Source organism: Azolla caroliniana, unplaced genomic scaffold, assembly GCF_043228905.1.
Source record: "Azolla caroliniana isolate FFs.n. ecotype wild unplaced genomic scaffold, voAzoCaro1.0.p SCAF_16, whole genome shotgun sequence".
Classification (NCBI taxonomy): domain Eukaryota; kingdom Viridiplantae; phylum Streptophyta; class Polypodiopsida; order Salviniales; family Salviniaceae; genus Azolla; species Azolla caroliniana.
In genome coordinates this window covers 6699031-6843209 of record NW_028230451.1, presented here as the reverse complement: position 1 = coordinate 6843209, position 144179 = coordinate 6699031, and the positions used below count along the sequence as shown (strand labels likewise).

The window sequence follows — 144179 nt, the reverse complement described above, 5'->3', positions numbered from 1 at the left end:
GTCAGCGCCTCAACCCAAAACGTCTTGGGTAACTTTGCATGTGCTAGCATGCTCCGAACTCTCTCCATTATGGTCCGGTTCATCCTTTCGACCAGCCCGTTTAGTTCCGGCGTCTTCGTCACAGTAAACTCGAGCCGGATTCCCTTCAACCGGCAGTACTCCTCGAACTGCCCCCAGTATTCTCCTTCGTTATCTACTCAAACCGCCTTCAACTTCCAGTTGGTTTCTCTTTCCACTCTCACGTGGAGCTCCTTGAAGACAGATAGCATCTAATCCTTTGTCTTCAATGGTGAGACCCACAACTTCCAGTCGTGGTCATCTATGAACGTCACGAAGTACTGCGATCCGGCATGTGACTTCGTGTCCCCTTGACACACATCGATATGCACCAGCTCCAGTGGTGCATTCCGTCTCATCGATGGTCTTGACCGGAAGGAGGTTCGGTTTTGCTTGCCGGCCAAGAAATCGGTGCACTTCTCAAGTTGCACGTCCTTCACCAGAATGAGGTTGTCTTCGGCAAGCCTCTTCATCCCCTTCTCACTCATGTGACACAGTCTTTTCTGCCACAGCTCACCGGCAGTGTCGGATGATACATTCACGTCTTCCCGGCATATCCGGGCATTCATCAAGTACAATGTGTTGATCTTCCGAGCTCAAACCACTATCAAGCTTCCATTGTTGAACTTCATAACACTGTTCCAGATGCTACCCATGTAGCCTTCATCATCTAGCCGACCGGCTGATATCAGGTTCAGTTGAACCTCCAAAACATGTCGGACATCCTTCGGCAGCAATTTGCATCCGGTTGATATCGTCAATAACACTTCTCCTATGCTGATAATTCGGCATGTACCTTCATTCCCCATCAGGACACAACCATGATCGCCGATTGTGTAGGATGAAAAGCATTTCCGATCCGGTGTCAGGTGGAACGACGCTCTGGAATCAACAACCCACGTTGTCTCGTCGCCGACAAGGTTTAACTCATTCTCTTCAGTAATGAGCATCAGTTCTTCTTCATTTGTTGCGATTGCCGACATTCCCTTCCGATCCGGGCCTCTCCGGTCCGAACCGTTTCGGTCCAAACTCTTCTTCAAATCAGTAGTGCCGGTTTCTTTCTCCTTCCAGAAATGCTGGCCATTCTTCTGGAAGTGTCCCGGCTTCCCGCAATAGAAGCATGTGAGCTTCACCCTTGACTTCGACCTTGTCCCCAATTTGTCCCGGTTTTGGGGACTCCGATATCGGCCTCTTCCCCGGTTGTGGTCATCTTCCATGACCAAGGCCTTCAGATCGGTTCCAAACTTCCAGTCCTTCCGGCGAGCTTCTTCATCTAGCAAGCTTGATTTTACCCTTGCTAGGTACAACTGTTTTCCTTCCGGCCCGGTGTTTCCCAACGTGACAACTAACGTCTCCCAGCTATCCGGGAGGGAACCGAGCAGGAGCAATGCGAGTACGTCATCGGCGAGAGGTACTGCCAACGAGGTTTCTTGATGTATCAGCCACTAGAAGGCATTCATGTGCTCCGCCATACTAGAGTCATCCTGGTACCGGAGCCTCACTAGCTTCCGAAATACCGAAACTCGATTAACGGCATTCTTGTTCTGGAACATGATGCTGATCTTCTCCCAAAGTTCATGAGCCTTGCTCTCTTCATTGAAGTTGTTTTACATGCTCATGTCGATGAAGCACCGGATGTATGTGCATCACCTCCCACACTATGGCGTCAATCTTATCCAGTCTCTTGTCCCCGAACTGAACCAGCAACCAAAGATCTTTAACCACCAACTCTAATACCAGTTTGTGAGGAATAGCGTGGAATACTGCTCGGCCATGACCGAGTCTTGAATTACTTCGATAAGAGTGCAACACAAGAATGGGAATAGAAGTACACACAAAAGAGAGTACACAGTATGTTTACGTGGAAACCCCTGAATGGGAAAAACCACGAGAGCCCACAGACTCCAACTATCACAATGAAGAAAAGAGGGTACAATCAGAGACTTGGAGGCAACAACCTCGAGCTCTATTTCTTCCCTAATCGGCGGTTACAACAGAGTATTTCTCTGTATCTCACACTCTCTCTCAGTCGCTCCGCTCTGTACAACAATATATATCAACAACAATAACAACACACACATAAAGTGATTTCCCTAAGTCATATTTATACTTATATGAACTTAGGGTTATTTGCAAATATAGCCTCAATAGGCTTGCTCAAGACATATTTACAAATATGTCTCTCTTCCGGTTCTCATTGTGTCCTCTTCATTCATCACCGGGTCCCATCTAGAGAGACGGATTTCCCAACACTTGGAACAATTGTTGCAATGGGATGGTTGAGATTTGGTGAAAAGGAGATGGTGCACTGGTAGAACTATATTCTTTAAGGGAATACGCCTGGTTTCAATCCTTAGCAATGATGTTTTCTGCTGAAGGGCACCAAATTTCTCGCCTCCTCCAATCTATTCATGGGTTATGTAGCTCGAACCATGGCAAACCAAGGACAATTGGATGCTCGGGGCTAAGGATTATATTAAAGGAAACTACAATTCCTAAATCACCTAAGAGTATGTGTATTGGCTCAGACTCTTCGAATATCTTCCCGGAAGGTATGGGACGTCCATCAATCACTACTACAAAAACTGGGCAAGGAAGTGTGTGCAAGGATATTTTATGTTTTTGGGCAAAATCTCTATCCATGAAACAAGAACTGGCTCCGGTATCTAAGAGGGCTTGGATGTGAAGTTGGAAACTTGGTATCCTAACTTGTACTTGGGCTGAGAAGACTCTACTAACATGCTTGGATGAAATGGAACCTACATTAGGTTGTACAAAGCTAGGGTTGTCCAACCAAATGGCTCCTATTTTGGCCGGACTTATTCGTTTTGACTCCTCTTCTAATTGTCTTAGGACTTCAAACTTGTTGGACAAGGGTGGATTATTCATAATATTAGAATCATTAAGTGCTTCTAAAATGTTGGACTCATTTTTATTGTCATAGTGAATTTGATTTACCTGACGTCTCGGCCTACAGGAGCAATGAATGGCTATATGTCCTAGACCTCCGCAATATAAGCATAGACGGTTTGCTCAGAGTCGTTGCTTCTCTTCGTCCGACAATGGTCCTCGACATTGGGTCATATTGATCTCCATGGGTGTCGGCCTATCCATTGGGGTTGGGCTACCTGTTTGCCTTGGGGTTGGAGCAAGGTTATATGTTTGCCTTGGAGATGATTGCGTCGTTACTGATGCATAAGTTGGTGTGTATCTTGATCTTGTTATTTGTTGTTGTCTCTCACATCGACGCTCAAAAAGACGATTATCACACCGTATTGCTCGACTAATAGCTTCTGTAAGTGATTTTGGATCCTCGGGGAAGGTAAGAAGTAAGTCCTTCACATCACTACGAAGACCGGAACGAAATTGCTCCATTAGGGCTTGTTCATCCCAAGGAATATCGCTTGCGATGAGACGAAAATTAGTTGCATATGTTGAGTCTGGTTGATCACCTTGACGTAGTGTACGAATCTTGTTGATTGTCGTTCTTGCCCCATCTGTATCTCCGAAGCAAGCCTTAAATTCTTTGACAAACTCCTCGAAATTATGCAATAGAGGAGAATTTGTCTCTAGTAATGGAGCAAACCATGACAACATTATGCCAATCAATAGGGTGCCCACTAACCCGACTCGTGATGCATCTGTCGGATAACGCGTGGGATGCATTTGAATTACCAACCGCACTTGATTCAAGAAACCTTGGAAATGCGCCCTTGAACCATCAAATTTACCTGGGAGACTGATTTTGGGCTCCTTAATGTTAAGAAAACGTGAAGACGGCACTCGAGCTCTTCTTATGTGCACGGCAGATCGTGGTGTGCTGGATCGTTTGGTGCTCAAACACAAAAGGGAAGGGGGAAGGAGACTTACCTCTGTAGCAGCCAAAACTTCTTCTATTTCATTACACGCAGAGCTCTACTTGCTCTCGTATGTTTCTCTCTTCTGCTCTCACTCTCTGAGTTCTTCCTCTCTATCCTCACTCTCTCTCTCAGAGTTCTACTTCCTGTATATTTCTTACTTTTTACCTAAGTAATAAGTTACTTACATATGCAGCTAATTAGCTGCCTGTAGCTAATTAGCTGTCAGTCGCTAAATAGCTGTCAGTAGCTAATTAGTTGTTTCTCCTTTATGTTCACAAGTAGCTAAATAGCTACTATAGCTTATTTCCCAATAAGCATCACATACCATGTTGAGCTTGCTTCTCAACACTCCCCCTCAAGCTCAACTTGTCCTTTCTTGGGGTTATCTACAACTTCTTTTCCATGATGCTTTTCAGCCATCATATCAGTGTCTACAACTCCCATCATGTTCCGAAATTGTGTATGCTTTTCCACACTCAATCCCTTTGTGAGAATATCAGCAACCTGCTGATTTGTATTCACATACACCAGATCAACTTCTCCTTCAATCACTTTTTCTCTAACAAAGTGATAATGCACTTCAATGTGCTTTGTTCTTGCATGGAACACTGGGTTTTTTGCAAGCTGAATGTTGCTCATATTGTCACACCAGATTGTGACAGTACCATCTATATACTCTCCCCAATCAGCAAGGAATCTTCTGATCCATACCTCTTCACAAGTGGCTATGGCGGCTCCTCTGTACTCAGCTTCAGTACTAGACAATGCAACAATAGCTTGTTTCTTGCTACTCCATGAAATACCTGCACTTCCCAATGTAAACATATATCCACTTGTGGATCTTCTATCTGTTTGGCTTCCAGCCCAATCAGCATCTATATATCCTTCCATATTTATGTCCAAATCAGCCCTGTAAAACAATCCATAGTTCTGAGTAGCTTTTACATACCTCAGAATTCTTCTAATGCAGTCCAAATGCGGCTTTGTTGGCTGTTGCATAAATTGGCTGACTAATCCAACTGCATAACTCAAATCAGGTCTTGTTATGGTCAAATAAATAAGGCTGCCCACCATAGACCTGTACATGTTTACATCTTCTATTTTGGCTCCCAAATCAGCCCTCAATTTGCAGTTTTTATCTAATGGTACTCCAATAGGTTTGCATCCAAGCCTACCATACTTTTTCAACATAGTTGTTGCATATTGTCTTTGCAACACATATATACCACTTTCAGATCTGATGATTTCAATACCCAAAAAATATCTCAAATCTCCCAAATCTTTCATATGAAACTGCATTCCCAAATTTCTTTTCAGCTTACTTATTTCATCCATGGAATCACCTCCAATGATGAGATCATCAACATAAATCAGAATCACAACAATACAATCATCTTTCCTTTTAACATACAATGATGAATCAGCCTTTGACATTTTGAAGTCAAGTTTTTTCATATAATCTAAAAGTTCTCTGTGCCATGCTCTTGGTGCCTGTTTCAGTTCATAGAGAGCCTTTTTCAGCTTACATACATAATCTGGATGCTTCCTGTCGTCAAAACCTGATGGTTGACACATATACACTTCTTCTTCCAACTTACCATGTAAAAAGGCATTTTTTACATCCATATGATGAAGAAACCATCTTCTGGTTGCACCTACAGCCAATAATGTCCTCAATGTTGCCATCTTTGCAACCGGTGCAAATGTCTCATCATAATCAATTCCTTGCATTTGGGCATATCCCTTTGCAACCAATCTTGCTTTATGTCTACTTACATTCCCACTGGAATCATGCTTTGTCTTGTAGACCCATTTGCAACCTACCACATTTTTTTCTTTTGGTAACTTCACCAAATCCCATGTTTTGTTTTCAGCCAATGCATCAATCTCTTCTTGCATTGCATCCACCCATTTCTTCTCAGTTTTAGCCTCATCAAAGCTACTTGGATCAAGGATCTGTACCACCTTAGACCTATATGCATAATGCATAGCCATATATGTATCATAACCAAATCTTTCAACAATTTTTTTCTCTATCTGATCTTCTCAGTTTCTAATTTGCATCCTTCAATGCTTTTTCCATACCAGGGATTTTCAATCCTCTTATACCAAGAAGATCATCCAATGACATATTTGAATCCTCATCTTCCATGTTTTTAGACAAGTCATCCAACATTTCATACTCTGGCATTTTCTGTTTTCCTTTTCTATCATCACATTTTTTGTGTCCTCCACTTTTTCCACTTCAAGAATTCGAATCAGATTTACCATCTGAGCTTTTTGATGGTCCAGAACATTCTGTTGATGTTGGACTTTTTGTCCAACCTTGCTTCCATCTCTGTGGCAATCTTCTACATTTTCAGATTTGTCTCTGTATTCAATCTCATTGTCTTCATCAGTCTCTGGATTCTATTTTGGACTGTACCAGCTAGCTAACTCATCAAAGATTACATCCCTACTTGTCACAATCTTCTTTGTTACAAGGTTATAGCATCTATACCCTTTTTGTTCTTCTGAATAGCCAACAAAAATACATTTTTCTGCTTTTGGATCCTGCTTACTTCTTACTTCTGCAGGCACATGTACATATGCAAGGCATCCAAACACTTTTAAGTGTTCTAAACTAGGTTTCCTTCCATAGAAACACTCTTCAGGAGTTGCTTCATGTACTCCCGATGTTATACATCTATTTAGAATATAATTTGTTGTATTTACAGCTTCTGCCCAATAGTACAATGGCATATTCTTCTCTGTCATCAAAGCCCTTGCAATGTTCACCAATGTTCTATTTTTCCTCTTAGCAACTCCATTTTGTTGTGGAGTATATCTACATGTGAACTGTCTTCTTATTCCCTGATTGCATAGAAAATCAGAAAATTCATTGGAGAAATACTCTCCTCCTCCATCAGATCTTAAACATTTTATTCTTGTACCTGCCTACTTTTCTACCATGCATTTAAACTTACGAAAACATTCAAACACTTCACTTTTCTCTTTCATGAAGTACACCCATGTTTTCCTTGAGCAATCATCAATAAAAGTTACATAGAATCTGCAGCCACCGATAGATGCATTCTTAGTTGGTCCCCATACATCCACATGTACCAAATCCAACAAATTTTTACTTACATGTCTTTCATGAGGGAATGGCAACCTATTTTTCTTTCCATATTGACATGCTTCACATATCTTTCCCATTTCACAATTTTTCAGTTTTGGCAGTCCAGCCACTGCCTCTTTTCTCAACATATTCTTTAGGGTTTGCATACTTATGTGGCCAATCCTTTTATGCCACATTTCCACATCTGAGACTACACTCATTCCATTTGCAAACATAGCTGAAATCTGTCTAGGCATGTCAACATCCAAAATAAACATTCTTCCTTGTCGTTTTCCTTTTGCAATGAGCTTCCCATTCTTTTCTATATAGCATCCACTTTGCTTAAACTTTACTTGCATACCTTGCTCTACTATCTGTCCAACAGAAATCAGATTCTTAGCAAGATTTGGAACATGCATTACATTCAACATATACTTAGTCTTTCCTTTTTCTTCCCACAATGGGATATCTCCAACATGTTCTATTTGGTGAGTACTATTATCACCCATCTATACGTAGCCAAGAATCTCTAGTTCCCTTAACCTTTCAAACCAGTTTGCATGTCCAGTCATATGGTTAGATGCCCCCGAGTCTACATACCATGTAAACTCTTCATTACATTTCTGTGAGCTTTCAGCCACTGCTGCTATCTCATGTTGTACCACAAATGCACCATCTTTTTCACAATCTTCACTAGTTTGGGCATAGTTATTCTGCTATCTCTTTCCTCTTTGCTCATCATTTTGCTTCTTGTAACATTCAGCCTATGTGTGGCCTGGTTTTCCACAATACCAACAGCCATCATCATTTACATATGTTTGCTTACCTCTACCTTGGTTTCTCCCCCTGCCTCTGTTGTTGTTTCTTCCTCTAATGGTTTGTTGTCCTCTTCCTTGATAACCATTATTGTTGGTTCTTGCTGAGCCAAATCTTTCATGGCCTCTTCCTCGGCCTCTTCCAGCACTATTATATAGGGCTTGCCCCTCATTCTCAAGATTTCCTTTATTTACATCATCCATCTGATTCCTTTCTTCTACTACAAGCATTGAAACCAGATCTAGAAAACTTGGGATACTATCCCTTGTAAGCATATAGGTTTTAAAGCTTTTGTATTGAGGTCCTAAGCCTCTCAAGCATATTTCTACCTTATCATCATCTTCTATCTTTACATTGATAGAAGCAAGTGATTCACATATGCTCTTTATTTTCAAAGCATACTCATTTATTGACATCTTACCTTTTTCTAAGGTATTTAGCTCAGTCTTCAACTGTAGCTTTCTAGCTTTTGTGTTTACTGCAAACAGTTTTACCAAACTGTCCCAAGCTTCTTTTGGGAGCATAGCATCCTGTATGTGCCCAAGCATCGAATCTGAGATGCTAAGTGAGAACCAATGCATTACCTTCCTTGCCCCTTCATTCCAATCTTTGAATGCTTTAATCTGTGTTGTGGCATTTTATTCTGGGATCTCCGGAGCCTCTTCTAGGTCTCCTTCAATGTAATCCCAGTATCCTTTCCCCATCAGGAAATTTGTCATTCTAAATTTCCACGCCGGGAAATTGTTTTTATCTAGTTTCTCTGTAACTATTTGGCTTGCATTCTCTGCAGCCATTATCTCTTCCAAACTAGGGTTTCTACTACAATTACTTCAAAAAGTAACTTTCTGATTCAGATCAGCAAATAGAGAAATACCTTTCTCAGATCTATGCACTTCTGTACTCTTCTTTATGAGCAACTTGCTCTAATACCATGTTAAGAAAACTTAAAGAAGGCACTCGGGCTCTTCTTATGTGCGTGGCGGATCGTGGTGTGCTGGATCGTTTGGTGCTCAAACACAAAAGGGAAGGGGGGAGGAGACTTACCTCTGTAGCAGCCAAAACTTCTTCTATTTCATTACACGCAGAGCTCTACTTGCTCTCGTATGTTTCTCTCTTCTGCTCTCACTCTCTGAGTTCTTCCTCTCTATCCTCACTCTCTCTCTCAAAGTTCTACTTCTTGTATATTTCTTACTTTTTACCTAAGTAATAAGTTACTTACATATGCAACTAATTAGCTGCTTGTAGCTAATTAGCTGTCAGTCGTTAAATAACTGTCAGTAGCTAATTAGTTGTTTCTCCTATTGTAGGTTTTAGGGTTAACATTTATGTTGATTGGTGATAAGCATTGAGAGATTGATTATGACATTGATAGTGATGAAGATGGAAATGGTAATGGCGATAAGAATCATTGTGGGTGATAGCATGATGTGCATTGAGAAGCATTGCGGGGTGGGGGGTGGTGCCTAGAATGGCTCCACCCCCCTCCCAACGGGGTTCAACGTAAGGGGAGATAGAAGAGAGAGATTGAGAGAGAGAGAAATGTTCATTCCTTCATTCATTCCCCATAAGGGGTTAAATAGTACAAGAGGGGGTAGATACATAGGGGTGTAAGCCCCCTCGAGCATTCATATTGGACACTCACTCACACCTCCTCGTATCCATCCACATGCACACACGTGTGCATGTGTTCACATACGTATAGACTTACAATTACATTTATGCCCCCTACACATACACAACATCATGATAACATCCAACCCTCGCTCATCACACTTGACTCTCTGTACATCTCGTACGGGGTAACATCTCCTTTATGTTCACAAGTAGCTAAATAGCTACTATAGCTTATTTCCCAATAAGCATCACATACCATGTTGAGCTTGCTTCTCAACACTTAATACTTCCTTGACCTTCGATCCTTTGTTGTTGTAAAATTACAATTGTCGATTCTAATTGTTGCACCCGTCGCGTAAACTCTTCTTGTTGTTGTTGCTTCTCAACAGTAACCTTTTGTAGATCCCCAAGAAGACGTTGATTCTCTAATTCAAGAGATGCGAACTTAGATTTAATATTCTCCATTTCTGCAAAAAGGGTGAGATATTCTTCCGAGTTGATGGCAGCCATGTTTCGTGATGTTTATAGAGGAGGATAAGGGAGAGGGAGAGAGAGAGAGAGAGAATTCGAATCAAACTGTCAGAACCAAGAGAAAAGATAGAGTCGTAGAAGAAAGATGTAAAGAGATCACAAGAAGAGAGGAATGAAGTGATAAGAGAAGAATGAATGTATTAGTAAGATAGAATGAAGATGGATACAAGAAAGGTGACGAAATCTTAAGACTGGTGATTATTCAAATTGGTTTGAGAAGAATTGTATGTCCATATTTATAGGTTCCTATAGAATAATAGCCTAGTGATTTCTATAATGTTCTAGAATGTTCTAGACCTAGAATATTCTAAGATGTTCTAGGATATTCTAGAATGTTCCAGAGCATTTACAATAATCAATCTATAACAAGAAGTAGCTTTTATTATTTTATATAATCATATGCTATCCTAATGGTTAGGTTGTTGATTATGTATTACAAGGTCTTGGGTTCAAGCCCAAGTGAAGCCATGATTCCACGTTAACATCCACACAAACTGGTATCAGAGCCAACAACAAAAATTATGGAAGAGTTATTCGGAAGCATGTTCAAGCTCACAGGCTCCAACTACCTAGTGTGGAAGTCAAAGATTAGGGACATGCTCGTTGTTAAAGATCTTTGGTTTCCTGTACAGTTAAGGGGAAAAGGGTCGGATAAGATCAATGCAGTGACCTGGGAGGTGATGCACATGAAGACGACAGCATACATTCGGTGCTTCATCGATATGAGCCTATACAACAATGTCAACGAAGAAACTAAGGCCCATGTGCTCTGGGAGAAAATCGGCACCATGCTGGAGAGCAAGAACGTCGTAAATTGGGTTTCGGTATTTCGGAAGTTAGTGAGACTCCGGTACCAAGACGGATCCAACATGGAAGAGCACATGAATGCATTCCAAGGGCTGATAAACCAAACAACCTCATTGGGTGTACCTTTAGCCAACGAGGTACTTGCGTTGTTGTTGCTTGGTTCCCTCCCGGATAGTTGGGAGATGCTAGTTGTCACTTTGGGCAACACCGGGCCGAAAGGGAAACAGTTGTCCCTAGCAAGGGTAAACTCAAGCTTGCTGGATGAAGAAGCTCGTCGGAAGGACCAACAGTCTGGAACCGGTCCGAAGGCTTTGGTTATGGAAGATGACCACAACCGGGGAAGAGGCTGGAATCGAAGTCCCAAGAACCGGGACAAATCGAGGACGAGGTCGAAGTCAAGGGGGAGGCCCACTTGCTTTTATTGCAGAAAGTTGGGCCACTTCCAGAAGATTTGTTGACACTTCCGGAAGGAGAAAGGAACTGACAATGCCGACTCGAAAAAGGGTCCGGACCGGAGAAGTTCGGATCGGAAAGGAACGTCAGCGATCGCGACGAGCGAAGAAGAATTGTTGCTCATCACTGAGGAAAACGAGCTACATCTTGTCAGCGATGAAACGACGTGGGTGGTCGACTCTGACGCGTCGTTCCATCTAACCCCCGACCGGAAGTGCTTCTCATCCTATAGAGCCGGAGGTCATGGTTGTGTCCAGATGGGAAATGAAGGTGCTTGCCAAATTTTTGGCATAGGAGATGTGTGGTTGACAATGTCAACCGGGTGCAAGATAAAGAGTTTTTGCTAACGAAGATCCATATGGAGCAGAATGGTTCGGACATGTTGACCAAGGTGTTGTCAGCCGACACATTGGACGTGTGTCGGAGACGGATCAGAATGACGAGACATCCCATACCGGAGTGAAGGGGGAGATTGTTGGGAAACAGGTGCCCTCTGGATCAGCCGGATTAGACGAACCAAAGGAAGGAACCAAACTGGATGGGTCCGGAAGGTATCTAGATACCGGATCGGATGGATCCAGAAGGAGTTCGACCGGATCCGGTATGAACCAGCAAGTAGGAACATATTTGTAAATATGTTTAGACGTGACCGTTGAGGTCATATTTGTAAATAGCCTATAAGTTATATGAGTATAAATATAACTACGACAAATAGTGTTGTGCACAAGTTGTTATCATTATTGTTGTACACAGAGAGAGAGAGAGAGAGAGAGATACAAAAAGTTTTTTTGTTGTAACCGCCGGTTGGCAAAGACATAGCTCGAGGTCGTTGCCTCCGAGTGTCCCATTGTATCATTCTTCTCATAGTGATAGTTGGAGTTTGTGGGCTCCCGTGGTTTTTCCCTTTTAGGGTTTTCCACGTTAACATCTTGTGTTGTCTCATTTCTCTTTTTTGTTTCTTCCATTAAGTGATTGAGACTCAATTGTGGCCGAGCACTATTCCACACACCACCATCGTTGATCCCCTTTATGCTCGTCACTCGGCCCTTACACAACCACATTGCACGTCTCTCGTTTTGTCCTTCGGTGTGTACCCTTTCGGCAAGGTACACTTCTACCCCGACATCCACGTCGGTGCTCTCCGCTTCGGTGTCCTCCGTAGTGTCTGATATCGCCGCTTCGTTCCAAGGAACATCCCTTTGGTTCGACCAGCTTGCTTGGCCCCCAACATCCTCCGTCACGCCCCTTTCAATTCTTTCGGTGCCTTCCTCCGCTACGACCTTCATCCCCTCGCCACCACCCTCTGTTTCCTCGATCTTATGTTGATCCATGACGGGAACTCAACGCTCCTTATGCACAACGCTCGGCCACAACCGAGCTTAGAATCATACACAGAAAACAGGAAACGAAAAACACAACACAAAGGAGAGAAAAGGTACACAAGATGTTTACGTAGAAAACCCAGACTAAGGGAAAAACCACGGCAGCCCACAGGCTGCAAACTATCACTATGTTAGGAATGTACAAACAGTGAGTTCACGGAGGCAACGACCTCGTGCTCACGATCTTCGCCACAGGCGGCGGTTACAACAGAGGCAGCGACCTCTTTCTCTTTCTCTCTCTCTCTCTGTACACTGTTACGTGCTCTCTCTTCTTCTTACACAAACAAGAAAAGACAACAACAACTATATATCTAAAAGTTTGCCCTAAGTCATATTTATACTAATATGACTTTTCGGCTATTTACAAATATAGCCTCGATGGGCTCTCAGAAACATATTTACGAATATGTCTCTTTGTCCGGTGAGCATTCCTCACCGGGTCTGCACCATCCGGCTCTCCGTAGCCGGTTACTTCTCATCCGGTTCTCACCGGGTCTGCACCATCCGGCTCTCCGTAGCCGGGTACTCCTCATTCGGATCTCACCGGGTCTGCACCATCCGGCTCTCCGTAGCCAGGTGCTCCTCATCCGGATCTCACCGGGTCTGCACCATCCGGCTCTCCGTAGCCGGGTACTTCTCATCCGGTTCTCACCGGGTCTGCACCATCCGGCTCTCCGTAGCCGGGTACTCATCCGGATCTCACCGGGTCTGCACCATCCGGCTCTCTGTAGCCGGGTGCTCCTCATCCGGTTTCGGCCTCGGCCGAGTTTGTTTATCGGCACTGTTCTTCTCTCTTCCCATCCGGAGGGACCTGTCTCCCAACAATCCGCAACTGCCAAAGCCTCGGGATCAGGTATGGAGGATTCCTCTCGGTCTTTCGCTTCGCAGTCACCATCCCTGCTTGCTCCCTTCTTCACGTCCACCGGCTGCTCCGAACCCCGACTAGGCCGGCTTGACTTCTGTCCGCCTCGGTCATTCGGAACTCGACACCTTTGGCTCCTGTCCGAACCCGTCCTCGGCCAATCGGCCCCGATTGCCTCTTCACCCTGGTTCGACCTATCATGCGCATGTTGAGTTAGTTTTGGTCAAACGATCCATGTCCGGATCGTGTTCCATCCAAATGGGAATACCGACCAGATCGATTCTCGATTGGGCCCACTTCTGACTCTTCTCCCCTCGGCACCACCCCTTGCATCATCAACTTGTTCTTCCGCGGTTTCGTCATTGGCCTCCTTGTAGGCCACCTCCCTTCCGTGTACATTGGCATCGTGCGAGGTCTCCTCGCCGCTACCTTCCTTCTCTCCAGTCTCAAGTTGGCTCACGGGCCTAATTGTCGAAGTCTCCGGAATCGGTGTGCGGGGCTCTCCTCGTCCTCTACCTTTGTTGGCATCATGCTAGGTGTGGTCAGAGAGATAGATTAATGCATACATATAATATATTGTCTATTTATGGAGTTCTGAACGTTTATATAATGACCATAAATGTGAACAAATTCATGAACACATACTCTAGCTTATGAATGTGTAGAACCAAAAGATGGAAATGAATTATTGGCATGTGATAGAGACATCACATCAAGGTAATTTCTTATATTCATAATTTTTACTTCATATCCAAAGAATCAACATTCGTACTACATTGTGTACAATTTTTCAATACATATATATCTCATTATTAGTATATATCATTGTATACAAATGTTGAAAAGGAAACTGACATATAAAATACGTTTATGTGGAAGAAAGAGTGAGTGATGAACATGTCACCCCCAAAGTCTTTGATGACTTGGTTTTTATGCACGCACTCCATAATCTACCTATGACCTAGTTTTGAAACATGGCCTTAAAACATTTTCAAATGATTAAGAGACTAGATGTGAAAGACATGTATGCATATGCTATATACATGCATGATGCAAAATAGGATGTGATAAAGAAGAATAGAAATGTATGTGTAGATGTATACATCCTTTTGTATAGAAAGCTTCACCAATATGTTTGTAGAACACATAGAAAATCACATACGGGGATTGTTAATTTGTAAATTAATATTGACGAGCAAAGTGGAGATATAGGAAACATGTGTGGTTTACATATATTTACACCGTCATGACTCATGAGTATCCGTATGGTTAAAAACGTCTCATTATCCCTAGGGAATTTCGATTACATATCATTGTCTAGCCAATTATTAGGCCTTGTACCCCTTCTTATATATGTAGTATGCTATTGCATATCGTCCAAGTGGTACACCTTCACAAGATCACCCCAAGTCTCGTATGTGACAAACACATGTGGCAACCCATTCTCATAGCTTCCTCAATATTTTTCATTTCTCAAGTCATGGCATCGTGCAATTTTCATTCCTCTTAATCAATCATTGTGTCACAACTCATATTTAAATGCAAATCAACACGTAGGAGCCTCATATAATAGAAGCAATAGGGAACCTAAAACTTGTAAAAGTTAAAAGTTAAAACCATCTTAAATCATTTGGTTACATACAAGCCAAGTCATCAATGAATTATATGTACATATTATGGACCCACGTGCTACATATCTTAACCAAAGCAATGTGCGTCAATTAGTGGAGGAGTGCTACATAACTACATATGATGTGTGTGGGTGGGTGGGTGTGCGTGCGTGTGTGTGTGTGTGTGTGTGTGTGTGTGTGTGTGTGTGTGTGTGTGTGTGTGTTGGAGAACACCACATAACTATATATGCTACACTCATATGTTAGACAACACAATTAACAACTACATACGAAAAATGTGTTTGATGGATAAAATGAACACATCAGTGTGTACGAAAAGTGTGACGTGTGTTGTGACAACATATTGGCGCACAAAGAGAGAGAGAGAGAGAGAGAGAGAGAGAGAGAGAGTGTGTGTGTGTGTGTGTGTGTGTGTGTATGTTATTATGCACGTTGGATGGGTGCATCTATAGGATATAGTAGTCAATGGGGAGAGAGAGAGAGAGAGAGAGAGAGGAACAAGTGGATGGATAGGAAATAGAGTGATTGTTTGGGGTCAATGGGAAGAGATAGAGAGGGGGGAAATGGATGAGAGGATATAAATGAGTTAGGCCTAGTCAAAAGGTGGATAAGGTTGCTTGAATACAATATATAAAACATTCTTTTTCTATAAATAGACCCCTCATCCATTTCACTCTCCTTATAACTTTGCACTCATACAAAACACAATCCAATACACATACACTCAATCTCTCTCTCTCTCTCTCGCTCTCTCGCTCTCTCTCTCTCTACAAACAATCTATGGCCACCTCTTCCTTCAATGTCTCCATTAGGTGCCTTGAATTCCAACACAAGCATCACACAAATGAAGATCCATTTGGGCATAGTTCTGATCAGAGAAGTAAAAAGCACCCTAATTCATCTCTACTAAGCATGAGATCCAACCCCAAAGAAGACATCAAAATCGCCCACAATCATACCAACACCACCACCATGTCCACACTTACCTCCTCCATTCCTTCCTCCCTCTTCCTTCCACACTCCCCACTCACCCTTATCCAACACCTCATGTCAACGACCCAAGACGAAGATGAAGACGAGCCCATCGAAAGCTTGGAGCACAACAATATCATTGATCAAAATAATACAAGCATGGCTGCCTCCCCTGCCCCGCAACCCCTCCTCGGCCCACGATGCGAGTGGCCCCGCCCCAAATCTATCACTCCTAGTGACCACATAAACCCACCCCAGCATTCTCCCCTTTCAACCACAACCCCAGCCCAATTAGCCCCTAGATGTGCATGGCCTCGATCCAGATCCATACATTCGTCGCACATTAGCCCACCATCACTAGCTCCTGTAGATGGACCCAGGTGTGCCTGGCCTCGGGCCACACCTTCATTGTTGTTGTCATCCCCATCGTTGGCATCAGAAAATGGGCCAATGTGTACATGGCCTCGAGTCTCACATTCATCCACATCAATTGCACCGAAGTGTGCTTGGCCTAGAACAAGCTCAAAAGCCAAAGGAGAACATTATCCCTAGGTGTAACCCTATCCATATCTCACCAAATGGCCCCCTAGATTTGTCAATGTGTGCTTGGCCTAACCTCTAAAAGGCCAAAGGAAAACATTACAATTACATCAACATTGTGCATCCATCCCATCAATACTCTAGACAAACTTAAAACCTCTAAAGGACAAAGTTGACGAGATTCTAAAAAATTGACTAGAACACTTTCTCAAGGTGCCATATATTTGGGTTAGTACTGCGTCTCTTGATTGGCAACCTGCCAAGGAATGTGTGCTATGTTTAAAAGCATGCTTGAACCTCCAAATTATGTTTGAAATTCAAAACCATTACCCTCATTTCCCGACACACTCCTTATTTTGTACAAACCTTCAAATCCTAGATAAAATTTGTACAACGTCATCTTGCTTTGTCTTGCAAGAAAATCGGACATCCTTTATAATGGCCCTTCATGTCATTTTTATTGTGAGACTCTTTGAGTCAACTTTTTTACAAGCACTTGTGTCATTGTCATTTGTGTGAGCTATGTTTTGTAAACTTTTCATTTTGATATGATATGTTTGATTTAATTACCAACATGAAACTACTATGGGCAAGAACATTTTGATCAATTTTACAAGATTCCATAAGGTAGAGAATTGCAATCTCATGAAGAGTAGGGCAAACCTCAAGCAAGTAGTTGTTCTTCACTAATATATATCATATAGCATCCATGAACCATAACCAACATTGGATGCATTGGCAGATGCAAGGGGTTTGCATTTCTCCACATAGAAATGTCATTGTACTTTCACTCATTACATGCTCTTGTGAGTTTAGTATATGTGTGTCCACTCATACCTCCAAGTAGACAGTTGTGTGTGTGTGTGTGTGTGTGTGTGTACAAGTGGGTGTGTTGTCTACAAAAAGATTAGTACTAACACTAAGATATCATGATTAATAGTTGAAGTATCAAACTATACCTAACATTTCCACCAAAATGCGTAGACTACCTTTAAGAATTACAAGAAAGCCCATAATACTAATCACTAAATTGGCCTTAATCATAAGATTGTTATCAACATTATGTTGAACCCCAAAGAAAAATAATTCGTCTTAGTACCATTATTGATAGTCATATTTTTTTACTTTACCCATTAATACCAATTTCCAATGTGCAATAAAAGGTTAGGGTATCTTGCCAACATCTTCAGACAAAGTTAGGGTTTATCTGATACATTAACATTATCAAGTAGTTGTATAATCAAACGTTGAGAATATGATTTGTTATACTCTTGTTTTCCCTCAAAATTTCCACATACACTAACAGATTTTCGGTTAGATTTTCATCAATGCCACTCCAAATTTCATAATCATAGGTGGGTGATTGTGTATATTAGGTTTGAGCTCAATTACATGATCATAGAACTAATATATTCAGGCTAATACATGACAGTACATCCTTTTCAAAGATATATTAGAAAGCCACAATCTGCAAGTGTACCTCATTTTTCTCTCCTACTTTCCAGACTGTGGACCATAAGTAACCAAAGCTTCCATTTTAAACTTTCAAAACTTTTCTACTATCACATAATGATGATGATGATGACACATTTGCTCAGGGGTATATCAAGGAGTAAACATAATGAGTATAATTTGAATGAGACAAAAAATAAAGTAAATACAGATCAAATTCATGACAGTCATGCGTGGCATATTCGGGAAGCTTATTCAAAACCCAAACATGAAAAGAATTAAGGAATGGAATCAACGAACAAAACAGTGTTGCAAAAAGAATTTGCTCCTGCCTCCAGACATTTTGTCATTTGACTAACCACCATAGTTTTAAGGGAATGTGCGAGGAGACTCCTTCAATTAAGAACCTCTTAAACCTGGGAACCGATCAAGAATATGCTCTTCCATAAAATCGTGCCGAGTCAATATGCCAATAATTGGCAAGCCCTATGTGAGAAACACAACAATTGATTAGCATAAACTTTCCACTAAAAGCATCAAAGCAATGAAGGAATGTTTAATTGTAGAAACTATTCATGCTATCTTTGTAAGGAAATCTATTTTAAAGACATTGGAAGGAAAGATACAGCATCTTTAAATCTACGGCAACAAGGCTCATGATTCATAATACTTCAATCCTTAAAAGATCCAAGATATTAAAGAACTTACATGTTGGATCTTCTGCACAACACAGAGGTGTCGTAGGCCGAGATGCCGAAAAAGAGTAAATGTTTTGTTCAAGGACATCGAATCAACGACAGTATATGGTGATGTATTGGTGAATGGATGAAGATCCATAAACATTTTAAGCTCATCCTCGCTCAACATGATGTCATCAATGGTTACACCTTTGCCTGAACCCGGCTTGGCAAAATCAGAGGGACTAAAGAAATAATGCCCTCCATTCTCCAAGGTTGAACCTGGCTTGGCAAAATCGGAAGAACTGAAGAAATTATGTCCTCCATTCTCCAAGGTTTCACATGAAAGGAAGCCTCTCCCTTTCAGTAATACAAGCAAGTGTGACCTCAATATGAGACCATAAAGAATTGGGGTTTTGGTAGTTGGGTCATTGTCGATCACAGGAAACGCATTATGGCTAGTTCGTTTTAACACATCAACAACATTATCAACTGTTTCCATTGCATTTAAGGTAATAACTGGACTAGAGCAAACATCATATGCTGTCAGATGTTTCATGTATGGCTCAGGGTGTTCTTCAAGGAAAGGCAAACCTTTTATATGAACTATTTGATCATACACACTATGATTGAATATATCACCAATCGTTTTGGAAATGAGAAGAACGAGCATAATCAATGGAAGTATAAAAAGATTGTTCGTGAGTTCTATAAGGATAACACATAGTGAGACGGTCATCCTCATGGAGCCTCCTAGAAATGAGGCAGCACCAAGGATAGCATAGAGACCCTCATCAACCTGTAAAAGGTCACTACTACAAGACCTCATGGCCATGCCAGTAATTCTACCATATGTTGCTCCAATGATAATAACGGGTATGAAAAGACCTGATGGCACTGGAGTTCCATATGTAACTAGCGCCAGAACATAGCTCGACACCAAAAATATAGCCAATGACTTGTATTGGAATTCATTACTTGTGCCAACACTAAAGAGGTTCCTCACAACATCGTCGTTGATGTTGAAAAACAAGCTTGCTAGATCATTGTATTGTCCACTTGGGCACGTAAATTGTTTGAAGTTTCCCGAGCTTCCTGTCGTCGGACAATTTTCAGATCCCTCTGAAGGGCACTCAATACAAGCACCAAACCATGGCAACCCAATTACACATGAAGAAGTAATTAGTGATACCAATGCAGCATGTAAAATCTTTACACTTGGTCCGTGACTGCAAAGAAACAGTAAAGTGGGGCAGGTTACGATGGTGAGATAATACTCAAATTTTTGTAACATAACGTGAACTGAAATGTAGAGGGATGTGGTTCTAATGAATGTCCAAAAGATACACAAAAGAAATGGGACACAAACCTATTATGCCAAATAGAGTAGCTTTTCACAATCTTCCCATTGATATACGTAAATAGGCTTCCCAGTACTCCGCCAATAAAGCCCAAAATCACGACTGGTACAAGCTCGATAAGTGCGAAGGCGATGGAAATGGTCCCCACATTGTACATGATCAACCCACCACTCCCAAACAATCCACAACTATCATCTCCACAATAAGTAATAGCCGCTTGCAGTATAACAGCAACCAATGCAGTTGTGAAAAATGCCCTCCACAAAAGTGTGCTACGCCACCTGGTATCCACAAATTTCAAGCATTTAACACATCTTCTACTACACTACGATGATAGTCACGAACACAAATTTCAAACATTCAATGTTACGAGAAATACATGTCAAGCATTCCATGCATTATCTACTATGCTAAGACAATGGTGGGAATGTACACAATCTTAACAGTCATGGGGTCATTTAGACTAGAACCATGTTCAGCTACTGTCAACCTTGACAAGTATGATCTGAAGAACCATGTTAATTCTATGTTGTTTGCACTCTTTCCCATTTTCATCTAGAGCTCCCAGTTCTGTTGCAGCAAGAATAATCCATAGACGATCACCAATCATCCATAATCCATCAGGATGGCTATATGATCTGGATATAGCCCTATGGTTATTTGATATATAAAGTGCTAGTTACCCTATTGCACACACATGAATGGCTATTTAATCTGCACATAGATCAGGGTTAATTTCTCTGAACATACACAAACCAGGGTTAATTCTAAAGTTTTCGCACTCTCTTTCCCCATTTTCATCTAGAGCTCTCTATTCTTACAAGGGTCACTCATGGTCGACAGCTGAACATCTGTTGTCAATCTGAATGGTGATATGTTGTTGATGTAGTCCTAGAGATAATGGGTATATAAATTACTAACCCTATTGCACATACGCTTCTTGGTTATCACCATTACGATCTAGATCCCCCCACTCTCTTAATAATCCCTTAATCACCCTAGTAATTAAGTTCAATAAAGGTTTTTAAGATCCTTCAGTACTATTGGTCCAAACATATACAAGCATGAAGAAAAAACGCTATGTTGCTATGAATCCACTTTTACTGATGCAAATAAAACATGTGAAATTCTACGTTACCATGAAGCCACTTCCTCTAACGCAAACAAAACACCACCCACAGGTGCTCTAAAAGCAGCAGCAACTCCAGCAGCAGCTCCACATGTGACCAAATCACGTCTATCTCTATCATTTTTGAAGTAGCGTAGCCATCTCCATGTCACATAGTAGCGTTTAGAGCCACCTTGGGACAACAATGCCGCGATACATGCCCCAGTGTGAACCAATGGTCCTTCCTTTCCAACATACAAACCACCTGCCACAGAACCAATGCTCCCGAGCACCTGCATGATATCGACCATTCACGTTTTTTGGAGTTGGAGAAAGTCCAAAATAGTTTCCCTAAAAAGCTCCGAAATAGGTTCCCTAAAAAGGCCCCCCAGTATTTCCATTATTTCCCCAATCACTACTGCTTCCACCCCTGAAAGAGTAATTATAAATGTGCTATTTGCAGCAAATATTTTGTCACGTCATCCTTTGTTTCTTGATTATATGTGCTACTTGAACTGACGTTTTCTCCCTTTCAGGGGTTGACCATCGACATTTCTAGAAATCATGAAAACGTCAGGGAGAATCTGGGAAAACAAAGAGAAAAAAATCAAGGATTCCAGAGTTTTTCCATTGGTCTTTGTATCAATTCCAAGATTTTTTCTCTTATCTAGATGTAACTACCATATAATTACATGGTTACAGAACATTACAAATGAACTAGTGCAAAACAGAAGAACTCCAATTCTCGAATGTAGGTAAGACGAAATGGTAAGGAATACCTTGACAATAAGGGTATTTAGAGCCAATATGTTGGGTGCATCAATGCCATTCAGGTAAGCTTTCACTTCAGGAATTCCAGATCCAGCAGCAGCAGGACCAATATATGCACACAAGAGCGCTGATGACAACACCAATATAAGGTTGCTTCCAACTAAGATAGAAAAGGCCAACCCTATCCTGAAAATCAAGGTTTTGTCTTCTTCTTTTTCCTTATCTCACATAATGTTTTTTGCTTTTTTGTAATAACTTTAATAAAGCATCCTTATATGCCATCTAACCTCAAGACTGATCTGAGGTATTAGGTCACATTTTGCATTACGTTAAAAAATATGCAGTGTTTCAATCCCAAACATACAACTGACATTCAGATCGCTTTCTTATGAGTATGCAATTGACTACAATTAATAAAAACATATAGAAGATTAGAATCTTAATCTCCATCTAACCATGTATCCCAAACTATAGGTATTGAGATTAACACATATATCCAACAGCTTATTGGGCTACTCTAGCATAAATTAAACCCCATTAATGTAGCCTTCCGTTCTAGATTGCCTCCTGGTGTGAGGATGGGATAATAGGTACAGATTGACTATAGAACCATTGGATGGTTCTTTTTTTATGTAGATTTAACATTTGAATCACGCTCAAACACTTAGATGGAGATGCACATAGCTCTTGTGATATAAGTTTACCAATTCAAATATGCTCAATGCATGATAGATCATGATGCACATTGTTTCTTGCATATAATTCTTGGTTTTGATATATATTTACCATTTGAAACATGCTTAAACACGTGATGAATGAAGATAAAAGACAGAAGACACCACCTGTTATCTTGGATGAATTGATCCACTTTCGAGAGCTTGAATCCTGCAATGTTTTCAACGGCAAGATTGATAGAGAATCCTGTAATTCCGGTCAGCAATCCCACCAAGCATGCTAATGTCCATTTCAAAATGATGTATTGTAAGATCCCGCCTCTCGTCTGTGATCTCCAGTCTTGTTTGAAAATATCATTTGCCACTATTCTGAAAACGAAAAACAAGGAAAAAGAAAATGCATATACGTTATGAGAAATTTGATTACTAGAAAACTGATAATGAGAAAATGTATAAATAAATACCCAATTTGTTATGAGATGAACTCATTTTATATTTGTTTTTAATTTTCTTTTTCAATTCTTCTTCTGTTCCATTACTTTTTCTTCGTTTCTTTTGCTTCTATTTCATTTTTTCTGCATTTTCTTCAATGGATCCATGGTTTCTTCTTCTTCTTTACAATTTTCATGACAAAACAAATTTACCCCAAACATTTTTCAATGAACAAATAAAAATACCTATTTGTAAGGAGAGAAAGAAATTTATCTAAATCAGTTTAATGAGGAAAGGAAATTATCCCAAATAGTTTTACTGAGAAATGAGAAGAAGAAACTAAAAAAACATACTGCTATGATGATAACAATAAACCACTGTTACTATTTCTAATTACACAAGGACAAAATCATAGTATCAGGAACTTGGGCTTTTCTAAGCATAAGTTTCATTCTTCTTTCTTTACGTACTCATAATCAAGGCTCTCAACATGAGCATATTTAGCACCAATGATAGCAATCTGAGAGCTCGCTCTGCTCAGATTGATCTGTTCGATGCTCTTAGAAGAAGAAGAGAGAAGAAGAGGCAAAGTCTTCTCTGTGTAGTAGTCATCGCTATGGTTTGATTGTGTTTCTAGGAGGTTCGAATCTCCGTCCATCACAGCAAGGAAGCACGGAGGGCTTCAGGGGCCATAGATGAGCAGCTCTGAGAAGGGATAGGTTCAGAAGGGTGGGAAATGGAGAGTAAACTGAGTGTATGTTCGGAAATCCTGTTGTCTACCAGCTCCATTCAAGGAGGAAGAAGAAAAAAAACAAAGACACAAAATATGTACATTATGTGTGAAGGATTGAAAGAGAAAGAAAAGATTCAGAAGAGAGAGAGAGAGAGAGGGAGAGAGATTTGGGTAAGGCAAGGTTCACATGTAGCCCAAGGGTTATGTATGTATGTATGTATGTGTGTGTGTGTGTGTGTGTGTGTGTGTGTATGTGTGTGCATGTATGTATGTATGTATGTATGTATGTATGTATGTATGTATGTATGTATGTATGTATGTATGTATGTATGTGTATGTATGTGTGTGCATGTATGTATGTATGTATGTATGTATGTATGTATGTATGTGTATGTATGTGTATGTATGTGCGTGCATGTATGTATGTATGTATGTATGTATGTATGTATGTATGTATGTATGTATGTATGTATGTATGTATGTATGTATGTATGTATGTAATGTATGTATGTATGTATGTAATGTATGTATGTATGTATGTAATGTATGTAATGTATGTGGCCTTCTTTTTTCCGGGCCCTCAAACACACATTACTTGACTTGGCCATCCTTGTGAAAGATCTTCAACTGTCCATATGACGAAAACCCACACTCCAACCCCGTGGCACAAGAAGGAAACGCATTGAAGTACATAACACATGTATATATGTATGTGCATAGTCCTTTTCCGCCAATTGAATCCATCCGTTGATATGTGACAGAGTTGTGCTTAGATTTCCATATTGAGGGTGATGCTTACATTGTGGTAACAGATTTCCGTAAAGAGGCTAGATGTTTGGTATGGCAGTCATTGAATGGTTGCAAAAAAATGCAATGACAATTGTTGATCCAAGAGGAGGCCATGTTAATAGACATATATAAAGGAAGAACAACGTAGGAATGATTGATGTGGTGTCAAAGGGTTATAATACATTGCCTTTTCGAAAATAAATGTCTTCCAATGGCTAGTAATACATAGAGCATTACCAATTGGCCAATGGTTGCAACAATCAGCTGCACCGACCGCATGCATCTATTGTAGTTGTCAAATGGAGACATTGAAACATTGCTTGTGGGAATGTCATGTTGCACAGCAAGTTTGGAGACGAGTGTTCCAAGTTCTTGCCTGTATGTTTAGGGATTGCAATTTTTTGTGGGGTATGGTAGTATGGGCTACAATGGCACAAGTGATGTGGCCATATGAGGCATGCCCAAATGACACGATTATTAGAATTCAAAGAGGAATGATAATGGTGGTGCAACGAAGTCAAATGGAGGCTCCTTACATGGTAAAGACAATGCCAGAAGTATGGGAGCTACTATGCACCACCACAATGTGGTTTATTTGGACGCCTAGGTGTTCTAAGGTGTTTGGTAATACTACTGTTCATCTCGTGGAAAGTGTACGGAATGTCTGGATGGAGATGGTACATACCTTGAAAGGGCGGTATGAGGATATTAAAGGTGAGACAGATGTTGCAGTGTTGCAACGTCTCGAATTTATTGCCTATTGGAAGAAGGCCCCTTTTCTCACAGTACAAAATTCAAGACCTAAATGGTGCTTAGCACCACCAATCACATAACTTGGTTAAGGAGTGGTGGAGTGTTCATACTATTTATCCTTGAGGGATGGGACCTAAGGAAGAATGCACCAGATCAATGGTAGCTTGATGGGAGGTCAGTTTTTATTATAATAATTGTTCATAACTAATGAAAGGATATTTTTCCAGGAAAAAAAAAAAAAACATTGCCTTTTCGAAAAAAGTTTGGTGCAGAGCTAACATGTTGTCACTAGGTTTTACACCTATGCTCAATGTTATGTGGTGCAAACATGAAAGTAACTCATTGGTCGCAAAAACGGGAGTGGTAGCCAATGTGTTGGAGGGTGAAATGCTTTGTGGAACGAGGTCTAATGCGATGTTAACATTTGTAGTGACCAAGTGCCTAAAGAAAAGTGTGTTGGTAGGTATGGCTTCTACAATCTCACAAAAAAGGGGGGAGGGAGGGCAATTGATGTTGATATTTTATTGGCTACCATGTTGCTTTGAGGAATTTAAACCAAATGTGATATCAGTAGCTCATTAATGGAGCCTTATGAGGTAATGAAAAGGACCACAATGTTGATGCGGTAGTATTGGAATGCAAGAGGATAAGGGCGTTAGGTACTCGTGGATTTTGAGCATTAAACATGTTTTGATAGAAGGAGGTTTAAGGAAATGTGGAGGTGGTGACAATTTAATGGTTGTAGAACGTTAAGGGTAGATTGGTGTTATGTTGTCATTGGTCATAAAGAATAATAGAGTTCACGATGCATCCTATAAGTGATGACAACTAGTACGGGTTGAGGGTAAAATGTTTGACCAAAAAAAATGGAAACGAGCCAACAATTCTATATAAGCATGATAATAATAACAATAAGTTTTCCAATGGTTATGGAAGATACATTTATGGAGAACCTAATTTCCTGGTTAGACCAAGTTGTCTACACATGTAAGGTTAAAGTCAAACATATATTTTTTCTCATTGGATAAGGAACATACCCAATGCACACATTGTCTTTTATCTCTTAAAAGATGGAAAGAACCATTGACTTTGTCTTTACATAAAGCTACTACAATTGCAAAAATCATTTACCGTTCGGATTTGCATTCTACTTCATATCATCAACTTGAAGCTCATATATTCATCGAGGTAAGAAATCAAATACAACCTAGGTCACGAGTGACGTAACCTGTGAATGAGAATCGGACGCGTGGTGACACCAAGAAACTCATAAAGCGCATTATCTAGCATGTCACGAATGATGTAATATATTGCAACGCCCAATCATATACACACTTTTTATGATGAGATATGTAGCTTTTGTTAGCTCCATTTCTTGTTATCTCTAGCAATCGAAATTATTTTTGTCCATATCTAGAAATATTTATATATACAGAAGTTGATTATAGTCCTATTCTACATTTGCATTCTTCTCATAAGTGAATGTTGTTTGTTTTAAACAATTGCATTATTGGAAAGGAATTTGTACAAGGGGCGGTTCTCACCATCGAAATGCCACGAAATTCAAACATTATTTGTTATTATGTGACGTGGGGCCTACCCTTCTAAGATGAGCAACACTATGTTGGTGCAAAAACTTGTTGCTCTTTTAAACTCAATCAATGAGTGTGAAGCTTTTGAAATACATACTATATATTTCTCACAAATAGGACAATCTCAAACTTGAATGCAATGGGACGTCTGCTTAGCCACAATCAACATACATGGAAAACTAGAACATGTTATACGTTCTTTTGATAAGGTGGGACACATCACCATTATCATCGATTATCACATACTGGGGCATATTGAATATTAAATATTGTAGGTGTACTCTATGACAATGGGCTCGTATATTTGTTTCCCAAAAGGGTTCTATAATTAGTCGTTCACTATATATATTATAAATAAACAATTCCAATTTACATGCCAATGATGTCTATTGAAATATACGATCTTGTCAATATTTGAAGAGCAATTTATGGATCGAGAGGTAATACTCTAATATTTTGGTTTACTAGAACTTAATACGTCATGCACACAATATAAACATACAACTCATTCAATGTCTTAGATTGCCAACATTCTTCCATATAAGTTCTAACTAAAGATGACAAAAGCATCATCTTAGAAGGTTTGGTTCAAATATCACTATTTCGAAAACACTTGTAGCCAAACAATTTCATATTTTGATGAATAGAAGACAACTAATTGATTTCGTAAACAAGTATATGCAAATTTATTGTGTACATATTTTTTATTATCTCGCACAAGTTTGTTGCCTATCCATGGATTCATAATTCTTGAATATGACATTTCAATTTTCTGAATCCATGTGTTATTTGCTAAGGGACTCTTACAAGAGAATTTTACTTCTAATTATGCATGTCGTTCTTTTGCTTTGACACTTATCTGAGTTGTTGTTTCATGCTATATAGCGCCAATTACAAATCATCCTTCATTGATATGACTAATTTATATTCTACCAATGAATGTGAGCATAAGTTGGAATTCTTAAGCCTAGGTTATGACCTAGCAGTGTTAGTCCTTCACAATTATATTTTGAGATAAGACAAGGCAGAGCCAATGACTTCCACACAAACATTTAATATATGTCTACATAAACACGCTGGTCCTATCTTTCTTACAACTTAATGGCCACTTCATGTGCCAGGTTGCTAGGGCAATCTTTTTCAATGAAACTCACATTATTCTTTCTCAATATCTTCATCGTAGTAATCATTGTTTATGAAGGTCACATGATGTTGGTGGGTAGTCAATAGTTATAGCTTGTTGCATGTAAAGTCATTTTGCTCAATTTTTGTCAAATCAATCGTCTCTCTTTGTTTAATAAATATTTGCTCATGAATGTCGTATGATGTTTTATAGCTATTTTCTATAGATTATTGGTTGATCCTTTAACCCCTTCTATCATTTCTAGTTTTTACATAATTCCTTCTCCTTCTCTAATCACGTGGTGAATTTGTAAAATGATTGATGTTAATGAGCAAATCCATATATCATATTTTGTTGTTGTGTTTGTCTATCATAAGGGGTACGAGTTACAAATATGCCTCCAATGAGCATTGATTGACACGAAATTATATTCACATTATAACCACTTAGTGTTGGAATTTGTGCACATGAGAACAATACAAAGGTGTATGCATGCAATGAGTAATAATAACTTAAGCCAAAACTAATTTATCATGAAAACATATCCCCTAAATGAAGCCCTCACTTTTTTGGGATGTGATTTGCATGAGCATGGAGTACCGTCATGAATCATGATAACCAAGACACCAATACTCATGAATGAAGACATTTTCTTATCCCACAAATTCATTGGAGGGGCCGAATATTTGGTACTAAATGCTATTGTGCTCTTGCAATAATTTGAGGTTACTTCTTTCTCTTGCTTTACAATTAATCAAAGCACAAATCAGTGTAGCTGCTTGGTCCATTAGCTTTTGACATATTTCAATGAGGTCATAGGGGAACCACCATAAGAAAACCTACACGTCAACAAAAACATTTAAAAGTTATTACTGCAATAGATCAAATCATTGTGATATTTGGCTTTCTCTATGTTGCAATAGATTTTACATACGAGTGAGAAAATCTTTACATGTCAAAGATTTTTTATTATCGAAATGTTAAAATCTAACTGCAAGGGAATAATTACTCCATTGTGTGTAGATTTGTGCACCCACAATGTGAAAGAATGCTCTTGAACTTATTTTAAGTGTACAAGGAATGGGCACCGATCTAGATAAGGACTACCCATCCATCTAAGGATGATTAGTTGTACCAAAACTTAAGGTGGATTTCAGGCTTGTAAAAATGTTTGTCCAAATATCACTTGTGAACTTCGTATCATGATCATGAATCACTGTACCTATAATTACCCCTCTTATACCTGCAAGACATCTCTATGTGCAAATGATGACATTTCACCTCGTCGAGGTATTGTAAGTAAATGTATGAAAACCAATGATGTACAAGTGCATTTTCATCAAAATGAGGCTCCGTGTATATAAGCATAGCCATTTAGTAGGCTCTTAAGAAGATCCCTATGATTAAGTATGGATAATAAACATGGTATTCAATAATAAAGTTCAATTACTAATAGTGATGATTGCATCCTTTTGTGTTCACCACTTATCATTGGAAAAAACTAACAAATTGCTAACCCCGTTTTGCGACCAGAATTCAATAAGAACCTCCACAAAGTTTTCCTCTAGATTTGCATGCCCATGTGTACTTCCAAATATGTCAAATGATTTGCACATCAGTACCACAAGGGCAAAGCCTCCCCTTAGAGTTTTGTCGGCCTTCCCCCTCGTCCACACATAGTTCACCATCCTCCAGAATCCTACAAGCTGATTAGCCTGATTCTCCATCCCCAAGATTGCAAGCTGTTGCATAAATATTCCACAACATTATATAAGGTGTGCAATCCTGAGGATCCACCATTAATGCAAGGTTTGAAATATATTCCCCAAGGACTACATCAACTTGATGATGCCTACATGATGCAAGCAAACTTAAGAGAGGTGTGGATGTGGGTGGAAAAGGTACTATTTTCCTGATGAGATAATCTGCCTCATCTAGCCTTCCTACTCTACCAAGCATGTCAATCAAACAATTATAATGCTCCATCTTAGGTTTAATCCTATGGTCTTGGGTCATAGAACCGAAACATAAGAAACCTTCAAGGACTAGACCTCCATGGCTACACCCAGTTAGAACACTGACAAAAGTGACTTCATTTGGGGCAACCCCTTCCTTGTCCATTAAAGACAGCATATGAAGGGCTTCCTTTCCCTCACCACTTTGGGCATACACTGATATCATAGAGTTCCATGTATCCACTTTATGCTTCGGACTTTCATCAAATACCCTTTGTGCATCTCGCAACCTACCACATTTTCCATATACACTTATGAAGGAAGATGCCAATGCCACCTCTAGTTTTAATCCACTCTCTATAAAACACAAATAAAATTGCTTGCTTTTCTCCATTGCCATCTCCACCAAGCACGCATCCAATACACATATGAATGTCACTTCATCTGGCAGTACACCTTCATGTTGCATATTGTGAAAGATTTGCAATGCAAGCTTCGATTGGTCACCTTTCACATAGGCGCCTATTAACGCATTCCATGAGAATACATTGCCTTGAGGCATACATTCAAACACATTTGATGCATCCACCCATGCATGGCACTCTCCATACATGTTTACAAGGGCGTTTGCAACTGAAATATCAGTTTCATACATGCTTTGAACAAGGCAAGCATGTGTCTGCTTTCCCATTGGTAACGTTTCTTGCCTAGCATATGCACAAAGAATGATAAGAAAGCTGGCTTTATCTGGGACTAGTCCTTCTTGTTTCATTCGGTTCATAAGATTGTGGACGTTCATTGCATGTCCATTATGGGCATATGCCGCCATTATCGCATTCCACGAGATTAAATTTGGCATCATCACACACTCAAAAAGTTTATATGCCTCTTTCAAGCACCCATGCTTACCATACATGTGTAGCAATGATGTGGCTATGACCACATCTGCTGAGGAACCAGCTGAAATGATGAGACAATGAATACACTTTCCATGAAAGAGGGTGTTCAATGCTAGATCAGCACATGCGGAAATGACAGTAACAAAGGTGACATGATTAGGCAGTATACTTTCACATTGCATTCTTTTATACATGAAAAAAGCTTTGATCCCTTCACCACAGTGGGTATACATTGCAATTATTGTATTCCAAGAGAAGAGATTTCTCTCAGGCATTTGGTCGAAAGCAATTCTTGCATTGTCCTGTGAAGCTTTACATGATCCATACATATGAACAATCGCCGTCCCTAGTACAATATCTGAGACAAACACAGAGCATAAAATGCATGTGTGCACTCTCCGGCCTTCCATTGAGAACCCCTCAGAAGCACAAGCATCAAGAATGCTCATTAGTGTAATTTTGTTGGGTATCCATCCTTTGAGCAACAAGGAACTGTAGAGCTGTAGAGCCTCACTGCCCTCTTCATTATATACATATGCGGTAATGATAGCATTCCACGAGACAATATCCTTTTGATCCATCAATTCGAACATGTTTCTTGCATCTATCAAAATACCACATTTACCATACATATTTACAAGAGCATTTTCAATTGTTCTTTCCAAGGAAAACCCACTATCCATGACATACATGTGAATATATCGGCCTTCATCAAGGGATGACTTGTCGGCCGACACCGAAAGAAGAGTAATAAAGGTGACTTTGTCGGGTTTCATCCCCACAGACGACATTTGTTCAAACACAGAGAATGCCTTGTTTATTTCCCCGTATTGTGCATATGCCGAAATGATTGAATTCCATGAGACAATATCTCTTTGTGTTGACATCATTTCGAAACTACTGTGTGCTTCTTCCAACCTACCACACTTCCCATAGAAGCTAATAAGCGTATTTCCAATGAGGTTTTGTGTTTCCAGAGCATGCTCAATGATGCAAGAATGTAATGGCATGCCTTGATCTCTGTAATCACATGAAGAAAGAAGACAAATGAAGGAGAATTTGTCCGGAAGGACATCTTCAACGTGCATTTGTTGGAAAAATTCGAATGCATCATTTAATCGGCCATCTTTTGCATACGCTCTTATCAAGAAATTCCATGAAAACACATCCCGACCATGGCCAAATATATCTCGAAACAACCAGTAAGCTTCCCTAAGAGCTCCAAAATTACCGTAAAAGTAACCAAGACAATTGACCACATATATGTTCTTATCAAACCCATGCCTTATGATGTGATCATGTATAATTCTTCCATCTATCAATGAATCACAACATTTCTTGAGTATTTTAGAGTAAGAAGATGCACTTACTCTGATGGGTGCTTCTTTATCCTCCTCCTCCTCCTCCTCTTCTTCTTCTTCTTTTCCTTGTATAAGCTTCCATGAACACTCTCCACTGGCACTGACCAGAGCATGTTCTGCATTTTGGAGGCCAGAGAAGGGTCTTCTCATGTGAAGTGAACATGGTTTTGACATCTCTTCCCATCTCAGGGTAGGCCATAGCTCTCACCCACATCAACAGGGCTGAAAATGCAAGACCAAGAGGACAGCTTGGCTAGTGGATTCATCCAAACTATGTATATGGGCATTTCAGAGAAGAACCCCATTTATTTGATAGATGTAAAAGGTCTGGATTTGAAAGTGATTTTTGAGTGTCCACCGGACAAAGCTTGTGAACGGCCGCCAATAAGGCCGGATGGCCATGTTCTTGTCGCCAAACTATGCTTTTTATGGGCTAACACCTTATTGCCCGTGTCAATTAGGCCGCATATGGGCCCATTGTGATGATCGCCTTAGTCGATCCTGAGATCTATTCATTAAGATAATTTATTCAGCCCATGAGCCAAATAACTCTAGTTTGGTCACATAATTATGGTCTATCTCTCTACATAATAGGTAGCACCTCATTAAATGTGTCCCTTTAGTGAAGGAACTAAGGACATGGACATTAGATTGTAGACAATTTGCTTGGCCAGGTCATTGCTTGGACATGTATTGTTATGGTGTGTTCATAACTTTGTGGTTTATTTGCATATAAAGCATGGTTTGTTTATAAAGATTGGGATAGGTCCCTAATATACTCATGGTCTTAAGTTTTAACAATCCAATATACATCGTACATATTTGCACGTAGATCATCCTATGCCTGATGCTTGCAAAAAAGGACCATTGTCGTGCAATCAAATCCAAGTTTCCATCCCCAAAATATTTTCGTTGGAATGAGTCAACTAAAACATTTTGAAATTTCCACATTTCCCATTAAAATGGGGTTTCTCACTTTCCCCACCCTCATGACAAAATTTGTGTGTAATTAATTACTAAACGCTAACCAACAACTAGAATCAAGAGAGATGTGTGTTTAAGAGGGAGTTTTCACAAACCATTAACTAACTTCACATATAACATAGAGAGCTTTTAACCATTGCCTGAAAAATATTTGTCCCGAGGTTATCATTCAATCGTTAACAGATAGATTTTAAGGGGGAACAAATCAAGTTTGGGAAACTTCAATAAATAAATCAATATATATATAGATATAGATATAGATATATAGATATAGATATAGATATAGATATATATATATATATATTTGTGACAAATTTTTGGTTGCTTCTTACATATTTTCATGCTGGCAACCTCTAGAATTTGATCAATGTTTTAATGAACGAGGTAAACTTTTCTTGGAGCATTGTTTTATAAACTTAAAAATGTGCAGTTTTTTTAGAAAAGGTCAAAAATTGACACGCGGATGGATAATGCTAAAGAAGACTTAACTTTGTCTCTTTGCTTACCAACTCGTTTTGTTCCTTTATATATATATATAGATAGATAGATAGATAGATTTCAAGGATGTGCCCACCAATATAGAGAATCATCAATATAAACAATATATATCTCTATACATGCATGTCAATATGCACATTGATATGTGTGTGCATGTATATCTATATGTTTAGTTTGTTACGACTATGTGTGCAATTGTTGTCATACTATATCTTTGAAACTGGCATAATTGGTGAAAGAGGTTTCTAGCATTAAACTCAAATGAAAACTTTAGGTTGAGGGTAGGTAGGTTGGCGGGGACGACAATTCATTCACATGTCAATGATGTTCTTATTAAGGAATGATGTAGGTTGTCACCCATCATGAAAAGTAAAGACAAACTTTACCTTTTGTAACTGCTTGGCTACCTCAAAAGCCTTTGAACTTGATCATGTTTGCTTTGGTTTTGAGGATTTACTTGGCACACTTCATTCCTCATCACCTTGAAATTAGTTTACCTAGCATCCACACACGAGACAACTGGTTCTCTAAACCATATTTTTCGGTGCCAACTTGCCAATGGTTTGTGTGCCACATTTCTAGATCATCGTGAATGGTTTTATGCAACTCACGTAAAGCATGGGATATCATTGGGTCTCCACACACCCCCTAACTCCGAGCAAAACAGTTATGTAGCCGATATATATTTCCGTTGGCTAATGGTTGTGTGTTATACTTATGGGATATAACAAATGGGTGCATGCCACGAAAGACTAGAGTACATTTCTTGTGCCAATGATTTGTTGACACGTAGTCGGATCCATATGAGTGTCTAAACCTGGTCCAAGCATCAATGTAATGATACACAATGTATGTGTATGTGTTTGTGTACGTGTATGTGTACGTGTATGTATGTATGTATGTATGTATGTGGATGCGTGCTTGTATGTATGTATGTGTATGTGCGCATGCATGTATATGTATGTATGAATGAATGTATGTGGATGTGTGCATGTATGCATGTATGAATGAATGTATGTGGATGTGTGCATGTATGTATGCATGTGGATGTGTGCCTGTATGTATGTGTATGTGTGCATGCATGTATATGTATGTATGTAGTATGTATGTATGAATGAATGTATGTGGATGTGTGCCTGTATGTATGTATGTATGTATGTATGAATGTATGTATGTGTATGTGTGCATGCATGTATATGTATAACTGCCCATTTCTTCCCTTTCCCTGTGTTTTTTCTGCTAAGAACCATGGTGGTTTGCAGGCCTCTGAGAAGGTTCCTTGTGCACAGATCCATATTCACCTCTCAGACAGAGTTAATCCGACCATGGAATCACTCTCACCTTCTTCACAACACCACAAGACCACACCGTCTGTTGTCATATCCACCCATAGTAGCAGGAGGAACCCTGCCATGGAAACACACGTTTTTCCATAGCCATAGGATACTCCTCGATGAAGACGATGATGATAAAAGAACTAAGAATAATAACAACAAGTCATCACCATCACCATCATCAGGAGGAAGGAGCAACAGCACTGTAGAAGAGACCAAACGACTGTTGAAACTTGTGAAGATGGAAGATCTGAAGCAACATTTGCTTAGCACTGGCCGTGAATCTATGCCTTATGTGGATGTAATTAAGCTATGCAAAGACATGGGTTTTGCCACAACAGATGTCGGTGCGGATGCCGTCGCCAGAAGCTTGGATGATGCGGGTGTTATCTTCATATACCGCGGCAATGTCTTTCTTCGCCCAAATAAGGTGATAGTTGCTCCATGGCTGTGATCATATAATGAATTCTTCATATCTGACAGCCTCCATGATGGATTAGATCATGTTGGGTGTGTGTATATGTATGCATATATGTGTGTGTGTGTGCATGTATGTATATATATGTGTCCATGCATGTTCGTGTCGAATTGTGCACTTATTCATGCCAACATTTGCTACATACATGGATATATACATTCATATTCCATATTATATTGTTACATTCATAATGCATCAGGACATGCTGGAAGATCCACAATATATATATATATATATATATATATATATATATATATATATATATATATATGTATGTATGTATGTATGTATATGTATGTATGTATGTTTGCATTCATATACACCTAGATGCATATACATACATACAATCTATACATTCTTTTGTATGAGATCCAAGAAACTATCACATATCGTGATGTTGTTGTCTCAATGTGATGGACTAGGACATGTGCGAAGATCCCTGCAGGTATGTGTTTGTATGCCTTCACATACACCCACACTCACTCACATGCATAATATATACATCTAGAAAGGCTTACGTGAAGTTTTATGTTAACAACATACGCACAATCATAGCGACATATACATGCATGCATACTGTTTTTTTTTTTTTTTCCGGGAAAAATATCCTTTCATTAGTTATGAACAACATTACAAAAAATTTACCTACCATCAAGCTACCATTGATCTGGTGCATTCTTCCTTAGGTCCCATCCCTCAACACTCCACCACTCCTTAACCAAGTTATGTGATTGGTGGCGGGAACAACCATACTGGTGGCGCTAAGCACCATTTAGGTCTTGAATTTTGTATTGTGAGAAAAGGGGTCTTCTTCCAATAGACAATAAATTCGAGACGTTGCAACACTGCAACATCTGTCTCACCTTTAATATCCTCATACTGTCCTTTCAAGGTATGTACCATCTCCATCCAGACATTCCGTGTACTTTCAGTAGTAGACGTGGTTAACCAATACTGTTAACCAATACATTCAGTAGTAGACGTGGTTAGATACGAAAACACATCTCCTTTTCTGTTTTGTTACGTCGTTAACGGTTTGCATTTTGCAATATCTTTTGACTTGTATAATAATGGACAATCCGTTGCATTTTGCAGCTTGCAGGATTATTAGCTAATGCATTACCAATCTCATCAATCCCAGAATATGATCCGAGGAGGAAGGAATTCGAACAATTGGAGAAGGAGAAGGAAGAGATCGACAAAATCGCACACAAGAAAGCTCGGCATGTCATTTGGGGAGTGTTTGGGGGCTTAACATTTCAGTCACTATTGTTCTTCCGCCTCACATTTTGGGATCTTTCTTGGGATGTCATGGAACCCATCACATTCTTTGTAACATCCGCGGGTCTCATTGGAGGGCTCATGTTCTTCATTTTCACCCATAGGGAACCATCTTATCAAGACTTCATGCATACTATGTTCTCAAACAAGCAAAAAAAGTTGATGACTAAAAGAAACTTTAATTTGGAAAGGTTCAAGGAATTACAAGCAAAGTTATACACCCAAAGAGGAAGTGATGCCCCTTCTCTCTTACCATGAGACAACCTCACTGTGCATGAAAGAAAAGGGTATGATGTATGCATGTGCATTCCTCAAAGAAAAGAAGCATAATACTCGGCTTATTTGTTGGTGGCCCCCATACACTTCTACACAATAATGGCATGTTTCGTTACTTAGTGAAACTTATTAAGAAAAGAATCACACAAATAAATATGAATTAGTGATGTTGCAAGCAAGACACATATTTCCACATTGTTGTGATTCATGAATGTCTAAACTAACCAAGTCACTTAAGTTCATGATAAAGAAAGAAAAGCGGTAAAATTTTAATTGCATGAAGCTCATGATGGTCACATATATTTGTATTAACGAATAGTTAGAACCTCTCCATCGATTTGTCAATACATGAATTGCTCATGCAAATGATTGATTATGTATTTTGTTCATTTGTAAAGTGAAAACTTCAAAAAAAAACTTTGAAGCTCCAAAATTAATGTGGGGCAAGAGGGAGCATTGAACCGAGAGATGTTGTAATGCTATGGAAAAAATCAATGATGTGCAAATGTTATTGCATCCCCAAGCTCATAGTATAAGGGCTGAAATCCTAACCTTGATCTCTCCTTCACATAATGCGCGAAACCTTCAACTTTAGGTATTTGAAGAGGTCATCTTGCCTCGAGTTCTAGTTGGTGGGAGGAAACTCTGAGCTCGCCTATAGATTTGCGAGCACTATGGAGCATGTAGACGTTCATGCATTTCAACCACAATACTAACCCGTCCTCAAAGAAGTTTACGAAACAATGTTTGTAGTAGTAGGCCATCTTCGAGGGAAGAGGCTCCCTAGGTATGATCCAAGTCATCCTGTTCGAGGTACAAAACAACCACAGGATATTACAAAGCAATGTTTTGTTCCGTGTCACCATTTTGGCGAGGTGTAGAATTTCGGAAGGGTGGGAAGCCTCTCAAATGTCGAGCCCGTTGTTTATGTGAGTTGCATTATTCTTTCTAAACTTTGGGCGATCCGAAGTTCAGGAAGCCTTGGAAAGATCCGCAACATGGGGGTCCAAGATGGAGAGTTGTTTGAAGAAAGTGAGGGAAACACCTTCATTGCCAGTTGATGTGGATTCTTTGCGTCAATAACGAAAGGATGGCACACTTGCACACACATATTGACCCATACCTACATCATACATCATACATCATACATCATACATCATACATACATCACATACATACACTTTTACACAAACATCGACGTGTCTATTATGCAACAAGTCATAATAGGGTTGGTGAGGGAATCACAACCATAGACAGTGCATGCCACTTAGTTGGTGGTGCGTGCGATCTGCACTGTCCGATTTGGATAATAAAAAACGCACGACCAAAAAAGTTGTCCAGAGGTCGCCCAACTCTGATTCCTCAGTTGCCCAACCTACCTTATTGTCGAATATGGGTATATAATGACCGTATTCACATTGTCTGTCGAATATGGGTATATAATGACCGTATTCACATTGTCCCATTGGACACACTAGGTTTAGGCTATATATCTGTAAATAGTGGAAAGGGTAGTTGCCCTAACTCAGTTAGTATTTAAACTGACTCTTGTAACCTAGCTTGGAGGTTGTTCATTTTTTTGTAGATTGTGCTATTGTAACTCTTTGATAATAATACAGTTACATCTTGCTCACCCCCACCCACCTCCTCTGAAACCCAACTGAACCATGTCCACCCCATGTCCACCTCCACGGCCTTGGGCTGGGCCGTTCGTCCTTCATCATGAACTCATTACTCCACCGCCTCTCCTTCTTCCAATGAGCGGAAGCCTTGGCTGGTTATGAATGGAGGTCTGCTAGACAAAGAGGTCCTCGTTCCCATCGTCAATCAGGGAGATGATGCCATACCCTTTGGCGTTGTTGAACCACTTCACCTTGCGAAGTTTTTTAGGAGCATCACTAGCCATCACGAACTCGCTCGGTCCTCTCAGCTCCTCTCTCTCTCACGCTTTTACTCTCCAGAAGAAGAGGGGGGTTTAAGGCTTAGGGTTAGCTAAACCCTAGTAAGGCAACTACTGACAGAGGGCTCATAGCTGGGCGACTATTGTCAGGGTTGGGCGACCTCTGACAACTTTTTTTTTATCGTGCGTTGTTTTTAATCCAAATCGAACGGTGCAGATCGCACGCGCCTTCCGTCGAGTGTATTACTTACATACATACATACATACATACATACATACATACATATATATGTAAAACTCCTCTTCCCTTTAAGAAGAGTAAAAAACAGAGAGGAGTGAAAACAAGAGGAAGGAAGAGGAGATTGAGATGGTGGAACGATGGCAGGGTATGGTGAGAGGGGGAGTCATGGCATCTCTCATCTTTTGCCCCAACACAAGAGCCCTCAAGGTACACACACTTCACTCGTTCACTCTCTTCTTCCTCTTCTTCTTCTTCTTCTTCTTCTTGTTCAAATGTTCCTTCTGTTGGTGTTGATCTGAAAAGAACACGGGAATTCATTGGAATTAAAGCAATAGTTTTTACGATCTCTGAGCAACCAAAACAAGGATACTCTGTTTTCTCTTAACCGAACAATGCAAAATGTATGTTTCCAAAATGATCTCCTTGCTCTCTTTTTTCTTGAACGAAATTCTCCTTCTTTTCATTTCCACCTACTGGTTTTGATCGATAGCTCAATCATTTTGTTAGCTTATTAATGAAATTCAAATGATTTCATCTGTTTCGGAATGAAATTCATCTTTCTTCTTTCAACATTTTCTTCCTCTTTTTTTCTTTCTCTTTTCTTTTTTCTGAACGCAATTCTTGTTCTTTTCAATGCCTTCATACTATTTTGGATTGATAGTTTGATCACTTTGTTCATTTTTAATAAAATTCTAAGTATTTTCATTCATTCTGCATTTTCTTCCTCTTTTTTAAGAATGCCATTTGAATATTGTCTTCTTTTGTTTTGGAATGGAACTTGAATATACATACATACATACACACACACACACACACATATATATGTATGTATGTGAATGTATATGTATATGTACATTGTATGTGTGTATATCTGTTTTATTAATGTAACCACACATTAATAAAACATTTGGGTGGAAATTGTAGAAGCCTTCAAGCAATGCATTACTCTTCATGGGCGACTCAGCATCTGGAACTGGAGACCCAACTATTGAGAGGTTCTCTGATTTGGAGACTATAGTCGCTATACTACTCTCGAAGTTTGAGGACCGCCTTGTGAACACATGGGTTGTGGAAGCCCCCAGATTTAGTGGCCCTTTCGCATGCTATGATGCATTCTTGCCATCCATTTCCCCACGTGGAGATCCCTTATGCTACGATCCACAGAATCTTACGGCTTCACGAGCAATTGTTTCATTACTTCATGATTGCCTTGCAAAGGTACCGACTGCCTATGTCGAGAGTCATGTATCTATATGTGTCGAGAGTAATGTTCAGTGTTATTCATTTTCTCTATTTTGAGAGTCATTTGTCGATCTATGTTTGAGAGTAATATATACATGCATATGTTGTGTATGATCATTTTAGTGCAGGTGAAACAGAAGATTGAAAGCAAAGACAAGTTCTCTGAAGAAGAAGAAGAAGAAGAAGAAGAAACAAGAAAAGAAAGAGAAGAAGAAAAAGAACAAGGAATGCAGTCGATCCCTCCAACCTTGCTTTTCGGTTTTAGCAAAGGCGGGGTTGTGTTAAATCAGCTTCTTTCTGAGATCGCCTTTTTCGAAGAACAGAAGAACAGAGGAATATTAGACAAAAACACGGGAGAGCAACTTCGATCGAAGCTTTTGTTCCCGGGGTCGATCCCCGACCTTCTCGAAAGCATACATGAAGTGCATTATATCGACGTGGGTCTAAATCGCCCCGGGGCATATCTGACGGACCAGCACATTCTAGAGAAAGTAGTGAAATTTGCAGCATCGGGTCCGGGACTTCGCATTGTCTTCCATGGAACGCCTCGGCAATGGAAGGACCGGGATCGCCCGTGGATAGCCCAAGAAAAAGATACTTGCATCAGATTACTTTCTATGTTGGCAAAGACCGATGGTGATAAGGTTCGGATATTCGAAAAGCTCTACTTTGAAGGCGAGCCCCCGAGCTTAAGAATGCACTTCAAAATACTCGAGTGTTTTACTATGGATTGATAGGGTTGTGGTTTGTTTGTGCCTTTGGTGTTGTAAACTGTAGGTTAGGAGTTCAGTCTCTGTAACCCACCCCCCTCATTAGAAAATGTATATATGTATATGATGCTTGTGCAATGAACTTATGGAAGAAGGTCTGAATAAAACATGCTTATCACTAGGGCTCACAAAAAAAGTATTCTTTGTTTTTTCAACAAATCAAAACACATGCTAGGTGGGTTCGTTCGTCCCATTTTCTTAAAGTACGAACTGTTTTGTATTTATGTCTAGTAAAATGGGCAATGATTTTGTATGGTGATAAAAAGATGTTGTATTTCCCACTTCCATGCAAAATATTTTGTTTTAATGCTTATATATTCGATGTTGTACTACTTATTTACGTTCAAAACATTTTTCACATATAATTATATTCGACATTTGAATTAGTGTGTAGTGTGTACAGTGGGATTGAGTTTGTAGTTGTAATAGTATTTAGATCCCTAGAAGGGTTTAGAGTTAATTAGTTTGGTTTTTTTTTCAGGGTTGGGAGGATCCCGAAAGGATGTAGCTCAGTTGGTAAGGTTGCCCAATGGAAACCAAAAAGGTCATGGGTTCGACCCATCCTTACTTTGATTGGATAGTTTCATTCCAATCACAAATATCCACATTGAGTTGATATATCTCCAAACCGTAAAGCTCCAACCATAACTCTCCAAATGAATAGCTTAGCTTGTAGCATCATTTGAGAACATCAACCTTGTGCCTTTATCACATGAAACCATCAGGTAACGGGTTTATAAAAACCTACCCCTTATCGTAAAGCTCCAACCATAACTCTCCAAATGAATAGCTTAGCTTGTAGCATCAATTGAGAACACCAACTTGCCTTGATCACATGAAACCACTACGTAACAGGTTTATAAAAACCTACCCCATATCTTTATGACCTTTTCTTCCATCCACTTATGTTTGTCAATCAACAAGTGATAAGCATCATTTATTGATATCATAGTCAAATCTCCTATTTCCAACAGATGTCCAATCAAGCTCTTAAGTCAACCATATAAATCAAGAATCTTCATATGATGATAATAATCATTGCAACTTTTCCCTGATAAAAAGTTATTAACCTCTTGGAGTACGAAATGTTGATCTAGTTGTTCGAACGGCCATTGATCTTCTTTATGACACCAACAGGACATCCATGACTATTAACAAACCCAGTCTAGCGATCCGATTAAAACATCCTTGACTGCTAGCAAACCTAGTCTAGCGATCCGATTAAAACATCCTTGACTACTAGCAAACCTAGTCTAGCGATCTGATTAAAGCATCCTTGACTGTTAGCAAACCCAATCTAGTGATCCAATTAAACCATCCTTGACTGTTAGCAAACCTAGTCTAGCGATCCAATTAAAGCATCCTTGACTGTTAGCAAACCCAGTCTAGCGATCTGATTAAACCATCCTTGACTGTTAGCAAACCCAGTCTAGTGATCTGATTAAACCATCCTTGACTGTTAGCAAACCAATCCAGTGATATGATTGAACCATCCTTTAATTGTTAGCAAACCCAGTCTTGCGATCCGATTAAAACATCTTTACGTAGCCCAGCAAACCGATTAAAGCATCATTTTCTATTACCAAACCCAATCTAGCGATCGTTCGGATTAAATCGAAGGTTAAGAACTTATTTGAACTCCTTTTATCCCTATTATGTATGTATGCATGCCCTAAATTCATTCATTCATTGATTCATGTAGAGTGTAGCAGAGATTCATGGTCATCCATGGCCATGTCTTTCCTCCTCCTCCTCCTCTTCCTTCTTCTCCCTCATTTTGCAGACAAAGCCATGCACCTCTCCCACGCCTGCAGAATCCTTCCCTCCTCACCCCTTCGCCTTTCCCATACCTCGCCGTTCCAGCAATCCCCCAGTCCTTTTCTTCAGCTTCCCCGCCGTAGAAGCCTCAACTTGTTGCCTCTGCACGAGGAGAAGACAAAGAAGAAGAGCGATGGACACGGGAAAGGTCTTTCCATCAGCTACAGTGCCTTAATTGCTGATTCTCTCCTCGATCTCCTCGGAGGGAAAAGACAGTCAGAATCTGTAGATCCTTCTCTCTCTCGTCTGATATTGCCATATCTTCGCTTCCTTGTCCCTCCGGAGGTTCGGAAACAAGGGAAATCCTCATCGTTTGTCGATTCTTACCAGGTCTGTTTTCACCTGTCTTATTTTGTAGATTATTTTTTCCTTATCACGCATTTGATTGATTGATTGATTTGATACTTGATTCTCTCAGTTGTTTTCTTTGTCTTGTATTGACTTAAGCTTAGATTTCTTACATAAGCTAGTGAGTGCGGAAGAGATTAGTAGAGTTTTCTTGTTCTTATATTCTATAGAAGAGAAATATAGAGCTTTTTCTTGGTTCCTGATATTGAAAGAGATTTGTAGACGTTTCTTGTTCATTTGATTTCCGAAGATGTTTCATGTTGCTTAATTTCAGAAGAGATTTCTCGTTCCTTGATTTGTAGAGTTTTCTTGTTCATTTGAATGCAGAAAAATGTATAAGTATCTCTTGTTCATTTGATTTGGGAAGAGTTCCAAATCTTGCTCATTTTATCTGGAAGAGATTTATAGTACTCTTTCTTTCAGTGATTTCTAGAACAAATGTCTAGAGCTTTCTTGTTACGGTTTTCAGAAGATGTTTGTAGTGTTTTCTTGCTCTCTATTTCGGAAGAGATTGTAAATATTTCTTGCTCATTTGATTTCAGAAGAGATTTCAGAAGAGATTTCAAGAGATTTCTTCTCGAAAGAAAAATAAGGAACTTCTTGATCAACTGATCAATTGGCCTCCATCTGCGATTGCTGACTTAGCTAGGAAAGCAGTGGAATGGAACGGTGACAAGTCCGTAGTCTTGAATTCTCTCAGCGAGGCGACATATCTTGTATGTTAAAAGCTCTTTTTTCAATAATTCTATAATAGTAATACACACTAAGGTTCAAGAAGCATAGAACTAGGATAAAGAAAGCTCAGTTTGGACGATTATCAATATGTATGTGCATATATGGTAAGAACATCTCTTACAAAAATTAGAAGCTGAAGTAGTTATGCTGGAGTATAAAGTTTTGGTCACACATTTACCAGCACGGCTTTTTTGGGAGTGTAAATATTGTATTGGGTGAATGCAATGGACATCCCTGGGTGAGTAGTCAGACTCTGACAATGTAGTTTCCATGCTTTATAACAAAATGACTGTGGAAGTAAGAATTATCTGTAAAAAAATGACGATGGAAGTAAGAAACAAGCCATAATACAAAAGAAAAGTGAATGAGCCTTTAATGAACTGAGAGGACAAAGTACAATGGTATGAGCAATCTGTGAGAGTGTGAGAAGCTTTGTGATTGGGCTGCAGGAAACAGGCTCAAATGTGTATACAAAAGAGAGATCAGATTGCTGAAATCTTTGTGAGAAAATTAGTAGGAAATGCATACAGAAACAAATTGAGCATATATTTCATGGAGGCCATCTGATAGTATACAAATGATATATTACATGTTTCACCCCAGAGGAGGAGGGGAGTTCACACACTTGTGTTTGTGCTATCATCGATTAGTGGTGTGACTTGTGCATATACAAACAAACCAAATGCTCATGCAATGGAGGCTATTCAAGAGTTTATGAATACAGTTCATTGTGAAGGAAGCAGTGTTATAGGAGGTGCTTTTAGGGTTTGACTATCTTATTTTATCCTCTTATGTTGATCAATAAAGAAATACTGAAAGGGGTGCCAATCCAATAGGGCGTTGTCTTCCTTGTTCAGGACCAGTTTAAGTTCATGGATGTGAAATTATGTATTACTAAATTCAAACTTTTAAGGAGTTGTGTCTTTGTATATATGGGATATGCCTCTGCTGAAATTTTTAACTGATGTGGTGGTTCAACTTGTGGTATTCTGCCATCCGAAAATTCCATGGGCCAGTTTCAAGTGGAGTTAATGCTGTGCAGATAATTGGAAATTATCAGACTTACTATATAACATTCCTTTGTCTGTCAAAAACATCATTACATTCTTATTCGTTGGCCATACATTACCATATGAGATTTACCATTCCACTGATACACATCTTGACAATTGTTATGACTAAATAGCTAATGTCGTAATGAGCCTCATTTTAAGGAAACAAGTCATCTAAACGTAGGATACAGTAATCATGTAATCACAAAAATTCAATATTTGTGGAAATTTTGTTCAAGGAATGGCAACTTGCATCATGAATGAAATAATCATTGGTTGCATTTTTTATAAGCCTAAAATTGCTAGTTGCAATTGTCAAAGGATTTCAGACAAGATAAGGCTAGGTTAAAAGACAGGAGCTAGAACTCAAGAAAATTTATTTCACATGAGTCTTGTAGGTAACCTATTTAGTTGAAGTGGAAAAGAAACCTTTAAGAAAGTCAGGAGGCTGTAATCTTCTAAAATATTTACGGAAGCTAGAAATTTCTAGAATTTCTACGTATGTGTCAATACTAAATAAATGAAGTTTTAGTTGCAAAACTGTGTTTGTAAAATAAAAGGGAAGGTGAGGGAGAAGATTAGAGGACAGAACGTCAAAAGTGATGATTCCAATGGATGTTCACTCCCGTTAATCATAAGTATGCCATCCTGGACAAGGAGTTATCAATATGTATTGAACTTGTACTCAGTACAGGTGCCAGATGTGGAGGGATCAAATGAAAATCATTGCCAATTAACAAAGTATACTTATGGACACCGATTTAAACAGAAGGTTAGAACTTATGATCATTTCCCTTTAATCTACTTGCAGATAAACTTGTTACGCAAGTTTCTTAATGATCCCCTTGTATATGGGTTATCCAGGAACTGAATGCATATTTTGCCTTTCTTTTTGAGGCGATAGCTGAATTGGCACCATCTGTAGGCTTCAATGTATCATTGAATCGATTCGACTTGTTTCATGGTCACTTATTCTTAGCTCACGATACTGGGAGACTGGGCATTTTGTAAGAGTTGACCTTGTCCTTGAATTCCTCAATTACAATGTCTTACATGTTTGTACTAAAGATACATTGTATCTTCAGATTCCATGCAAGGGAATATCCAGCTTTTAACGAAGAGACATTTCCTGTGCATCTTGGCTATTGTCAAGTAGGTGAGGTTGCATGTGGCTATTGGTTCTCTTTAAATTAATCCAAGGGTTCGATGTGGCCTATTGTTTTGGTATTCTTCTTTTGGATGATAGATTATCATTTTTCATTATCACTCCTCGAAATCTGTATATTCTGGTATTTCCACAATCAGCACACTCACTACTTGAAATCTATATTTATTTAGTACTTGATTAAGATATCACCACTCCTAGACGTCTATGTTTCTGTGATACTAATATACAGAAACCATAGTAGTAATCTGGAGTTTTTTAAGCATGTAGTTTCTTGTAGAAGTGACAGTTTGTAGTTATCGCTAACAGTATTTTTGAAACTGAGATCAACATGATGTATCAGTCTCTACATGCTTGGGTAGAATTGTGCATGGTTGTAATGTGTTATGTACACGAACACTTGAAAATTGAAGATTATGGGGTTTCCTCATAACAGATATGCTTTTGCAAGAATGTTATAGAGATTGTGAAGTGGCTTTGTTACATATTCAGGTTCACCAGTGACTTATGATGATAGCATGAACTTTCGCAACATTTTATGGTTGGCCCCAATGCCTGACTGCTCCAGTAATGGCTCAAGGGAAGGGAGATGGCTTAGTTCTGGTATGAAACCTTTGATTTTTCCTTGTTTCTGATTCTTCAAAGGGAAAAAGACCTAAATATGATTATATATATCTGAAATTTTGGCAAGCAAATATAGGTTATTTTGGAAAGCATACATGTTGAATTTGTAACTTGAAATCTGCATAATATGTAAAACCTAAAATTTCATTTTTTAATGATTATATATCTATGTGTACATATATGTAAACATAATTAGGTGACTTGCTATGTCAAATACAGGATCTCTTATTGTCTTGGATGCCCATCCTGATGGAATAATCTATAGGGAACTTGTCCCAGAGTATGTTGATGTGGTACGAACTATATATGAAGGTACAATACACACAAACACACGCATTTTTCTTTTTGGAATTTACTTATGGTTTTATGCTTCATTCTAAGCTCTAAATGCATTGCTTTTCAGATGAATTTGGGGATGTGGTTGTTGATCTCAACTACTTTAGTACATCACACGATAATCCCGAAGATAGACTCTTTATCTGTTGAAGCAAACATTTGACCTCTGCTTTTTTCCTTTGAAAACCATTTGTTCACATTCTGAATATCAATGACTAAGCTCACATTAGAATCATTGAAGATAAAACTGACATGGACCAAAACACTTATCGTATCCATCCTCAAATTATGTAATATGGAAACCATTGATAATAACTGACATGGATGGATCCAGTATCTGGGAAAAGGCAATATAACTATTGCAATTTGAGCGAAAGCAGTGTAATAAGTCTCTGAAATCCACAATACCTTGTCATCCATTGTAAATCTTTCCAATATCATTAACATATCCTTACAAAAATGGTTGCCCAAACAAGTACCAGAATTCCTACAAATTAGTATTAAGATATTAAATTTGGGAAAGAGAATTCGAACGAGTCATCCCCACAGTATTAAGGGGACTGTCTAGAACAAACAAAGATGCAAGTTATTGTGTTAAATGCAGGTATTTGTTGGTGCCAAAGTAATGTAAACCTATATACCAAGCTAAAATGTACATGGGTATGTCATGTGATAAGAGTGTTGGGTATCAACGGAGAATATTGACTAGTCACGATCTTGCTAGCATTATTGTTAGCTAAGTAATAGTATGTGCCATTTAATCAATTTACATTACTTGAGCGGCATGTCCTTGAATTAAGATGGTAGTTCCAAATTAGTGGATAAAATCATGGGTACACTTAATCATAGATTGAATACATCAACATTTCATTAATTGATTATGCACATGGATGCATAATCGATGATGAAAGTCTATTTTCCATTTTACACTTGTAACAGACCAAACAAAAATAGCTAACAAAGGATAAACTTCTACTCATACCTATCCAAGTTCGGTAAACCCAAATTAGACCCGATGAGTAGCCAAAAGGATACCCACTATTGTTGTAAGAGCTCTAGATGATAACAGTATTGGGTGGATGCATTGAAATCTAAATGCAATGTACATTTTGCCTGCCCAACGATTCAAATGGATATTCTATGGAGGGGGCCAATATGTTCGGTTTTCATCACGTACCATGCAGGCTGCGAAGCCAAAAAGAAATACACATCGGCTTGATTGTTCGCAAAGCAAAGCAAACGACCTCCACTCAACTGATAAGGGTGGGGACAGGGCCGGACCAGACTGGACCGGACCCCAAATGGAGTTTCTGGGACCGACAGACTACAGTGCGTCTTGATCCTAGACTCGACTTTTCATCATCAGTGGGACATGGGGCTGAGATGAGTCTCCAAAGCTTGGGTTTTGGTTTCACACGAGAGAGAGACAGAAAGGTCTATTGTGTGTGTGTTTGTGTCTGAACTTGGGCTTGGGTTTTATTGCTTGTTGGGTTTCAGAATTAGGGTTTCTGTCTCCTGCTCCTGACCCTCTTACGGCCATTGAATCTCCATCTCTCTCTTCTCCGCATTTTTGGACTCTTTCCCCCCTCCATCTCTAACTTCCTTTTTGATATCCTCCTCCTCCGTGACTTTTTTTTTTTCTGGGTTCCAGAGATTGTTGAGACATGGTGAGAATCAGTGTGTTGAATGATGCGCTGAAGAATATGTATAACGCCGAGAAGCGTGGGAAACGCCAAGTCCTGATCAAACCTTCATCCAAAGTTATAATCAAGTTCCTCACAGTGATGCAAAAGTTCGGTAAGTGAAATGATCTACGCCTCAGTTGATAAACATGAATTATTATGTATGATCTGATAGAATCCATGCTATGAGATATATAAATATGTATTATGTATGCATGTATGAATGTATAGTATCTGTTTTTGTACGAATGTGTGTGTATATGCATGTGCCTATGTATGTATGAATGAAAATACGTGTGTATATATACATTTGTCTGTATATGCATGCCTGTATGGACACAGTTAGGTAATGTATTGCTCATATATACGTAGAAGCATGTCTATACTTCAATGCATCACTATATTAGGGAAGGATATTACGACAAATGTAACTGTAAATGGCAGATTGTTCTCTTTAGTAAAGCCAATATCTTTTGACTTGTTTTAGGATATATCGGGGAGTTTGAGCTGGTAGATGATCATCGTGCTGGTAAAATTGTTGTTGAGCTCAATGGTAGATTAAACAAATGTGGAGTTATTAGTCCTCGCTATGATGTTGGTGTTGGAGAGTTGGAAGCTTGGACGGCCCGACTTTTACCTTCAAGACAGGTCAGCATTCATAACTTGCTTAATTCTGTGTCTCAAAAGATAATGTTTGTTACGGAAAACACTGAAATGCCCTAAAGAGTATTTCTTTGCTTCCCCAAATGGCTCTTGGATTTTGTTACCTCCCCAAATGAGAGGGAGGCATGAATTGCCCATATCATAAGCTAGAGGTATTCTTAAGAAACGTCATAAAAGGAGACTTGATTTTGAAATTAAAAGGCCTTTTTTGATGTTTACCATAATGACTCAAAGGTTTTATAAAGTTTTTAGAGTATGCCTGATGTGATATTCTGGTAATGCTTGTAAATTTGATGGTGTTCTGGTAAATGCCCAACAATTTAGGGGTATGTTGGTGTTTTTCTCCAAAAGGAATGATCAATAATGCTTTAGCAGTGAGTGTGGACTCTAAATGATGATCAATGGCATTTAGAGCGACTGATAATGTTAGTAATAAATATCTTGGTAACAAACTCTACCCTATGGTTATTACAATAATTGTATTTGGGTTGATCACTTTTATTTACTTCAAAGGGTTTTAGTGGGTTTACAATATAGATTGCTTTCTTAGATTTTCTGATGATATGGTTTGCAGTTTGGCCACATTGTGCTAACAACATCTGCTGGAATTATGGATCATGATGAAGCTCGACGGAAGAATGTTGGTGGGAAAGTGTTAGGTTTCTTTTATTAAGCAACTCATGTTTGTCTTCAATACTTGTCACTCGAAAAGTGAGAGATTGAGTGAACAAGCACGGTCATCATTTGTGGAACTAAATATTTCATAGTTACTTGTCCAATCTCTACTTGTATTCATGAGTTTGAGTTTTGGCTTCAGTAACTTCCTAACTCTAGAAGGTAATTTATATCGTGATACCATATATGATGCCTATCATCACCCTATAAGGCATACTTGGTTCCTTCTGGTACTATGCAAAGTCATATCTTAACAAACAGCATTGAATGTTAAGTTATTGTCATATCTCACAGAATTATTATTCCATATTTTACCTTTCACTAAAAGGTTATTGTAAATGTAGCTTATCGTAGTGTAGGAATTCTCTGCTATAATACTGCTTCGGGGTATTTGCATTTAAATCAGTAAGTTCTAAAGAGGTTGTTTATCCAGGAAACTTAATAAGGGTATGAGCAGAAGTGAACCCAGGAATATGATCTCTTGAATTTGACACATTTAACCTAGAATGAGTCCCCATTCTGATATCAGTAAGTTGACGGAAAATAGGCTGATGCGTTTTCCAGTGAACTAAAATTGGGGGTGATCATTATAACCGGAATCAGCATGTGTGAGTATGCTTGATAGACTACTGCTACTAAAACATTTACATCAAACCCTCCTATTTACTTAAGTGTGTGTAATCATTGCTAAAGCTGAGTAGGTGTGTTTTTGACATGCTTCTCCATACCTTTGAATTCAAGCCACAATTTCTTCTGTATTCTGTGTGATATCTTGTGCTTGATCATGCACCAAAATGACTTCTGCTTGTTTCAGTCTGTTTTTAGAGTCCAATGAACTAAATCAATAAGAATACTGTAAGGTTGTCGATATATTCCATGATATTATTTCAGGATATATTCCATGGACTTGTCAACATGGCATAGTACCAATGGAAAACATATCTGTCAATTTTTAACAAGGACAACAGGCAACTATGGATGACATTTGTGTTACTTTTGAATAAATGTTTGGTATAGTATCTTTGGGAAGATATTGAACTAACATGAGAAATGTACGTGTTGACAACATTACATTACATTAGTTGATATTTGCCTTAAAACTTTATGTGGGCCATTAAATTCAAATTTGTTTATTTAATTCTATTACATGGTCAACATTTGGCAATTCTAGTATGAAGGTACATTTATTGAGACAACATAGGTGACTAATTACATTCCCTTGTTGGGAAGGGGTAGAGACAATCCACGTTTTGGGTATTCTAGTCTTAAAGGTGAAGGTATGGGATGGGGTTGTCAACCCATGAATTTGGGTCCAAAATTTTTCAAGAGTTTAAAGAATAACTTTCATTCCCTGAGCCTATTTCCATATTTTGAATGTTAGATGAAGTCAAGTATTGTGTCATGTTGGATGGTTTCTCTTGAAGTCATTGTCAATTATTGTGTACAATATAAGATTTTGATCAATTACTTCAACTAATAGTATTCTCCTAGTTAAGGAGCATTTGTGCATGTTGACAAGATGCCTTCAAAATTACATGTTTCTTATTCTTCGTGATGAAATGGGATGGATGTGTAAGCTAAAGGTTCATCTCTTTTACTTAGTAAAATGATTCCACTTGAAAATCAAACCAACCATATGTCCATGAATAGTTCTTTTTTAATTTCTACATAATGAACTAGCTTATTGTTTATGAGTAACATGTTGATTATGTGGCCATCCCTACTTTGCTATGTAACGTGCGTCTTCCATTTCTCTCCACAAGTAACCCCTTTCATTGATAGCCATGTCTCATTCAAAATTGTTAATCAAGTGTTCTTTATATGAATCCAATGATTTGATGAACTTGGTTATGCATATCATCAACACTAGAGCACTTGAAGTACTGAATTCCTTCCTGCAAAGGTAAATAAGGCATATTGGTTTTTGTCTTTTTTACAAGGCTAGAATCGTTGTTCTACTTTTTCTTATCAAAAAAGGGGAAAGACAATATGTTTTGCTCAATGCTCAATATATTATCTCATTAGTTATGTGTTGATATGACAAGTTTTGGTATTCTTCATTTGTCTCTTAGACTCTTTGTAAGATATAGCTCACATTGACTTTGATGTAGTAAGTGTGTTTTTTTTCGCAAATCAATAAAGTTTTTCAACCTATAGTTTATTTGATGGTATGAAAATGCATGTGTGAATGTATGTTTATTAGCATATCATTTTGTCGAAAAAATTATTATTTTGGCGCTTGGGTTATGGAAAATGGCTTCACAAAGTCATTTTTAGGAGCAAATAGTTGGTGTGCATGATGTTTAACTAAACCTACAAAGTTTTTTTTGTCATGAATACAATTTCAAACTAACTACTTGAGACTTCAACCCACAATATTAATATGAATAAAAAACATGCTTGAGTGGCAAGTAAACCCAGACCCAAGGAAGCTAGAAACTGATTGTAAACTCTGGATAGTTGACAACAAGCTCGTATGTGATTTGGATTGGGATCCACTAGAGGTGTGGTGGCAGAAATTGAAAACGGTCAAACTGGAAAGGTTTTTCGAGTACACTACTATGCTAGGAAGGAAAATCATTGGCTCCAAATCAATGGGCGCTGCTCTAACTCACAATAGTTGGAGGGACAAAGGCATATCTTATGACTTGTTGAAGTTGTTTTGGTGGAGACTATGGGCGTTCGATATGCTAGAAAAAATAAAGCTTTGGTTGTGGCTTCTTAGTCATAAAGCAGTACCAGTGGGGGAGTGGCTGAGGTGTCGTGGTGGTGAGGTTGGTTGCAAGATATGTGGACACTCTTTGGAATCAATCCCTCACTGTTTTTGGAATTGTTGAGAGGCTATTAACATTTGGGGTAGAAGTCTCGGGATAGTGGCAGCATGTGGTGTGAATGGGAGAGTTGTATGGGGGTCCTTATAGGGGCTGAAGTTAACAAGGGAAGGTTGGGTTGAACAGTTAAACCCCCATGATCATGGGTTTATAGTGCGGGGTGGCAAGGTGTTTCAACGTGCTGGAGTTTGACCTGGCACTAACTCAGAATTTTTTGAAGAGATATGGATGATGGTGGCTTGTTTATCGATGTGGCACATTTGGACCAGGCTTTTTAAGTTTGTTTTTCAACAGGAAAAGCTCCCTAGCGGTGAGGTGTTGTTAAATATCTTGTTCGAACTGGTATCTTGGTTGCGAGGATAGTACATTTTGATTCAGGGGGAATCTGATGCAACTGAAAGAGCTCGGTCAAAGTTCCTACTGAAATGGGGTAGTTCTCCTATGGTGGGCAAATCATCATCAGGGCCTAAAATGGAACTACCAAGCACCTCGATGGCTGTTTCCACCAATGGTTTCCATTAGTGACCAGGTGTTGTAAATATATATAGATATGGTACAATAATTACTAGGTTATAGGAGTTGTTGGGATACTTTTGTTGAAAATGAGGTGGGGACTATGACCACTTTGGTGAGAAAGCTAGTGTGAGGGTTGCTGAAATTTGTTGGTCTATGGTGTACTTTGTTTGCTAAGTAATGCGAAGTAGTGTTTTTTTTGCAAAAAAAAAAAACATGCTTGAGAACTTACCTATAAGCACAATAGTTTTGTAGATGGAATTGGTGGGAATGTGCTGAGTATTTTATATGATACATATACATAATGATTCACATCATGCTTTTAGCTAGCAATTTCTTGTTTCAATTTTGCTTTGACAATATTATAGTTAAGGATTATTCATAAACATATTTAAGATTTATAGGCATGGGTATGTAATAATAGAGGTATATGGATTAGAACATGTTAAAAATTGTGTGCTATATTCAAATTTCATTCCACCTGTTGTTTCGGGATGATGAGACACTATTGCATTTAGTCATTTTGACTCCAATTTAAATTTCAGGAAGTAATATGGAATATCAAGGGAAATAAGGTTCCCATTATTTAAATATAATAAAGCTTCATCATCTAGTCATGAAATTGATAGTAACATCTTCGATATAACTGTGAATGGTGCATATGCTCCCCAACTTTAAATCAACTTAAATGTTCCACGAAATTGAACTTTGATGTGAATGTGAAGGGTGCATATGCTCCCTAACATTACATCAACTTTAATGTTCCAATGTGAATGACAAGTGTAAATGCATGGTTTGAAATGTGGTTGGCAAGTAAGAAACGGCAGTATACAAGAGATGGATATTCAACACCATGACAATAAGAGGATAGGACAATAGTACACAAGTAGTGTAGACAAGTGATGTGAACATTTTCCCATCTATAACACTTCTTACGTTTTGCATTTCTACGTACGATTCACTTCAATAACGAAGATAGTCTAACATGAATGCACAAAATCACAAATATGCAATTTGCTTATTTGTATACAACTTATCCTAGGTTTCTAGACAGAAGCAATATCTATTGTTGGTTGCTTCATACTCCAGCATGTTGTTTCTTATTTGTTGTTTCTTATTTATTTTCAACACTTCTATGTTATTGCATGGAGGATGTAGGATGCTCTATTGTATATATTTCGGAAATACCAATTCACTCTTTCTTTAGTTTTGTTCCATCCATGAGTTAAAGACCTTGTTTATGATTGATGGAATTCTTTAAGGTGTTTTTGTCTAAATTTATCTCATATTGTGCTACATTTACATCTCTCAAATGATATAACGGACCCACTATAATGCAATAAGAAGAAGAAGTTCATGCATTAATCCACACAAATACGTCCAGTATAAGAGTGTGGTGACAAATAAATTTATTTCTCATCTCATCCTTATCTAATTGTATGGTTATATTATTGATCATTGCAAAGTGTTGTCCTTTTCCTTCCTTTGATATACTTGGAATAGAATTTGTTTGGACATAACTTACTATAAATCTACTATGAGGTGGCCCCAATCCAATGAATGGTGGTAAATACTTTCTAACTAACCATGAAAGGAATGAGATTTAATTATGTGACATCACACAAACAATAGTTAAGGAATTGGTTGGGGTACAACTTGACAATTGGAGAAAGGGAATATAATTAATAAGATGAAAGAGAAAAGATTAAGGATTTGTCTCTAGTATAACTTACAATAACCCATTGTGCAAGAGGTTTAGGTTAAATATACTTGTTCAACGTTACACAAAATCAAGATAGGAATTAAGACTTGAGAGTTTGTCTTCCCATAGCCTACCTATAAAGATCCCAAGATAGAGTCAGATGGAGAAGAAATAAGGAAGGGGGATTAGATTAAACATGTGTCTAGAGATTACACAAAGCATTGGGAAAGGGATTACACGAAGGTTTGAAAACAGATGGAGGAATAGGAAGTTCATGAAGATAGAGAACAATGTGAAAATAGATATAGATATAGATTAATATAAGAAATAGAGGATGCTTATGAAGATATACAACTATCCATAAGAGAGAGAATAGTTGCATCCCCACAACAGAAGGAAAATGCAAATTCCTGGGAAATGGAGGTACTTTGGACTTTGAGAACATTGTAACTAAAGGATATGCATTTGTTCCAACTTCAATTTCTGTGAATGTCAAGGTTTGAATCGGTGACAATATATGATGCAATGTCGACTACTGAAAGGATAATAATGGAATTTGAAATAGCTAGACATGATTGAGTATTCCATGAAGTTATACGGAAACTCACTCAAAGATACAAGGTTTGCCAACTTTGCAACACCCTATTGAAGATGTCCTTGAGTTTTCACGTGGGGTTGATTGGATAATATAAAGAAATAGGTGTATTATGAAATCAAATTCAAACGGTGTTTGTCACATGTCAAGTCACAAACATGAGTGGATGGTAGAGAGTATTACGTGAGAATGAGAAATCATAAAACACACATAATGATGGCAACTATGGTAGAGATGGGTTAGTACTACCATCTTCTATTCAGTGTTAAGGTGGATCTAGAGGGTTATGATTGGGAGGTTTGTCCCTAGAAGATGCCTTAAGAAAATGGGAAGTGTTTCTTTTGCACAACATCACTGGAACATAGTAGGCATTGCTTTATTACTTGCCCAATGTCATGATCTAATTGGACATACGTTTATTGAATGCGGACTTCTACAATTGGGGCTTCAAAATCTCCATTCTAATGAGTCTTCTCACTAGTTGATATGGGCTTCTTCTTGCAAGCTTTCAAGTTGTTTTTGAGTTCTTTAGCTATTGCTTGCTATGGCATGCTTGGTGTTTGTGTAATGCCTTTGTAGTTGTTGGAAATCTCGGAATGGTATTGCCAAAGGAGATCAAAACATGTAAGTTGGGGTAAAGCATCATATTCGTCTTTTGTGTTGGTCTTTTCATTACGTCGCTTCTCAAACTTTAGCAGATCTCAATCGAGATCCTCTTCTTGAGATATTTGGGATCGACGAATGTGTCCTAATTGGGGATGGTATACGCAAGACGCTTTTGTATTTATGTGATGGCATATTCTACTGAAAGTTGGAAGGGAGCCGATGTGGCAATTTTTTGTTTATTTGACAGAGAGGAAAATGCTTTCCTTTGGGGAGTGTTCATTTCGTTATGGAATTGGCTAGCAATTCAACATGTCCCACTACCCACCTCCAAAGTGTTTGTTTCATCGTGGCCCATTGGCTAGCAATTCCACATGTCCCACACTACCCACTCCAAAGTGTTTGTTTCATATGGCCCATTGGCTAGCGATTCAACATGCACCACTACCCACTCTAGCGGGTTTGTTTCGTATGGCCCATTGGCATGTGATTCAACATGTCCCATTATTACACACTTCGGAGTGTTTGTTTCGTACGGCCCATTGGCTGGCGAGCTTAACATGTCCCACTACCCACCATGGAGTGTTTGCTTCGTATGGCCCCATTGGGCGAGCGATTCAACATGTCCCGCTACCCATCCCCAAATGTAGCGATGGGCGCCACTCGGGGTACCATAACTATTCTTGGAGTGTTTTTTCACACACATTCAGTAATAGAAATTAGAATGGTGTGTGTGTGTGTGTGTGTGTGTGTGTGTTTTCACCATCCAAAAGAAAGGAAGAAAACAGAAGAAGGAAGAAGGAAGAAGGAAAGGACATGTTGTTTTCTAATAAGAAGCTTGGTGGTGGCATACAGAAAGTCATGGAGGAATCAAGCGGTAGTAAGGTAAAGCACTTGACTGCTTGGGTGATTGAGAGAGACACAGACACAGACACAGAGTTGATTGATCAACTGAGCATTTGATGGATGAAGGGAGATAAAAGTGTGGAAAAGTTGTCGGATTTGGGAAAGAGATGGGAGAGAAGAATACAAAGAAAGAAGAAGAAGAATGGGCGGGGAAACAATGGTATGGCCCAATGATGAAAGGGTGGGGGGGGGGGGTACACTACTACATAAAGGGGAAAGCTATGGCGAGCAAGCCAAGTAGAGTTGATTGAAGCACAGGCTCTTTCTCGCTAGAATCAAGCAGAAGAATCAAGAAAGAAAGAAAGAAAGAAAGAAAGAAGAAGAATCAGAAGAAATGGAGGGTATGATGAGTGCAACTAAAGTGTGCTCCCTGTTCAGGAGTTGCTCTACCCCTCTTCCTTGCCTCCTGAAGAGGCAGCCTACCCCCATCAACTATTTCTTTAACAAAAGAAAGGCTTCCCTTACCTTCCCAAGTCTACATTTATGCTCTGCATCCCTTCAGGTGATGATGATCTTGAGACTCCTGTTCCTATTGTGTTTGGAATCTGGATGTATAAATTTGAACGTCTAATTGTGTCATCTTTAAGAAAGAAGCCCTCATGCTGATAACTATGTAGTATGTACTAACTTCAAAACCCTAATGTTGATGACTAGAAACATTACTATCGATACCTTAGAGACCCTAAGGCCAATAAGTATGTACTCACCAAAAGCCCTATTGTTGACAATTTAGAAAGCCTTAGAAGAGTTATCAGCTGTTTGTATGTCAAATCATTTGTTGTAGATCTGGAGGTAATTCAAAATGCTCTCGATATCATTGTGCAGGATGTAGCTGTCATTGAAGATCCTTCCTCCACTACTCCTGAGGAAGTTTTGGACATCACTGGAAATCAGTCTGTTGCTGTCATTGAAGATCCTTTCTCGGCTACTTCTGAGGAAGTTGTGGACATCACTGGAAATCAGTCCGCAGAATATGGTTTCCTAAAATCTTCTCTCAAGTTGCATGGTTTATGTTAGCAATGACACATACATACGCCATGCATACATACATACATACATGCATGCATGCATAGAGACAGATAGACATACATACATACATACATACATACATACATACATACATACATACATACATGCATGCATGCATGCATGCATAGAGACAGATAGACATACATACATACATACATACATACATACATACATACATACATACATACATACATGCATGCATGCATGCATGCATAGAGACAGATAGACATACATACATACATACATACATACATACATACATACATACATACATACATGCATGCATGCATGCATAGAGACAGATAGACATACATACATACATACATACATACATACATACATACATACATACATACATACAGACAGACAGACAGACAGAGAGACAGACTTACCTACATGCATGCATGCATACTCTACAACTCAGGGACACACGTATATATGCCTATGTACGTACACATACATATCAAAACACACATACACATACATATAAATACTTTATATGGATATATCACACACAGAGATTTTACATGCACAGATACATATAGAACAGAAACATACATATAATCTGCATCAATAGTTTTATCTCTGCTACGTGCATATCTTTGATTAATCGATAATTTGTTTTCACTTCATTAGGCCCTCAAGCCAAAGTGAAGCTTGTTCTTGAAAAAGAGTGCCATTTCGGAGAGCAGTTCTATGTTGTGGGCAATCATCCTATATTGGGTGATTGGAATGTTGATGCGGCAATACCTATGGATTGGTCAGAAGGTCATATCTGGAGCACAGAAGTGGTAAATATTCACTACCTCAAACTGTTGGGTTTTTTGAGTCTATAGTGATGCTCAGTATATGCATCAATTCATACAATCTAAGCCTTAATAACCTTTTTAATGTGGCGTCAATTTGTACTAGGATGTTCCTGTGGGAAAGACGCTTGAGTTCAAATATATTCGAAAAGGTGAAAATTTAGATCTTGAGTGGCAAGCGGGGTCCAACCGGAAGTTCCAGACAATTGAAGGTGTTTCACTAGTGACTGTCAACGAGCCATGGGAATCTTTGGAGTCAGTTGATAGCATTTTAGAGGAACTTATTGACTTTAAGGATTCTATCAAGGATTCGATAGACACATCAGAAGAGATAGTGAATACAAGACACCCAACAAAGGACATAGCTAATGCAAGTGATCTAGTAGAGGAAATAGCTAATGCAAGTGATCTAGTAGAGGAAATAACTAATGCAAGTAATCTAGTAGAGGAAATAGCTAATGCAAGTGATCTAGTAGAGGAAATAGCTAATGCAAGTGATCTAGTAGAGGAAATAGCTAATGCAAGTGATCTAGTAGAGGAAGTAGCTAATGTAAGTGGTCTAGTAGAGAAAATAGCTATTACAAATGAACCATCGAAGCAAATAGCTAATAAAAATGACCTGCCAAATCACATAGCTAATACAGTAGACTCATCAAATGACATACTAGACCAAAGTGAGCCAAATGGTCCTTCAGTCTCACTTGATGCTATAAATAGCAATGGAGTTCTAGGAGGGGATGTGATAGAGGCAGTTGTTGGTGAAGCGGGGGATGCTAAAATAAATGGGGAAAGCAGTGTGTTGGAAAAGGATGTGATAGAGACGGGTATTGTTGAAGCTAAAGATGCTAAAGCAAATGGGCAAGTAAGTGTATTGGAAGAGGATGTGATAGAGGAAGCAGCATATACAAATGGAATTCTAAAGCTGCAAACCACAATTGCAATGGCAGAAGATTCAAATGGATCATTGACGAGTGTAAGCGGAACAACAGAAACAGAGATTGTTGCAGAAGCGAGTGGAAGTGGTAACAAACAAGTCAATCAAATCACAAGTGAAGTGCTCCTTGGAGGGCTGGTAAATCACAAGTGAAGTGCTCCTTGCTACCAAAACATAGGGAATGTCTTTTTCGGTTTTTGGGTTCCTCTTTTTTAATCATATCTTGGCAACAGAATGTGTGTGTATATATGTATGTGTTTTAGCCTTGTACATACAGAACAACCAAAGCTCCTATGTATGTAGATATTTCTTAATCCCGTTTCTTTTTTTTTATGTAATATCCTTGTAATCTCTTATTTGGCACGTAGTGGTACGAGTCATATGGCCTTGATACTTCTTGATATATGATATGGTGTTACCTTTACTTTATGGCTTTGCACTTCGATTTGCATAGTAAAGCATTAAATTCAAATAGTCGAGGTACTTTTCGCATCTTTGATGGACCTCAACCTGACCCACACCGTGCATTTTAATTGTAATTTAATTCAATGCATAAAAGATGCCAAGAACTTTTGCTGTTTGGGAAGAATCTTGTATAGAAGTGTAAGTCCATAGTTCCAGACGGGCAATGGCATTGTGATTGTAATTTAATCAAAGGTGCAAAGTACTTTTAACAATCCAAATTTGAGGATTCTGAATCACATCAGGAATGGATGAAATACTAGTTATCAATCAGCAATAGAAAACAAATAAAAGATTAACATAAAATTTGCTAACCATGAGTTTTCAACATAAATTGCAGGTTTTAAAATAAAAATGTTCGCAAAACAAACACGAGCAATTAAAATCTTGTGATTAATTGTAGGAGATGGTTCTTCCTCACCTCCTTTGCATAAACATTGTGGGCTCTTACAAAAAGCTCACCACTAGCTTTAAAGGAAGGTTTCAATTCTCAATAATGCACTGAACATATATCAATTTTCAATATCTTCATTGTTTTTATTTCTTGCTTGGTGTTCTTCTTGAGAACCATATCTCAAGGTCAATATAGGGAACATCCAGCATCCACCTTTTTGTGGACAAGAAAAGTGAGAGTGGTTGTCAATCACCTTGGAGCAATTAACACCAACTAGTAAAACAAGCTCTACCCTCAATCACAACTTAATCACTAACACAAGATTAATTAGACACTTAAACTCTAAGAGACTTTATCACAGTCAATTCCTCGATAAACTAGCAACATGATAGGAAATCACCAACATGATGTTGTTCCAATTAATCCACACTTAAATATAAATAGGGAAGATACAAGATTAAGCTCTTAACTTATATATAAGTCTTTTGAGAGAGAGAGAGAGAGAGAGAGAGAGAGAGAGGGAGAGGCTTAAATTTTTGCTTTAGGGTATTTGTTAGAATAAGAAAGAACCCTTGTAAAAGGTTTATAATTTTACCTTTATACTTCCTACTCATTTAACTAAAGTATTTCACTCTTGAGATGGTATAAAGGTTTGTACAAGTTACATTTATACTCTATTTACAATGTTAATCTTAACTCTTTCTCCCTCTCTTAGGTCTATTTCTACGAGCTACAAGGGATGGTGAGAGTATCCCAAGACTCGAACATTAGATGTGAAATATCCAATAGATACCTAACAATTCTACATGGCATGATCTAGTTAGATATTCTCAAAGCCTTTCCTTGGTTGTAACATGTACTCTAAGTTCAAAAGCTGCTTATTAGTATAAATAGCATTGAAGGTAAATGACTATCAATAAATTCTTTTTGTATCTTTTACTCTAATTGCTTTGACTCATGTGCCACATAACCTGATTAGCAAACCAATCAAAGATTACTTATGCTCCAATCAAGAACTTTATGGCTTCTTCACGTAGGATACCTAAAGTGTGATGTTTTCCTCCTAAAATAAATAGAATGCATAGAACAAAAAGGTTTTTTTTTATATACAATGCTTTCCTAATATGAGCCGTGTATAAGGAGTGTTGTTGGGCCTTCAAATAGATGAATGTCGATTTCGAATTTCAGTAAAAGTATAATTTCAGCCATTTGCAATTTCTTCAAAATAAGTTTTAAGCTTTGCAATACGCCATTCAAATTCAAAAGTCACCATTGACAAGGTTTATGAGAAAATCTATTTACTTCGAATATGAGAAATTGTTTAGGGTAGAACGTATCCTCTAACACAACCCCTAAACTCTATAAACCTCAAATTCACTACTCATTTACGAGATTTATGTTAACTTGACCAAAGACTATTAAACATAGATCCTATTGAAAGTATCAATCGCTCAAAATTGATTTCTATGTACATAGTTCATGAGTCACCAAGTCTTGGCTCTAACACAATGTGGACAAATGTTGATTTTGGTGAAAAATAGAACCTATTGAAAAGATCAATCACTCAAAAACTGATTTTTACGTACATAGCAATGTTAAGTTTCAATACAATTACAGTTATTATTGACTTTGGCTCTTGCAATGTGATTATTGCTTATGAATGACTTAAGTCTGAGCCATGGGCACCAAAAAATAACAATGTGTCAAACCTATTATATACTTGGATAGTTTAAAGTAGGTTTATGGATGTATACATGTGCATGGAAGTATGTTGAAAAAGTGGTAATTGGGTTTTTTGGAAAAAAAAAGTGGTAATTTGGGGATAGTTTAAAAGAAATCTAATGTATGCATGAGAGTTGGAAGGTACTACTTTGCTATAGGATAGTTTAACGAAAGATCATGAATGGATATGCATGAACTTTAGATTTGAGAAAACTTAGTATATATATTTACTACATATGTATATGCAACGAGAGTATTTTGGGAAGGTAAGTATAATTAACGAGCGTATATCGGGAAATTAGTATTTGGATAGTTTAAAGGAAACGTATGTATGTATGTATGTATGTATGTATATAAAGAAGCATATTGTATGTATGTATGTATTATTGTATATAAAGAAGCATATTGGAAAGGTGGCACTTGGATAGTTTGAACTTTGAAGTAATCTTATCATATATGTATGTTAAGCACCTAAGAATATATACTTATGTTGGGGGAAGGTAAAAGCTACCATCAAGATTAACACCTGCACAGATGAACCAAATCATGCAAACAGTTGGAAGCACCATTGAAGAAAGAAGAAAAGCTCGCCCCGTGTAGAGGTTCCGTAATATGGCCAATAAATCCGACCAAAAAGAGGGATATTTACGTGACGAGTCTTTGTTTGGATGATTTCCCCTGGAAGATTCTAATTTGTGTGAAGGTTTATCCTTGGCTATCAAAGGTTCCATGAAATCTGTAGGTTTATGATAAGGTAATATAGAGGTGGCCTGGTGTGCTTTCACATTATTATCTGAAGGTAGTTTCACAACAGCTGCTTCCAGAGGAATATGAATATTATTCAAATTTCTTGATATATCTTGTTTATCAGTTTGTAATGTATTATAATGATCTTCTGCTTTTTGCAAGATTTCTTCTGAGTTGCAATCTGAACCTCCTTTCAATACCAGTTGCTCTCCCTGCATATAACAGAAAAAAAGAAAGATAAAGAGGGTAGTGAGCATTTATGCCCTGATGTTAACATTACTCAAAGGTTGGAAGGAAATCAGTTTTTTCAGAAAGATTCTTTCAATACCTAATTACAAAAAATGTATCTCCATTCATCCTCACATATCGGAAGTTTTTTCTTCTCCTTTCAGTTTATTCACTCTATTATAACTGATGAAAGTTGAAGCTGACATTTATGTGCATTCAAGAAGCTTCTAACAGCCTGTTCTTTCGACAGTTCTCTATTTAACTCTCATTCCAGAGTTTTCTATTATGAGAAACTACAGTATTTACGTGTAAGGAAAGAAAGCTTCCTACAGTTAGATCATTACATACTCTCTCTCCATAGTTACAGAAAATGTAGATCCATTTCCACTCTTATTTAGGATGTTTTCTTTTGGTTCCTTCAATCGGTATTCTATTTTTAGAGTAGAAATTAGCATTAATTTAAATTCCATCATTAGCATAGAGCTAAAGCAAAGAAATTTTCTTACTACCGAAGTGATATCCATTTGTTACTGATTGCTTCAGAAATTCTACAAGCATTACCTCCGATAGTGAAAATAGATCAAGAGATGTAAAATTTCTTCACTGATTGACCACAAGGTTTATTGAATTTCTTCACTCTATTATGAATACAGATGAAGGGAAAACTTCTTATAATCTATCAAGAGGTGTAAAATTTTCTAAACATTTGTGTTTGCATAGAGGTGAAGGAAAACAATGTTCTAGAGACGGTCTGTAAAGACTCCACTAGAATCAATTTTGGAATTTTAATGCTCTTTTATTTGACAAGAAACCTCAGAAAACGAGCCGTCATACTGAGAAGAATTAAAAAATTGCAAAGCAGATAAGTAGATGTTAATTACCTTAGTGAAGACTCGAAAACCTTCAGGAGAGGAAATTTTGGTTTTGCAGAGTTACGAAAATTAAGATTAAAGAATTAGATGCTAAATATCACCTTAGAAAACAGAAAGCCTTCTTGCTCGCTATGAAGAATATGCTCCGTAATAAGCATATCAAGTGATCTGCTCGTCTGCTTCAAAGCTTTACTTTCCATCTATTATTATTGTCCATAAGCATATTTGTATTCAATATATGTTTCCTCAAGTAAGGCTCAAAATAAATAAAAAATTCGCATAAGGTCATTATTTTCATTGGACTAATCGCAACAAAGGAAGAGTGAAAACTCACCTGTTCATCACATCCAGTTTCAGACGAAGCTAAGTCTCTCGCCCGGTTGTTATTAAGAAGATTTTTCATTCTCAAACCTCCTGAAGTTTTAATCTGTAACGAATTATCTTTTTCTGATCCTGCCATCAAATCCTTCCTTCCATCCAGTGTCATATTATCATCCACTGATGTAATTCTTTCAGATATATTGCCTTTCTCTGTTTCAATAGCCTCGCCAGAATTTATGCTTTTCTCTTGTTCCAGTTCTGATTCTACGAGATTGCTTTCCTCAGCTGCTAAGTTCTCTGCATCAAATTTTCCTCTACTCATCATTTGATCACTCTTTGGAGAAGAAGGCGTTTCTTTTCCTGGCATGATCTTTTGGTCACTGCTTGGAGAAGATGGCAACTCTTTTCCTGATATTATCTTTTCATCACTGTTTGGGGAAGGTGTTTCCTTTCCTGACGTTATTTTTTGATCGCTACTTGGGGAAGAAGGGGTCGATGTATGAGCTGATTTGGCTTGCTATACATATGACAAGAGAGAGACTGTATGTTAATAACAAACAACACTCGTAAAGAAACACCGATTAGGTATATCCAGCATCAACAACAAGAATTAACATTCATAAGTAAAATGTTTAGATTCATCCATTAAGGACACAGTTAACATTCCGAATCAACGTGACTGCATTCATCCATTAACGACAGGAGGCATTTGTAAGTTCCATGACTAGGTTCATCAATTAACAACAATTAACATTTGTAGTTACATGAATAGATTCATCCATCTACCACACGCAACGTTCTGAGTTACATGACTAGATTCATCCAACAACTAATATCCGTAAGTTGAATCCATTTGTAACAAGTTCATAAACATGATTACCTTCCAACAATTCACAACAGTTATCATTCATAAAGCTAGGTGATTTGATCCATCCAGATATTTTATTCATAAACATATGATAAGCTTCATCCATTTGGAAATAATCAGTTACATTCACAAAGATGATTCCACATCATCCACTTGATGACAATCAGTTATGATTAAGCTTCATCCATTAACAACAATTATAATATACATAAACATGATTAAGCTTCATCTATTTGACAGCAACAACTAATTATATACATGAACATGACTAACTTCTATCCATCTATAACAACGGGTAATGTTTCAAAGTAAACGTGATAAGCTTCATCTATTAACTGCGACCAACATTAATTATATACATGAACATGACTAACTTCTATCCATCTATAACAACGGTTAATGTTTCAAAGTAAACGTGATAAGCTTCATCTATTAACTGCGACCAACATTAATTATATACATGAACATGACTAACTTCTATCCATCTATAACAACGGTTAATGTTTCAAAGTAAACGTGATAAGCTTCATCTATTAACTGCGACCAACATTAATTATCGAACACACATTAGACTTTATCTATTTGACAACAACAATTTCCATTTACAAAGGCTTTGTAAATCAACCGCTTCCAACAAATTCCACTAAGCCAGACATGAAATGTAAGCTTCATATTCCATTTACAGTTACATGCATAGGCATCGAACTCCAGTTATATCTATAAATTCCACATCGAATTAAGTCATACATAAATTTTAGGTCAATATTCAGTTTAACAACAATTCACGAGTAATGCACAAACAAAAACAATCTAGTTTTCATTTTATATAATGCCACATCAGAAGAGGAAAAGACTGAAAGAAAGGCCATACCTTTCTATCTTCACCATGACTTGTTTTCTTTTCATTGTTAATATTCTTCGCAGGAGAAGGTTTTGACGAAGAATTGGATGTGGTGCTGGGATGAGTTTTGGAAGAAATACTAGTATTCGAAGGCTTCGAATTAGTACTAGGTTTCCATGGCTTCATGATCAAAGAAGAGGGATGGACGATGATCTGATGATGATGATGATGATCAGAAAGAAGGGAGCGATGGAACCTCGCTATAGTTGTTTCCGCAACTGTAGCTGAATCAAGCTCTGTACGTATTTCCTTACGGAACTTCAAAGGAGTTTGGTTTCACACTTGGGCGGAGCCAGACTTTTTCTCGTAGATATGTTCGGGTTTACGGAGACAACGACGAAGGAGAAGTTTGCCCATGTCTCTCGATACAACATATAAAAGACCAACCAATGTGGCTCTTTTAACATCTTATTGCTCGTTCTAGGAATGGATATGACAAAACCCGGATAACGAAAGAAGACAAGAGAAATCATCTCCATATCCCCATTGACTGCATGGTCTCAAGTACACTAAATTTGCGCTTCGGGAATCAAGAGTCTCCAACATTAAAGTTGATGGCCTTCCTTTGCTATGCCTCACAAAAGTGGGGTCTGATAATGTCCCATCCCTGTATGTTGGTAGTTGGGATTTGATAGCCTTACTATGCTCAACCATTATGACAAAACCCGGATAACGAAAGAAGATGAGAGAAATCATCTCCATATCCCCATTGACTGCATGGTCTCAAGTACACTAAATTTGCGCTTCGGGAATCAAGAGTCTCCAACATTAAAGTTGATGGCCTTCCTTTGCTATGCCTCACAAAAGTGGGGTCTGATAATGTCCCATCCCTATATGTTGGTAGTTGGGATTTGATAGCCTTACTATGCTCAACCATTATCGCTTTCATTCACTTTGGAGGAATGCTTCCACCTTGTCAAAGTGTGGGTAGGTCGTTTGTATGCATACAATCAAGAGCCTAATCAAGTACTCCTTTGAGGCTTAATGATAATGCTTTTGTCCAAATCCTACTATTTGCAGAGAAGATGGGACAGAAATGTGCAAGTACAAAACGTGGAGGGTGCAACATCGTTGGCATAAAGCAAAACAAGTATCATAATTCATACAAAGCTTTGTCAAACTCCTCCTTCAATATATGTTTAAAGCTTCTCTATGTAAAGGCCAAAGAATACAAGTGTTGATAGGCATCCTTGCTTAAACATTGATTGTGAGACATACTATATCTCCATGGTCCTAATACATATATTTGTGAAGTTAGTTTTTGTTCAAAAGATAATATTGTTGCAAATATGTTGGATGCTAGGATGTCCAAGAATAAAGTTTAAGTATCATAACAATCAAAGAAGGAAGGAAATTGAATGGGTAAAGTTAGGGGCGTTTTTCAAAGGTAGAAAAGTGTAGACTTAATCATGCTTTGAAGCGAGTCATCTTAAACCATTCATCCTCTATTCCACCACGCAATCGAATTCATGTAGTCCAAAGGTCAATAAATTCCCTCTCCTAATCGATATAGTCTATTATTGAGGACATTCGTAAGTGAAAGTTCCTCCCAGACTTTCGTTGCATTATGATATCAAATAATATTACTTTGCTTAAAATTGTTGCACCAACAATTAGTAATTTACTTGTTGGTTAGGTTGCAAGGACCATACCAATCCCTTGCTCTTCCATAGAAAATGGCCACAAATAAAGGAAGTCTCTTCATAACCGTCATATTCTCTATCGATACTACATGATGTTCAAAGGTGCCCAAGGAAGCTCCCGCATCTTGAACCCCATCCCCACCTAAAGCAAATTGAAAAGCTACATTGGCTACAAACAAGCCCATCTATTGATATAGAAACATTTTACCCTCCTTGGAGCACCAAAATGATGAAGAAAGATACATATAGCAATGTTTCTTTTGTTTAATGCATCCCCCAATTGTAGACTTCTCACCATAACTATCCAAATGAATACCTTAGCTCGCAACATCAAACGAGAACATGAACTTGCCTTGATCACATGAAACCACCAGGTAATGGGCTTATGAAAACCCCATACTTTTATAACCTTTCTTCCATCCACGTATGTTTGCCAAGTGCTCTCTCTCTCTCTCTCTGGCTTTCAAGCTTGTCAACTCTCTTATGTTGTGAGTGTGTGATGTGGTCTTGGACATGGTGTCCATGGGAGTTGTTGGTATGAGCTTTGTTTTTAGGTTTTTGGCCCATCAGCAGTGTGAACACATAAAGAACATATGTATCAGAAACCCTAACCCTAGGTCTACTTGAAAAAGGAAATGTAGCAGTGTGAACACATAAAGAACAAATATATCGGAAACCCTAACCCTAGATCTTCCATAAACAAATATAATTCTGAAGCTGGGTATGGGCTTTATATACCTGAGTATGCAGACACTCAGAGAGAAAGAGAGAGAGTGAGAGACAGGTGCTTGCCTTTCTTCCTTGCTTGGTGGGCTAATGATGAGATAAATACTGCATAAAATAAACCATCTTTCGGGACGTAGTAGTTAATTTTAACACTGTGCCGATAACTCTTCATCTGCAGACTGAAGCTCACTGACCATTGCATCTCCTCTCTGTTTTCCACATGCTGAACATCCCTTATTTGGAGGAGGTGTAGTGAATTTGTTCTATACGTGTTCTTCTTTCACCCGAATTTTAAGATCTATAGGATGATTTCTGCGAACGGTGGTGAGATCTAATGATTTGCACTTTCTTCTGTTTAGGGTCTTTAATTCTGTTCGTTCCATAGTGCCATGTCTGTGTCGTTTCAATTGTCGTTTCCGGTGAACCTAGGATTATTATCAAGTATGTGGGGGCTAACTACTTCAATTTATCTTTTTTCCCCTACATATGATAGTCTTGTTGTGTACTTTGCTATGTTTTCCTGTATCAGATCAGTACTCTCAAGAAGTACTGGAGGGTGAATTTTCCCATTGATCTCTCTCACTGATCCATTTGGTGCAGGTAAAGTTAATATTTGTGTCGTAAGGTGAGCTGCCTTGATTTGATTATTCTGTTTAAGGTATTTGCCCAATCCACGGCGCAACATTTCCAGTTGCTACTCTAGCAGCGCAATAATCTGCCTTTGAAAGGAAACTGTGAAAACCTATTCGATACTGGAGGTGAATGCCTTCTGTCTGACATTCCTAAGTGTTGTGGAAACCTGCATAGTTATTGGGAATCGGAGAAGAAGGTCCTAACGCGAGATACTGAAATGGATGATGCAAAGGAGACAATATTCAGTCGCAAACGTTTTGATCTGTGTGTCCGAGAATTAGTGTATGAAGGTTTTGGGCTTTCCACTTTAGTTAAGACTCTAGGAGTAGCAGTGTCGACTGTACTAAGTAATGTGAGGCCTGCAAATGCCATAGATGTTCGAATTAATTTGACCTTAAGTCCAGTGTTGTGATTGTGGCTTGTAGCCCCGACTGTGATTTAGTAGCTTAAGAGAACAGCCCCAAATGACGATTAATTTTCGAGAAAGACTAAACACTCTTTGGAGTGGATGATGGATTATTTCATATTGTCATAGTTACACTGATGGGCGCTTGGTCTTCTATAATCTTCATGTGTGCATGAATGTAATTAGTTGTGCATACCAAGTAGCTACTAGTTCTACACATTGATTTCTGGAATACTTGTCGGTGATCTTTTATCTCTACTGGTGGGTTTAACTAAACAAACTGGTCTATCAGTTGGATTTTGATCTGGCTCAGTTGATTGATTTCTGTTGCTCGTTGTGCTTCATGATGGTGGAATGCGTGGAGGAAGAGATATGTTGTAAGGTTTTATGGAGAACGCTAATTTTCGATTTCGTTCAATTTGTTTTCGAACGCATGTAGCTTGACCGCACCTTGATGATTGAATGGTAGTTCAACATAAGGCTTGTTGGAGTGGCCAATTCAGATTTGAGATAAATATTGTAGCGAACATGGATTGAAGAGCTTACATGCCTGTAAATAGATTGCTGAAAAGAAGCTAAAACTGTTAACCTATTAAAGGTTAACATTTAAGATGTATATGCTTGGAAATCTACAGCCGTCTGTAGTTTGATCATTGAATGGCCCAGTTGTTTTGGGAACATTTGAAAAACAATAGCTAAATGTCCGTCACTTGTAAGTGTATTTCTTTTATCTTTGCAATATTATCTGGATTTGGTAAATGACAACTATTACAGAAATTGAAATGATTGAGAATCGTAATGTGTTAAAACAAGCAACCTAGGTCTTATCATGCATATTGGTAATGTGCAAAATATATAATCTATGATTTCACTTTGTTTGTAAGTAGTATCAACTGTGCTGGTATTGCCGTTCAAAATGGAATTCATATAAACTGATGAAATGTGATGGGACTCGGATTGCGTTCTTTCATAAATATGAGTTTTGCGTGACATGATTGAATGTTGTGAAGTTTATGTTATTATCAGTTTTCCTGTTCAATAGGAGAATTTGGAAACATCTAATCCTGAACTTTGTACAATATTAGACACAAACAAATTCGGCTAACTAGTAAAACATAAAATAGAATCTTTGTTTCATAAGTACGTGACAGGAAGTTAAGCTCACAGTCTTAAACAAGGAGAAAGTCTACTTGAAATGTGTAGAACCAGTTTGCATGAGTTTTGGCAGTCTACGTGGAACTGTGGGGGTATTTTGTTAATGCAAGATATGAAAGATGACTAGATATACTTGTTGCTGGTTTCCAACATTGTTTATGACATGTTTCACTTAGGTTGTTGAGTGGTTAGGTTATATGCCTGAGTATTGGGTTCGGAGCTTGAGCAGAATGTTTTCTATTCTCAAATTTGTCATTGTCGATATGTTAATGTAATTCCCGTTTTGTGTACTATAACTTGTAGAATGTAATGTGAATTAAGGGGCATTGTGTAGACACTTGAAAATCATGTAGGTTTTTGCGGGTCGAGAAACCATGACTCCCTTGCGATGATGTATAAAATTAAGGTACACTATATATGGAGATGCACCTGTGTTGGTAGAATCCTGTTCATTCATAGATGCATTCTGGTGGCTATTTCCCCTTTCTCTTAAGAGTACTTTCCAATTCGATATTGTTCTGGAATCAATCCTTAACAACCCTAAACAATGCTTTTGACTGGTCAGTGTGGAATTTCCATGTATGAATATGTTGCTACTTGCTATAGAAGTTAACATTTGGCACCGGAGTTTAACTGGTTGAATTGTCGGTTTTGTTCAGGTTTTTACGTTTCGGTTTAAACGGTTTTGCTTTTAAAATTTAGAAATATTTTATTGAAACCTATCTTTTTGAAGCTTAAGTTTTACGCTTGAAAAAAAATCTTTAAAATTTTGAAGTTTGACGGTATTTGAAAACCGAATGTCAACCTGAACCATAAAACCACGGTTTCAACAGTTTTATGGTTTTTGATATTTTCCACCAGTTCGGTTTGCTTCAGTTAAGTTGAAGCTTCAAAATTTTTAAACGGTTCGGATTTGATACTATTGAATTGATTCATATCATAGCAAATTGTTGCTGAATGTTAAATGGAAGTGGTAGTGAGGGTATGTGAATGCTAACGAGGTGCAGCAAATGGCATCTAGGTGTGCACTATGGTGGTGGTTTAGTGAAAGCATATTGTACTCCCTACGATTCATTGGGCGATGACTGAACTTACAAATTGCACATTGGGAATAATGTGTGGTGCCAATGGATGAGTGTAAGCCAATGTTGAGCCATGTAATAAAAATGTTGATCAAGGCAACTAGCCTTCATATATAGGTTGAAACCCTAGGTTTTTGCTTGTTTCATACTCTGGTGTTTTATTATAATCAACCTAGTGATGAAATACTCTAAAGTTATCTCCCACCATTGGGTTGAGAATAACCCAACTTACCCTTTGTTCCTTGTGAATTAGCCATGTCCAACCCTAAGGTTAGTGTACTACGGTTACGATTATACTCATAAGATAAACCTGTATATTTAAATTGATGATTTAACATTGCCTTGTTGAGTGACCTACTTATTATCCAAGTTTAATGAGAAATCACTATTAGAATTCTATACCAAGCTCTACCCTCAATTGAGCTCAAATGTGGACGAAGTTTCTTCATTTGTAACAAAGTAGCTATGACTAGATGAGCGTGGTAATTGATTCATGTTTGAGCTTCAAGGTAGTCTCGATAGTAAAGAAGAAGAGGAAGGCTATTCTCAATGACCAAACAAGAAGGGAGTAGACAATTGGCATGCAATGACTAAAGCTGATGTTCCTTCGTCAACAAGGATAATCGCTCTTACCTACCTGGCAATACATCCCTCAAACAATTTATATTCACAAACATACACATTAGGCAACCACTCCGAAACATTATTTAGAACAAATTTTTACATACACTAATATATACCAATGCATGCACTTATCTAGACAAGCACAAGCACACATACGCATACATACACAAAGTACATGCATAGATGCATAATAACACGCACACAAACAAACAGACGATACATACTCATTTACGCACACATATGTAGAAGAATATTCACGTATATACACACACATGTATATTAATACACACATATCGAAAGCACTCATTTATACATGCACACATTGGCACATATCTATTCTCCACATATTCATGCAAACATTCACATGCTCATATTGATATTTACACATATCTTCAACAATACTCATGCATTTAAACATACATACACATACATTCACACATTTTGACATGCCTGCATAGATTGAGATGTTCATGTAAACATTAATATAACTAAATTTACACACAAACACACACCACACACACAACAAATACAAAATCCTATCCATAAATGCATCTACACACATGCTTGCGCATAAATATATGTATATTGGTAAACACCACATGAAGTATAGAAAGTGATGAGAGAGCAATATCTAATTAAACCTAGCTTCCAAGGTTGAGAACCCCTATGGTTCAGTTAACAATTTCTGACCCTTCATGTAGATTCTTGTGACAACAACTCTAGGTCCTACAATGATCGATGTATTGCCAAATTCACAATCATGACTCAAACTTGTGGGTTATGCTTTCATATGTGTGAACAAAAATAATAAATTTGAAAGAGGGTGACTTTGGGCCTTATGTCTATTCATGTAGTTCTAAAAGTCACCCTATTCCAGAATTGCTTTTATGTTCATATATATCACCCATATATATTTTCATTTGTGTGTGAACAAGAAATGAAGCAATTTTGGAATAGGGTGACTTTGGGCCCTACGTCAACCATTGTTGGGTCCAAAGTTGCCTTGTTCTTTAATTGGTTTTTTGTTGTTTTACATCAAGAAGTTGGCGAATAGATGGATGCATTCATTTTGGGATTTTTGAAACAAAAATAAATAAATGTGGAACATAAAAGACATTCTCATATAATTGGAGTTGGAGATGAAATGCGAGAACGATTGTTCAACTTATATGAACTTTTATGACAAGATGATCTCTATAATAAAGGTGGTCACAAAGTGGCTAATAATTTAGTCTTGATGGAGGTACTTTACGTCTTCGTGTGTGAATGTAATGTTGCCTTTATGCAGAGGAAGTTTACTTGACAAAACAAAACAAATAATCAAGTTAGGATCATTTTCTTCGACCTTTGCATTTTCACTAGCTACAATAACCTCTTGATGAGTCTTGAATATACAAAATTGAGTCCTTGTGTCGACTCTCAACAGGTGTGGCATGTTTTGACAATACATCTTCACCTCTTTTATCAAGGCGGACATTGGCCATGATAGAGATGAGGTCAAGCCAATCATCTTTTTCAATATCAAATAATTTCTCAATGTTATATAAAGGCCTCCATATCATTTACCAATATTAACTCAAGCTTTTGTATTTCTTCCACAAGATTATGCTTGGAGAAGCTTGTTGAAATTGGGCTAAAGGAACAATCACCATAGACATCTTAGGCTCATCCAAGGTCTCTGATAACAAGGGGGTTCAAGGGAAGAGATGCCCAATGTTACATGGTGGGTCATTATCCAATCCTTCAACTTTAATTTCCCATTCCTTGTGCCACCTAATTAGTTTTTGGTATCATACTAAAATAACACAATCTAACAATGCATACTCAATTTTCATATTATTTTACATTCTCACCTTCTACCTATTTCTCACCCACGAGACAACGAACTAAGAACGTCCAACATTAATAGAAGAAATTGACCTACTTAAATTCCTTTTAGTTCTCCCTATGAATTTTTTGATTCATGATGTATTCCGAGTAAATGCTATCGAATCATATCATGAAACCATTATAAACCAACTTTTCGTTCCACTTTAAAGGAACAATCTTTTGACTAGGAAACAACAATTTTCCCTTCAATCTTGAAATTCTTGTGTTCCCCTAAGAAATACTTAACAATTAGTTTAATCGCATAGCATGATGAATTGGTTCATCAAATAGGTTCGTCTACATTATGAAAACAACTTCATTTGAATGCCATTGCCTTATCACCACATGAATGATAATGAATTGAAAATATGAATAATCATGTTAGTTTCCCGTTCTTAAGCATGGATAATTATACAATGTCAAAGGGTACTTGCAAAATGGCAAATATATTATCAACAAGCGCCAATTATGTGTTCCAATAGTTCTATCTTCAATACATGTACAAACCCACCATTATGGAAGTTTTCGCTAGAGGAGGACATAATGACTCGAACACCTAGTGAATTACATGGTTTTGCGACATGTAAATCACATGGTTGGATTCCATAGTCTATTTCGAGATGCTTTACTTCTAGTGGAAAACACACATCTTTACTTTTAGTGGGAAAAAACATATCTTATCCTTTAGATAAAATTCATATATGTATTTATGGGTAGGAAGAGAGAAAGAAATAAAGATATATTAACGTCTTCTAAGGCCAAAATTGGCCCATGAGACAGTTGGTTGAGAGAGAGAGAGAGAGAGAGAGAGAGAGAGAGAGAGTTCATGCTAACATCTATGTAATATAGAAAAAAAAACATCCCTAATTGATCTCAAGTAGATGAAAACTAGTCTTAGACGTTAGTTTATAGTCTTATAAACTTTTTTTGCTAAACCATTTATCTCAAGGATTCACGAAATTTGACTCTACTTGTCTAAATTTGCTACTCAATCTCCTTGCTTAGACTCATCCATCAATCCATCCATTTGCTCTATTTTTATTTACCCACTCTTGTTCTCATAATCTCACCCTCATGGCAACTCATCCGCATATCCTCCCACTAGTTCTTCCTATATTCATGACAAAAGCTTATAGTGTGAAGCCAATACAAGCACTCCATCCAAATGTCATGAAGAAGTTTTCCATGGGTCAACAAAATTCCCCAATAAGGGATGTAGTCTGGCAATTATACTACTAGTAAGGGTGGCCATTTGGTGATGTTAATGTCGTTGATAGAGTGTTAGATGTATGGTATGAATCACAACTAAGCACCACCAATGACCTTACCATGTTGGTGCCAAAAAAGTGAAATATAACCACCGATGTTAATTTTGTTGTAAGGTGTATGATGTATGTTGAATCACAATTAAGTATTGGCTTGTAATGTTGATGCCAAAGAATTTCCTTTGTGTCAAAGTTCATTTACATGCTTGAATGCTACATAATACCTTTTAGTACTTGACCAAAAAGTTATAAATATTGAAATACATTGAATTATATTTCGATTAAATACTTTATATATGCTAATATTTGTTGAGAGGTATTGAGCCCAAGACTTTACTGTGGGTAATTTAATATGTTAAATCACAACAATGAGTTATAGATGCTGGTCAAAAAAGCATTTTCTATTTGTCTTCATGTCCCTTCATATGAATGATTGCGATTCTTGTGACTTTTGAAGTGAAGGGATGTGGCCCTTCATGAATGCTTATGGGCTCTTCAACTAGTTATCACTCTTCAAACAATTGTCACCTTTCATAATAAATAATTATGTATATTATCTCAAATCGCCCTTTCATTTTAGAAGCCAAAATTAAGCTTAATTATTTGGACTACCTTCAATTTGCCTTAAACATTCGTTGCCATTGAATTGTTGGCATTATGCTTTCCTTGATATGTTGGTAATGTTTTTTCTTCCCAAGTTAAAGTTTCCTTTTACCAATCATTTTTAAGTATCAAAGAAAACATGCTATTAGCTCATTCCCCTCCAAACATCATGTTGAACAATGAAGAACATATAGCTAACTTCTTGCCTTTTAAGGCCAAGCGATGTGGGTTTTATTGTTTGTTATGCGAAAATATGTTAGTGTGAACGTTGAATAGCAACTTTGTTTGGCAAAAATAATTAGTGTACATGAACTCAAGTTCAAATTTTGTGAAGGGCACAAGACCAAACCCATAGTTGAAGACTTAAATCCACAAGCAGGATAGTATTTTTATTGTTGCGGCGTTGAATCTAAACCATTATGTCTAAATTATAAGCGCAATGCTTTAAAATTGTGTCACAGTACATAATGTCTTGTTTTCCTTCCCTTTCTAGGTATCATAGGACATCGCAACCATGTATTATTTTCCATTCTTGTATTCAAGAGCCAATCCTCTAATAGAGATTCTCCACATTTTTGGGTGGACAATGGTCACTTACATATGCTGCTTTTTCATCTTTTTCACGTTTTTTAGTAACCGATAATAATCATGTAGATATGTACACACAATTTTAGGTTTTTTCTATGGACCATACGAAATAAGAAAGCTATGGACACGTAGAATTATAAATTGCTTGTACAAACAAAATACCAAGCCAAATATATTACTCTATTATAGATACAACATTTAATCATCGTGTCGATCCTCAAGTTGATTCTTTCGAGGCTCTATGATCTATCCTCTCGTACTTGCCCTCTAATCAAGTCTCTTGGCTAGCCTTGTCAATGATATGTATTTATAATAGTACATATATGATACATCAATAAGGTAAATAACTTATGGATGGATGGATCATGTGATTATAGAAATTTCATGTTAGATGGCAACAACACTAACTAATGTATAGGTAACTAAATATCATTATATGACGTTCATACAAGACTTGCAAACACATTGAAAAAGCTTGATTGTTAATGTCTCAAGTGGTAGTCCTATAACCTAGAAAATGGCTATAATGGAACAAGGAGCCTATATTCCTTGTAAGAATTATGATTAAATAAGGATTGCATCCTAAGAGCCTTAAAAGAAAAAGTAGTGACAATGAATGGTCCTAAGTCGACATGTATGCTCTAAATGCAAAGAATGATTAGCTCATGCATGCCAAAGAGTCAAGGGTAGGGAAATACACAAAACATATATGTATAGTGACTAGGGTGGAAAGGAGAGGCTAAGAATTGAAAGAATATCATTGAGAGACAAAAGATCAAGGATAAGAAACCAAATTATTGGCTGCAATTCATGGGCGATTGCCCTATGTGTTTGTTGCTTATGTAACATAATCTATTCGAATGTCATCACAACTTTGTAAAACTTTTTGTCACATGAGATGAGAGAAATATTCGTAAAAAACATTGTGATGCTAAATAACACTTGTTGTTTAGTATGTTTTGTAACCCATCGTGTTGATTGATTGTATGACAATCGCTCCTTGAATGGCACAATGTCTGTTACAATAGACAACATATCAAGAATTATTTGATTGCTAGGAGCATCTCTTATAATGGCTCTGGATTATGTGTTATTACCATGATTCATGATTTGCAATTCGATTTCCCCAATGAAAAGAATGATGTAGTTTGCTCTCTTTACAAGTTACACATTCATTTCATTAAACTCACATTCTCTCGGTCTCCAAAGCTTTTATATACTCTCTTTTTAAAATTTTGAACACACACGCACACACATACATACACACACACACACACACACACACACACACTCTCTCTCTCTCTCTCTCTCTCTCTCTCTCTAAAGCTTTGCACAATCTATTTCTTATTTTTTTTCTTGTCTATCTTTTCCCCCTTATATTAGGGTTGTACCCTAATTAGAAGCCATATTTATTATCAAATTTCATGTCCTTGTTCAAATCTCACTAAATGAAGTCATCCATTAGATGGTTGGGACTATGAAACATAGCGGCTTTTTCGTTGAGCGCTAGACTCTTTTTCTCTTTGACAAGTAAAAACTTATTCCTCGGAAATCCATGCATCGCAACCAACCTAGGGACACTCATATGCACAAATAGACGTGGTTACTTCCAAATTGAAGGGTTGTGTGTCCCCTTGTGGTTTCCTGTAGAGACTTAAAAGATTAGTGTTAGCATGACCTGCATATTAGGAGAACCATGGAAAACCCACACTAGAGACGAGGTTGATAGCAATCATGTGGCAGGGGCAATCTTTCCCCAACATATGGTCTTGACTCTTGTACTCAAGGTTGCAATCTTGATTGCTGACGTTGTAGTGTTAGATACCAACCTTGGAGCATTCGAATACGGTTGATCGATATCGGAGCTATGGCAGAAGATGTCCATTGATGTGTGAGCATGAGGATGATATAGGGGCGCTTTGATGGGTGATGAATTTAGGGCTTCACGATGCGAGCACAAGGGATGTGGCGCTCGCTTGATGACCTCCATATGTTAGCCAATTAGGCTAAAACACCAAACCAAACTCAACCACACACACACACACACACATTCTCTCTCTCTCTCTCACACACACACACATACACACACACACACACACACACACACACACACACACACACACACACACACACACACACACACACACACACACACACACACACACACACTTCCCCCCAAGTTTGCTAGTCCCAAAGCAAAAAAATGTTATGGGGAATCACAAGGCAATGTAATGTAAGGCTTGTACACATATATGCACATTCTACATAAATGACGAACACACACACATCCTCTTGTGCTTGTGTTATAGCTTATGTGTGTGTGTGTGTGTGTGAGGTGTGTACCCATGAAATCAGGCTCATGTACATGTACATGTACTCTCACTCTCTCACTCTTACTCATCTAACTTTCTCTCTCTCTCTATCCAACTCCATCCCAACTATTTGTATTAATCTCTATGCCCCCTCCCTCTCACCCTAATCCTTTTGCTCTAATCTTTGCTTAATTAGCTTTCTAAACTTTTTTGCCCCCCTTGCTTGTGCTCATATAAAAAAACTCATCACAATTATATACATATATGCCCCAACTAGCTGAGAGGCTAACATGAACCTCAATAGCTCATTAAATGTATCTATTTGCCTAACCTTATTACATGCCTCCCTACCAATTGTTGCCTTCATCTTGATCGAATATCCGGAGGTTATTAGCACAGCTAGAGTGCCCCATCAATACATTAATCAAGGTATGATTATAAGACTTAATAATTAAAACAAAACCATTCTCATGACTTGAGAGTATGGGGTATAATTATGATTGTAAGTTAAATACACATGAATTCTTTAATATTGGACTTATTAATATATTAAAAAGGTACTGTGATCATGTTGACAAATGAATTGTTTAATTGATTTGTGTTAGATACATAGATTAATGCTGCCCACTCCTCTTCCTAATGAAGACATTTAATTACATAATTTAATGTTTAGATGTAGAAGCCCTCTTATGTTTGACTAGATTTAAGCCACTAATTTGAATCTGCGAAAACCTTTTAAAATAAACAAATTTCGACCTAAGTTTGTTTTTGTTATAACTTAAAAATCAACCGTAATTAGTTGCAGTTCACCGATGATTAGTTTTTAGATTTATCATTGTTTCTAGTTTTTTATAATTAGTTGTGGTTGACCACATTACTTTGTTGGAGCTAATCCAATTATAGCATTTGGGTAAAGTGGTGGTCGAGGTCAAGTAATTAAAGCGAGTCGAGATTGACTAAATCCTAAATTAGTCGAGGTAATGAGTCAAGATTCGATGAAATATGGAGCTTGAATATGACTCACAATGACTTCCAAAGCAACCTACAATAGATGAAGTGGACTAAGTGCATGACCTTGACTAGGAAGCAAATGGTGTTAACTAAGAAGTAACATGACCTTGACTAAGAAGCACAATATGTGTTGACCAAGAAGTACAAGATTGTTGACTAAGAGGAACATGATCTTGACATAAGAAGAAGATGTTGACTAAGAGGTACATGATCTTAATTGACTAAGAGGTACATGACCTTGACTAAGAAGTACATGATGCTGACTACTAAGATTTAGATGAGGTGGAGGCATTGATTGGCTTAATGATTCAGGCCATTGGTCACTAATGTTTCAAGACTGTTCAAAAAACACAAAAAGAAAATCCTTTTTTTGATTTTAGGTACTACGATGAAGATCGACGAGACATTGAGGAGGGAAGCGGGATTATTAGACACGGTGGGCCGGATCGTATACGAGAGGCCCCGAAAGGAAGAAGAAGAGGAGGAGATTAGGGTTAGGAAGCGGGAGGCGATGATGATGACGATGGGCTCACGACCGCCCACGTGTGAAAGCAAGTGTAACGTGTGCCGCCCGTGCGAGGCGGTGCAAGTGCCCACCAATCTCGCCTCGACACACGGGAATGCTGAGCAACGTGTGGCCACCGGGGAGTCTAGTAGAAACTCCGTGGCTAGTAAGAGTAGCCTTGACCGGCCGATGTCCGGTTCGGATCCCGGAACCGCCACCCCCGCCCATATGATCGGCCGGCACCCCGAGACGCCCCAATTACGCGCATCCTCGTCTTATAGTAGCTCCTCCGACTACAAGCCCGAGGGTTGGAAGTGCACATGCGGAAATCGACTCTATAACCCCTAACATTTGTGAAAGAAGCTCTTGTGTTCTTCTTCATCTTCCCCCCTAACTAATCATTATACATTAACCTAACTAATCATGCAATTACCCTTTCATGATGATCTTTATGTTGATATATGATGGTAATAATGTGCCCCCCCAAAACATTCCATTAATTAATTGTACAAAATGAGTTGCTTCTCTTTTTCCCCGAAATACATTATCTCTCTTAATTTGGTGAGCTTTTCGGTGGCATTGTGTCGAATTCAGGGGGAGAAATTTGATCGAATTTTCTAGGATGTTTTTACTTGCTAGCTTAAAAGTGTGTAATGTAGTTATAAATTTGTTGCATATACATTGAATTTTGTTTTTTCTCTCGTGTTCCTTGAATTTCCCCTAAATTTTAAAATCTAGAAACTACCTTATTTGTGAGGCTTATGGGTTTGTCTATCATTAGAGAAGGATTCATGGCTGATTTTGCAAAGGAAAACAATGTTTGTTGTCGAAATTGGCTTGCGGGCATTATTGGAATTTTGAGCAAAGTTGAACTGATTACAAAACATACACTCCAAGCTAAGTGCTTGATATGTCTCTATGGACTTTAGGAAACCTTCGGATAGGGCTTTAAATATTCACATAAAACATTTGGCCATCATATTATTATTCATGATTGCTGGAATAGATGGTTTCTTAGCTCAAACATTATAATTAACCACTTTACTTACGTAAAGTATCATAAGGTGGGGCTTGGTTAAAACTTAAGATCATGGCTTGCAACATTATCTTGTCCTAAGATTTGTACCATGCGAAATATATTGCCTCATTCAACTAAGCAAACTTGGCATTCAATTGAATTATCCCTTGACTTGAGTATATTTCACTTAACCAAATACTTGATGTTGTACATCTTGATTGAGTGAGTTGACATACACTCGTGACTCAACTAAGTAGAAATTTAACCAAGCCTTGATGAAGATTTAACTAGTTTGACATGTGATATTGCGCACTTTGTTGCGCTTCAACTAGTCTTCGAATCTCAAATTTGATTTGGGTCACACTCATTCAAATAGCTTGATAGCTAAAACAAAACAAGAAGTTATTCCTATAAATACGGCATGTGAAAAAACTTATTTTTATAAGGAATAGTATTACCATGTAATGTGTCCTTATTTTCTGTCCAAACAATGCAAACATACTCTAGATTCTCAAGTAGAATGCATTTCAACTTTTGATTTCTTTGAGAAACAATAAGTAAATCACCTTTCCTTCCACTTAGCAAGATGATGGTCTTCTTTTAAGGAAGTTATGGTACATAACTTTTGTTATTAGCTCATTATTAAGAAAACATTAGTGGTTAAGTGCGAAAAATAATCTAGGGATCTTGTCAAAACCTCCCTTTTAATGAAGATAACTACATTATAATTGTATCTATAATATTCTCATTCATGAAAAACGAACATGTAATGTGAAAAGGTAGGTTTTAAGATTGTGGGATATTTTAGTAATGGTGATGGCATAGAGATTAAGCTAGGGGAGGGGACATACCTTCAATCAAAGTAAGAAATTGTATGATCTCTTTGGTGTCATCACTAATGGTGTAGTTTTTTTATGACCATCATGCAAGTTATCAGTCATTTTAATTGTTTTTACTAGATTTTTTTTTCAAATAATCAAACTTGACAAGGCAAATTGTTGTAAGTTTGTCATAACAATTTGTAATTTTTATATTTAACTATAAAAAACTATTCAAATGATAGTCTATGATATATGATGTTTTTTATACAATAAAAAATAAAATTCCCCACTCCATATTCTCCCCCCTCATGAAACTCAATAGTTCCTCTACTTTTCTCTTACATCTCTTCCTTGTTATACTCTATCGAGTCAAATACCTTGACCTCTCTCTTCCCTTACCTCACATGCTAGATATTTGGAAATATGGGACAGATAGGGCATTACACATGGACATGATTTATGTATGGAGAAAAATCCAATGGATAAAACTAGTCACAATGATTCCAAACCTAAAGGAATGATGGCTCCAATAGATGGATCAATGAAAAGTTGTATTTAATCATGTCAACATTATGTTCGAAAGATTGTCCTTTGACTAAATGCAAGGTTCCCAAATTCATGCCTCTTTAATGTACCAAAATTATTTAGTCCATGCCATTACACCCTTGATGATGTTGTAGCTTGTAAGGGATCCCAACGTAAAAACATTGTTGGAAATTTTGATTTCTCACTTAAAACCAAATATTGATGTCAATTCATGCTCTCAACAAGTACATGATGCAAAGGATTGTCAATTGGAACTCTATGACGTTATCAATATGTTATGTTTGAATTGTGATGGTTATTCTATGCACGAGGGCCGAGGCTTGGCGTATGTTTTGCAACTTAATTTGATGTGATTGTTGCAAACTATTTTGGTTATACCATATAATATCATTGCTTGTGACAAAGGATTCTCTAAGCAAAATTCCATGTAGAATGTAAAGAAACAAATTTAACATAGAGTGTTTGCATGATCGTATGTTAACATAATTGGATGACCTAGAAATTCATGATATGAAATGGAATTGTGTGTTTGAAATTTGGAAAGATTGAAATGATCAAATGTTAATTAGACATTGAAAAAGATGGAGAATTTGTTTGAATTCCATTTATAATTGTCATGATAGCATGCGTTGAAATATATGATTTTGAAAACACTATCACATACTTGATAGGTAAATTTTTTGGGAAACTATTAAATGGAGTCAAAGTGACAAGCAAGATTTTTAGAAAACTATCATGGAATCTTTGCTCGAAAAGCGAGGGTGACTATAACAAAACAACATTGATCACAAAGCATGGAGCAAGTGTGTGAGTTCAAGCCCTCTCGATTGTATCACAATATTGATGGAATCTTGTGTGTGAAGTTTCTAAAATTAGGCAACGATTCTCACTAAAATGGATGCAAAGACCGTGTTGAAGCAAATGGATTATACACATTCAAGTACATTTAGATGTATGCTAAATTCTTTTCAATTAACTATCTCTGAGGACATAAGTGATCTTGGGTAAACTTGGAAGAGAGTTAACTCCTAAAGTAATCATGTTGATGCCTATAGCCTCAAATTGCCAACAAACACATTGATGATTGCAAATGGCCAAAGTTGACCTAACAATTTCAAAAGAGATCGATTGTATCAAATTTGCATCATAAGGAGACTCTACAACTATCATCATTAAGTGATTATATAGGGTATTGTTGAATATATATTGTGACATAACAAGGTACTATGAACAAGTGTATTCTAGATTATAGATCCCCCCCCCAAAAAAAATAAAATAAAAAAAAATATTTTTTTATTTTTTTATCATGTTCTAGATTATAGTTACAAGAAATACTAAAAAATGCTTACATGCATAAGAAATAAAAAACAGTTTCTTTTTCAAGTGACATATGTACATATATATGCTTGGTCAAAGTTGAGGCTATAATTACATGAATATTAGTGAAGAATATTATTAACATTGAGGGTTACATAGTTCTTTTCTATTAAAATTAAAATGCCAAATAAATTATTTAACAAGTGCAACCCCAAACAAATGATTTAACAAGTGCAACTTCATATTGTTAATTGGCTGATATTGAGCTAGTGAGCAACAATGACAGAACTCTTCTAACACTACCTTCGTTATTGAAGTCACTGATGCATCAAACATTGTCCCATTTCTCATTATTGAACTCAATGATGCATCAAATGTCAGTCTTGTTTCTGGATTAAGTTAAAGAATGCTTTGGATTAATAACAAGACCATCTTGAAATACCTATTTTAGTGAATTATGTTGAACCAAGAAAACTATTAGGTGTATCTCTTAATGTTTCTATGGTCTCTCCAAACTTAATGTTGTAGAGTTAAGAGAGAAAATAGTAGAATATATGTTTTAATTTAAAGGGATTTTATGAACTTTAAAGACGCAAGACTATATGTGTTAAAACACAATGTAAAATCATTTTTCTTTAAGACATCTTATGAGTTGCAAATCAAATTGACACTATACATTAAAGCACAGTGTTAAAGCATTGCCTTCTAAGATAGTAATTTAAAAATTCAATTTGATGATTTTTTTCCCCAAAAATAAACCTACCCAATAGTTTGGAAGAAATACACGAGGTATCATATGTACAAGTGCTAGACTTCATATAGAGCTCTGTGACTTCAATTAACTCTAAAAATGTGAAGCCTAGAGTGATCCTTCTACAATCTAGGGACAATGGGGGGATGTCGCATGGGGGGGAGTCCTCGGTGGGAAGAGCCGTTTCGGCAGAGATAACACCATTGCATATTGCCGCCTTGCAATCGTAGCATCGACACTCCACTCCATTTCAAAATGAAGGTTGCCTGTGCCCTGGGTGCTAAGTCCGTTTCGCCTTGAATATCTTCATATGACCCATGAGGCTGGTTCCTACACCTTTTTCACCGATTCTGCCCAAGGCCGGTTTTCTTCATGACAACGGTGATAGATGCATTTCCGTTACCTTTCACATATGGAGTTCTCGATGTAGTGGTTGGCCATGAAATATATAGTTTCCTCAAAACACGTTCGCGTTCACAAGTGGAAGGATCGCGCATAAATGGAAGGACAAGGAATATTTTGGTTGATTTTAGTACTTTTTTAATGATTTTACAAAATACATTGATACCAATATCATACATGCTCAAATATACTATGAAAAATGTTAAAAATCCACTATTTTTGTGATTTAGAAGTAACTAAAAAATGAGGAATTTCAAAAAATTACATTCGCAATTTATATCACAAACATTACAACCAATGTTATTTTATAAGAAACGATTTTTTAGAAATCATAAGAATTCAAAACACATGCTTTTAGATTACTCGATTTGTTACAAGCGGAATGTAGTTACACTTAATAACCAAAAATACATTCATGATCACTCCGTTACGGAGAATCACTACTATAACTAATATACAATGACAATTCCTCCTCGTCATCCTCGGATGTACCAATTAGTGCATTATCTTCGTCATAAACCAAATGGTTTGACTCTAGACTATATGTAGCAGATCTCGTTTGCCTTTGAGTCGAGCTACCTTGTAGACCTAGTAATTTTTCTTTTATTATATCTATTGTTGACTTCCTTAATCGTCCGGCTTTTGTAAGTGTGAAGTCGTACATGATGATATCCACATCAAAGATATCAAGGGTCGATGTGTTACGAATGTTTCGCTTCCTCTTCCTACCTCCCCTTCTTGTTGGGCATTCAATCATCTCCAATGTATACTTACCTGTAAAAGCATTTGCACTTCTAGTGTTGTACCAATGAATGTTTATAGACTTGATCGTGTTTTCTATTTCATGCATTAGCACTTCTAGAATTTTACCCACCCAAAATTGGTGGCCATGTGAGTTCTCATCAGCCGGCATTGCAATCAACATCCCTGCCGTGAGCTCTTGCAAATTGCCTTGCCATCTAGCTTCGATTGCTTTGGTCATCCTTGGTCCCACATAAATGTCTCTTTGTTGTGGATGGACCAAGTTGTCATTAATCGCATTTGGTGGTTGCTTTGGAGTTCTATTTACACGATCATGTTGCGGCAACCATGTGAATGGCGTTTCCAAATTCCAATTATCACCAAATACACAATTGTCTATAATTCCTTTTTGATCACTATAAAATACATCCCACCATGACGTGTCTTGTTGTGCGACATATGTCTTGGCGGCCTCAATATGCTTTCTTTTTTCTTCTAAGGCTTGGAACCATGACCGTTTTTGTTCCGATACCGAGACACTCTGCAACTGTCCTTTCTTCTCAATTGGCATTTGCTTAGCTTCATGGACAATTGTACTCGGCATACAAAGTAATAACTGGTAACCACCTTCAGGTTCCCATGTGGTAGAAGATGAATATTGTTTAGCATACAAAAGTGTAGAACCACTTATTTCATTTTTCTTTATCATAAAAATGTGATTGAAACTTATATTGTTTAACTGGGCAAGCACTTTAACATTCCCACCACCCCCATATGATATATATATCTTAAAGTCATATACCTCCTTCAAGTGTAACACTTTTGGGCGTGGTGTATATGCATCACAAATGACATCAAATAGTTTAGGTAAAGTGAACGCATCATGCCAAGACAACTGTCTAGAGAATGTGCTAAACATCTGATCTATATGGTCATGTGTGTGGCCAACCAAAAGAAAATTGACTTTCACTTTCCTAAACAATCATTGGTTGACCAACATACTTAGATAGCCAAATACAGTTGAATTTTTGTTCTCTTTAGCAGTATTGTCCAATTGAATGTATAGAACAGGGGGGAAAGGTTGGCCCCAAGACATAAAAACTCGGTGAATCACTGTAACTGTTAGGTTAGGGTCATTGTGAACATTGGGGTATGTAATGAAGATGTGAGGTCCAACAAACCTATTATAAGCCAAGCATCCCACCAAGTGCATTTGAACAAGGCACTCATCATTGACATCTTTGGGGAGCCTCCGCATATGCGGCAAGCACGTCTTCTTCTGGTCCATGCCATCTATCATTAAGCACATGTATTGTTCGGGCCTCTTCAAACACTTCTCTTTATGATGCATCACCTTCTTTCGTTCTAACGATTGTGCCTCACGATGCTCTTGTAGTAACTTCTTACTCATCCTTTTCCATTGATGTCTTTGCACCTTTAGCCAAACTTTTAAGATTTGCACAAATGGAGCAATACCCCATGCGTACTACGTGGAATGATAACATTTGAAAACCGAGCTCTCCATAATCTTGTAAATTGGCTATATGTGACAGACTTATTACATGAGCCCACCATATCAGATTGATAGACATCATAAACTTCCCGACGAGTATAATTATCAAAAATGTGCATCCTACCTGTAGTGGGCATTACTTCACAATTTAACTGAAAGCAACTTTTCATCCAACCAATAGCATGTCTTCCAATTGCACCTTTCATACTTGGAACCTCTTTACAATTGAGCATCTAATCCCCACTAAGTAGACGTTGTTGTACTCTATGTAGCCGCATGTTACTAACACATAACGCAATTTTGAATGCAACTCTACATATCTGTTGCGCATGGAAGATATAATACTCGAATGATACTTTGATCCCCATACATTTGTCAGATACTAGTTGCATATGTGACCCGAGGTAAGTGTCTTGCTCATCACCAGTCATCGAAAAATAGTATCGCCTTAATTCTCGCAACTTTGATTTTCCAATCATAGACATACAACCACGGGCACAACATATTTTTTTGATATCAAATCCAATCTGTTTATCTGATGTCACCAAGCTAAATCTAGCCAGACGAATTCTTCGTGAGATTCTTCTAATATGCATAGGGCTTCCAGATTTCTCTTCCTACATAGAGGTTGGTGTAACCTTGTTACAATCTAATTCTTTGTTGTGACCATCACCAATGTTATTCGATGTTTCATTGGCACTACCTTCATTCTCTGTATCTTTATTAATATCGTATTCTTCAATAGAGAACTCTTCACATGTGTCATTATTTACATTCCCTGTAGGTGAAGATGAGCTCAGACAATATTCTTCAATAGAATATGGTGAGTCTGTCGACAAATAATACTCTTCGGTAGAAAACGATGAGTCTGATGAACAACAATATTCTTCAATCGAGAACGGTGAATCGTCACTCATGGCTTAAGGTCTAGATAGGGCTCTTTAAGTTATGTGCTTAGGCTAAGGCAAAAAACTAATAAGCTCCTCTCGAAACATATACTCCTCTCTAAACAAAAGCTCCCTCAATATAATGTCTATATTATTTAATATTATATTAATACAATACATAAAAAATATTATTTTTAATATAGTAATTGTATTTAAAATATCAATAATTACTTAAACTAGGTCTATATGAAGTTAAATCAAGTATAATATAATTACAATCATTACCAAGCCATAAATATGTTGGATTAAAGTTAAAATCATTGGCGAATTAATGGCACCCATATTTGATATAGAACTTCTCAGTCATTGGTTCATTCATGCCCACATCTTTAATACATAGCAATTAAGAATCATAAAAATGTTGCTTTTAGTAATCAATCATTGGTTCATTCATGAACCTCTATCATTGTGTCCTTCATGACCTTCAAAGTCATTGTAAGTTATTATGACTATAAAAGATTCATCAATATGTTAGTTTGACTTTGTAATCATTAATGCAATCATAAGTTACTCTGGTTAATGTGACTGTGGTTACTAACTAACTAACCTCAAGCTTACCAACCCTGGTTAAGGTGACTGTGGTTACTTTAACCACTGTGGTCAATCCCTATAAATAGGAAGACCTTGTCATATTTCACTCACAAGAGCTCACAAGAGCATACAAGAGCACACAGAGCGAACAGAGCACACAGAGCACGAAGCACGAAAGCGCGATCTCCGCCTCCACTTCGACAAGATCAACCATGTCTTCAAAGAAAATCGAGCGCCAGGACTCCAGGTAGGGCTCTGACACTGTGGACATTTTTGTAAATATGTTTCGTCACTCAAGAACTCGATACGCCATATCGAGTTCCTGTATAAAATACAAACTTTATACAAGAACTCAATACGACGTATCGAGTTCCTGTATAAAATACAAACTTTGTATAGGAACTCAATACGACGTATCGAGTTTCTGTTTGAAGTTTAGGTTTTATACAGGAACTCGATACGTCGTATCGAGTTCCTCGGTTTTCTTTGCTTTTTAAACAGGAACTCGATATGGCGTAACGAGTTCCTGTTTATAGTTTAGGTTTTAAATAGGAACTCGATACGCCGTATCGAGTTCCTCTATTCTCTTTGCTTTTTAAACAGGAACTCGATACCCGGTATTGATTTCCTGTATAATATTTGTGTTTAATACAAGAACTCGATACGGCGTATCGAGTTCCTGAATTATGTTTGCGTTTTAAACAAGAACTCGCTACGCCGTATCGAGTTCCTGTACAATATTTATGTTTTATACAGGAAATCGATACAGCGTATCGAGCTCCTGTCTAAAACACAAATATTATACAGGAACTCGATACACATATCGAGTTCGTGTTATGTAACTCTTTTTTATACAGGAACTCGATACACTGTAACGAGTTCCTGTGTAAAGTATGTGTTTGATACACGAACTCGATACCCTGCATCGATTTCATGTACAGACACAAACTTTATACAGGAACACAATACGGCGTATCGTGTTCCTGTATAAAAGAAGACCCTGAAAGAGGAATATTGTGTTTTTGGGGCAACAATTTAGTATTGTGATAAAAGATATCAAATTGTCTGTCAAAATCAGTCTTTTTTGTGTCGACTTGCCTTATTTTTTTAAAAAAAGGGGCTTTTATTATAGGGGTTTTATGACCTACTATAGCTTAAAAGAGTAGAAAATAACCCACAAATTACCTTTATGATACCAAATTCAAGTCTATCATATGCAAATTATCTACAATATGGTTATGGAATCAATATAAGTCATACCTGCCCTTCAAGACAATATATAACCTTGTATATTTATTACAATATATATTTTTGATGTTGAATAGCCCTTACTAGAATAGATTTCTGAATATAGGGCAACCATGTACACTGAATGCATGATTGATATTTATAGTTCACCACACATCAGCTGCTAGTTTATTTCTTCATCTACTTATTTGTATTTTAATATCCAACCTTAATCTACGTGACCACCTAACTTATGTTTTCGCATGTCCTTTCTTAAATAGGTCGTTTGAGAACTTGTCAGACCGACTTGTGAAGAAGATAAAGCCCCACATACAGGGTTCTCCAATTGAATCACAGACCCTAGTAGCTCCCGAGTCCATGAAGAGAGGAAAAAAGCTTCTCTTCAACGAGGAGTCAAAATCTCAAGCACACATTGAGGTTAGCCAAAAGAAACTTGTAGTAGCTACTAGAGGTGAAGACCTTCCTAACCGTGATCTAACAGACAAGGAATGGTGTATGCAATACGTTGACTCAAAGAAAAAAGTCGTATTGTATACAACAAAGAAGAAGGGGGAGGGGCAGCTTGGAAAGGAAACCCCATTTATGTATGGCTGTATTCTACGATTTGACTACGAAGATGCAGATTCGGCCAACATACTTGTAATGATAGAGTGCTCTAAGGGGGTACGCAAAGTGTTCCTTTCAGAAGATCTTCTAGTAAAGAAATCTTGTGGTCCAGAAGCGTTCAAAAAAGATCTTGAAAGCTCACAAAACCTTATTATTACCTTGAGGCCTTATATACAAGGCCATGTAACTCTAAGGGAGGAAGTGCCCTCCCTAGTGAAGGCCACAAAAAGGGTATCTAAAGTACAATCAAGACCACCAAAGAAGAAGACAACCAAAATGTGGGACTCCGATTCATCAAGTGAAAACGAAGAGGAGGACACTAAGGGGACGCCAGGAGCTGAGCTGGCATTGAGTGTGTTGTCATCTGAGCAGAATAAGATAAGGAGAGAGTTAATGCAGCGTAAACTGGTCAGGAAAGGGCAAGTGTTTAATTTGCCTATAACACACATCCATCGGCCCCCTATTGATGAAAAAACAGGACGAAGACCACTTGAGATTAGAGAGCCACAATGCATGCATGTTCAAAATCTCAAGAAAAAAATGAAAATTAATCCTCATGCCACTGTGGTGCCTTTTATTGTTATGGTAGATCCTGAAGAATGTGAAACCATTGAAGATTTTGATATTAGAAAGCATGATCAATATAATTACTTTGTCATTGGTGGATCGCATTCAGCGGAGGCATGTCGGCAACTTGTGAGAGAGCATCCAACGACTTTCTTCTTCAAGTATGCCGAGTGCAAAATTTACGTGGGGCTCACAACTAAAGAGGCAAAACTGTTGGCATGGGATCATAATAATGATAATGACTATAGGCAGAAAATGTCATCGATTGAGCGTATAAGGTTCTTCCACCACGAGTATTTGGACGTGAAACAAAAGTTTGGTGTGAAGCTACATCCAGGTCTACGACGTCAATGTGTGCATGAAGTCGGTATTGTGGTAGATGACAATGTTAAGTCCGATGGTCTTCGAAAATATGAGTCTTGGTTTCAACTGGCCTTTAGAGATGGAGAAGTATGGGACCTACAGGATCAAATCTTCTCAATGTGGGAGAATAAGGAGGTAAAGGGTCAACGACAAAAGAAATGTAAGGTTGACCCTCAACTAGAGTTAAAGTCACAAGCGGCCAAGAAAATTGACTTGACAATTGAAGAAGCGGCTGACGACATGAAGCTGTCTCTATGGAGAGCGATGCAAGGTATTAAGGACGAGCAACTTCTTGTGTCTGTTTTGTCAAGGGTTGTGGCGAAAGATTTAAGCCTTGAAGAAATGGTCACTGAGTTCAATAAGTAAGTCTTTCAAATACTGATATTGAAGTCTATATGGTGTAATTCAAAGTTCTAATCTTAATTTCTAATTTTACAGTCATAAGGTGTACATGAAGATCCAAGAAGCTATGATGAAACAACTTGGATGTATAACTTGGGAACAAGTGACCGAGGATTATCCTCTAACGTCTTCATATAAGGCGTTATCGGAGTATTTTATTGCATTCAAGGATTGGGTTAGTATTGGTGGTTTTTCATTACGCTTTCATCATATGTAGAGCTTGTATAATAATACTTGATGTCCTATTGCTTCTATTAGAAACCGTGTTGTGGCAAGAAACAAGGAGAAGTTAAGGATATACACGATTTCCCTACATCCTTCCTTGCACATCTCGAGCGAGCCAGAAAAGAAAAGGATCGTCGCTTAGTCAAGGCGTACGAAATGGAGGAAGATGGCTCCTTTAAAAAATTTAGCCACAAAAAAGATATTACGAGAGATCTTTACTACAATGTGGTTTGCGGCGATGTCGTCGACTTGATCCAAAAAGTGCCAAAGAAGGAATATACGCTAATGATTGCGGATATTCCTTATGGATTTTGAATGGTTGGTTCATCATACGACGATGAACCGTTTAGGTTTAAACAGTTGGAGAAGATGGTCAAGGATTTCGCTGAGCTAATGATTGCATCCTTGTGGCGAATAGTTGTCTTTCATAGTATGGACCAAGGGTACTCGATAGCTCAAGCTTTGAGATCTCGTTGCCATGGCATCGAGAACCTTGCATGGTAAGGATTATTTATAGGTGTCATTCACTATATTGCATTTCTTAAGGTTGTTCAATCTATTCTTAACTCGATATATTATTTTTTATAGGATAAAAACCAATGTAAATAGAGGGCCAACTTTTCGGTTCGTTAATGCCATTGAATACATCACTGTTGACTACTTCGATGAAATTAAGAAACAAAGAATCAAGGAGCATTCTAATGAAGTGGGAGGTTCAAATCTGTTGGTATATCCAACAGTGACACGTAAATTGTGACATGTCACCACGATAGAACGGGGACTTGTCAACCCATATCAAAAACCTCAACGACATATGATGCGCTTGATCGAGATGTTTTCTATCGAAGGAGACTGGATATTAGATCTCTTTTCTGGCACAAGTATTCCTCGAACTAGGGTAACGATCTTGAGATAACCAATACCGAATCTTTTTTGTTTGACAACTAATTCTTCTTGTTACCTTCTTCACAGGAACGACGTCTACACTGACGATTTGTTTGGATTTCACATTATTAATACAAATTTTTGGTTTTACTTGGTGGATTCTATTCTTTATAATCTTCTATATGTTTCAATTTTATTTTTATATACTTGGTTAGTAGACTTATGACATTGGTTTCACTGCGTTGTTGTGCCTTTCGGCTCCGGATCGTTTGCGTGAGTCGGGTGGGAACCGCCGAGGTTTTGGACTAGGAGGAAGAGGAATACAACTTAACGCTAGTTATGAATAGTAGAAAGAGAAGTAAGATAGCAATCTCGTGAATCCCACGAGTTTAGTGTATTTAAAACAATATTTAGATTATAAGAGTAATTTAGATGGCAATATTCGTGAATCCCACGAATATTTTAGATTGATTGATCATTATAGAAAAATAATCAACAACAAACTACAATGTGCTCCCCATCCTTATATAGTGATGGGAGAGACTAAGCATAGCTACATGCTTTTTTTTTCTAATATGTTCATGAACACTAAATGTGCATGTGATGCTTTTCTAATCCTTGCTTTTATTTGCTAAATATAGTGCTCATGCACGCTAGATGTGCATGAGTCACTTTTTAGTTGCTTGGGTTTTTCTATAAAATATTCATGCACTCTAAAAAATACATGATTTACCTTTTAATAAAGGTAGGCGCAAACAAAGAACTTATAGTTATTAAATCTATTTATAGAACACTAAAGATAAGGTAGCATAATGGTAGAGTTGAGGTTTGGCTAAGTGGAGGTATAGGGTTCGAATCTTGCCCTATCCACGTGATAAATATTTTGATATTCTTATTTTATTTATTTATATGTAATTAAATCGGTTATATTATTTTTACTTTTTCACGTAGTGAACGAAATACACTACGACAGCCTGCATAGCTAACTACCAAATTTATGGAGAAACATGAATTAGTTTAAATTGAGGCCGATTTTGGTCCAAGCTAACCTTAACATAACATGGTCGTACAATTGTTGCCATGACTGTCCATGTTGTTATTATGGATCTTTGTCTTCTATTGTTTTTATACGCTTGTAGTTCCACTTGCGTTATCGTTCGGAGTTTGATCCTGTGTGAATCACCTAAGCAATAGAGTAGATCAATTTTAAATACAAGTATGAAAGCCTTAATAGGTTTGTTATTTCCACGACATTATCCTAAAGTTCACTGCCTTACATTGTCCACAATTATATACATATGGTTTGATCCCATACGAACAAGCTGAGGAATAGATTAGATCAACTTTAAATACAAGTATTGAATACTTTAATAAGTTAGTTATTCCAATCACATTATCCTAAATTGCACTATCCTACATTGTCCACAATTATATACATGCACGTATGGGTCAAAGTATAAATTATAACTCATTTTATTAGTATGGATACAAGTACACCTCATATTTTTGTAAAACTTACCAAATTAATATAAGTTTTTACTTAATGTTTCCCATGTCGCACATTAGTGACATATTGAGCCATTGTTGAGCTTTATTATGCCTACATTAACTTATCAACACGTCCAAACTTGCATGATTTCTAATGATCTCCACTCATAGACCTATCATGTATTTTTATATTTGCAAATTCTAATCAAGTTGTGGAACATGTGATACTAGTGCATCCAATTTTTGTAGAGAGGGTATATTTGGATAGTTTCAAGAAGATTCTACAAGTGGAATGCGCAATCCTTCCACTTGTGAACGCGAACGTGTTTCAATAGATTCAACGGATATAATTAGATTCGGATGCATCTCGACGACCAGGAGAAAACAACTTTTGTTACGGAATGGGGCATGTTTGTAGTAGTCGTCATGATGTTCGGTCTTAAAACAACTACAACAACATTTCAAAGAGTGATCATGGAAATATTTTTGGATTACATACCGGCATTTATGCAGGTATTTCTAGATGACTTTGTAGTGCATGGTCGGAGAACTGACCATTTTGAACATCTCCGACTCTGTTTGGAGAGGTGTCAACAAGGAAGGTTAAGCTTAAATCCAATGAAATGTGCATTCGGGCTAACAAGTGGAACGTTGCTAGGGCATATTGTGAGTCAGGATGGAATTGCCGTAGACCCTGTCAAGGTAAAAGCAATAATTGAGGCGCCGCCACGAACAAACGCAAAGGCGTTGAGCCGATTTCTAGGTCAAATTTGGTGGCACAGTCGCGTGATTAGGTATTTGGCATTATTCGGAACACAATGCTAAGCTCGAGCTAGAGAAGTCGGAAATGAATACGAAGTATGAGCAACTATGGTATGAATAGAAGAGATTGGCGTTGTTGGTACTTGAAGCAAAACTGTCAAATACCTAGAAAAAGGCTGGAAGACACGGTCAGCCCAAGCTGCGAAATTACAATTATTAAGAGCCGACCATGAGAACAAAAAGAAGCAAGGTCAAGGCTTCTTCAAAATGGACGAAGCAGTGATCGCCATAGTCCGAGAAGAGCTCACCAAAAACATATACGAGCTTTCAACGAGTCACAGGGAGGAGATCACCAAGCTAATGGAAGAATATGATGACCAATAGCTAGCCACGACAATGCAACTCTACGCCTATGAGAAGGAACGTTGTCAGTAGACAAGAGAATTGGGCATAAATGGCGACGATGGACCAACTCACGAAGAATCTGGCCACAAATTACCGATTAGAGGAGGCTAAGGCAAATTCGACATTGCGGTCGGAGCAGAAGCTTAACACAGACAACCAACTGAATCCAATTGTTGAAGTTCAAGTTGAAGAAGAGCCGACACTTTTTGACATACTCAATGAGGAGGCAAACGACATTGACGACGATGACCTGTATGAGGAGGAAAAAATTGCCGACAATGATGAGGAAGATGACTGGGAGTAGAGGGCGGGGCTCGATTGTGCAAGGCATTGTCCCACGGGCATGCCATGTGTTAGCTGATTGGCTACCGAAGTCGAATGGGCAGAGTCGGACCAATGTGAAAAGGAGTCGGCATCAGAGTCGAAGAAGTATGAACAATAGTCAGAAGTCATAGGAATATGAAAGGACAGAATTTAAATATAGTTTGAAATATAATTTTGCCAAGTATAAAAAATTAGAGTAGTATTAGGAAATAGAACGGTTTTGTATAACTGTAGGTTCTTGCTGAACAAGGCAAGTGTAAATCTTGGAGAGAGACTCTTGGGTCACCTATAAAAAGGGACTGAGAGCATTGTAACAATATTGGTCTAGTTTGATTAATATAAGTTTTGGTAGTTAGAGTATCTGTTGTGTCAACTACTTTGTGTATTTTCTCTATCTGTCGTTATGTCGTATGTTCAAATTTAGTCTATGCTATGTACATATTATATTATATCTAATAGTCAATCAAGAGTGTATGTTTAATCGTAATACTAATCTCTGTACACCTATTTCTAAGTGTAGAATGAGTGTAAACCAACCACTCTCTCCACCACAATCATCTTGATAGAACACTCTCAATAGAAAGACGTTCGACCTATTGTGTCTGTCAGCTATAGTTGTCGGTTGTCGGCAGGTTAACAATATCCTTAATGCATGGCAATAAATGTGACATTTTAGTATAATGATCAACCATTTTATAAGATTGCATTGAATCCTTTAGAATTTGGAAGATCTATAATAAAATCTAAAGATATATATTGCCATGGCCTGCTCGGAGTTGGTAACTACGGCAATAAACCATAACAATGATGTCAGGGCATCTTTGCTCTACAACATGTATCACATGTACGAACATAATCTTCGAGAAATTTACGTAGATGCAGCCACCAAAATGATCGTGTTACCAAATCCAAGGTCTTATTGATACAAAAATGGCCAACCATATATGTATCACGACAATGGTGTATCATCAAGAACATAAATGGTTTTTTTGAAGAAGAGTAATCTATCATGCCACTTGAATTGCTTATAATCCGTGCCTAAATGTTGTAACTAAGAACAAGATGCACGAGTTAGATCAATATGATCTAAGATGTATTGAGCAAAGACATATGTCTTGAGATCATGACAAATGGTTTCAACAATGCTCGAATCTAATGGAGTATCAAAGATTGTGGTTGCTTGAAGATCTAAAGTTGTGCAAGACCTAGGATTAAATAAAAGTTATTTTTTGTCAGTGATATATAAAAGTTATTTTTGTGCCTTTTTTAGCTTCTTTGTGAATCTTTAGTCTTCAAGTCATTTGTATACGAAGGTAGTCTAGCACTCTTTTCCTTTCTTTGTGTGCATATATATTGTCCTCTTCAAGCAAGGGTTCCACCTTCAACTATCAATCGCTAGATCATAGTTGTGTTTTTCATGAATGTCAATACACATTGCACTCAAGAAATTGTGGGAGTGACAAGGTGGGGTTGGGATGTTCTAATGTTTATCAAGGAGTGTCTAGAAATGTGACTTTTTTATGCATTAATTACGTCGTAGCTTGCTTTCATCCATTTTCTCACGGTAACTTCGTAGAAATGAAAGACAATGGTTTGCCATATTAGGTACAATACCTAGAATTTGATATAGACACCAATACAGTTGAAGCCTATAAGTTGACCATATCGTGGTTTCCTTTTTACATAATGCAAATAGATAGATCCATGGGTATTTAATTTAAAACAATGTTATTTAACATTACATGATTTCACTTTTGTAGGTTGCTTTGCAAGAAAAGTTCTTGATGGCAAAGTCGAGGAAATGTTGAAGGGTATAGATATCGTACGAGATGTGGATTACATTGTAGACATACAAGAACGACATGAATATTGGATGTACTCACAAGATTGGGCCATAAAGATGTTCCTCTCCAAGTAATTGAATGGTGATTTCTTCTCGTTTATTGATGGATAATCGTAGTGTAGACGTTACCAAGGATTCTTAGAGAGAGTGGATCACATGGGGTAAATAAATCATTCTCAACATCAGGTGGCATTATTTGTTGTGTTGGTGTAGTAATGATATGCAATGCTAGTACAACTTTTGATGGAAAATGGAAGCAATGGTATCATAACAACTAATGAAGATTATGATTCATGAATAAGGTCATTAGTGCATCTACTAAATCATGGATAGGTCCAAATTCCACTCTTTCTTACATAAAGACATATCCAATTGAATAAAAAAGGAAATTGGTTATAGCCTATAGGTATAACTTATAAGTTTCAAGAGGATTAAAACAATGAAACTCATAAAGCACATATGGGTGTAAGACATGCACTATAAAGGATGAGAGTGTAAGTTGTAAACCCCATTTGTATAATATCTACTTTTTTTTCTTTTACATAAATTTAGTACCATCAAAACCAAAATGAGCTTATGCCATAATTATTGAAGTACCTTTTTTCTACTTTACAAGATAAGTACATAATAAATTCCCTTGCATTCAGGAAGTCAACTACATCATCCACAAATTTGTAGGAAGTGAAATTTGACTAAGCAAATGTTAAAGATAACTTACTATCAATACTGAAAATTATTGTCGTAAAAGGATACATAGGCTTTGTCGTTTTTTTATTAGTTGTAATTTATCAATTTGCATCACCTTGGATTATATAAGATTGTGAAGGCCATAATGACGTTATTATGATCTAATTTCTCTAAAGCACATAAAACAATGGACTTACTATTATGGTTTACCAAACAAATAAAACAATGAACATTCTTAAATAGGATCCCGACCCTGCCTTTTTTTGGATTAGAGTGACATGAAGGAATCCAATTATTATGGTTTACAAAATAGGCATATTAGTTTATTGGGGAGGTAAAAAAGTGGAAGGTAAATTCTCACATATGGATTAGATGCATCAAGCAAATCTTATGACAATGTAAGGGACTCATATCCATCTATTGAATTAATTCAAGAAAAAGTAGTGCAAATACTAGGTATAACTATTCATGGTCAAACAAAGAAACCACTTGATTAGTAGAAAGAAGGGGTGGCATTTATGGTCATTAAACTTAGTTAAGTTAGAAGAACCAATGTGATAACATCCCACTGAGTTAACATAAAGCTAGGCTATTGTGTATACAATTCATTATGATCCATGGAGAATGCACTTAGAGCAATGCTAAAGTCTCTGTTGCATAATGGACTTAGAAATAGGACATGTACTTATTATTTATGATAAAAAGTGTGTTTGCAAATTTGGAATTGGTAGTAATCACTCTTAACATTTCAAAACTTTGTTCCATTGAAAGAGATAACACAACACTTATTATTATGCTTTTCAAGCCTAACAACACATTAAAATTATTTCTTAAGATTTTTTTAAAAAACCCTTCAAACAAGATAAGTATTTGAAAAACCCCAAATCAGAACTTGATTCCAAAATAATTTAGAAAAATCAAAGCTAGGATATGCAATATGCTAAGGAGGTAGAGGACGGTCTTTTCCTCTGAGCATTAATTGTTAGTCTCTAGTGGGAAGTTACAAGATTGTCAAGTTTTCCAACATCTACATCATGCCTTACTAATTGGGGCCTATCCTAACGCCCTAATTGGTAAGGCATGATATAAATGCATGGAGAGGTTTTTGGTGGGATAGTATGTCCAATTTTGGGGATATAAAATCTTGCAAGTTCTCTCTTCCTTTTTTTTTTGCTAAAAGCATACAATTATATTAATTGTATGTAAAATCCACTTAGTTACAACACTTCTTAGTTCTCTCTCTCTCTCTCTCTCTCAGCTTGCTATTTTCTACGAACGTTCTAGACTTTGAAGTTTAAAGCCATCTCGAGACTCATTCACATGACGCATGTTATTGGATCTCAAATGAAGAGCTAAGCATTGACATTGTGTCGATGAAATCGTTTTTTATTCTTGCGACGTTAAAAAAGTGAGTCCTTATCATATTTAATGCATTGTGCTTGGGGATGAAATTAATCAATCCACAACTACGGTTACAAGAATTTACGAGAAATTTGCCATCGGAACTTTGAAAACGAATGGTTCTTCTTAGGGTAATCATGGGGAATTTGAATATTACATAGAATGTAGAAATTATGAGGAACTTGGATATATTCATTATATAGATTATAAATTTATATCAATGAGTATCTATTATAATAATGTCATAGGTCCCTATAAAAAAAGGTTGCTACCAAAGTTATTGCCATAGTGATGAAAATAAAAGAGAAGGAGATGTTAGGAGAGCTCAATTAGATCAAGAGATGAGTCTACCCTTTAATACCCTTGTTGGGAGCTTGGTGGCAACCCTTGTGGGATGTAGCATGGCATGGTGGACAAGGCGATGCCGGAGGCTCCGTCGGCTCCGGCACAAGATGGTAGAGGCGCTAGACGAGCAACGGGACCGGCACGCCATCATCACGCACACTCTCTATGTCGAATTCCCGCTCCTCTCTGTGGCCTCGATCGACTTCGCGCTCTTCCGAACCTTTTGTTTCCCCTCCATGTCTCGCATCTTGCGTGCCTCGGCCCAGTTCCATGCCGACCCCGGGAAGCGGTACGACGACACCGACCTCTTGGTGCGCGAGTTCCTCCTCCACCACGTGGACAGCCCGCGTGGCTCGGCCGCCGTCCGCCGGATGAACTACCTCCACGGCCTCCACCCGTCCATATCGAATGCCGACTTCGTCTACGTTCTCTGCCTCTTTATCTTGTACCCAATAAAATGGGCGGCGCGGTAAGTCATTTTCTATATGTATAATGTTAGAACTAACATGATTGTGTTGAGATCCATCCAATTGTGGGGTGTTGTCTCTCATGCTCTTGGGGCAATGCTAAAATTGCCATCATGTTTGAGTATGGCCGGGGTGGGCGGTTATGTTATAGGTATGGGTACCGCGAATGGACGGCCAAAGAGAAGGCAGCCTACTTCCATGCCTGGCATGACATCGGGTTGCGGATGGGCATCCGGAACATTCCGGAAACGATGGCCGACACGGCCGAGTATATGGAGAGCTACGAGGCCCGGCACATGGTGTACTCGGATTCGAACCGCGACGTGAGCGAGGCGACCATGAAGGTGTTCCTCGACGATTTCCCACTCGTGCTTCGTCCGCTCGCTAGGCGGCTCGTGTATGCGTTGATGGACGACCGGATGCGGGACGCAATCGGGTACCCGAAGCAGCCGGGATGGCTCCGTTGGGCGGTGCACGGGGCATTGAGAGTGTACCAAGGGTTTCTCACGGGGTGGTTCCTCCCGCCGAGGCCTCTGGAGAAGGCATTGGTCCGCATTGCCCCGCTCGGGTGTCCCGTGGCAGGCGGTGGGGACAATCCGGCCGGCCGAGTGTCGGTCAGCTACCGGAGGTTTTGGGCGACACCGTGTGTGTATGCGGACAAAGGGTATAGGATCGAGGAGCTCGGGGCGCTAAATCCCGGGAAGCTCGCGCCGCCGGTGCCGCTCCCCGAGGGAGAGGCCATGCTCTGCCCCATTGAGAGCTGCAACAATGAAACCTGGCCATTCTCTTTTCTGTCTAGGGCCTCATGATCAAGGGGAGTCGATGACGTGGAGGCTTCCCATTGGTCAATGGAGATGGTTCCCAAATAGCCATGTGTGATTGTGAATGTATTTGGTGAGTGGGTGGTTATATGTGGTGTTTTAAAGTCAATGATGTTATTAAATAAGGTATGCCAATTGGTTTCATTCCTTGTAACTTATAAAGTTAACTATTATTAAGATTGTCATTTACTTTTCAATGGGCCTTGATAAGCCGTTTGTCTCACACACACATATATAGAGAGATCCTGTTCGTCCTAATTACCATGCAATGCCACTTAGATTTGAGGATATATCTATGCACCAAGGTGGGATCACTTAGGTTTGGAATAGTGAAGTGACGGACGAATGTAAGTACGTACGTACGTATGTATCATCCACAATCTCAATCTTAGTCTCAGTCTCAAAATAATCAACTATATGACTAAACAAACAAAGCTGGGGTAAACTTAATCATCAAATATTAAGGCTTTTTTCTTTCCTTCTTTGACATCAACGACCTTGTAACTAAAAATAAATCATACATTATTAACTAAGTAGTGCCACACATTATTAACTAAATCATACATATAAAAACTAGTTCATGTGCATAGGTAATAACCAAAGTTCTAAATGTTTTCCATTTTCAATTTGAAGTCCATGGTAAAATCAAAGATAAGCAGCAAACATGGTACCTTCATGAGCTAGTGAGGTGACTACACTAGTTTTCCACATTATGACTAGAGTGCATTTCCAATGGCTTGAGAGTTTGCAAAGTCGATTTCTTCAATCACTAGATTTATATAGCCATAAATTTGATGCAAGCCTCTCGATGGTATTCATCACATAAGAAACATATTGCGGTGGAAATGGATAACATTGGCACATTGTTAAGAGTAAAAAAAGCATGATGACCGTAATTGAGCAAGCCGCTAAAGCATTCACAAAATAGAACCAAATCATCCATATTTTCAAGACTAAAGACAATTGCGAGTGCTCTTGTGAAAGCCATTCTTTTTTCTTTTTGTACCATGAAATGTAATGCCATTTTTTGTTGTTGTTTCAATATGTAAATTGGTTAAAACATATATTTGTAGTGGTATGCTTGAGAAAGCAAGAAAAGTACTGGAAGAGCTTCATCTTCGAGATGTGATTCCTTGATCAACCTTATTGTTGGCCATGCTCAACAAGGACAAGGACATGAAGCCTTGAAGTGTCTCAAACACATGGAAAGTGAGGGCTTATCTCTTGACAAGATAACTTTATTATGTGTGCTGAGTGCATGTGCTCACTCTGGGCTCATTTATCAAACTCAACTTTTGTATTTATAATGATTTTATAATACCATGGCATATCTTTTATTAAGAAAAGCCATATATTTGTGAACTAGAAGGTTAGAGGTTCAAGGCCAACTAGTAGTGATCATTAGCCTTTTCTGTCACCTTGATCTTCTGCTAAAACCATATTCCTAATAGATCAATCATTCTCTCAATCAAACTTTGTAGACATTAGATCAATTTGGACTTGTAACCTTCATGTTATTAGCATTAGGTTCTAACCAACTGAGGCAACATTGATTATAAGGAATTCTAATGTAAAGAGAACATGAACTTGCATAAACAAATCATCCTTTCAATCAAACTTTGTAGACATTAGATCAATTTGATTAGCCTTTCAATCAAACTTTGTAGACATTAGATCAATTTGAACTTGTGACTTTTGAGGAGAGTGGATTCATTCTGGTTTTTTGTAGGTACAGTACTCGGGTGATGAATGGCAACACGATTTTGATGCAAAATGGAGAGAGGGTTGATGTGGATGTTTTCTAAGCATTTTTAGTTATTTTCAGTTTTCAGAATGATGAGTGAAGATGGTGGCGGAGGTAGAAGCAAGGTTTTATGACGGTGAGGAGAGTGGATTAATTCTGTTTTTTGTAGGTACAGGAAATTGTTGAAAATAGAGAGATACACGACTCGGGCAGTGACGGGCAAGATGGAGGTTATGGAAAAGGAAGCTATTTATTTTTGTAAGGATGAGCGAGGAGGTTCTCGAGGGTTGAAGCAAAAGGTCATGAGTGGATGAGGACAACTAATTTTTTCTTGGTTGTCTATGCAGGAATTTTAAGGAAAATGGAGAGATGGCTGATGTGGAAATATTTGAAGCACATTTTGTGTTTTTCGTTTATACAACGATGAGCGAAGATGGTGGCAGAGGCAGAAGCAAATTTTAGTGAGGGTCTGAGGAGAGTGGATTTTAGTAGAGAACTAGTATTTTCATATGCTTGAGGAAAGTAAGATTCTTGCTCACATAAATCAGGAGAATGTTCTTGTAGTGAGAGAATTTATACCAATTGCTCCGACGATTAAAATACATTCATTCAGCAAATGTACTTCACTGAGATTTGAAGCCAGACAATTTGTTAGTGAATGAAGACTGTGATTTAAAGATTGTTGATTTCGGCTTAATTCGAATATGTGGTAATAAGATGGTACACATAACCAGAATTGCTTCTGAATGCGAGAACTTACAATGCAACTCTAGACATTTGGTTGGCTGCACCCCTTTTTCCTGGCAAAGATTGTGTACATTAGTTCAGCTCAAGCACAGAGTTGGTGGGTACTCCAACAAATGTTGAACTTGGCTATATACAAAGTGAGAATGCATTGCGATACATTAGAGAACTATCGAGACATCACAAACAACCATCACAAACACCACTTTTCGTCCCTCATAATAATCAAAAGAGACGATTTGTCCATGGATGTGAATATCAGAGTTTTCTGCATGCATTTTGAAAGCTTGTGGGTGCATTAGATCCACAGACAAGGGCGAGGAGATACATTTCAATGCTGAGAGGAAAGAGCTTTTCTGAAAAAGCCAACTTGTTGGAAATGTGGCATTAGCAAAAGGCAGTGTTTGACAAAATTCCTATAGATGAGAAGAAAAGGAGTTTTAGCAAATCCGGTTGGAAATGCTTGCAGTCATACAACCATGGTAGATAAAGGTCAAATATATTGTGAAGCCATGGTGATGAGCATTTATTTATATGCTGATCAACATGCGAGAATGGAAGAAGATGGATGAACATTGGGTCTTAGCCAATGATCATATGAGATGGGAAAAAGAGTCATGTATGTGTGTCCACCGCTCTTTGTAGTCTTCTACTTTGAGTCTCTGAGTTTGTTATTGGCCTATCATGGCCACAACTTTTATGATGTTGTCAGACTAACCATTTTCTCATGTATGTAGAATTTATACTAATGAAGAATATTGTTTCGGAAAAAAATAAAATTTGAACTTGTGACTTTCATGTTATTAGCATGAGGTTCCAACCAGTTGAGGTAGCCTTGACATTTACCTTATTAAAGAATGACCACAATAAACCCAATGGCGTTAACATCTAATTTGTCAAAATTTAGATGGAAACGAAAGACACACACGAATTATCATGACTATAAGCAACAAGTACTTACATGTGGTTATCACAAAAAGAAGGGTCTGACAAATGAGGAATGTTGAAAGCTCTAATGCAAGGAGTTTGAATTAAAGAGCATGACTCCTAGGGACCACAAAGGCAGTTTCTTGATATTCTTGAGGTTGATACTCAACATTTAAGGAATTGTCCCTATTCTTTTCCACAACATGTACTATGAGCTATCAATTTGCTTCATGACAACATACTTATCAACAGGTCTTTAGTATATTTCTTATTCAATTCTGGTAGCTCACATAATTTCATCAATGATAATTTAGTCTAGATGTTGGGATGTGTGACCTTTGCACGATTAGTACGACACTTTAACCCATTTATGTGATAGGACTTGATTACAAAAAATTCTAATCTAAAGAGAACATGGACTTGCATAAACACAACATGAAATTCTTTAACCACTTTAGGTAATTTGTTTATATTATGTAATTATGTAGTCTGTTCCTCAATAGCTCCGTTAGACGTGGGTATTGCATTCCATAAGGTCGAAGGGTCAAGCCCTCCTTTGACCGATCATAGAAACCAAAGTTCCTCACACGAAACTTTAACCTATAACATCATAATCATTTGAGTTACTTGCCTATATCTAAATTGGTTTGAGCATATGATTATTAACCATAACATTAGAGGTTCAATCCTTCCTTGGAGTGATCATTAGCCTTTCTCATTACATCGATCTTCTTCATTTAAACTATACTTATTATTATTATTATTATTAAACAAAACTACACCATAGTTTCCATTACCAATCCAATAAGTGTATACAAAGCATATAATGATACAATCTAGTGGAGGGTAAGATAATAGAGAAATAGTATTCCCCTACTATGACATAATTGAAACCAAACTCCACCCATGGAGGAAATAACCATGAGGGGGTACATATTGCCAAACCATTTTGTCATTTCTCTCCACAAAGACGAACAAACCCTTCCACTTGCCTTTAAAGGATTGTTGTTTCAAAAAAATGGTATCTTCATTACCATTAAAGGAGTCATATTTACCGGTTAAAATTGAAATAAGCATTGACCACATTTCCTTCACACAATGAACATGATTTTGCTTTATTTGCTGAAACACATTTTTGCGTCAATCTATCCAAATATTCCACAGAACCACTGATGATATCGTAGCTCATACTGTGGCATCCACATTCAACCGATTTGAGCTTGAATATGGTATGTCCTTAACTTGCCTTTGCCTAGTTTAAAGGGTAAACAATATCTTTTCCCTTTCATAATTATGTCTGTCCCCATTTACATCCATCCAAAAGACATTTCCCCATGTAATCACATTAGGTCCATACGCAACATCAATAAGGCGCAACATACGTTTCCAAACAAAACATGCAACCATAAAATTCCATAAGGCATGTTGCATTGATTCCAAATGAAACCCACAAAAAGAGCAAGTTTTGATTCCCTCTTCCCTATGCATCCATGAGAGTGGGTGGTTCTAATGTTGTTCTTGCAGGCTGTGAATTGGCGTCTTGGGAGAGGTTATGCTTCTTGTTGAGGATACAAGGTGCTTGGCACCTCCCCTCATTTCATTTAAACTATACTCTTGATAACCCAATTTTGTTTTAATCCATTAACTTTGTGGACATTAGATTGATTTGGAGCCATGATAAATCAAAGTTACATGGTAACCCGAAGATTCACTTGTGTTTCCATGTTAGTCCAAACCTAACTTGTCTTCCAGATAAAATCATTAATGATCGATGATTGCAATTCATCTCTAAATATTGGAAACACTTGCTTGGACTCCATCAGATTGATTGGAAATTCAATTCAAGCTATCATCCAAAGAATGATACTCAAACCGAATGTACAAATCAAACATTAGAGCAACATCTTTGTTATTTTATCAACTTCCAAGAGTATGATTAGATTAACATTTTGCATTGTGTTGAGTTTGATTATAATAATTATGTAGATTCTTCTAAGGTCCATACTCCCTTATTTCCAACATAAGATGCCATCCTTGTTGGACAATGCTCAAGAGCATTTAGAAATCTCCAAAAATACCACTATTAAAAATCATCTACTTCAAATACAAGGAGTTCAAATTGCTCTTTTCTAGCATTTAAATATTGTTCAAGCCACACATAAGAAGTTCACAAATTGTCTTTGTTATCATCTTGATGGACCTAAGTCTTGAGTTGAAAATCATGTATGACTCTTAAGAACTACTTCATATACAAGAGGTTCAAATTGCTCTTTTCTATCATTTAAATATTGTTCAACCCACACATAAGAATTTCACCAATCGTCTTCGCAATCGTCTTGATGGATCTAAGACTTGAGTCGAGGATCAAGTATGACCCTTAAGAACTAGCACAACGACCACTCCACCCTGCAACAAGCTTTGTCCATACTTTATCACTAACCAAATCAATGAAGTTGGGTGTTGTCTTGATCTCTTTCCTCATATGCGTCTTCATTCAATGTTGAATCCATGCATCGCTTTCAAAATCTTATGCTTTAGGCTCCATTCCAAATTGTATTGTTTCCTCTCCACCTCTTTTTGAGCTTGTTGATAGTCCAGAACATAGGGTGAACATAATTTTGGATTCTAAAGTTACATGCGCAACTATTTCTTGGTTGACTGGTTTGGTTATACACCTAATGATCACATTTGGGAGCCTCTCATATGAAAACTAAGAATTTATAATTGAATTTCATCATCAAACTCTATCATTTGAAAACTAATAATTGTGTTCGTTGTCGTGGCGTGGCATGGCTCGCCTAGAAGCGTAACGTTGCATAGACAAAAGATATCGTGAAAGTGAGGAAGGAATCACTGGGATTATGGACGGAAGATACGAAAGAGTAGAGATACAGTAAATAGAGATCAACAAGATATGACAAGGTAGGATTTTTAAGGAATATAAGATATAAAATGATATTTGAGAAAATGTAGGAAATTTATAATCATTATCATGAAAGAGTTACAAAATGGTTGCGAGCATCATTGAACCTTCAATTTTTGTCTCACAAGATAACCACTCTTCCCTTTTTTGATGTAGACCATAATCCTCCCTTCAATCTTTTGACGAGGATAAGACTCGAACCATCACCATCCTGTTGTGAGTTGAGGACCACAACCACCAAGCTAGTTCTTCTCTTGTCATTTAAAGATACCTTTACACTCTCCCACTTTCTCTATTATGATATATCTTTTACTTATAATTCTCTCTTGATCCCATATAATTCTATTCAATCTTATTTCTTAATCCCCTTTGTGACTACATCCCCTTCTCTTTTTATGGCAAAGGGATAGTTTTGCATGTGGGTCATGTGGCGCACATGCACAAAGGCTCTTGCATGTGTGCTATATGCTGCACATGTAGTACATTACAATGTTTACACTATTTAATGGAAGTTCAAATGATACAACAAATAGGTTTTTGAGTATTGGCTAAGCGGTAGACTTTGAGGCTTTTGAAGTTGAGATTGTGGGTTCAAGTCCTCTCTTGTGCATGTAATACAATTGTTTTTCTTTCTATATCTACAACATATAATATACTGTAATATTATGTATGCATATCATGAATGTTGGCTAATTGGTGAGATGTAAGGCTCATAAGGTGGAGTTTGTTAGTTCAAATCCTCTCTTGACCTTATAATATAGTGTTTTACTTTATTCACCTCTACATATAATAAGATTCTTTTTATTTTAGTTATGTATTTATCTTATTGTACACTTTTGATGTGAAGATTTCCTACTTCATGACATCCACCCCCTCTAGACCGGCACATCCTCTGGCATGTGCCACTATCTTTCATCTTCATGTTGATCTATTGGTGGAGGTTCCAGCTCAAACCTTTTCTTAAATACTTTTATCCTCTTTCTAGCTACCACGTTTAGGATTAGTGTCCCATCCAATTCACTAAGCTTATAGGTAAAGTTATCATATACTTTTTTCACTATGTAAGGCCCAAACCATCTTTCAGCAAACTTGTGGACGGTGCTATGTTGATTATCTAAACTGCTATCATACACGAGCACCCAATCTCCTTCTATTTTCTTAGGTCCAATTCTATGAGTTTTTTCAAAATGAATTTTATTCTTCAGTTGAGCCTCCTTGAATCGTTGGGCTGCTAATTCTATATCTTCAGGTCGACATTCTAATTGTTGAATTTGGAAAGCAAGCAATTATTCTCTGCTCACCTCTTCTCTCCATGGAATAGATATTCATGACATAATTGATTCTTCTACCGTCATGATGGGCTTTTGGCCAAGTATCAATTCAGTTGGCATGTATCCTATTTTCGAACTATGCGTTGTTCCATCCGCCCATAGTGCATAAGTTAGCATGCGTGGCCAATCTCTTATTTTACCTTTGTAGTTTTTCACGGTCACCTTAACTATTGGGCTATGTCCTCTTTCAATCTTTCCATTGGCTTCTAGATTATAAGCAGTTGTAAGTGATAAGTTGACCCCTATCCGGTTGAAGAATCCTTTAGCTTCATCAGAATCAAGTTTTCCTCTATCTGCAATTATTTTACCAACACACCCATAACGACATATTACATCTTCTAATAAAAATTTACATACAGCTCTAGTTGTTTTTTGTCCCAATGGTCTTCCTTCTACTTGGTTTGTAAGGTCTTCTCTTGCTAGTACTAAATATCGCATTTGACCTTCCCAAAGTGGCATTCTCACTAGATCGACCATCCATTTATAATGCATTGATGATGAATATGTTGGTTTTAGCTCATCTCGATATCAAATAGTTGAATACCTCTAGCAAACCTCACAGGTTTCCACAGATTTCGTTACGTCTTTATACATATGTGGCCACCGATACTTTTCTTTCAACTTCATAAATGTCGCGCATATGCCTCTATGCCCTACCCACAAACTATCATGGAATTCAATAATTAATTTTCTTTTATTGTCATCCTTACAAATGATTCAAAGAGGATTTTCGGTCGGCCTTTTTGGACGCCTCCATAAATGCCCTTCATGTAAAAAAAACTTGAATGCCCGTCTTCGAAATTCATTTAATTGTTTCTTCGATCATGATGGGTTGGTTTTTTGAGTCTTTAGAATTTTGTTTTATGTCTAACCATTGACCTTCATACTCCATATCTTTAAACATTATGCTTACATTAAACTCATCATGAGGCTTAATAGATACTTGATGGCTTGTAGTTGCCCAATTCTTATCTTCAACTTGCATCACCCTTTCATTTACGAACCTTGCTCTTGACAACATATTTGCAATTGGGTTCTCTTTGCCCTTTATATGTCGTTGTCATGCCTTTCGACGCCGGATCGTTGCGTGAGTCTGGTGGGAACCGCGGGGTTTTTGGACTAGGAGGAGGAAGAATTTGAGGCAATCTAGTTATGAGTAGATTATAAGAAAGAGAGATCGAAACTTGTGAATCCCACAAGTATAATGTATTTTATTGATAAGAATATAAATCATCCTTAGCCACCTTCGCCTTGATGTCGTTATCCATGGCTATCTCTTCAACTGCTTAGGCTTCACACTCTTTGCCCTCCTCGATTGTGCAAGCTTTGATTATGCTTACCCCTTTTTCACTCGATGTTTCAGACACTCGTGTCCGAAACCTTCTTCCACCCTTGAAGTGGTGTTCGCCACTCTCAATTCATCGGCCTTATCATTGGTCATCATTCTTTCGCAAGACAAGAGGGTAGCTTGTTCCACACCCTCTCCTGTAGTACCATCATATTGTATTTCGGCTTTCATATCGGCCACATCATTTGTTCTCAACCGATCATCCCTCATGGACCATGTTGATGCCAACAAGATTCTCATCTTCCTCTTATCATGTCTTCAGCGTACTCTTTCAACTTCGTCCCAATCCTTGGTGAGACCATTTCCATTGTAATTGTTTTCAAGTTGGATCCCAATGTCCATCCTTTCTTTCCGATCGATTGATCTTACGAACATTAGGACTTTATCCACCCCCACCAATCGTTGTTCCCGCTCTGAGAGTTGAGCAAAATGATACTCAAACTCTAGGAATGCTTGTGTCGCGCTTTGGTGGGTCTTCTACGATGCCACCCATTGGTCAAATTCATGCTTACCTCGTCCCTTTGGTCTCTCGTAATCATATTTCTCCAATAGAGCTTTCTCAAAGGACACCCACCCTGGGTTTTGTTGCCGTATCTTGTGGATTCTCTCTTGTAGCTCATCCATGGCCACCCGACTGAAGGATATCACTTGCAATCCTTCTGGTATCCCACATCACATCATCACCACCTTGTAGTCATATAGATAACATGACACATCCTTTCTAATTGAATTTCTTGTTTCTTTGCACAAGCCGCTCTATTGCCAATTTGATCTCTGACATCAAGCATTGTTCTTGTAGTATGTGGTTGAGCATCATCGTTATCAGGGTCATCGCCTCTTGTTGATTCTCCATCTCCTTGCCACCCATCTTCATGTTGGGTTCACCAAATGTGTCGTGCCTTTCGGCGCCGGATCGTTGCGTGAGTCCGGTGGGAACTGCCGGGTTTTTGGACTAGGAGGAGGAAGAATTTGAGGCAATCTAGTTATGAGTAGATTTTCCTAGAAAATATACGTGACCTTACCTTTCTATGTGGGATATCTACTTTTTAACACTTACGATGTGTTAGTATAATGGTAAGCCTTTACATTATAAACATGGAGGTACAAGGTTTGAATCTTGCCCTAGATGCATGTAACATGTATTCTTTGTTTTCTTCATATTTATTAAATTGGGTACTTTATATGCTTTTCAAGTAGTGTACGAAATACACTATGACACCGTAATTCTGTGTTCATGGTTCTGATGTATGCAAACCCCTGAAGCATTGCAATATCTGGTGTTGTGCAACTTGCTATCATTATGATGAGTGGCAAACAATCTGCTTCAAACACTACATCTGCTTTAATCAAGTAATCTCTATCTGTTTTTAATGCAGTAAGCAAACCAGTAAGCAAACCCCACAATTCTCGTTTAACTTCTGCATAATTTCTTTGTCTTTCATTTAATATCTTTGCTCCAAACATGATAGCATATCAATGTTGGTCTTCATCTTCTTGGTTGATAGCCCAACCAATCCCAATTGGGCTAGTATCAACTATCACTATAATTGGTCTTTCACCTTTGTAGTCTGGTTGACGAAGAACTGGCGCTTTCAATTGTTGAACAACTTGTGTATGTTCATCAATCCCAATAAACTTCTTCCCTTTTCTTAAAAGTTGGTAGAGAGGATCTCTGTTACCGATTCACAAACCTCCTTCATATTTTGTATTGCGTTAATTTTGATCGGTGACGGCTTCCTCCCATACTAGCCACACATATGACCAACTATCAGAACTTCGTTCTACCCAAAGCTTAACTTTGTTCTTGATAGTGTCAAATGTAGCTACTCAAGCTTATTTAAAATTCTTTCACAATCATTAATGTGATCCATCACAAACTTTCTGCAACCATTTCCAACCACAGTCTCATCTTTCTCTCTTTCTAAGTGCCATCCCTTCATGGGAATATCATCTAAAAATGGCATAGTTACCTTTGGGATGTACTCATGTAGAACTTTGTTCATTGCATTCATCATATGAGCAACTGAATTTGTCGCACCTTGAGGTAGAGTGCACATCTGAACTAACCCAATTGGTGTTTTCATTGTTGTGATATTGCAACTATCAATTGCTAGTTGAAATTGGTCATATCCCGAATATAGGTCCCCTATAGAGTAAATTGCTCTCCCACCAAAAGCTTCTAAAAATTCATCAACGATCAGTTCGATTCCTGCATTTCGGATTATGACTTTGTTGACTAGTTGTAGATCTTGAATGAATCTTAGAGAACCATCTTTCTTTGGAACCGTGAACCATCGGTTGGAATATGGTGCGTTGGAAGGCTCCAAAATCTTCATCTTGACTTTATCCTTTAGTACCTCCAACAATTGAGCTAATCGAGCTCTCGATATTGCAATAGGTTTAAAATTTTAAGGAATATGAGGGATAGTAAATATTACCATTGGTGTCACCACCTTTGGATCTACACAACCAATCTCCTCAGATTTGAATGTGAATGCTTTCCCATGCCTAAAGATCATTTCTTTGAAAGTCGCGAGCTTTGATTGCAGAAGATATTCACCCCCTCCGATTCTCAAGTTATTTATTGTCTCCCAAGTGAAGTGATATCCGATATTCTCTATTGGTCGAAGCATAGACTCGATTGGTGCTGCCTCCATCTTCTCTTCACTGTCAATAGGTAATGGTACTGCAACAGGTTTGACGTTTTTATCTATTGTTTTGTATTTTGTATTTTGTATTTTGTATTACATAAACTTTCTACTTCATATTTACAATTATACCTATCAATCTCATAATACATATCAATTGTGTTTACATGTATCTTTCTAACACTCTCATCATCTTCTTTCAAATACATTAGCTCTTCTATAGTATTTGCAAATGAAATTTCTTCCATAACACTTTCAATGTGCTCTTCTATTTCAAGTACTCCATTATCCTTCAATGCATGTTGAAACAAATTAGCATTTTTTTTCAAGTTCCTCTCGCATATAACACCACTTTCAGAAACATGAAATGACATATTCATATGTTGTAATGCCCTACGTGAGGGTCTTTTAATAATGGGACTATTGCAACCCTCATTTGCAACAGTCCTAGTAAAACACCTGATTATCAAAATCATCACATTCTTTTGGTATTTAATGATCACAAAGCTCTTGCTTGTTCCTCTCATGATTTGGGTGAACTGTCATAAACTGTATAGTTCGTCGTCCATCTTGGCTACGGTTTTTCGCATAAGCAGAACCATTGTCGAGGACTTTGGTCTCCATTCGTACCGATGTGATGTATGGTTGCCCCAAGATTATCGGATAGGTAGATCCTTCTTGCATAAAGAAATGTTGATCTACCTCTATATCACCAATAGTAACCTTTACATTTGGGCATGCACCAAATAAATCTTCGATGACTGATGTGGCTGCTTTTATGCGCCAACCATGTTGAGTATCAATTGGCCATCTACCTTTCCTGCAAAAATCAGCAATCATTATATTTATTTCAGAACCATGATCAATAAGTGCCATCATCGTGTCTGGAACATTTCAAATCTTCACATGATGCTCAGTAGTGGCTCTTGCCCAACATTTGCGAGAGTAGTGGCTTCTTGTATCTGTTGAACTTATCATTGAGGTTGATGCATGTTGAGAGTCAACAATGATATTGTTCGACTTGTTGCTCACCACTTCATATGCCACCTTCGGATTTGTCTCTTTAACCTGCTCATTTACTTGCTTCTTTCTTCGCACAATATCAATTATTTCATCATGAAATTCCTTTTTTGCAATACCTAACACTTCTCTTAGTGTAAATTCTACTCAACTATCTAGTATTCTTGTTTCTAAAACTTTCTTTAAATCCGTATCCTTTTCAATATCAGACATTAATTTGAACAAAGGACCTGATTTACCTTTTTTGACTTTTGCATCCATCTCTTTTCTTTTGCTTTCTCTTGTTTCATGCCTTTTTGTTTAGCCAATCTCATCATCCGGCCTATTCCTTTTTTCTTCCACGATCACCTCATGCTCTTGGTGTTCTGCCATCTGAGCATAGACTGTCATATCATTTACTAGAATATCCCATCCAGTGTTTTTCCTTACAAAATCTCCGACAACACGAAGGTCTTCCATCTTCAGCTTTTGCTTTTGTGTGGAACTTACAACCTTCTCCCAGAATGATGATCGGTATGGCGTGTCATCGAGACGCATTCCTGTTGTTGTCGAGTAGTACATTGCAAAAACCTTCTTTGCTTTAGCTTCTTCAAACTTAACCTTGACACCACCATCACCAAAGTTCTTTGTAAGTGGACTTCTAGTTTCAGTTAAGTAAATCTTACCATTTTTCCAATACACCAAGTCTCGATTTTCCATGCAACGCCTTTCTTCAAGGCGAATTAGAAGAGGTGTACATGGTACAACCACTCGGCTTCGAATCCAATATTCATCCGAAAGCCGTCTACCGACTCAAGAAGCCTCTCTACGGCCTTAAGCAAGCACCACGTGCTTGGCACTCAAAGATAACACAATATCTTCATCAAATCGGCTTCCGAATGTCAAAATCCGACAATTCTCTCTATGTAAGAAGCGATTCCGAAAGTCCGATTATCATCATCCTATACGTGGATGATCTAGTCATTGGAGGTGAGCATCTAGTCAACATCAACAAGGTCAAGTCCCTCCTCTCCAGCAAATTCGAGATGACGGACATGAAAGAGCTCCATTACTTCCTTGGCATTGAGGTAATCCGGACTCCAACCAGAGTAATGATCTCTCAACGGCACTACATACTCAACTTGTTATACAAGTTCAGGATGACCGACTGCAAATCTGTGGTAACCCCTCTCGATCAAAACCTCAAACTAGATGCCGACTCTGGCACCACAAAGTGTGAGCCGGCTCAGTATTGACAATTGATTGGGAGCCTCATCTACCTCACGATCACTTAACCCGACATGAGCTCCGATTGTTCTCATTAGCCAATTCATGCAAACTCCACGAGATATACATTCAGATTGTGCTAAGCGAGTGCTAAGATACGTGAGTGGAACGATGGACTATGGCATTCTCTATAAGTTAGCCACTCCAATTCGACTCGAAGGGTACACACTGATGCCGACTAGGCCGGCTACAAAGCTGATCGACGATCAACCTCTGGTTTTGTCTTCTCCGTCAGAAGTGGAGTCATTTCCTGGAATAGCAAGAAGCAACCAACCATCGCTCTTTCGAGCATAGAGGCCGAATACAGGGGCGTGACGGTGGCCGCATGTGAAGCCGTATGGCTCAAGAGGATATTGAAGGATCTGGATGTTCCCATCAAAGATCCGATTCCACTTTACTGCGACAACATGAGCAACATTCATTTGGCTCGGAAGCCGGTGTTGCACGCACGTATGAAGCATATCGAAGTGCACTATCACTTCATTCGAGAGCGCATTCAGGCTGGAGATGTCGACCTTCAACACATAAGCATGAATCTTCAAACAACCGACATCTTCACCAAAGCCCTAGGAGCCGACAAGCTTCGACAATTCATGTTGGACCTTGGATTGATGATCCCTGACTTGCCAAGCTTGAGGGGCAGTACGTCTGAACTGGGTATCATTCGAAGCGGACACCAAACAAAGAGAACCGAATGCCATTCGAATCGGGTACCAGTCGAAGCGGACAAGCCGACCAAAGTTGAGCTTGAGGGGGCATGTTGAGAATCAAGCTCAACCTAGCCTAGTGCGTGAACACACCCTTGAGAGTGTATGAACACTCAAAGGTCAAAAGTCACACCACTACTCTTTACACATTAACTATGTGTCATAGAATCATATTCTATTACACATAACTAATGAGTTTCCACATTCCCCATGACTCATGAGCTTTGGTAGTTAATGAAGAGAGAGAGTGACTATTTAAAGCACTCTCCTCTTACTTTGTAATAACTCGGTTAATCTCCTTTGTAACATACATCTTCTTGAGTATTTTTCCATCGTCTATTCTATCTATCTTGTGTTTCTCTCCTGTCTCTCTCTCTCTCTCACACACACACACACACACATCTCTAACCTATTCCGCTGCACAAGAATCGCCATCAATTCTTTACAATAAGTAAAGTTGGCTTTAAGATTATTGTGTATCTACTTACTTTCCTTTCTATTCTTACTGTCATATCCTATGCGGGTAATCAATCCGTGCATGTTGTTAATCCGGAACCAATCGGATAAAACTATATTTGTGTTGGAAGCATTAACCCCCGTAACCACCCCTTTGGTGAAGTGATCTGTAAGGACACTCATATCTACCGTCACATAGATGGGCATCCCTTCCTTGTATATGGCTTTTCGTAAAGTTGTTGTTGCTACCAACATCTCATTTAACCTCCTCATTGCCTCAGTGTGCTCTTTTTCCCATTTGAACTTCCGTCCCTTCTTGAGTAGCCCATACAAGGGCTCGGCTATGTGAGCATAGTGGGTGGATCCAAATATGGTAGAATGCGCAAGTACCAGGAAATTGCCTCATTTCCATTTGTGATTTACATTCAATCTTCGTTTCTATGATGGCGTCCATCTTTGCTAGGGAAGGCTTCCATCCATACACCCTACACAAGAGTCCCACGACGAGAATCTCTGACTATCTGAATTCCAACTTCTCCCAAGATGGTTAATCACGCATCTTCTAATCTTTGTAAACTCTTCTCACAATCGGCGATGTGACCTACCATGATACACTTGCATCCATCCTCGTCCAACATCTCGTCCTTTTCTACTTTTGAGCACCCATTTATTGGGATGTCATCGAGGAATGACATGATGATGTTCAATATGCAATCTCTTTGTACCTTGTTCATTGCATTCACCATATGGGCTACGGAGTTCGTGTTGCCTTATGGAAAGGGACACATCCGTACTAGCCGGATAGGGGTTCACATAGTCATGACATCCCTACTTTCCACAACTAGTTGGAACTGGTCATACCCTGACTACCGATCCCTCATTGAGTAGATAGGCCTTCCCGTGAAAGCTTCATCGAATTTGTTGACTCAGTCTAACTCTTGGGTTACAAATTGTCACCTTGTTGACGAGTTGAAGGTGAACACGTTCACATTCACAAGTAGAAGGATCGCGCATAAATGGAAGGATAAGGAATATTCCATTGAATTTTAGTACTTTTTCAGTGATAATACAAAACACATTGATACTAGTATCATACATTCTCAAATCTACTATGAAAAAGGGAGAAAATCCACCATTTTCGTGATTTAAAAATGAATAAAACAAGTGAATTTTCGAAAAGCTACATTCTCAATTTATATCACAAACTTTACAACCATTGTTTTTTATAAGAAACGATATTAATAGGATTCGAAAGAATTCAAAACACATGCTTTTATATTACTCAATTTTGTTACAAGCGGAAGGTAGATACACTTGAGAGCCAAAAATACATCCATGATCATTCCTTTACAGAGAATCACTATTATAGCTAATATACAATGAGGATTCCTCCTCGTCATCCTCGGATGTACCAATCAATGCATTATCTTCTTCACAAACCAAATGGTGTGACTTTAGCATATCTTGTTTGCCTTCGTCCCGAGCCATCTTCTAGACTTGGTAATATTTTTTTTATTATATCTATTGTTGACTTCCTTAAACATTCGGTGTCGTGAAGATCCGTCACTAGGCGCGGATCGTGAGGCGGAATCGTCGGGGTTCTGGACCGGAAGCATTCAAAGTCGGTACAAGCTTTAGTGAGGAAGTATTTAAGATAGATTGGGAAAGAGAGAAATTGAGATGAAACGCTTGACTTTGGATTGAGAGAGATTGATTGAACTTTTATCTTTAGATTTAAGAAACAAGTTACACGATCAATTTGATAACGAATTTTCTTCTTCTTAATTTCATAACCAAAAGAGCCTAACCCTTCTTCTTTTTCATCCTTTCTTTTATAGATGCTCTCATGCATATGATGCATGTGAGGCTACAAGACATGCATAAAATGCATGTTTGCCATTTGGCACTCATGTATTACATGTGGTGTATGATAACCATGTCACTCATTTTAACTCTCATGTATGAGAATTTATATTTAAAAGTACAATGATAGAAATATAAATTCAACTAAATGCCATGGCTCACTGGTAAGCCTACTGACCCTTAATTAGGAGGTGCAAGGTTCGAATCCTTACTTGCCCTCCTTGTGTATATATATGTGTATATATATATATATATTTATTTATATATCTATCCGGTTGCCGGTTGCCGGATGATGCCAGTGGATGCCGAAAGTCGGTTACCTTTCGATCGCCGGATCCCGGTTCCGTAGCCAGGCCACACCCATTCATCCAATAGCTTAGTTCAAGTCACCTTGAACTCTCTATGCTCCACACATAGACACAAAGATAATAGCTTTTGCTCTTCCTTATATATGGTGAGATTCTTATTTCCTATCTATGTGGGATATCTCACAGTTTTATTTTTCTCTTCTTCCTTCTCATACTTCACTCCCACATAACTTGTCACTTAGATGTTCATTTTTTATGTGGTAAAGCACATTTGAAAACTCTTGAAGACCTCAATCTTTTTGTACTAAAATATTAAACTTACTTACAATTAGTACGTCTTATGTGATTTTCACACCATTGCCGAAAATCTTCACGACACCAGCTTTTGTAAGCGTGAAGTCGTACACAATGATATCCACATCTGAGATATCAAGGGTCGAGGTGTTACGAATGTTTTGTTTCCTCTTCCTACTTCCCCTTGTCGTCAGGCATTCCATCATCTCCAATGTATACTTACTTGTTGTCGCGTTGGTACGCGCGTGCGTGGAGAATGAGGCGAGACCACGAGAGCCCTGGACCGAGAAATAACCGAATGAGAAGAGGGGAAGGAAACTACCGATGTACTTCACACGCGCACAGACGCACTGATTCCCAGGAGTTGCAACTAACTCTGAAAAATGGAGATAGGATGAAGGTATATGTATATATAAATCAAGGAGTTACAACCGGAAAACCGACGAGTGATAGGCTCCGACGCCTGCACACACACACGTGCGCACACACAACGTGAGATGGAGACTCTGCTAGAAGCACTCGGGCGGCCGTTACCACCCGGTACATCATGTTTATTCCTTGTCCGAAAACGCCTTGATTTTCTCCCTAATGAATGCGTGCTACCTAGGATTTCACCTCGGCCGACTTGTACCTATCTACGTACTATACAATAAAACTTGTGCCCACGTATAAGGCTCGGTTTACGGACGTTATACCTGGTTTCCGCCTAGGGATGGTTTTCTCCACGAAATCCGCCCCCACCTAACCGCGCATCCACCGATATGCGCCAAAATTGGACTCTTGTTGGAGAAGACTGGCCAACGCTTATCCTTCGTCTTCCAAATCGACATCCGTTCCGAGCAGGTCGTTGTCGCTATCCAGGTCCTCCGGGTCCAGTTCAGCCTCGTGCCGCTTTTTGAATGCTTTGATCCTTTTCCCCGCCACCAGTACCGCCATCCTTGTCCCGTCGAGCTCCGCGAGATGGTAGGTCCCATTGTCGTTGGCGCTTGTCACCACATAAGGCCCGAACCACCTTCTTGCAAACTTCCGCATTGCCCTATGCTGGTTGTCGAGGCTGTTGTCATACACTAGAACCCAGTCGCCTTCCTCGATCTTCGTCGGTCTCAGTTGGTGAGTCCGGTCGAACCGTCCTTTGTTCTTTACCCTCGCCACCCGTAGCTTCTCCGCGGCTCGGTCCACGTCCTCTGGTTTTCGCTCCAGTTGCCGAATCCGTGCCGCTAACAACTCCTCCCGGCTCATCTCGTCTTTCTAGTCCACCGTGACCCATGAGGAGATTGTCTGCTTCGTTGGCATGATCGGCTTATGCCCGTACATTAGCTCTGCCGGCATGAACCCGGTTACCAAACTGTGCGTAGTTCGGTCCGCCCACAATGCATAGGGTAAGAGCCATGGCCAGTTTCCGACTTGGCCTCCACACGCCTGTACTAACGCTTTGACGATCGGCCCGTGTCCGTGTTCCACCTTCCCGTTAGCCTCCGGATTGTACGCTGTGGTGAGCAAGTGTTTAATCCCTAGCCGGTCAAACAGCTCTTCCGCCTCTTGCGCGTCCAATTCTCAGCGGTCGGCCACGATCTTACCTACGCACCCGTACTGACATACCACTTCTTCGATCAGAAATCGGCACACGGCCGCGGTCATTTTGTTTTGCAACGCTCGACCTTCCACCTGGTTCGTCAAGTCCTCCCGAGCCAGCACCATATACCGCATCTACCCTACCCCCATCGGCATCGTCACCAGATCCACCATCCACTTAAAGTGGACGGTCGGAGGGTAGGTCGGGTGAAGCTCGTCCCGATGTCGAACTATGGAGTGCACCTAACAGCTTTCGCAAGTCGTCACAAACCAATGCATGTCTCGGTATAGTCCCGGCCACCAGTACTTCCCCTTTAGCTTCTCGAATGTGGCCCACGTCCCGCGGTGTCTGGCCTAGGGACTCTTGTTGTATGCCGTGAGAAATTCTTCTTGTTCCTCTTTCTTCGCCACCACTCGGAGCAGGATGTCGTTTCTCTTCTTCCGATGCTTCCATATGCTCCTGCCCCATAGGAAGAATCGATACACTTTCTTCCGAATCCGGTTGGTCTCTTCCTTCGTCCACGTTGCGTCCGCTGTCATTGTGTTTAGGAACCCGCCGATCTGGAGCCACTCCCAGTCGTACTTGCTCTCGTCGAATTCGTTAAGCGTCGGAGTGCTCCCCTTTCTTGTTGTTCTGTAAGCCGCCTTGAAGAAGTCCACGCCAACTTCCTCGTCCTCCGAAACCATGTCGTCCTCGTCATCGAACCTCGCTCTCGAAAGCATGTCGGCCATGGCATTGTCCTTTCCGGAATGGTGTCGTATTTCCGGATTCAAGGACTTGATGTACGCTATCCACTTGAGCATTGCCAGGTCCGGCATCGCGCATCCGGAAACCAGGCCGAGAATCGGCAGGTAGTCCATCTCGATTATCACCTCTGCCCCGATCAGATAGTCTTTATCGGCCTTGACCGCCGAAACGATACCCCAGAGTTTGCGTTTAACCTGGGCGTATCCTCGTTGTCGCTCAATGAGGACTTTTGCGCCGAACCGGATGGGGAACCTCGCGCCATCGTCATCCTCTTGGTTGATCACCCATCTGATCCCGGTCGGACCTATGTCTACGGTCACGTAAATCAGAGTGTCTTTGCCGTAGACAACCTTTCGGAGTGTCGGTGCTGTGGCAAGTGCTTCTGTCATCTTCCAAACCGACTCCGTATGCTCATCTCTCCACTTGAATTTACACCATTTCTTCAGCAACCCATAGAGCGGCTCTGCGATGTGGGCGTAATGCAGGATCTAGATATGGTAGAACGCACATGCTCCCAGGAATGTCCGAACCTCCGTAACCGAATTGCAGTCTTGCTTCATTGCGGAGATAGCCTCCACCTTCGCCGGAGACAATTTCCGACCATATGGCCCGCATAGGTGTCCGACGACCATGATCTCCGATTGCCCGAAGGCTGATTTTTCCCCGGAGAAGGTGAACCGCGCGACCTCGAGTCTTTGTAGCACCTTCTCGCTGTCGCGGATGTGATCCGTCACTAACCCCCGGCAACCGTCCAGTCCGACCGACTCGTCCTTGTCCTCCACCGTACATCCTTTGATCGGTACATCGTCCAGAAACGGCATGGTGATGTCCGGGATGCAGTCCCTCAACACCTTGTTCATCGCATTCACCATGTGTGCCACTGAGTTCGTTCCCCCTTGCGGTAGGGTACACATCTGAAGTAGGCCGAGAGGAGTCCACATCGTCGTGATATCCCTACTCTCTACGACTAGTTGGAACTGGTTGTACCTTGAGTATCGAACTCGTCAATGGTCGGTCCGATGCTTGCGTTTTGAATGGTCACCTTGTTGATAGGCTGCAGGTCCTGTATGAAGCGCAGCGTGCCGTTCTTCTTTGGCACAGTAAATCACCGATTCGAGTATGGGGCACTCAAAGGTTCGAGGATGCCCATCTCCACTTTCTGTTTTAGCAGCTCCATCAGCTTCGGGATGTGAGCTCTGGGTACCGAAATCGGTTTGAGATTCCACGGCACATGCGGTACCGTGAAGATCACCATTGGTTCCACAACCGTCAGGTCTACGCACCCAATCTCGTCCGGTGAGAATGTGAAAGCCTTCACGTGCCTCCCGAGCATTCTCCGAAACCGGTCCTCTTCCGCCGGCAATAGAAAGCCACCCCCACCGATCTTGAGCTCCCGTAGCGTTATGTCGGTGAACGTGTGTCCTATGCTGGCCGGATCTCGTAAACTTGGGTCCGACGCGACCCCCTTTATCCGTAACTCGCTGCCCTTCCGGCAAGGGTGCCACGACTAGCCTCACCTTCCGGTCCACAGTCTTGTACTTCATATCCACTCGGGCCATCCGATCCGACTCGAGTCCATTACCGAAGTCGGCGATGACTTCGTACATCTTTTCCGAACTTACCGGAATCGTCCGATCCTCATTAAGGCCTTCTCCGAACACCTCCCGTAACTTCCCTAAGGTGTCGTCGAAAGAGACCGCCTCGACGGCTCCGTTAATTTCCTCTTCAGGGCCGAGGACTCCACATGCCCGAAGTCGCTCTTCCGCCCGCTTCTTTTCCCGGCCAACTATGCTAGCTATCGTACAACCTTCGCTATCGGAGAACCAAAATTTCTTACCTATGGTACAGGTCTTTTTTCCTATAGTACATCTGTGGTGTTTTTCTGAGGTGTCCGGACTATCACAGCCCCACGCCTTGATAGCCCTCTCTAAAAATCCCCTTGGTTTTCACCACCGAGGATCTCGCGGTTACGCTCATGGTTCGGTCGCACCGTCAGGAACTGGACCGAGTGACGCCCATCCTGGCTCTTGACTCGTGCATATGCTGAACCGTTGTCCATCACCTTTGTCTCCATCCGTGCCGCCGTGATGTACAGTTCCCCAAGTATAACCGGATGCGAGGACGTCTCCTGCACGAAGAAGTATTAATCGATCTCGACATCGCCGATTTTCACTTGTACATTCAGGCAAGCTCCATGGAGCTCTTCTGTGGCGCGCGTTTCTGCCCGTATTTTCCACTCGTGCTTGGTGTTGATCGGCCACTTCCCCTTCTTGTAGAAGTCCGTGGACATCAAGTTGATTTCTGAACCGTGGTCTACCAACACCACCACCGGTTCCTGAACATCTCCGATCTTAACGGGGGTCTCCGTGGTTGCTCTGGCCCAATGTGGCCTTGAATAGTGGCTCTCCGCCAACTCGTCTTCTAGAGCCATGTCTTCTAGGTGCGTCGTTCGCACCTCCACCGGCTTCTCCGGCTCCGCTCTGTCGAAAGCCTTTTTCGCTTCACCAATCCACGATGGAGTCGTGTAACTCCTTCTTGGCGATACCGAGCACTTCCCTCAGCGACAACTCCACTTTGTTGTCGAGGATCCATTCCTCCAGGACCTTTCGTAGGTCCGTGGTCCTTTCGATTTCTATGCTCAACCAATAACCGGCTTTCTTGGCCTTGTCCGGTGCGCCGGATGCACCGACATCCTTTGGCTTCGGCCCGAACCGGGTCTCATACCGTTGTGAGGGTCTGGCCCCCCCGGTCTTTCCCGCGCGCTTGTCTTCCACCAGAACCTCGTAGTTCTGGCACGCAGCTTCCACAAAGCCCGTCTTCTCTTTGACCGGGTCACTCCACCGGGTTACCTCCCGGACCTGTCTTTCCGCGCGGTCCGCTTCCTCTTTCCTTAGCCGTACGCCAGCTAGGCCTTCTAGCATCAACGGCCAGAACCCGAAGTCCTTCGTTTTCCGGACTTCATCACTTCCGACCCGGATTCCAGCCAACGCCGAGTAGTGGACGGTCTCCGCGTGGCGAGCCGCCGCTTCTTCCATTAGCCGTTTTATACCCCCTCGTCCGACATTCAGATCCAAGGCCCTTCGGGTCTCGCTAGCGTGCACCCGGCCATTCCATAGGTACACCACGTTAGCTCTTATCGCTTCGGTGAAGTCCCCGCAGTCCTTTCGGGCGTGGCTGACTGCGTTGCACCACAAGCACTGGTTCCCAGCCGGAGGCCTTCGGTCATGGACTTGTTCACCGTTGTCCTTCCGTGCTTGTGCATTCTGGAGGTCCCTCACCATCTAAGTCAACTCCTCTAGAACCGCTCCTCCGGATGAGCCTTTGACCATGCTGGTCGAAGTCGAGCTGGTCTCGAGCTAGTCTTGGGTCTCTTCCCTTCGCATCGGTGGGGGTACCTCGACCTTCCTTGTTGCAACAGAACCCACCCCCATCAAGCCTTTATCGATCCACTCACGCTGTTTGTCAAAACGGCCACAGATTCTCTTTACCACGGCCCAGTTAGTTGTTAGGCCGTCATCGGTCTCCAGCAGGAAGCCCACTTGCTCCCGGTCCCTTACGTCCACCAATTTAACGAACAATAGGACACGACTTGTGTCCAGTACGATTTGGTCCAGCGCCGAAAGACGTGCGAAACGTTCTTCAAACTCCCGGAGGAGCACCGACGCGTTTCTCCCCTTTTCGGGGGTCTCCACCCATTCCATGAAGTCCCGCTTCGGGAATCCAACCAGTCGCCTGTCCTACGGGATGCCCCTCATCACCATTTCGGCTCGATAAGCCTCCAAATAGCTCGTGGCGTCCTTCCCACCGATCTGGCCTATCGTGTCGACGACTGCTTCAATAGCCCTATCGAGGGCGCATGTGCCTTCGCATGCACTCACTATCCGATCCACAATCGAAGCCATGGCTTCTGCAAGATCCGACCCTCTCATCTTTCTATTCCTTTGCCGCATGTTCACGTCGGGTTCACCAAATATGTCGCGTTGTTACGCGCGTGTGTGGAACGAGGCGGGACCACGGGGGCCCTGGACCGAGAAATAACCGAATGAGAAGTGGGGAAGGAAACTACCGATGTACTTCACATGTGCACAGACACACTGATTCCCAGGAGTTGCAACTAACTCTGAACAATGGAGACAGAACAAAGGTATATGTATATATAAATCAAGGAGTTACAACTGGCAAACCGGTGAGTGATAGGCTCTGACGCCTACACACACACACGCGCGCGCCCGCACACACAACGCGAGATGGAGACTCTGTCGGAAGCACTCGGGCGTTCCACGGAGCAGAGTCAGCCTCCCGAAACCTGCACAGAACGACTATGGAGATGACAGAGGAGAAGAGCTCGGTTCCAGTCCGGCAGCACTTCGTCCTTCACAAAACACGATACCTTTTTGAACACCTCTCCCTCTATTTTATAACCCAAGGAGGGAGGCCGTTACCACCCGTTACATCATGTTTATTCGTTGTCCTTTCGGACAGGGATACGCCTTGATTTTCTCCCTAGTGAATGCGTGCTACCTAGGATTTCACCTCAGCCAACTTGTACCTATGTACGTTCTATACAACAAAACTTGTGCCCATGTATAAGGGCCGGTTTACGCACGTTATACCCGGTTTCCGCCTAGGGACGGTTTTCTCCACGACACCGTAAAAGCATTTTCACTTCTAATGTTGTACCAATGCACTTTTATAGACTTTATCATGTTTTCTATTTCATGAATTAGCATTTCTAGAATTTTTCCAATCCAAAATTGATGGCCTTGTTTGTTGTCATCAGCGGGTGTTGCAATCAACATCCCCACAACGAGCTCTTGCAAATTGCCTTGCCATCTAGCTTTAGCTACTTTGGTCATCTTTGGTCCCACATAAATGTCTCTTTGTTGTGGATGGACCAAACTATCATTAATCGCATTAGTTGGTTGCTCCGAACTTTTATTTACACGATCATGTTGTAGTGACCATGTGAATGGCATTTCCAAAGTCCAATTATCACCAGATACACAATTGTCAATAATTCCTTTCTGATTACTATAAAACACATCCCACCATGACATGTCTTGTTGTGCGGCATATTTCTTTGCGGCCTCAATATGCTTCCTTTTTTCTGTTAAGGCAGGGAGCCATAAGTGTTTTTGTTCTTCTACCAAGTCACTATGCAATTGTCCTTTTGTCTCAATTGGCGACTGTTTAGCTCCATAGACTATTGTACTCGGCATACAAAGTAAGAATTGGCAACCACCTTCAGGTTCCCATTTTGTTGAAGATAAATATTTCTTGGCATACAAAAGCGTTGAACCACTTATATCATTTTTCTTTATCAAAAAAATGTGATTGAAGCTTATATTGTTTAACTGGGCGAGCACTTTAACATTCCCATCACCCCCATCTAATATATATCTCTTGAAGTCATATACCTCCTTCAAGTGTAACACTTTTGGGCGTGGTGTGTATGCATCACAAATGACATCAACTAGTTTTGGTAATGTGAAAGCATCATGATGAGACAACTGTCTAGAGAATGTGCTAAACATCTTATCTATATGATCATGTGTGTGGCCAACCAAAAGAAAATTGACTTTCACTTTTCTAAACAATCCTTGGTTGACCAACATACTTAGATATCCGAACATAATTGAATTTTTGTTCTCTCTAGTAGTATTGTCCAATTGAACGTTCAGAATAGGGGGGAACGGCTGGCCCCAAGACATCAAAACCCAATGAATCACTATAACTATAGGGTCATTGTGAACATTGGTGTATGTAATGAAGACCTGAGGTCTAATTGACCTATTATAAGCCAAGCATCCCACCAAGTGGATTTGAACAAGGCACTCATCATTGATGTCTTTGGGGAGCCTCCGCATATGAGGTAACCACGTTTTCTTCTGGTACACGTCATCGATCATTAAGCACATGTACTGTTCAGGTCTCTTCAAACACTTCTCTCTATAGTGCATCGCCTTCTTTCTTCTAACGATTGTGCTTCACGATGCTCCTGTAGTAACTTCTTACTCATATCCTTTTCCGTTGTTTTTTGCACACCTTTAGCCAAACTTTTAAGGTTTGCACAAATCGAGCAATACCCCATCCGTACTTTACGCGGAATAATAACATTTGAAAACCATGTTCTCCACAATCTTGTGAACTGGTTGTATGTAACATATTTATCACTTGATAATAACATTTCCGATCGATAGACTTCATAAACTTCCCGACATGTGTAATTATCAAAGAGGTGCATCATGCCTGTAGTGGGCATTACTCCACAATTTAACTTGAAGTAAATTTTCATCCAACCAATAGCATGTCTTCCTATTGCACCTTTCATACTTGGAACCTCTATGCGATTGATAGTCTGATTCCCACTAAGAAGACGTTGTTGTACTCTATGTAGTCGCATGTTACTAACACATAGCGCAATTTTGAATGCCACTCTACATATTTGTTGCACATGGAAGATATAATACTCGAATGATACTTTGATCCTCGAAGAGTTATCAGACACCAATTGCATATGTGAGCTGAGGTAAGTGTCTTGCTCATCACTAGTCATTGAAAAGTAGTAATGTCTTAATTCTCGCAACTTTGCTTTTCCAATCATAAACATACAACCACGGGCATAACATGTTTTGTTGAGATCAAATCCAAGTTGCTTATCTTATGTCACCAAGTTAAATCTTGCTAGATGAATTCTATGTGGGATTCTCCTATTTTGCATAGGGCTTGCTGATTTCTTTTCTTGACTAGAAATAGGAGTAACAACATTAGAGTCAATTATGTTGTTGTTAGCTTGACCCCCCATGATCTTCGATGTTTCATTAGCATTACCTTCATTGTATGTATCTTTATTAACATTATATTCTTCAACAAAGAACTCTTCACATGAGTCGTTATTCACATGAGGTATAGGTGAAGATGAGCTCAAACAATATTATTCGACAGAAAATGATGCTTCTATTGACAAACAATACTCTTCAACCAAAAACGGTGAGTTTTCACTCATGGCTTAAGATCCAAACAGAGTTCTCAAAATTATGAGTTTAAGCTAATATAAGAGATTGAAACAAATTACTAGTGTCTCTATATACATAAGCTCCCTCAATCTAATGACCATAAAATTTATTATTATATAAAATAAACAAATAATTCAATAAAGAAAGATATTATTATTATATAAAATATAATTTATTCATTATATTAATAGATCTACACACAAGTCATTATGATATGCATAAAATTTATTTTATACAATAGTATTCATATAGTCTATATTCAAAATATATTTTATTGTATACATATAGTCTATATTTAAAATCATTCGAGTGTCATAAATATGGAAGTGTAATCTCAATCATTTAAAAGCAGGGCAAGAATTTGACAGGTGTCATGCCCGTCAAAGGCCATTTTGCCCGTAAAAAATACACACCTAATAAAAATGACGGTCAAGTGACAAATAAACTTACAATTTTCATTTTTCATGTGAAAGGCGCCCAAAATTTATACATGTCAAATGACATGCTAAAAAATATTTTTCCATGTCATACATATATATTACAACTTTGGGCAAAGGTTGAATTGGGACTTTTGCCAGGAACCATTGTGGATAGCCTAAATCGCTTTCGACTAAGATTTCTGAAATTCTGACCAACTGGAATCTAGTCGAATGAGCCGGCTATTTTTATAGTATATGAAAACATTTATAATGTACGGTGTACATTGTCTATTTCTTTCAATGTTTCATTTCCAAATTCCCCCCTCTTTCTCTTTTCCCCCTGTTTTCTCTTTTCTTGTTTTGCTTCTTCACGCTTGTTGCTCGTTTCTTTCCTTCCTCGCTACTCCCTGTTCCTTGGTTGTTGCCCATTGCTCCTGGCTCGCTCACTACTCGTTGCTCCCTGACGCTTCTCGGTGATTGCACGATATCTACCGGTTGCCACTCCACCACTCTGAAGTATGTATTTTGTTCTTTCTCTCTATTTTCTCTATTTTCTCTATTTTTCTCTCTGTTTTTCTCTTTTATTGAATCTTTTTTCTTTGAAGATTGCTCATGAGAAGCGTGTGACAAATTGGAATGCATTTTCCTTTATTTCCACAAAAATTTGCAATAGGATAAGGACTAAGAAATTATAGCGATTAGTTAGATATGTCTGTCTAATATGGACTTATTGAAAGCCATAGAAAGCATTGAGGTACTATTAGAGACATGTACTAATGTAAGCATTAGATAAGGATAGAATATAGATAGATAGATAGAAAGGAGAGAGAGAAAGAAGGGTGCCTATCCACCCGACCACCCCCGAGCGAAGGGATCGAGACGGACTCGAGCCTCGATCGGCATCCCATACCACTGTTGTGACGTCGAATCGTACTTGGTGTTGGCGCGCTCGCTACAAGAGTTGACCCACCACAAGACAGAGTCTCGACGTAGTCAACAAGATGATGAAATGAGGGTAGCTAGGCCTCTTATTTATAGCGATATCCAAGGCCCCCAGGCAAGTTCACACTTGGCCTAATGGGTTTTCTCAATCCCGAGGATTAAAAGTAATCCTCCCCTTCTTTACACTCTCGTTTAACCCTCACACTTATCCACATGTATAGAATACTACGGTAAATTCTCACCACGGGATATTATATGGTCATGCCCGTAACAGGTACCATTGTATCTAGATTGAGCATGTAGAACCTTCTCCTTGAAATTTCGGAATTGATCAATTTGTACATCGAGAGAGAACAAGCCACTACTACTTGTATCAATCCCCACTACGGTTGTGTTCCTTGCCGATGATCCAGATGATGCAAAATCGACACCATGAGAGAAATCGGGGTCAATTGATTTCAAGAAAGGGTCCAAAAGCCCATAGCCCAATCCTTGAGTTGTAGCACCAACCCCGCAACAAAATTAACATCATGATAGATCAAAAAATATGCATATAATCATAAAATTAGTCCTCGTCACGGCACATTACGAAATTGTCGATAATATTGATGATGGAAGGACCAACAAATCTTATATATATATATATATATAAGGAAACCTAGTTTGGATACACTTACACAAGAAATCAATGAGGAGACAACCATTGCTGAATCGAGCGGCAAGCCGGTGGAAGTAATCGAGACCATAGGGAGCGAACGCAGCTGCCGAACGTAGGGGCATGGCACATCAAACATTTGTTGGAGGGATATATTTAACCTTTGGTTTGAAAATAAAGAGAGAAGGATAGTATCATTGAAGTAGACACATATTGCACAATGCTTAATATGAGGAGTCACAGTATGATAAACATTTTTTGTGTTTTTTGGGCTTTAAGAAATATATGATGATTAAGTATTCAATTTGTATGATTTTTTTGTATGATTTCATTATCTTTGTGAGGTAGTTATGTTTAGGGAAAAGTACCAGGATACCCCTGGAAGTTCATCTATTTATCAAAATGCCCTTGGAAGTTCCAAATTTACCAAACTACCCCTATGTCCAAAAAATTACACTTTATAAAGTAATTATTGGTTTCTAGCTGTTGAAACCAAACCTAATCGAACTATTTAAATCGTTAAACCGTTAAGCCAAGGTTTCGCGGTTTGATTCAGTTCAAACCAAACCATTGCCGACTGTTAGGCCTACCCATACCCAAAGAAACATAAATATGTATACATGAAAAAACATATATAATAAAGGAAAGTAAATAGCCGATGGTTTGGGCCATTCACTATGTACAAGAGGTGTAGAGATTGAATTTCAATATGTTTTAAGGAATTATCCCGTCTATGCATTTTGTAAGCAAAAGGGGGAAGAAAAACATGTAATGCGAAAAAAAGGAGCCTCATAGATGGAAAAGAGGGCTTATTTTGAGTCACTCCTATTGGGCCTCGTCACTATTTGATGGAGAAACATTAAATAGGTGAAGACTGTGAATCTAGGGCTTAGACGACCTTGAACTCGTCTTGGAAATCGTAGACGATTTGGGTCATCCAATATTTTAGATGTAAAGAAAAAGAAAAGAAAGTAGATAAAAGTTAAGAGAGAGAGAGAGAGAGAGAGAGAGAGAGAGAGAAAATGCAACTTTTCGAGGGAAAAAGGGGGAAGAAAAACATGTAATGCGAAAAAAAGGAGCCTCATAGATGGAAAAGAGGGCTTATTTTGAGTCACTCCTATTGGGCCTCGTCACTATTTGATGGAGAAACATTAAATAGGTGAAGACTGTGAATCTAGGGCTTAGACGACCTTGAACTCGTCTTGGAAATCGTAGACGATTTGGGTCATCCAATATTTTAGATGTAAAGAAAAAGAAAAGAAAGTAGATAAAAGTTAAGAGAGAGAGAAAGAGAGAGAGATAGAGAAAATGCAACTTTTCGAGGGAGGGAAATTTTGAATCTTGTTTCTCTCTCTCTCTTTCCTCTCTGCGTGCTCTTTTTTTTTCGTAAATAATAGCTTTCATTACTAAAGAAAAAACACCGCCAATTTTATTTTATTTCGTAAATAATGGTTTTCATTAGTAAAGAAAAAAAACACCACCATGACTAACTTTTTACAAAGTATAGAATACCTTTATTATATCTAGTGATCTAAAGGCCACAACAACTCCAAACTCAATGCCACCCTACACACCAATTCAAATGGCGAATATGATGATATGTGACCTTGCGGAGTTCTCGCTATCTCTCGCTCTCTCTTTCCTATCTGCAGAGTTCATCGGCCTCCGATTTCAACCCTTGGTTACTAACAAGTTCACAAACAGAGGATCCAACTTTGGTTGCGTGTTTCCTCTCTCTCTCTCTCTCTCTCTCTCTCTCTCTCTCTCTCTCTCTCTCTGTCTCGCGTTTAGGCTTTAGGGTTTCCCTTGGCGTCGGTGACTCCCTCCAACTCCGCCTCGACCAAAACTAAGGTATTTAATCCGCTAAAAATCTTAGCTTGATTTGTCAAATCATCTGAGTTTATTCATTTTTCATCCTAACTAACTTCCATCATCTTCCCTACTTCTCTCATATATAAGGTACAAAGAAGGAATGGAAGGAGGAGGAGGAGGAGGAGCACATGTTTCGGGAATCATTGAGAGAACTCAACCCGCTTTAATGTGGTATTTGAAACTCTGATCTCTTGACACGATCGCGGCTCCTGAAGTCAATTATGCATTTGGTGAAATGGTTCACCATGATTTCATTAGATCATAGAATATCAGGAAAGCATTCACAGGAAGGCATGGACACTATGCCACCAGTCCCATGTCATTGCTAACTTTTTTTAAGAGTAATGAGATTCTTTTTGTGATGTATTCTGTTGGAAACTGGACTACCAAGTCATGCTTTGGAAAGCAAGAAAATTGGATGTAAGCAAGCATTTTGCCTTTGGAAAGTTGCCAAATGACATGCCACTATATAGGGGAGAATAGAGTGTTTATTTGACCTCCAAGATTTGACATATGATTATAATTGGCATCTACAAATGTGGATTGTGTTTTTATCCAATCACAGTAAATGAAAAGAGCTCCATTGATGAGATTACATAAGTTTTTGTTATTGATGAATGCAACAACCATATCATGAAGGAATCATTGATGATTCCTTTTCGTTGTACAATCGTTGTAACACATAGCACGGTACATATGAAATAGAAATGCATTTTATATGTAGTTAGAAGAGTACGCTCTTATACGCAGTTAGATATCAAAGACTAAGATGTTATATCCTAAAATGTTGAAACCCAGATAATTGAAGATGCAGGGTGAATTTTCCCGATGTTATTGTATGTATGCATATACAAGAAAAGACAACTATATATATCAAACTTGTGAGCTATGGAAATTTGTGAAACTCATGTACACATAATCGAAAATGGTTGACTTTTCCTATCACCACAAATTAATCCTAAAAACATATGTTTTTAGATAGAAAAAGGCCTTCACATTAATGAAAAGTTTCTTACACATGTGTTGAAGACCAGAAAGGTAAAAACACCATATTCAATAAGTTTTTACGATTCCAAATAGATATAATGTTCAAGTGTGAATATATACAAAAGTTGAAATTTGAAGATACAAGCTAACCAGCGTACATAGATTAGATAAAAATCAAATAAATATGTGCCATCACTGAGATACATAAATAGTTGCATGACAAATTTGGAACATGCATTAGGCAAAAAGGCACCATCCTCTTCTACTGTCCATGGTCCCTACAAAAGGCACCAAACAAGGTATCATTCATTAGTGTGTGAATATGAATATAGGAATGAGTAAAGATGAGTAAAAATATGGATATAAGAATGACAATCATACCTTGAGATGTATAGGTGGATTTGACAAATATGATGAAGAGTCAATTTCCTAAACACCTTGATTGATTTAATCCTACAATTATAGACAAGAGGGAAAAAACATCAACCCAATATTCATGTACTCAAGCATAGAAGGGTGGATTAAGATCGGCGGTTTGAGACTTGGAAGTTGCATTTATGGGACCACAAGTGTCAATTTCAGCTTTCCCAAAAGGGATCGTAAATCCTCCAACCATGTCATCTACCGCATTACTCTTTGAAATCTATTTTGACTTGAAGTTTTGAGGGTCGAATCTTCAAAAGAGATCAATAGCCTCACCGCATTGTGCAAGATGTGGTGGACGATTGGAAATGGTCCCACACTTATTATGGACTTGCTCATTCACTACAACATTTGTACAAAGATTAAGTGCATCTCTTTATCACAGATTTCCTAGCCGAAGGTTTGGTAGACACTTTTGGATATTTGGACAAATTCTGTGCACCCTATCCAACAATGCATATTTTCTCCAATGGACACGATTTTGGGCACTCTAGAACATTTGGACAACCCGCAATAATAAGGTCTTTGATCGAAACGAACTGCATGAAGTTAGCTTCTTTAAGCAATCTCGTAGGCAATCTCTATTTGATTGCTGCACCTTAGAGACATCACACTCCAAATTTACAATCTTTACTTTAAGTGCTTTTAAGCTCTTTAGTGTCTAATCAACACTTGTATATTTTTCTTTATTCTTTGTGGGTTTTCACCTCACTTTGAGGTTTCCCACTATTAATAAAAGTGTTACTAAAAAAAACAATGGACATGGGCTATTTCACCAAAGAAATGCAAGATCAAGTTTTAAAAGAAACCATGTGGATTCTTTGTATTCTCAATAATTATTACCTTGTGCTCTAGTACTAGAATGTGAGGTGGATCCTGCATTTTATTTTTTACTTTTTTCTACTTTCTTTTTCTTAACACCTAAAATATTGGACGGCCCTGATCGTTTACAATTTCCAAGGACGAGTTCAAGGCCCTCCAAGCCCTAGGTTCATGGGCTTCACCTATTTAATGTTTCTCCATCAACACGCTTGATTGGAAACACAACAATGTCACCTACTTGAATTCATGGTTATATAGACTATACAGTCAAGGTCCTCCTCTCATTTTTGTAACATGGCATCATCTCATGCTTCAATTGCAAGCTCCCAATGTGTGTAGTTGAATCAAGTGTTTGACTAGTACCATTCCACTTGGTTGTTGAGCTTTTGTCCAAAGTGTTTGACTAGTAACATTCCACTTGGTTGTTGAGCTTTCGTGGACAATTGGAATGTTAGATTATTGACATTAAGCCCTAACTCATGTTGTGGTGGCATATTATTATGTATGAAAAAGGGAGACCACGACCATCACATACTAGCTATTTTAAAAGTGACGAATTCCCTATCAATTAACACAATGGGTGGTTCCTAAGTACATAGTCTCTAATCACACATACGCACAAATATCAAAAGGCTCAAAAAGAAGAAGAAGAAGAAGAAGAAGGAGAAGGAGCAGGAAGAGGAGGAGGACAAATGAAGGCCCTTGAGAGTCTTCTCTCTTACCTGCTCCCTACTCTTGGCCTAGTTGTGGCTTGGTGGTGTCTCTATTGCAGGCAGCTCCGTCGATCCCGAGCCCGGATCGTGGACACTCTCGACGATGAACGCGACATACATGCCATCATCACCCACACGACGCACGTTGAATTCCCCTTCTTGAGCCGTACCTCACTCGAATACGGGCTCCTCCGGACGTACGCCATCCCATCCATTTCCCGCATCCTCGCACGCTCGGGTCAGTTCAACCTCAACCCCGGCAAACGCTACGATGACACCGACCTCTTGATCCAAGAGTTTCTACTCCATCACGTGGATAGCGAGCGTGGAAGCACCGCCATCCGCCGCCTCAACTACCTCCATGGCCTCTACCCCACCATTCCAAACTCCGACTTCCTCTACGTCCTATGCGTCTTCATTCTCTATCCGATCGACTGGTGTGCCCGGTAGGTTTCTACCTATCTATACATGTTTTAGCACAAGATACCATGTTGCATCCTAAATCTGGCTGCTCTTTTGGGGCTTGGGGAATGGCATAGGTACGGCTATCGCGAATGGACTCCCAAAGAAAAGTGTGCCTATTACCGAGCTTGGCACGACATTGGGACGCGGATGGGCATCCGGGAAATTCCGGAGAGCATCACATCCGCGGCCGAGTATATGGAGAGCTTCGAAGCTCGACACATGGTCTACGCGGATTCGAACCCCAAGATCTCCGAACCCACAATGAAGTTGTTTTTGGCGGACATGCCGGCGTGTCTTCGGCCCCTAGGCCGGAGGCTGGTGTATGCGGTGATGGATGACCGCCTTCGTGTGGCAATGGGATACCCGAAGCAACCTCTGTGGCTCAGCTCGGGGCTGAAGATGGGATTGAAGTTGTTTCACGGGGTGTTCACACGGTGGTTCCTACCACCGCGGCCGCTAGAGAAGGCAAGATTTCGCATTTCACCTCTAGGATGTCCGGTGGCAGGTCAAGGTAATGAATCAGGGAGGCAAATGTCGGTGAGGTTCACGAGGTTTCGGACGACCCCATGTGTGTATGCGGAGAAGGGGTACCGGATAGAGGAGCTCGGGCCAATTCATCCCGGGGAGCTCGCCCCGACACCACAACGACGACAACAACAAAAACAACCGGAGGCCAAGGAGGAGGGGGAAGAAGAAAAGGAATTGTTGTGCCCAATGGAACGTTGTAGCAATATACCATGGCCGGACTCGCTTCTCATGAACTCCCATTGACCCCTCCCTCCTAGTGAACTTCTTCTTCGTGTGTGTGTGTGTGTGTGTTTGTCGAACACATCTTTCCTTGATGTGTGAAATGAAAGAAGGCGATTCGGAATGGATCTTGAACCCCGCCCATGGGACAAACGGACTTATTTGATTGTTATTTGTGGTTTGTTTATTGTAAATCATCCCATTTTCGGCATGGTCAGCAATTTGGAAGTTTATCTCGATACTTTCACTTGTCTTGAAGGCCACACAACTCAAGTTGCTTCTTTTTTACGAATTACACACTGTGAGTTTGTGCTTTCAACCTCTCAATGATGAGCAATTGTAGATATATCTTTCCCACGAGGTAGTTAACAAACCACCTCCATATACGTTAGAAGTTTGTTCCATAAAAGTAGTGATTGTGCAAGATATGCATTCAGCATTTAATTATGTTCCATTGGTAGGTGTATAGAAGTCATCGTACTTATCATGGTTGATCCTCATTGTCTAATATGACAAGCTACATTATGGTGATTTACTTTTTCAGCCCCCATACTTGTAAAAATTATTTGGTTGGTTAGGCTCGTTCAGGACTTGAGTGGGTGTCAATGTACATACATATATCTTTCTTTCTTTGTCCTAAATTGTATGAGCTCAAGCACAACAAGCTAAATCATGGTGATTTATTTTTTGGTCACCTGTACTTGTAATCATTATTTTATTGATCAAATGGATTTGGCAAGTTAGTGGGTGTCAATAAATATATTTCTTTCTTTCTCCTTATTGTACAAGTGGGCTTGTGAATGTCATCGGCCTACTCATAATGTAGACATATGATTCAACCACATCTTGTAATCTCTTTTTTTTGTTGTGAAGAGTAATGTACTACCTACGGAAATAGACTACTTAAACCTCTCTTTTTCTCTCTCATGAACATTAAGGGCTGCCACTCACTTGTACATTTTTTATGTGAAAACATTTTATTTTTTTGTCTAATAGCTCATATTGAACCTCTAAAGATAATAAAGCAATCTATCTACTTGCCTTTCCTTATACGTATGATTCAACATATAAAGATATGGTGTTTGACAAAACGTGTACATTTCTTATTTATTCTTCTTTATTTTGTTTTTCTTGCAAGAACAAACACGGCAACCATATGCCTCTAGGAAAATCTCCTTGAGAATTGTCTTTGGGAATTGTAAATATCCATGGCATATGCCATAAGGTATTGATGTCATATTTTTTGTTGATCAATGCAACCAAAATGATAATCATGGGTGGGAAGTGAAACTAATGTTATTTAATGTCATGGTAACTAAAAGCATGCTTTTATGGAGTAAGAGTGCTAGGAGGACTATCCCTCTTAATGCATGCAATGCAATTAGGGCAAAAATTTGACGGGTGTCATGTCCGTCAAAGGCCCTTTTGCCCGTAAAAAACATACACTTAATAAAAATGCCCGTCAAGTGACATACAAAGTTTCAATTTCCATTTTCATGTGAAAAGCCCCTAAAAATTATACATGTCAAATAACATGCTAAAATTCTATTTTCCATGTCATATATATTATATATATGACACATATTATCATATAAATATATGTATATACTCTTTTTTTATAACAGGCTTAAAATAATATTATCATCATGTAATAATTGTATATATTTTCAAACCTTTATTCTATATGTACTAATAATATTAGTTTAAATTTGATTGAAATTTTAAACAATAACCTTTATTAAATACATACTCTAAAAGTGTAAACTCTAGGTTTGATTTTAATGTTTTACGTTTTAAGTCAAACCTTAATTTTTTACTAACCTTTTTTTTCGATAAAATAACCTTTTTTAACAAAACAATAACCATGTTTTTTCCAAAAATAACCACTTTTTTTTCCCAAAAACTTTGCTTTTTTCTAAAAAAATAGCCTCTTTTTTTTCTTAAAAAATAACCTTTTCTTCATACTTAATAGTAAACACATTAACACAATATTTATTTTATGTATTTCATTATCTTTGTGAGGTAGTTATGCTAATTTGTGTATCTTTATGTTATAGTAATGACATCTATAACAATGTAACATTATATAGAGCTTTTCATTTTTAAAATTTGTATATATTAAATGACATGTTCGTTTTTGTAATCTTATGGCATATGACATACATCTTTAAAAAATACCCGTCAAAAAACTTTGATACTAACTCGTCAAATTTCGGCCCTGCCTCCTACCATGTTATGCTATTGGACACATATTTGACTTATAGAGATATTGCCACTACAAAGAGTATCTGGATACATTATAAAAGTAAACAAAAAACCACGTCATAGATTACCACATCTTGCTTAGAATATTGGATGCCAACTACAAAACAATTACAAGAGCCAAATATTCTCACCTCGTTGGGTAGCGAACATCAAACAAATATTCAGAATGTGTGGAATATCTCTTAGAGTTTTCCAATCATGTTATGCAATATTTAGTGGTTGCAAAAAGCTTAATAGAACCACTAAGGGAGAAGTGGGAAAATACTAAAACGAAAAAATTAGAATAATTTAATGCAACATCAATCCTAAATGTATATAAGGTAAGAATGCCTATTGATCATATTAAACCTTATCTCATTATTAAAATGAGTATTTTACTCTCTTAGAGCTTTTACATTCTTCACTCTCAATCATACAAGTTATGTAAGATTACTTGAGTGTCATAATAAAAGAGAACATCTAGAAGGTTGAGCTCGTTTTTGTATGCCTTATTCACAGATCAATAAAATGTGCTTCAAAGCATAAATAGATTTGCTCTTAGGAAGGAGATGCACATGAATGGAACTTGTGGACTCACTTCTCATGGGTCAATATTGGCCTCTTTCTGAACGCTAACAAATATCCATTTGTTATTCTCCTTTGTTTTAATACATACATACACACATATAAATATAACTACAAGTCTCAAGTCAAGGTGTAGCAAAACTTGAGCATGCAACCATTTGATTAAAAGCCCTATTTTCTACCAATAGAGCTACATTACCGTGGATCTCGTCACAAAGTAGGATTATCATTACGTGGTTAATCACCCTACAACAATGTTGAGATCTATAGCAAGTGAAGAAAAGTTTGAATCATTATATATATACATACACATGAATACACACATACATATATAAAATGAAAAACAAACACAAACAATTTGCAATGAGTTGGTGAAATAGAATGATAAATGAATTTCAAGGTAAATAGGTGAAAATATGCATAGTTTGTTTTAATAATGCACACACACATACACGAGAACATGTTTTTCAAATATGATGTCATTATTTCATTGGTCAAGCTATGTATGTAAACTATTTTTCTTAAAGCATGAATAACAATGTGTGTGGATGCGAAGCGTGAGATTTGACCACACATCACTAACAATGTTTTATCCCTTGATTTCTACCCCATGTTTTTTCTTCGCTATTGAGCAATGAGCAAACACACCACATTTTCATGTTGTAGCTCAAGGGAATTGTCTTGCATGAGGGCAAGACATTGGCTTGTCCAATGAAATTCAAATTCTTGTTATCCAAGTTATTGGGCCAAATAGTTTTTCAATTCTTGCATCATGTTTTTTGGGAATGTGTTGCGGCCAAAAGTTTTTGGTTTCTAATTCTTCGGTTATTAGGCCGTAACTATAGGTTGTCCATTTTCACGTGGGGTGCAGTATTTTGGGGAACGTTGGCTCAACAAACGACTTTTTATCATTATCGTAATTCTTCATTGACTTTACATGTGAAAAGTCTCCAGGTGTACTCTAGTTCAACCTCCTTGCCGGGAATCAAGTTCTTCTCACAATGTTATGTTTTGCAGATTGTTTCCTCTTTTGGCCTTATGGATTCTGTGGAAATCCAAGTGTTCCAAACTATACAATGTTGGTTAAGACCTTTTGGGAATTATTGGTACATAGAGTAAAAGGTGAGTATGCTAGTTATAAGGGTTATGGAAATACAACTAACCAGAAAAGGGTTATTTTTTTATGGTAAAACGAACTTCTGTGGTTAATGTGGAAAATGAAGTAGATTTGCTATTTCTGATAAGGATGAGCAAAGACGGTGTTGGGGGTTGCCGAATATTTTAAGGAGGGGATGAGGACAGTATACTCATGTTGCATGTTTGTATGTACAGGCCTTCGGTGTTAATTAGCAATAGGGTGGATGTGGGAAAAAGAAGCAGCTTTTCTATTTTTAATGATTGAAGATGGTGTCGGGGGATGAAGCATATTTTTAGGAGAGAATGAGGACATTATACTCATGTTGCTTGTTTGTATGTACAAGCCTTCAATGTTAATCAACGAGAGGGTAGATGTGGAAAAAGAAATTGATCTTTTTGTATCTTGATGAAGGATGAGTGTAGAGGGTGGATATTTTCAGGAGGGGTTGAGGACAATATACTCATTTTGTTTTTGTATGTACAGGCCTTCGGTAATCCACGAGAGGGTGGATGTGGAAAAAGAAGTAGATCTTATGATTCTTAATAAGGATGAGTGTTTAGATGGTATCGGGGGCTGAATAATATTTTCAAGAGGGGATGAGGATAATTTACTCATTTTATTTTTGTATGTACAGGCCTTCGGTGTTGATTGGCGAGAGGGCGGATGTGGGAAAAGAAGAAAATTTTCTATTTCTTGAAGAGGATGAGTGAAGATGGTGTCGAGGGTTGAAGCATATTTTAAGAAGGGGATGAGGACAATATACTCATTTTGGTTTTTGTAGGTGCAGACCTTCGTTGTTAATCGGAGATAGATAGATAGATAGATAGATTATATTATCGTCTTCGGAGATCAAATATGACCTATGAGACCAAAAATATTACATTTCACGTGATACGTGTGAAAGTGAGTAGTGACTCTCGATGTTCAAGAACTTTACCAATGAATGTTGCAATTGAGAGTGCACATTGTGGTTGTGAGAGGAATTCATGCAAAGATTGGGCTCGATCGAAGAGATGTGGAAAGCATGGTCGAATATGATCAAAGGCAGAGCATTGTATCAAAGTGTGATACTCAGAATCGCAAACTTGTTTAGGGCAAAGTGTGCATAGCCGACCACTCTCATCACTTGTACCCCAACGCCCTGTTTCACATCGCAATGCATGTGAGCTAAGTCGCATGGAAGCAATGGTTCGAATGGCAGATAACGGTACGGGCTCTAACATGTATGGATGTGTACGATTTCCCCGTTCCGCAAAGAATATGGTTTTGTAGTTAGGTGCAACATGTGTAGTATAATGTGTGAAGCGTGAGCCTCCACATTTGTCCCATGTCATGATACATTGGTGTTGCAAAAAGGCCTCATTTACAGAGGAATCTAATGATGCATCATGAAGCAAGTGTCTCGCATCCCATCTACCAAACCATTTTTCTATATCTTGCATCCAACCGGAACACAAAATTTTGCTTTTATGCGTCTTTTGGATCTTTTTGCTTGCTTCCCACGCAATTCTAGGAAGTCGATGTGAGGGACTTTTTTGAACCTTAAGCATGTATTCAACAACCCTTTCCATGGCCATGATCTCAATGGGAAGCGATCCTGTCTCAAGGAGGAGGAGGGTGTAGGGTGTTTGTTTCTTAACTTGTAGAAACTTGGTAAGAAAATGCTTTTGGACATTTTCAAACTCTTTCCACATAGACTTAGGGATGCTACCGCCCCATACTTCCACCCCATAGAGAAGAACTGGTGTCACCAAAGTGTCAAAAAGATATTTCTTGAGGACCCAACACTTAATATCTCCAAGATTGCATGTGTTCTCAAATGCATAGTATGCTCGTTTGCCCGCCTCTAAGCGGCGTGTAGCACATTCATTCCATCTATGATTTGAAGGAACTTCAAGGCCAAGATATTTGAAGCTTTCCACACATTCAAGTGGCTCATTGTTGTACATAATGCATGGTTTATCTCTTTTTTGGCTCTTCACAAGCATAATCTTTGTTTTAGAGCTATTGACACTTAATTTAGTATGCATGCAAAATTTTTCCAATGCCTTCATAAGCTTTTGTGCATCTCCTAAAGTATTTGCAAAAAGCACTACGTCATCTGCATATAGCAAAAGCATAATCACAACATTCCCAATGGCAACTTCTTCAACACATTCTTCCTTTGCAAACTTGGTAACCATTTCTTCCAATTCATCAATACATAGACCAAATAGTGTTGGTGAGAGTGGGCATCCTTGCTTAACACCAATAGTGCTTTTGAAAAAATCTGAAAGTTTATCTTTCATGCGCACACAACATATAACCTTCTCATAAATTCGGGAAATTGCAAGCATATATTCACTTGGCACCTCAAGTTCTTCCATTCGCCTCCAAAGATGCTCACGAGGTACCATATCAAAAGCTTTCTTGAAGTCTACAAAGCAACAATATAAACCTTTACCTCTAAGGCGACTTTCCTCCATTAATACTCGAAGGGTGATAAGGTGATCAATGGTGCTATGGTGTTTCCGAAAGCCAGCTTGTCCATAAGCTCTCTTACCACTTTTTTCAGCCCATACAC

At 38.7% G+C, this 144179-nt stretch overlaps 10 protein-coding genes and 1 long non-coding RNA gene across 13 annotated transcripts; 8 read left to right on the top strand and 3 right to left on the bottom strand.

The window, feature by feature from the left end:
* Positions 1 to 18238: 18238 nt before the first annotated feature.
* LOC147853864 (chloride channel protein CLC-c-like) lies at positions 18239 to 23865 on the bottom strand. The gene is made up of 7 exons (XM_087332018.1): positions 23571 to 23865; positions 22837 to 23037; positions 22003 to 22180; positions 21254 to 21516; positions 20124 to 20396; positions 18786 to 19983; positions 18239 to 18563 (listed from the first exon to the last, which is right to left on the bottom strand). Exons 1-7 carry the CDS (start codon positions 23756 to 23758, stop codon positions 18477 to 18479), a joined length of 2388 nt encoding a protein of 795 aa, XP_087188144.1. The 5' UTR covers positions 23759 to 23865; the 3' UTR covers positions 18239 to 18476.
* Positions 23866 to 29516: 5651 nt separating this feature from the next.
* LOC147853863 (pentatricopeptide repeat-containing protein At5g27110-like) lies at positions 29517 to 32616 on the bottom strand. Its single transcript, XM_087332390.1, has 2 exons — positions 29767 to 32616; positions 29517 to 29731 (listed from the first exon to the last, which is right to left on the bottom strand). Exon 1 carries the CDS (start codon positions 32477 to 32479, stop codon positions 29801 to 29803), a length of 2679 nt encoding a protein of 892 aa, XP_087188516.1. The 5' UTR covers positions 32480 to 32616; the 3' UTR covers positions 29517 to 29731; positions 29767 to 29800.
* A 2391-nt stretch (positions 32617 to 35007) lies between these two features.
* LOC147853862 (calcium uniporter protein 2, mitochondrial-like) lies at positions 35008 to 37339 on the top strand. The gene is made up of 2 exons (XM_087332699.1): positions 35008 to 35551; positions 36695 to 37339. Exons 1-2 carry the CDS (start codon positions 35036 to 35038, stop codon positions 37136 to 37138), a joined length of 960 nt encoding a protein of 319 aa, XP_087188825.1. The 5' UTR covers positions 35008 to 35035; the 3' UTR covers positions 37139 to 37339.
* Positions 37340 to 39338: 1999 nt separating this feature from the next.
* Positions 39339 to 41491, top strand: LOC147853861 (uncharacterized). Of its 2 annotated transcripts, none has more exons than XM_087331850.1 (3): positions 39339 to 39504; positions 40225 to 40515; positions 40668 to 41491. In XM_087331850.1, the coding sequence occupies exons 1-3, from the start codon at positions 39424 to 39426 to the stop codon at positions 41271 to 41273; spliced, it is 978 nt and encodes a 325-aa protein (XP_087187976.1). In that variant the 5' UTR covers positions 39339 to 39423; the 3' UTR covers positions 41274 to 41491. The 2 variants fall into 2 exon arrangements, with proteins under 2 accessions (XP_087187976.1, XP_087187975.1); XM_087331849.1 differs by having other exon boundaries at positions 39343 to 39504; positions 40222 to 40515.
* A 1519-nt stretch (positions 41492 to 43010) lies between these two features.
* LOC147853860 (T-box protein) lies at positions 43011 to 47820 on the top strand. The gene is made up of 8 exons (XM_087332395.1): positions 43011 to 43457; positions 44030 to 44191; positions 45957 to 46034; positions 46127 to 46269; positions 46348 to 46418; positions 46920 to 47030; positions 47271 to 47363; positions 47455 to 47820. The coding sequence occupies exons 1-8, from the start codon at positions 43038 to 43040 to the stop codon at positions 47535 to 47537; spliced, it is 1161 nt and encodes a 386-aa protein (XP_087188521.1). The 5' UTR covers positions 43011 to 43037; the 3' UTR covers positions 47538 to 47820.
* Positions 47821 to 48971: 1151 nt separating this feature from the next.
* LOC147853859 (small ribosomal subunit protein uS8z/uS8w-like) lies at positions 48972 to 50691 on the top strand. Its single transcript, XM_087331809.1, has 3 exons — positions 48972 to 49184; positions 49557 to 49717; positions 50307 to 50691. The coding sequence occupies exons 1-3, from the start codon at positions 49052 to 49054 to the stop codon at positions 50403 to 50405; spliced, it is 393 nt and encodes a 130-aa protein (XP_087187935.1). The 5' UTR covers positions 48972 to 49051; the 3' UTR covers positions 50406 to 50691.
* A 7126-nt stretch (positions 50692 to 57817) lies between these two features.
* LOC147853858 (Carbohydrate-binding-like fold) lies at positions 57818 to 60755 on the top strand. Of its 2 annotated transcripts, none has more exons than XM_087332503.1 (4): positions 57818 to 58059; positions 58383 to 58533; positions 59223 to 59377; positions 59499 to 60755. In XM_087332503.1, the coding sequence occupies exons 1-4, from the start codon at positions 57892 to 57894 to the stop codon at positions 60477 to 60479; spliced, it is 1455 nt and encodes a 484-aa protein (XP_087188629.1). In that variant the 5' UTR covers positions 57818 to 57891; the 3' UTR covers positions 60480 to 60755. The 2 variants fall into 2 exon arrangements, with proteins under 2 accessions (XP_087188629.1, XP_087188630.1); XM_087332504.1 differs by having other exon boundaries at positions 57820 to 58059; positions 58452 to 58533.
* A 2615-nt stretch (positions 60756 to 63370) lies between these two features.
* LOC147853857 (uncharacterized) lies at positions 63371 to 67005 on the bottom strand. The gene is made up of 4 exons (XM_087332447.1): positions 66812 to 67005; positions 65086 to 65589; positions 64853 to 64951; positions 63371 to 63863 (listed from the first exon to the last, which is right to left on the bottom strand). The coding sequence occupies exons 1-4, from the start codon at positions 66965 to 66967 to the stop codon at positions 63390 to 63392; spliced, it is 1233 nt and encodes a 410-aa protein (XP_087188573.1). The 5' UTR covers positions 66968 to 67005; the 3' UTR covers positions 63371 to 63389.
* A 12837-nt stretch (positions 67006 to 79842) lies between these two features.
* Positions 79843 to 81739, top strand: LOC147853856 (uncharacterized). The gene is made up of 2 exons (XM_087332342.1): positions 79843 to 80176; positions 81139 to 81739. Exons 1-2 carry the CDS (start codon positions 80038 to 80040, stop codon positions 81609 to 81611), a joined length of 612 nt encoding a protein of 203 aa, XP_087188468.1. The 5' UTR covers positions 79843 to 80037; the 3' UTR covers positions 81612 to 81739.
* Positions 81740 to 101321: 19582 nt separating this feature from the next.
* LOC147853855 (uncharacterized) lies at positions 101322 to 102677 on the top strand. The gene is made up of 2 exons (XR_015531232.1): positions 101322 to 101870; positions 102020 to 102677. It is a non-coding gene; the product is annotated as an uncharacterized LOC147853855 (long non-coding RNA).
* A 33717-nt stretch (positions 102678 to 136394) lies between these two features.
* Positions 136395 to 137783, top strand: LOC147853854 (ER-bound oxygenase mpaB-like). The gene is made up of 2 exons (XM_087332684.1): positions 136395 to 136883; positions 136977 to 137783. The coding sequence occupies exons 1-2, from the start codon at positions 136417 to 136419 to the stop codon at positions 137671 to 137673; spliced, it is 1164 nt and encodes a 387-aa protein (XP_087188810.1). The 5' UTR covers positions 136395 to 136416; the 3' UTR covers positions 137674 to 137783.
* The last annotated feature ends 6396 nt before the right edge of the window (positions 137784 to 144179 follow it).

Coding starts and splice junctions, on each gene's coding strand:
- LOC147853864 (XM_087332018.1), bottom strand. CDS start 23,758: ATGGACGGAGATTCGAACCTCCTAGAAACACAATCAAACCATAGCGAT. Junction 23,038..23,570: donor GTTGAGAGCCTTGATTATGA/GTACGTAAAGAA, acceptor TTTCGTTTTCAG/AATAGTGGCAAATGATATTT. Junction 19,984..20,123: donor TACTCTATTTGGCATAATAG/GTTTGTGTCCCA, acceptor GTTTCTTTGCAG/TCACGGACCAAGTGTAAAGA.
- LOC147853863 (XM_087332390.1), bottom strand. CDS start 32,479: ATGTCAAAACCATGTTCACTTCACATGAGAAGACCCTTCTCTGGCCTC.
- LOC147853862 (XM_087332699.1), top strand. CDS start 35,036: ATGGTGGTTTGCAGGCCTCTGAGAAGGTTCCTTGTGCACAGATCCATA. Junction 35,552..36,694: donor TCTTTCTTCGCCCAAATAAG/GTGATAGTTGCT, acceptor TGCATTTTGCAG/CTTGCAGGATTATTAGCTAA.
- LOC147853861 (XM_087331849.1), top strand. CDS start 39,424: ATGGTGGAACGATGGCAGGGTATGGTGAGAGGGGGAGTCATGGCATCT. Junction 39,505..40,221: donor CCAACACAAGAGCCCTCAAG/GTACACACACTT, acceptor TGGAAATTGTAG/AAGCCTTCAAGCAATGCATT. Junction 40,516..40,667: donor TTCATGATTGCCTTGCAAAG/GTACCGACTGCC, acceptor ATTTTAGTGCAG/GTGAAACAGAAGATTGAAAG.
- LOC147853860 (XM_087332395.1), top strand. CDS start 43,038: ATGGCCATGTCTTTCCTCCTCCTCCTCCTCTTCCTTCTTCTCCCTCAT. Junction 43,458..44,029: donor CGTTTGTCGATTCTTACCAG/GTCTGTTTTCAC, acceptor AAGAGATTTCAG/AAGAGATTTCAAGAGATTTC. Junction 47,364..47,454: donor GGTACGAACTATATATGAAG/GTACAATACACA, acceptor ATTGCTTTTCAG/ATGAATTTGGGGATGTGGTT.
- LOC147853859 (XM_087331809.1), top strand. CDS start 49,052: ATGGTGAGAATCAGTGTGTTGAATGATGCGCTGAAGAATATGTATAAC. Junction 49,185..49,556: donor CACAGTGATGCAAAAGTTCG/GTAAGTGAAATG, acceptor GACTTGTTTTAG/GATATATCGGGGAGTTTGAG. Junction 49,718..50,306: donor GACTTTTACCTTCAAGACAG/GTCAGCATTCAT, acceptor TATGGTTTGCAG/TTTGGCCACATTGTGCTAAC.
- LOC147853858 (XM_087332503.1), top strand. CDS start 57,892: ATGGAGGGTATGATGAGTGCAACTAAAGTGTGCTCCCTGTTCAGGAGT. Junction 58,060..58,382: donor TATGCTCTGCATCCCTTCAG/GTGATGATGATC, acceptor ATCATTGTGCAG/GATGTAGCTGTCATTGAAGA. Junction 59,378..59,498: donor ATATCTGGAGCACAGAAGTG/GTAAATATTCAC, acceptor AATTTGTACTAG/GATGTTCCTGTGGGAAAGAC.
- LOC147853857 (XM_087332447.1), bottom strand. CDS start 66,967: ATGAAGCCATGGAAACCTAGTACTAATTCGAAGCCTTCGAATACTAGT. Junction 65,590..66,811: donor GTCATGGTGAAGATAGAAAG/GTATGGCCTTTC, acceptor TCATATGTATAG/CAAGCCAAATCAGCTCATAC. Junction 63,864..64,852: donor AAGGCTTTCTGTTTTCTAAG/GTGATATTTAGC, acceptor TGTTATATGCAG/GGAGAGCAACTGGTATTGAA.
- LOC147853856 (XM_087332342.1), top strand. CDS start 80,038: ATGAACCTCAATAGCTCATTAAATGTATCTATTTGCCTAACCTTATTA. Junction 80,177..81,138: donor CCATCAATACATTAATCAAG/GTATGATTATAA, acceptor TTTTGATTTTAG/GTACTACGATGAAGATCGAC.
- LOC147853854 (XM_087332684.1), top strand. CDS start 136,417: ATGAAGGCCCTTGAGAGTCTTCTCTCTTACCTGCTCCCTACTCTTGGC. Junction 136,884..136,976: donor CCGATCGACTGGTGTGCCCG/GTAGGTTTCTAC, acceptor GGAATGGCATAG/GTACGGCTATCGCGAATGGA.